The sequence below is a fragment of the Panicum virgatum genome, chromosome 4K (assembly GCF_016808335.1).
Source record: "Panicum virgatum strain AP13 chromosome 4K, P.virgatum_v5, whole genome shotgun sequence".
Classification (NCBI taxonomy): Eukaryota; Viridiplantae; Streptophyta; class Magnoliopsida; order Poales; family Poaceae; genus Panicum; species Panicum virgatum.
The window spans coordinates 42,608,626-42,742,756 of record NC_053139.1 but is presented as its reverse complement, the minus strand read 5'-3'; the positions used below and the strand labels follow the sequence as shown (position 1 = coordinate 42,742,756).

The 134,131-nt window shown below is 48.3% G+C and overlaps 17 protein-coding genes, 2 long non-coding RNA genes and 1 pseudogene across 36 annotated transcripts in view; 11 read left to right on the top strand and 9 right to left on the bottom strand.

The window, feature by feature from the left end:
- Positions 1 to 19,996: 19,996 nt before the first annotated feature.
- On the top strand, positions 19,997 to 22,096 carry LOC120705233 (protein ABERRANT PANICLE ORGANIZATION 1-like). Its single transcript, XM_039989699.1, has 2 exons — positions 19,997 to 21,103; positions 21,221 to 22,096. The coding sequence occupies exons 1-2, from the start codon at positions 20,157 to 20,159 to the stop codon at positions 21,807 to 21,809; spliced, it is 1,536 nt and encodes a 511-aa protein (XP_039845633.1). The 5' UTR covers positions 19,997 to 20,156; the 3' UTR covers positions 21,810 to 22,096.
- A 2,491-nt stretch (positions 22,097 to 24,587) lies between these two features.
- Positions 24,588 to 26,029, top strand: LOC120705232 (basic proline-rich protein-like). The gene is made up of 4 exons (XM_039989698.1): positions 24,588 to 24,752; positions 24,907 to 25,502; positions 25,657 to 25,690; positions 25,998 to 26,029. The coding sequence occupies exons 1-4, from the start codon at positions 24,695 to 24,697 to the stop codon at positions 26,027 to 26,029; spliced, it is 720 nt and encodes a 239-aa protein (XP_039845632.1). The 5' UTR covers positions 24,588 to 24,694.
- A 1,517-nt stretch (positions 26,030 to 27,546) lies between these two features.
- On the top strand, positions 27,547 to 31,256 carry LOC120704156 (haloacid dehalogenase-like hydrolase domain-containing protein 3). Of its 3 annotated transcripts, XM_039988440.1 has the most exons (5): positions 27,547 to 27,829; positions 27,952 to 28,296; positions 29,948 to 30,243; positions 30,339 to 30,545; positions 30,659 to 31,256. In XM_039988440.1, exons 3-5 carry the CDS (start codon positions 29,986 to 29,988, stop codon positions 31,019 to 31,021), a joined length of 828 nt encoding a protein of 275 aa, XP_039844374.1. In that variant the 5' UTR covers positions 27,547 to 27,829; positions 27,952 to 28,296; positions 29,948 to 29,985; the 3' UTR covers positions 31,022 to 31,256. The 3 variants fall into 3 exon arrangements, with proteins under 3 accessions (XP_039844374.1, XP_039844373.1, XP_039844375.1); XM_039988439.1 differs by having other exon boundaries at positions 27,553 to 28,296; XM_039988441.1 differs by lacking the exons at positions 27,547 to 27,829; positions 27,952 to 28,296 and having other exon boundaries at positions 28,447 to 30,243.
- Positions 31,257 to 31,855: 599 nt separating this feature from the next.
- On the bottom strand, positions 31,856 to 35,809 carry LOC120704155 (ALA-interacting subunit 3-like). Its single transcript, XM_039988438.1, has 8 exons — positions 35,377 to 35,809; positions 34,567 to 34,625; positions 34,381 to 34,455; positions 34,174 to 34,290; positions 33,919 to 33,989; positions 33,391 to 33,691; positions 32,958 to 33,247; positions 31,856 to 32,366 (listed from the first exon to the last, which is right to left on the bottom strand). The coding sequence occupies exons 1-8, from the start codon at positions 35,477 to 35,479 to the stop codon at positions 32,312 to 32,314; spliced, it is 1,071 nt and encodes a 356-aa protein (XP_039844372.1). The 5' UTR covers positions 35,480 to 35,809; the 3' UTR covers positions 31,856 to 32,311.
- A 1,553-nt stretch (positions 35,810 to 37,362) lies between these two features.
- On the bottom strand, positions 37,363 to 40,338 carry LOC120704154 (myb family transcription factor IPN2-like). Of its 2 annotated transcripts, none has more exons than XM_039988436.1 (6): positions 39,695 to 40,338; positions 39,504 to 39,580; positions 39,371 to 39,416; positions 38,976 to 39,036; positions 38,810 to 38,882; positions 37,363 to 38,487 (listed from the first exon to the last, which is right to left on the bottom strand). In XM_039988436.1, the coding sequence occupies exons 1-6, from the start codon at positions 39,876 to 39,878 to the stop codon at positions 37,822 to 37,824; spliced, it is 1,107 nt and encodes a 368-aa protein (XP_039844370.1). In that variant the 5' UTR covers positions 39,879 to 40,338; the 3' UTR covers positions 37,363 to 37,821. The 2 variants fall into 2 exon arrangements, with proteins under 2 accessions (XP_039844370.1, XP_039844371.1); XM_039988437.1 differs by having other exon boundaries at positions 37,735 to 38,409; positions 39,695 to 39,993.
- A 4,548-nt stretch (positions 40,339 to 44,886) lies between these two features.
- Positions 44,887 to 48,704, top strand: LOC120704153 (translation initiation factor IF-2-like). The gene is made up of 4 exons (XM_039988434.1): positions 44,887 to 45,945; positions 46,044 to 46,187; positions 47,561 to 47,746; positions 48,339 to 48,704. Exons 1-4 carry the CDS (start codon positions 44,962 to 44,964, stop codon positions 48,417 to 48,419), a joined length of 1,395 nt encoding a protein of 464 aa, XP_039844368.1. The 5' UTR covers positions 44,887 to 44,961; the 3' UTR covers positions 48,420 to 48,704.
- A 162-nt stretch (positions 48,705 to 48,866) lies between these two features.
- LOC120704152 (vacuolar-sorting receptor 6-like) lies at positions 48,867 to 54,134 on the bottom strand. The gene is made up of 13 exons (XM_039988433.1): positions 53,533 to 54,134; positions 51,589 to 52,081; positions 51,240 to 51,457; positions 51,014 to 51,102; positions 50,860 to 50,929; positions 50,693 to 50,776; positions 50,437 to 50,595; positions 50,205 to 50,287; positions 50,042 to 50,105; positions 49,808 to 49,936; positions 49,610 to 49,713; positions 49,412 to 49,518; positions 48,867 to 49,327 (listed from the first exon to the last, which is right to left on the bottom strand). The coding sequence occupies exons 1-13, from the start codon at positions 53,825 to 53,827 to the stop codon at positions 49,321 to 49,323; spliced, it is 1,902 nt and encodes a 633-aa protein (XP_039844367.1). The 5' UTR covers positions 53,828 to 54,134; the 3' UTR covers positions 48,867 to 49,320.
- A 6,918-nt stretch (positions 54,135 to 61,052) lies between these two features.
- On the top strand, positions 61,053 to 63,284 carry LOC120704151 (fructose-1,6-bisphosphatase, chloroplastic-like). The gene is made up of 3 exons (XM_039988432.1): positions 61,053 to 61,491; positions 61,943 to 62,339; positions 62,629 to 63,284. The coding sequence occupies exons 1-3, from the start codon at positions 61,093 to 61,095 to the stop codon at positions 63,027 to 63,029; spliced, it is 1,197 nt and encodes a 398-aa protein (XP_039844366.1). The 5' UTR covers positions 61,053 to 61,092; the 3' UTR covers positions 63,030 to 63,284.
- Positions 63,285 to 63,442: 158 nt separating this feature from the next.
- On the bottom strand, positions 63,443 to 68,167 carry LOC120704150 (receptor-like cytosolic serine/threonine-protein kinase RBK1). Of its 2 annotated transcripts, XM_039988430.1 has the most exons (9): positions 67,789 to 68,164; positions 67,527 to 67,583; positions 66,034 to 66,714; positions 65,295 to 65,549; positions 64,763 to 64,917; positions 64,593 to 64,672; positions 64,353 to 64,488; positions 63,997 to 64,146; positions 63,443 to 63,925 (listed from the first exon to the last, which is right to left on the bottom strand). In XM_039988430.1, the coding sequence occupies exons 1-9, from the start codon at positions 67,802 to 67,804 to the stop codon at positions 63,764 to 63,766; spliced, it is 1,692 nt and encodes a 563-aa protein (XP_039844364.1). In that variant the 5' UTR covers positions 67,805 to 68,164; the 3' UTR covers positions 63,443 to 63,763. The 2 variants fall into 2 exon arrangements, with proteins under 2 accessions (XP_039844364.1, XP_039844365.1); XM_039988431.1 differs by lacking the exon at positions 67,527 to 67,583 and having other exon boundaries at positions 67,789 to 68,167.
- Positions 68,168 to 71,547: 3,380 nt separating this feature from the next.
- LOC120702254 (peptidyl-prolyl cis-trans isomerase FKBP13, chloroplastic-like) lies at positions 71,548 to 80,111 on the top strand. Its single transcript, XM_039985975.1, has 5 exons — positions 71,548 to 71,641; positions 78,731 to 79,149; positions 79,291 to 79,383; positions 79,559 to 79,619; positions 79,700 to 80,111. Exons 1-5 carry the CDS (start codon positions 71,548 to 71,550, stop codon positions 79,846 to 79,848), a joined length of 816 nt encoding a protein of 271 aa, XP_039841909.1. The 3' UTR covers positions 79,849 to 80,111.
- A 118-nt stretch (positions 80,112 to 80,229) lies between these two features.
- LOC120704149 (endonuclease V-like) lies at positions 80,230 to 83,423 on the top strand. 3 transcript variants are annotated; one of them, XM_039988428.1, is made up of 9 exons: positions 80,231 to 80,383; positions 80,831 to 80,999; positions 81,099 to 81,366; positions 81,695 to 81,757; positions 82,101 to 82,140; positions 82,529 to 82,593; positions 82,715 to 82,831; positions 82,922 to 83,082; positions 83,152 to 83,423. In XM_039988428.1, exons 2-8 carry the CDS (start codon positions 80,929 to 80,931, stop codon positions 83,075 to 83,077), a joined length of 780 nt encoding a protein of 259 aa, XP_039844362.1. In that variant the 5' UTR covers positions 80,231 to 80,383; positions 80,831 to 80,928; the 3' UTR covers positions 83,078 to 83,082; positions 83,152 to 83,423. The 3 variants fall into 3 exon arrangements, with proteins under 3 accessions (XP_039844363.1, XP_039844362.1, XP_039844361.1); XM_039988427.1 differs by having other exon boundaries at positions 80,233 to 80,383; positions 82,922 to 83,050; XM_039988429.1 differs by lacking the exon at positions 82,922 to 83,082 and having other exon boundaries at positions 80,230 to 80,383.
- Positions 83,424 to 88,291: 4,868 nt separating this feature from the next.
- Positions 88,292 to 91,568, bottom strand: LOC120704148. The gene is made up of 3 exons (XM_039988425.1): positions 91,509 to 91,568; positions 88,722 to 89,570; positions 88,292 to 88,608 (listed from the first exon to the last, which is right to left on the bottom strand). The coding sequence occupies exons 1-3, from the start codon at positions 91,531 to 91,533 to the stop codon at positions 88,553 to 88,555; spliced, it is 930 nt and encodes a 309-aa protein (XP_039844359.1). The 5' UTR covers positions 91,534 to 91,568; the 3' UTR covers positions 88,292 to 88,552.
- Positions 91,569 to 92,421: 853 nt separating this feature from the next.
- On the bottom strand, positions 92,422 to 93,057 carry LOC120705231. Its single transcript, XM_039989697.1, has 2 exons — positions 92,848 to 93,057; positions 92,422 to 92,709 (listed from the first exon to the last, which is right to left on the bottom strand). Exons 1-2 carry the CDS (start codon positions 92,917 to 92,919, stop codon positions 92,467 to 92,469), a joined length of 315 nt encoding a protein of 104 aa, XP_039845631.1. The 5' UTR covers positions 92,920 to 93,057; the 3' UTR covers positions 92,422 to 92,466.
- Positions 93,058 to 96,864: 3,807 nt separating this feature from the next.
- On the top strand, positions 96,865 to 101,585 carry LOC120704146 (probable serine/threonine-protein kinase PBL17). The gene is made up of 6 exons (XM_039988423.1): positions 96,865 to 97,318; positions 98,558 to 98,868; positions 99,172 to 99,307; positions 99,701 to 99,837; positions 100,277 to 100,400; positions 100,542 to 101,585. The coding sequence occupies exons 1-6, from the start codon at positions 97,270 to 97,272 to the stop codon at positions 101,186 to 101,188; spliced, it is 1,404 nt and encodes a 467-aa protein (XP_039844357.1). The 5' UTR covers positions 96,865 to 97,269; the 3' UTR covers positions 101,189 to 101,585.
- A 268-nt stretch (positions 101,586 to 101,853) lies between these two features.
- LOC120704147 (tRNA pseudouridine synthase A-like) lies at positions 101,854 to 105,055 on the top strand. The gene is made up of 9 exons (XM_039988424.1): positions 101,854 to 102,071; positions 102,177 to 102,300; positions 102,659 to 102,846; positions 102,935 to 103,080; positions 103,172 to 103,263; positions 103,498 to 103,745; positions 104,044 to 104,113; positions 104,310 to 104,372; positions 104,447 to 105,055. The coding sequence occupies exons 1-9, from the start codon at positions 101,869 to 101,871 to the stop codon at positions 104,633 to 104,635; spliced, it is 1,323 nt and encodes a 440-aa protein (XP_039844358.1). The 5' UTR covers positions 101,854 to 101,868; the 3' UTR covers positions 104,636 to 105,055.
- A 3,071-nt stretch (positions 105,056 to 108,126) lies between these two features.
- Positions 108,127 to 108,972, bottom strand: LOC120705230 (SKP1-like protein 1). Its single transcript, XM_039989696.1, has one exon. The coding sequence runs from the start codon at positions 108,895 to 108,897 to the stop codon at positions 108,388 to 108,390; it is 510 nt and encodes a 169-aa protein (XP_039845630.1). The 5' UTR covers positions 108,898 to 108,972; the 3' UTR covers positions 108,127 to 108,387.
- A 2,584-nt stretch (positions 108,973 to 111,556) lies between these two features.
- Positions 111,557 to 115,584, top strand: LOC120704144 (annotated as a pseudogene).
- A 1,674-nt stretch (positions 115,585 to 117,258) lies between these two features.
- Positions 117,259 to 119,554, top strand: LOC120704143 (bZIP transcription factor RISBZ5-like). Of its 2 annotated transcripts, none has more exons than XM_039988421.1 (6): positions 117,259 to 117,617; positions 117,709 to 117,790; positions 118,150 to 118,288; positions 118,401 to 118,476; positions 118,594 to 118,719; positions 118,815 to 119,554. In XM_039988421.1, the coding sequence occupies exons 1-6, from the start codon at positions 117,474 to 117,476 to the stop codon at positions 119,088 to 119,090; spliced, it is 843 nt and encodes a 280-aa protein (XP_039844355.1). In that variant the 5' UTR covers positions 117,259 to 117,473; the 3' UTR covers positions 119,091 to 119,554. The 2 variants fall into 2 exon arrangements, with proteins under 2 accessions (XP_039844355.1, XP_039844356.1); XM_039988422.1 differs by having other exon boundaries at positions 117,293 to 117,617; positions 118,153 to 118,288.
- Positions 119,555 to 121,459: 1,905 nt separating this feature from the next.
- LOC120704142 lies at positions 121,460 to 127,962 on the bottom strand. Of its 11 annotated transcripts, none has more exons than XR_005687467.1 (9): positions 127,290 to 127,962; positions 125,787 to 125,855; positions 125,541 to 125,717; positions 125,045 to 125,290; positions 123,075 to 124,675; positions 122,808 to 122,941; positions 122,565 to 122,707; positions 122,327 to 122,401; positions 121,460 to 121,856 (listed from the first exon to the last, which is right to left on the bottom strand). It is a non-coding gene; the product is annotated as an uncharacterized LOC120704142 (long non-coding RNA). The 11 variants fall into 11 exon arrangements; XR_005687468.1 differs by lacking the exon at positions 122,565 to 122,707 and having other exon boundaries at positions 123,075 to 123,189; positions 123,270 to 124,675; positions 127,290 to 127,961; XR_005687466.1 differs by lacking the exon at positions 122,565 to 122,707 and having other exon boundaries at positions 125,045 to 125,184; positions 125,249 to 125,290; positions 127,290 to 127,961.
- Positions 127,963 to 134,103: 6,141 nt separating this feature from the next.
- The window catches only part of LOC120705229, a 1,778-nt gene continuing 1,750 nt past the window's right edge, over positions 134,104 to 134,131 (bottom strand). The window contains exon 3 of the long non-coding RNA XR_005687845.1: positions 134,104 to 134,131. This exon is cut by the window's right edge and continues 735 nt beyond it. This is a non-coding gene — a long non-coding RNA (uncharacterized LOC120705229).

Genomic DNA, 134,131 nt, shown 5'->3' with positions numbered 1-134,131 from the left:
ACTTTCCCTTCCGCGGAACCCCCGAATGGCATGGGCACGGCTCTCGGAAGCGACTCCGGCCTCGACCAGGACAAGACCCTGGCCTGCAGGACCCTCGGAATGCCGCCACATCGCCCGCTGGAGCCGCCAAGACACCGGCGTGATCTCCGCAAGACCAAGGACAATGCCCAGGATGACAGCTACGCCCGACGCTATACCCACAGTGTACTTCCCACAGTGCTTGACCACTGCACCCCCGCGATTCGGGGAAAAGACGACGACTTTCATGACCCCCTGTGCATGTACACCGTTCCTCCTTGTGTTTATAAAAGGAGGAGGCGGGCGTTCCCTTGGGGGTGTCGGCCCATTCGGTAGGACACAACGCTTCGCACTACTAGCAGAGCACACCCGCTCCACTGAACCCTGATATTGGCACTCGCCTCAATCAACTCCTCCTCTAGCAGAGACTTGGGAGCTTCCCTCCCTCTCTCGCCTCGTTTGTACCCCCTACTACAAGCACCCCCGGGGCAAGATAGTACAGTGGTCTAGCACACCCCTTTGCTGGACGTACAGCCCCACGGCCGGAACCAGGATAAACCCGTGCGTTACTGTATTGCCTCTTGCATCAACATCTGGGACGAGGAACACGCAGTATCATCACTGGTTGGGTCCGGACCGCCGGGTCAGGGCACCGACAGTTGGCGTGCCAGGTAGGGGACGCGCTGCGTGACATTTCTCTTTTGTTCCCATTTGATCTCCAGGGATGGCGAGCAGATCTAACCCATTCCCCATGGGCGTCTTGGATCCGCTCCCAGCAGGATATGTGATCTGGTTCGGGAGTCTTGAGTTCAGAGCAACCGGCAACGGTTACCTCATGGAGATCCTCTCGTCCAGACGCAACCCTGACACTCCGACTTCACTAGCCCGGCGCAACAGGCGCTCGGGCCAGCACTCGCGACAAGCGCGCGTGGAGCGGCGCCAGGCGGCACGTCTCAGCTCCCCCACGTGGGTTAAGGTTGCCATGTCACAGCTCAGCGTCGCGGCCGACGGGGCCACCACTTCGTCATCATGTGCTTCGGCATCAGCTACGCCGGCACCATCATCGACTGCAGCCCTAGTGCCTCCTAGGGGGGCGCGACTGCGGCGTCGCCCTTCCCCTTCGGGATGCGCAACGCTGCCACCTACGCCTCTTCGTCCAACACCAACTTCGCTGAGTATGAGGATCTGCCGGGTCATCACCTCCTGTCGATCCGCAACCTCATCGCATCATCTCCTAACGACTCTTACCCCGAGACGGCGAGCTCGATCGCCGACGACATCAGCATCTTCATGGACAACTTCACGGCCGAGGAGGCCGAGGACTACTACGGGGTCCGCGACCCCGACACTTTCCGCTCATTCCAGCACGCGGCGGATTACTGCCTCACCTGCTCCGAGGACTCCAGCGAGGGGGATTACAATCCCACCCGGGAGTGCTTCATGGTCCAGCTTGCGGACGTGCAAGAGGACAACGCTCCGGGTGATGACGGGAACGACGGGGCAGACGCGCAGGCAAACCAACCGGTGGTGCCGACTGTGGCCCCTTCCTCTTCGTCAAGCTCGGCGGCGCGGCAGGCACAGCTGGCGTAGCTCAAGGAGCTTCAAGCCAAGCTCAACGAGCAGCATCGGCAAACTCAGGAGCTGCGCACCGCACTCGAGCAGCAGCGCACTGCGTGTGGCGCACATGCCCAGGCGGCGCGCGTTGCCCGGGAGCGGATCCTAGCCGATGACAACATCGACAAACCTCCAGAACTGAAAACGGCCGGCGAAAAACTCATCGCTGCGGCCTACCTACTCCAAGCGATGCTCGAACCGTCGATGACTTCGGGTTGCAACCTGCTCCGCGAGGCACAGGCGCTCATCGAGCAAGCTGCTGTGCAGCAGGCCGAGAGCTCTGCGTCTCGCATGCGCTCGATAGCCCCGAAGCAGCCCGGTGGGACTGCACTGCAGGACCATGAGGTTTCGGTGCACACTCCACCAGGTGGAAAGGGAAAGGCAGCCGCAGCGCATGATGCGAAGGCACCCTCAGTGCACGACCGCATCGGAAAGACTCCCCGCAAGGGAGCGACTCCACGACACGCGCGGGCATGCCAACGACGGCAACGCCCGCTACATCATCAACGGCAGGAAGTACACCCCTCGACGGGGTGGACGCTTTGACCCCGAGCACGACAGGGGCGAGTCACCGGAGCCTCCGGGCACCCGTGTGTTCAGCCGGGAGATTCGAACCGCTCCTTTTCCCCCACGCTTTCGACAGCCAACCACCCTCGTCAAGTACTCAGGCGAGACTGATCCCACAGTCTGGCTCAACGACTACCGCCTAGCATGCCAGCTGGGCGGTGCGACGGAAGACGTGGTCATCATCCGCAACCTTCCCCTTCACCTTGCTGTCGCCACACGAATGTGGCTCGAGCACTTGCCCGCGGACCAGATCCACAACTGGGCCGACTTAGTCCAGATCTTCATGGGCAACTTCCAGGGCACGTACGTGCACCATGGGAACTCCTAGGATCTCAAAGGGTGTCGGCAGAAGCCCAATGAGTCCATGCGTGACTACGTGCGGCACTTCTCCAAGCAATGCACCGAGCTCCCCTGCGTCACCCACGTCGAGGTCATCAACGCCTTCCTCGAGGGCACGACGTGTAGGAACCTGGTGCACGAGCTTGCGCGAAGCCGTCCCGCCAACACCAACGAGTTGTTCGACGCTGCCACCAACTACGCCGCCAGCGAGGAGGCTATTGGTGCCATTTTCGACGATAAGCCGAACAAGCGCAAGGAAGATCCGCCCGCAGAGGACGGCAACGCCCCTGCCAAGAAATAAAAGCGGGGGAAGAAAGGGAAGAAGCAAGCCCCACCAAACCAGCGTGGACCAGGGCAGGCGGAAGACTCCGACGAGGCCTTCGTCACCGCCCCGGACCGCAAAGGACCTCGAGGCCCCCTCGAGGTGGTGGCGGCCTATTCGACGACATGCTCAAGAAGTCGTGCCCTTACCATAAGGGCTCGGTCAACCACACCCTCGAGCAGTGCAAAATGCTCAGGAAGTACTACAACCGCGTCGCGCATCGCGACGAGGACAAGAAGAAGGATACTGGCGACAAATGTGGAGATGACGAGTTCCCCCCCGGTGGAGAACGCATTCTTCATCTTTGGAGGGCCAACGACGAACATGACATCTCGGCAGCGCAAGCGTGAGCGCCGGGAAGTCTTCTCCGTCACCAAGGCCACGACATCCTACCTCGACTGGTCGGAGGACACCATTTCCTTTGGCCGAGAGGACCACCCCGACTATGTCCCACACCCGGGACGGTACCCGCTCGTTGTCGACCCCATCATCGGCAACACCCGCTTCTCCAAGGTGCTCATGGACGGAGGCAGCAGCTTCAACATCATGTACGCTCATACCTTGGAGCTCATGGGGATCGGATTGAAGAAGCTCCGCCCCAGCAAGTCGCCATTCCATGGCGTTGCGCCGGGGAGGCGAGTCCAACCCCTCGGCCAGATCGACCTACCGGTCTGTTTCGGTACGGCAGCCAACTTCTGCAAGGAAGTGCTCACCTTCGAGGTGGTGGGGTTTCGGGGAGCCTACCACGCCATCCTTGGCCGTCCCTGCTACGCCAAGTTCATGGCCATCCCCAACTACACCTACCTCAAGCTGAAGATGTCGGGTCCAAGGGGGTCATCACCGTCGGCTCCTCGTTCGAGCACGCATACGAGTGCGACGTCAAGTGCGTTGAGCACACGGAGGCTCAAGCGGAGGAAGAGGCCCTCGCAGCCACTCTGGACAAGATGGTAAGCGAGGCCTTGGACTCCACGCACCGGCACGCGCGCAGCTTTGAACCCGCCGAAGGTATCAAGAAGGTGCCCCTCGACCCGAATCATCCCGACGGCAAAGCGTTGCAGGTCAGCGCCACCCTCGACAGCAAATAGGAAGTGGTGCTCATCGACTTTCTTCACGCCAACGCAGACATCTTTGCGTGGAGCCCCTCGGACATGCCTGGCATACCGAGGGAGGTCGCCGAGCACTCCCTTGATATCCGACCCAACTCCAAGCCGCTGAAGCAGTGCCAGCGATGCTTTGACGAGCTCAAGTGCCGGGCGATCGGCGAGGAGCTGCAGAAACTTCTGGCGGCAGGATTCATCAAAGAGGTATTCCATCCCGAGTGGCTAGCTAATCCTGTATTAGTGAAGAAAAAGAATGGGAGTTGGCGGATGTGCGTAGACTACACTAGTTTAAATAAAGCATGTCCGAAGGTTTCCTTTCCTTTGCCGGGCATTGATCAAATCGTAGATTCAACTTCGGGATGTGAACTTTTATCCTTTCTTGATGCTTATTCCAGTTACCACCAAATCAAGATGAAAGAGTCCGACCAGCACGCGACCTCTTTTATCACACCTTTTGGCATGTACTGCTACGTCACGATGCCCTTTGGCCTCAGAAACAACGGAGCTACATATCAGTGGTGTATGCTCCACGTATTCGGGGACCATCTTGGGCGGAACATAGAAGCATATGTCGACGACATCGTCGTAAAATCCAGGAAGGCGGATGACCTGGTAGCCGATCTCAGGATCACATTCGATTGTCTAAGAGCCAAAGGGGTAAAACTCAACCCCGAAAAGTGTGTGTTCGGAGTCCCTCGAGGCATGCTCTTGGGCTTCATTGTCTGATTTGTCTCCCAGCGGGGCATCGAACCCAACCCTGAGAAAGTCTCAGCCATCACTCGGATGGGGCCGATCCGGGACCTAAAGGGGGTACAGAGGGTCATGGGATGCCTAGCGTCCCTTAGCCGATTCATCTCGCGTCTCGGCGAGAAAGGCTTGCCCCTGTATCGACTCCTAAGGAAAACCGAGCGCTTTACGTGGACCCCCGAAGCTCAAGAAGCCCTCGACAGGCTGAAGGCATCGCTCACTCACACCCCTATTCTCACACCACTCGTAGATGGTGAGCCCCTCTGTCTGTACGTAGCTGCGATGACCCAAGTGGTCAGCGCAGTGGTCGTTGTTGAAAGACAAGAGGAGCGCCATGCTCTGCCTATCCAATGGCTGGTGTACTACATCAGCGAGGTGTTGTCTGAAACCAAGACACGCTATCCGCAGATTCAGAAGCTGCTATACGCAGTGGTTTTGGCTCGACGCAAGCTGCGCCACTACTTCGAGGTCCATCCCATCACTGTGGTCTCGTCTTTCCCTCTGGGGGAGATAGTCCGCAATAGGGAAGCCGAGGGTAGAATTGCCAAGTGGGCCGTGGAGCTGATGGGAGAAACTCTCACCTACGCCCCCCCGCAAAGCGATCAAGTCCCAAGTCTTTGCTGACTTCGTCGCAGAGTGGACGGACACTCAGCTACCCCCACCACAAATCCAAGCTAAATGCTGGACCATGTACTTCGACGGGTCGGTGATGAAAACCGGCGCCGGCGCTGGTCTCCTCTTCATCTCACCCCTCGGAGATCACATGCGATACGTAATACGCTTACACTTCCCTGCGTCTAACAATATGGCGGAGTACGAGGCCCTCCTCAGTGGCCTCCGCATCGCCATCGAGCTTGGCGTCAAGCGCCTCGACGTACGCGGTGACTCTCAACTCATCACCGACCAAGTGATGAAGGAGTCTAGCTGCCACGCCCCAAAGATGGAGGCATACTGCAATGCAGTATGCCGCCTCGAAGACAAGTTCGACGGCCTAGAACTCAATCATGTCCCGCGCAAGTACAACGAGGATGCCGACAAACTAGCCAAGATCACGTCAGGGCGGACCACTATCCCCCCGAACATCTTCGCTCACGACATCACCAAGCCCTCCGTCGAATTCAAGGATCCGGCAGAACTGGGCCCCTCGAACGCCGGGCCCTCCGGTGGGAACCCCCCGGCGGACGAGGTCGAGCCCATGGACATTGACTTCGAGACCTCCTCCATGGACGAGGCCGAAGCAATGGAGATCGACGAGGCCCCCACTTCGCAAGATTGGCGCACCCAGTACCTCGACTGGATCATTCGAGGGATCCTACCCTCGGACCGTGCTCAGGCGCGGTGCCTCGCTAGGCGGGCTAAGTCCTTTGTCCTAATCGATGACGAGCTGTACAAGCGCAGTCCCTAGGGCGTCTTGCAGCGATGCATCCTCATCCCCGAGGGCAAGGAGCTGATCCGGGACATCCACGCTGGCACCTGCGGTCATCACGCCGCACAGCACACCCTCGTGGGTAACGCGTTTCGACAAGGCTTTTACTGGACCACCGCGGTCGCCGACACCACCGACGTCGTGCGGACCTGCGAGGGCTGCCAATTCTACGCTCGAAAGACGCACCTCCCGGCCCATGCTCTGCAGACCATCCCCATCACGTGGCTGTTTTCCGTGTGGGGGCTGGACCTCATCGGCCCGCTGCAGAAGGCGCCCGGGGGGCTTCACCCACTTGTTGGTGGCAATCGACAAATTCTCCAAGTGGATCGAGGCTCGACCCATCGGCAAGATTAGATCCGAGCAAGCCGTAATGTTCTTTACTGACATTGTCTTCAGGTTCGGGGTCCCGAACTCAATCATCACCGACAACGGCACCTAGTTCACAGGCAAGAAATTCTTGGCATTCTGCGACAGCTACCACATATGCGTGGACTGGTCGGCTGTGGCGCACCCACAGACGAACAGGCAAGTGGAGCGTGCCAATGGCATGATCCTCCAAGTGCTGAAGCCAAGGATCTTCCACAAGCTGAACAAATTTGGCCGGAGGTGGCTCACAGAGCAACCCTTAGTTATTTGGAGCCTGAGGACGACCCCAAGCAGAGCCACGGGCTTTTCCCTGTTCTTCCTCGCCTATGGCGCCGAGGCCATGCTCCCCACGGACCTGGAGTATGGGTCACCGAGGCTCAAGGCCTATCAAGAGCAGCAGAACCAGCAAGCCCGCGAGGACTTGCTGGATCAAGTGGACGAGGCTCGAGACGTGGCGCTCCTACACTTTGCGCGCTATCAGCAGTCCATGCGAAGATATCAAGCGCAGAGAGTTCGGCGCCGAGACCTCAACAAAGGGGACTTGGTGCTGAGGCTTCGACAAGACAACAGGGGCCGCCACAATCTCTCACCACCGTGGGAAGGCCCATACATCATCGCCGAAGTGATCAAGCCCGGCACGTACAAGCTGGCGAACGAAAATGGCGAAGTCCTCACCAATGCTTGGAACATACAGTAGCTACATCGCTTCTATCCTTAGAGTTCCGAGCTATTTGTACATCGTTTGTACTCGCATTTATGATTTCTCGAAACAATAAAGGTGTATGCTTTACTTGTTTATTTTTTGGGAACTTTCCGGACCCTCGAGGGCTCGGAAGCGCACGAACACTGAGTTACGCCTAGCTTTACCCTCTGCAAAGCCAAGCCTCCCTCGGGGGCTACTACGGGGGGAACCCCCCAACGTCCCCAAAAAATCGCCAATGTTTTTTCGAAAAATTTCTGTATCTAAGTTTCTCGCATAGTAGGGAAAAACGGACGCGAGGCATAAGCAACTACGGTACGAGGCCGGCCGAGTCGTGGGGCCGCCTATGCCTCCGGGATACGGCACCCCCCTCACCACCTCACGCCTAGGTCGCTTATGAACGCGAAATTCCTCACAGAAGTTCACCAAAGTCTCATGCGAGAACACGGAAATAGAGTAGAGAAAACGAGGGCTCGAACACACAAGGCCTCGATCGGCCACACTATCGATTCATAAGTACGAATTACTTAATCCAGAAGTACTACTATGATAAAGTACTAACCCATTACATGGGCTCCGAGGCCCAGACTACCTACAGGTTATCCCCCCTTTGCGGGTCTTCAGCGGCATCGAATTCGGCTATGGGGGGATGTCGGCTTCCAGCTTCGCGGCCAGGACGGTGGCGTCATCCATGATGGTCGACGCAGCATCCGCATCGGCGTCGGTTGGGACGACGTACCCCGACGACACCCTCTGGAGGTCCATGATGTAGTGCGTCGAGGCCACAGCGAGGGCTCGCAGGACACCAAGGCGGAAGGTGCTATTGGCGTGCTCGGCGATCCGACCACCTAGCGCTCGCAGGCGGCTAATCACCGAGCTACCAGACACGGCGCCCTCCCCCTCGAGCTCCTGGCACACGCTCACAGCGGTCCGCTCGAGGTCCGTATATTCAGCCTGCGCCGTCATGAGCGCAGTGTTGACTGCCTCCTTCGCCACAATCTCCTCCTCCACTCTCTGCCTCAGCTCTGGTCAAAAGAACCAAGATAAGCTGCGATGAATTAGGATCCGACAAAAGCGAAATCTCGAGCACTCACCCATGATATTCTTTTGCGCTTCCTCCTGCTGGACTCGGGCGGCCTCTTCGAGCGAGGACAAGGAGTTCTCCTTCTCCTTGAGGGCGGCCTCCGCGTTCCGGATGGCCACCTCCTTTTCCTCGAGGGCTTTGCCCTTTTCCTCAAGGGTCCCGGAGAGCGTGGCGACGGTCGCCTTCTCACGTTGGAGTTCGGCCTCCTTGCCTTGGAGCTCGGCCTCCTTGTGCTGGAGCTCGACCTCCTTCTGCTCGAGCGCCGCCCTCACACGCTGCAGCTCAGCAGTCCGCGCCTCGGCCTCCTGAGCCTTCTGCTCCGCCGCGGCCCTATGGACGTCGCGCTCGCTGGCGGTTCACGCCAACTCTTCCTCTAGCGCCTGCTGACGCGCCCCCAGATCTGTCATCTTGGTGTTGGCGTCGATGTTCTTCAGCACCAAGTCGGCATTGTGGTGCCCAAGCCAGCGCATTTGGGAGTACAGCCGGTTCAGCTCATCGCTCTTTTTGCGCGAGATGTCCCTCAGCCGCTACAAGTGGAAGAGCGTGAATGAAACGAACAAAATCAAGGCCAAATACAAACGATTCCGGAGAGAGAGAGCCACCTACCTGGCTGATCTGGAAATACGTCGTTCTATGGACCTCCAAGGCGCAGTCGAGGTGGCCCAGAATCTGGGAGCCGGCCTCAATCTGCGCCTTCCAGATGGCTTCCTCCTCCTGCTCGATGCGGAGAAACTCCAGAGGGACCCCGGACTGGACGATCGCCCCGGGACGGGGCCCCTCGGACGTCCCTGCATTTAGTACCTCCTCGGAGGTCGACGTGAACTCGGCAACCTGGTCGGCGATGCTGGCAGCAGTAGCAGGGTCGATGTCCCTCGAGTCCCTGTACTCCTCGCTGCTCTCCGGCAGTTGCACCACTGGTGCCACGTTCTCCGGCGCCGCTTGCGCCGTCACCGCCATAACAACCCCGTCATCCCGGGCCCCTGCAGGCTCCGGGACGCGGGTTTCCCCCTTTGCTGGCACCCCTGGTGCCGACTCCTCCTCCGCGACACCCTCGACCCCAGCCCTCGGGGGCTCGAGGATGAGGGTCTCCACCCCTATTTGGCTGGCGGGGCGTTCCTGTGCGCCCCCACCAATTGCCCCTTCTCTGGCGACCGGCCGGACGGAGATATCCGCATCGTCCCGACCGGCCCCGACTTCGACGTCTGGCCGGGTGGCGTCATTTGCGCCGCTCCGGTCGACCTCCCCCTCGGGGTGAGCCAGAGTGGCTGTTACAGCGCCGCCCTGGCCAGCGTCGCCCCTGCACTCCGGCGCTCGGGCCTGTTGGGCCTTCTGGACCCCTCGAGCCATCACCTCCTGGAGCTTCGCGGCCTCTGCCACAATGTCCACGACGGGCAGGGGCTGCAGTGCTGTGTGCGGTGTGGCACGCACCCCTATCTTAAGGGCCTTGGTCGGCGCAAGCGGGGCTGCATCCCTGGCGATGGCCCCGGAGCTGGTAATCGGGGAAGAAGTGGTGAAGTCAGCAGGATTGGGAGGGCCAATTAAATGAATGTGAAGGATAAAATCAAAATCACTCACCCTGATCGGGCACTCATGCTGCGCTTGCCCGAGCCGCTCCATCGGGCCCGCAACACACTAACACCTCTCGATGACTGACCCAAGGGCGTCGTCCTCGGATCGGCCAGGAGCCTCGAAGCCGTTTGTGCGGGCGTCTCCGCACTCGATGCGGACCCGCAGCCACCAGTCGACACCACGGGCGTGGGAGTCCACCTACCCATCGCTGGTACAGACGACCTATGTCCTGTCGCGGGCACAGACGACCTCCCGCCTGCTGCCGGCGTGGGTGACCTTCGTCCCGACACTGGCGTGGACAATCTCCACTCCGCCCCTACGAGGGGCGGATTCACCAACAACCCTGGTGTGAGCCTCGCCTCACCCAGCGTCACGGGCACATCCTCGTCACCAGCCCCTCGATAGACCGGTGGGGAACCCGCACATGTCGCCGCTTTGTCGTCGTCTGAGAAGTTGATCTCGGCATCCGAGGAGCCCTCCTCCTCCTCGGTGGACTCGGGCGTAGTGGGTCGTGGCTTCCCCACCGCGTGTGCGATTTTGCGTGCCTTATCCTGCTTTTCCTTCCTCTTTCTCTTCCTGGCGGCTGCCGCCTCCGCCGCGTCCTTCTGCTCCTTCACCGCCTCTGCGTGCAGGCGGTTGACTTCGTGTCCCTCCGGGACCGGAGGCCTCGAGGTGTAGCCCCTGCGGCTCAACCCCTGCGAAACGCAACCAAGTCAAAATTAGGGAGTGGGGAGAGGAGGAGCACAAATCGGTAACGAATTGAAACTGGAACTCACCACAGAAAGGTACCCCGCCTCGGGGCGCATCTTGATCTTCCAAAGATCCTCGGGGTTGTCGGGAAACTCCACCACCGCGTTCCTCGCCCTCCGGGCGGCGACGTCACAGGGGAGCAGCACAAGTGACGTCCCCGAGCCCGAGGCCCGGGCCTCGGGGGTGAGATGGAAAATCGGCAGGCTCCTCTCCGTGAGAGGAATTACCCTATGACGGTGAAAGTTCGCGATGACGGCTGCCGCCGTCAACCCTTTCCTCGCCAGGTGCCGCAACGCCTCGGTGAGCACTTCGAGCCTGGCCTGATGCGCTGGGGGCGATACCCCCCAGTCCCACTTCTCCGGCCTCTCCCGGAGCACCTTATTGGTGAACGCCGGGAGCCGGTTGCCGAAGTTGCGCAAGTAAAACCACCCTCGAGTCCACCCGGCATTGTTCGTCGTCATCCTGTTGGGGATGTACAAACTCCTCCGGGTTGGCCGCAAGTGGAGCATCAGACCGCTAGCGCGGGCGAACCTCTTCGGCTGGCCCCGCACGTTCCCGATGAAGAGCACTCCATGGAACAAATGGATCCACAGATCCCAGTGCGCCTCGATCCCCAGATACCCCTCGCAGACAGCGACGAAGACCACCGCCTGCGAGATGGAGTTGGGGCCGAAGTTGTGCAGCTCTACCCCGTAGTACTCGCACAGCGCCCGCATGAATCTGCCGACGGGGACGCTAAATCCCCGCTCGTGGAGTCGCACGAGACTCACGACGTAGCCCTCGGGGGGATTCAGTTCGGTCTCCTTTGGCCGCGGGGGGATCCACGCCAGCCGCTCCGAGTTGACGTTCACCGGCAGCAGCCTGTCATCGACTAGTTGCTCCAAAACCGCCTCGGTGGCGATGGACTTCCCCAACGACAACGGCTCCTGGACATCCGACATCGCTTCGAACCGCTGGGGGTACGGGAAGGCAAGCTTTACGGCGGCTAAGGTGCGCTTTCGCTCTCTCCTTCTTCCTCCTCTCGCTCCCGGCTCTGGGCTCAGGATGCAGGGGAGGCGCAAAAGGCAGGGAAGACGAAGGCAAAATGGCCAGGTAAGCCCAAACAATCCCCCCTTCCCCGTTTTTATCCATCAAAACGGGCGGATTCACCACCGTGGCCCGAATCCGCCGCATTCAATGCAGTAGATTTCGCTGTCGCTGATGGCTGGGCCCCACGACCGCGGAGTCTCCCACGCGCGCACTTGGCAATAATTACGGCGCGGTAATCGACGGGCGCGGCGCAACTGTAGCACTGTACTATCCATCAGCCGCTGCCCATGCCTCTTCGCCTACCTAAGGCAGCCGCCTGAAAAGGCGTGCCCGCACTGCACCGCACGTACTGGGCCACGTCACCCACGACCAGCGAAAGACCTGTGCACACGACCTGCGACTCCGCGCCGTTTTTGAACCATGACGGAATATTCCTTTAGGGGGCTCTTCACCCTCGAAGGAACCTCATTACGAGGCCTTACTGATCAAGGGTTCGAAGCCTGGCCCGTCGAGGGTTCGATAGGCGCCCCAGATCACCAGAGTCAGGGACTGCATGGATGTGCCGTACAAGCTACCCTCGAACGCGGAGTTCGAGACATCCTACGCAGTGTTCAAGGCCAGTCAAGGGTGCCTGGCAGGGGGATCCCATCGAGGGAGAGCATCGAGCCCTCGGACCCTATCGAATGGGTCCGAGCCCCACCTAGCGAACCTTTGCGAGCGCTTTATGTGATGTGTCCACGGACCACGAGCCGACCCTTATCGAACGGGGCACGGACGTCCACTTGAACTACCCGATAACAGCTCACTGAAGCAGCCATAGCTCGCATCCCGGGCATGGGTAGCATGGTGCGCTTCACCTCTCCTACCTGCGGAAGGGCGGCGAGGGTCGTAATAAAAGTCGAGGGTTCCCTGAACGCCTTTGCGCAGGCCGGGGCTCGGGGGCTCCTCGCACAACGCGGCTCAGGCCGCACCCTCGAATGGATCGACGGCCGTCGATTATGAAGTTTCATGTGTTGAACCAAAACTCCCACTCTTGACGCGCGCCTGCCAGATGGTTCAGCTAGACACTGGGTCGCTGTGCCAGCACGAAAAACGCCGAGGCCGACTAAAAGGAGTGCCGATGCCGGCTGAAAAAAGATGCTGGACGGCCACCTCAGTGAAGCAACCAAGCAGGGCGACGTTTATAGCCCATGGACGAGTGCAAACACTCCTCCAAGGCCTCGGGGGCTACACCCGCGGGTGCGCTGACGCGCCCCCGCGGAGGAAACTTCATACATTCGAGGACCAAAATCCGCTACAAGGGTGACGCTCACCCTTACACCCTCGATCATCCTCTCAGCGAAGGAGAAGGAGACTTCATTACTCTTTACAAACAAAGATTACAAAGGGTTACCGGCTCAAAGCCGTCGAAAAGTACAAACACATTGCCACCTGCGTGACAATTTTTTCTGTCTTGGGGAGGAGCGAGCGCCGATGAAGAGCACCAAGTCCTTGGCCGACATCACGATCAGGCTGCTCGAGCTTGCGAGGAGCAGCTCCCAGACCGCACAGGTCCGGTGGGATGCCCTCCTCGCAAGCTTTCTTCTAGCATCACCTCCACCGAAGACCGTGCGGGGGGTCAAGCTGGCGGACAGCACCCTCTGCCTCATCTCCCCGGGAGCGACGTTGTCGCCAAGAGGGACGATGCGAAGAACGGCCACCAAACCTGGCGCCGACGCCGTGGTCAGGCGTTTCAACGCCCCTTCAGGCTAAGGGACATCACAGAGGCAGGACCCCTCGGGCCCAGTGTTCTTCTGCTAATCCCACCGAAGCCGAGGGATGGTGAGCACGCCCTCTCCAGCTTTCCCCCGCCGCTCGCAAGCATTCTTCTAGCACCAAAGCCTAAAGAAGCCAGGCCACCCCATCCGGGGGACGACCGCGAAAGGCAAAGGGAAACATTACTAGACTTAGGCGATGCTAGAAGTAAGAGCAGGGAAGTTGGAGAAGAAAGGGAGTCCCGCGATCCCTATTTATAGCCGCATCGGGCGCCAAGCTTTGAGCCTGTCGCAAGGAGAAGGCTTGGACCGCTCGTGACGGTGCGACACCCCACGAGCAAAAGATGCCTTCGGTTACCGTGCCGAGATGTGAACAAATGACACAAAGCTGAGCCCCTGGGCGCAGAGCAGGCCAGCATCGGCACTGGCCGACCGCCCTCGAACGGCGCGTCGTAAGGCGACCAGGGAAAGCAGGGCTGAGACCTTGAGCGCGGGACATCGCGGCAATAGCACCAGCTGCAGGGCAGCAGGCGCCATCATGGCCCTAGCCTGCTCAGCGCGCTGACGCGACTCGCCACCCGAATAAGACAAGAAGGCGTGCGCGCCTCGGAGCGTTTCTTCCAGCGCACTACCCCGACCGATGAGTTGTCGCATCCACCAGGCCAGCATCCGGATGCATCTGGCGGAAGCGCAGCACCGATCGATCACATCATGGGGTGCTGTCGGGTACCATGATTAGGGGCACCCTAATCAGGGGACTAAAATCGCCCTAAAAACGCAAACACATGCTGTGCAACCAGGCCCACGAAGCCCTACAACTTCCTTCCAAGCTGGAAGAAAGAAAAGGACTCAAAGAAGCCCAGCACGCGGCCCACGTACGCAGTGCGGCCCGTCCGCACCCCCCTCAAACCCGTAGGATGATCTCGCCTCGCTCGAGGGCTCCCCGCCGAAGCCCTCGACCGTGCCCCGCGCCTCCGCCTCGCTCGAGGGTAGCGAGCCTGCCCTCGAGAAAGCGGATAGTCTACGCCCTAAGGAGCTGAGCAGCAGGATCCCTGGGGTCCGACTTCATCTCACCGGACCAACGGTCCCGGACCCGCTTCCCACTCGGGGACGGGTCCGGTGTCACCACGAGTCCCAGAGATGGAAATGCTCAGCACCTATAGCACGGACCCGGACCCCCGCAGATGGGTCCGGGACCTCCACGTCCCATCCGGACCCCTGTGAGCTCTCGGCTCAGCTAGCTGCTCGGAAGGGGTCCAGAACCGCCACGTGTCACGCAGATGCAGGCGCGGGCACAAGCCTTCCGCCGGAAGCTCCCTCACCCACCCGTATTAAGTGCGAGTGGTTGAGGCGTGCTCTTCTGCTGCTGGGCAAGGCCACCCCTCGGCAGAAAGGACAAACGGCCCTTCCGCTCACCCGCCCGCAGTACGAAGGCATTAAATGCCAACCACTCCTCCACAGCGCCCGGGTCAGACGACGTCAGGCCGCCACTCCCCACAGTGGTAGTGACCGGAGTCTCATCCGCCAACTCCGGTCACTGCTCCACGGCGCTGTGGCGGCACTGTGGGAACCTGCGATGCAGTGCAAAACGTGCTCGGCACTGCTCCAGCTACTATGCTGCCAACTGCCCGTACCTCCTTCGTACTTTCCCTTCCGCGGAACCCCCGAATGGCATGGGCACGGCTCTCGGAAGCGACTCCGGCCTTGACCAGGACAAGACCCTGGCCTGCAGGACCCTCGGAATGCCGCCACATCGCCCGCTGGAGCCGCCAAGACACCGGCGTGATCTCCGCAAGACCAAGGAAGATGCCCAGGATGACAGCTACGCCCGACGCCATACCCACAGTGTACTTCCTACAGTGCTCGACCACTACACCCCCGCGATTCGGGGAAAAGACGATGACTTTCATGACCCCCTGTGCATGTACACCGTCCCTCCTTGTGTTTATAAAAGGAGGAGGCGGGCGTTCCCTTGGGGGTGTCGGCCCATTCGGTAGGACACAACGCTTCGCACTACTAGCAGAGCACACCCGCTCCACTGAACCCTGATATTGGCACTCGCCTCAATCAACTCCTCCTCTAGCAGAGACTTGGGAGCTTCCCTCCCTCTCTCTCGCCTCGCTTGTACCCCCTACTACAAGCACCCCCGGTGCAAGATAGTACAGTGCTCTCGCACACCCCTTTGCTGGACGTACGACCCCACGGCCGGAACCAGGATAAACCCGTGCGTTACTGTATTGCCTTTTGCATCAACATCTGGGACGAGGAACACGCAGCATCATCACTGGTTGGGTCCGGACCGCCGAGTCAGGGCACCGACGCCGCGGCTCGGCGCAGCCCCTCGCCGCCATCGCCGGGCCCTGTGCCGCCGCGTCCCGGTGCTGCGGCTGCTGCTCGCCGCCGCGGTTCGACGCGGCCCCTCGCCGCCGTCGCCGGGCCCTGTGCCGCCGCGTCCCGGTGCTGCGGCTGCTGCTCGCCGCCGCGTCCCAGTGCTGCGGCCCCGCGCCGCCGCCTCCTCCCAGTGCCACGGCCGCCGCTCGCCGGGCCCCGTGCGGCCGCCTCCCAGTGCCGCGGCCGCCGCTCGCCGGGCCCCGTTCCGCCGCCTCCCAGTGCCGCGGCCGCCACTCGCCGCGGCCCTGCGCCGCCGCCGCCGCTTGCTCTGCTCCTGGCCAGCACAACACAAAGACATCAGGCGTTAGAGGAAGAAAGGAGCTAGAGGAAGATGGAGAGGAGAGGAGAGGGAAGAGGATAAGGGAGAAATGAGAGGATGGGAGAGACGATGGAGAGAAGATAGATAAGTATAGATGGGATGGGAGGCGACGGGAAAAGAAAAAAAAATTGCATGCCAGTCTTTAGTCCCGGTTCTTGATTCCGCCCGGGACTAATGTGCTCGTTTTACTCCCGATCAGTATTTTCAATCGAGACCATTCAGCCGAGGAATCTTTTGTCCCGGTTGGAACCACCAACCGGGACAAATAAGTGATCTTTGATTCCGGTTGGTGGATCCAACCGGGACAAAAGGTCTTGCACTCCCAGCTGCTTGGCTACCCATTTGGACCCGGGACTAAAGCATTCATTGGTCCCGGGTCCAACGACGGTCGGGACAAATGAGGAGAATTAAAAGCCTATTCTATAGTAGTGTCCGTACCCGCCAACAGTCCTAAAACTCTGAATCCCTGACCCCTCCCAGGTACCACTCACCATTGCCAGCACTCCTAATAAGCTGTCAACTGAAATTTCACAAATCCCATATGCTTGGCGTGCCTATTTTTAAGCAGCTAGGAAACGGTCCAGAAACAAAGAGGTTTATTTGGTTCTTTTTTTTTGTTCTTCCCATCGATGAAACTGAACTTGCATATAAAGTCATAACTCAATTAAAACTTCTGTTTTAATGCAGTATATACATGGGCAATTTACATTCTAGTTTCTGTGTCTGTAAAATGGACATCATATGAAAATATTTCCAAGTGTGCATCTAAGGATACAAAATTTGCTGCTAACTATATTATCCTTTCGTTTGATCAGGGGTTACAAAATTTAAATGTCAGGATGTGCGCACGACTTAAAAAAGAAGAAATGGATTGACAGCTATCTTCAATTGAAATATAAGGATGCATACACCTACTTTAAAAAAAAGAATTATCAGGATGTGAGCTTTCGTTTAAATAGCTACTAGTAGATTGATGCATGCACATGCGTAGAGGTTTGATGAAATGTTCCGCACTGACATTCCTAGTCTCTTACGCCTGACAAGCACGAAACTGTACCCACATCCATCCATCCATCGATTTTGCTTGCAATCGTGTCAGGTTCAGGCCCGCGAGACCTGGAACGGATGGCTCGTCGCCTGTCCCAGGAGTCGTGTTTGATGCTTCGCAGCTAGAGCTATCAGAGCTGGAGCTGCCGGTGCCGGGCGTGTGCAAGCAAGCGCGGCGTGAGCTTCAGAAAGGGCTTGGCACTGTGCAGAAATGGAAACGGGGTGTCGATCGGGACAGCGGCAGCTAGCACGGGGGCGCAAGCAACGCCACGCCGCGACAGGGACGCGAGAGCGGGAGTGGCAACAGACAAATCGCATGATGCCTCGGCGACAGGTCGACAGGCCGGTTGGCTACTGGCCCTGCGCTGTGCCCGCCGTCAACTCGACCATGGCTCCCTTTTCTACTACACACACCCCACCTTCTCTCTCTCTCCAGCAGCCTTTTGGAAGGGAAAGGCTGACGATGCTTCTGTGTGTTGGCTACTCCGCGTCAACTCGATCGAGGAGCTAGCCCTAGCTCTCTCCGTGCAAGCCTAGCCACTACACTACTTAGGCCGTGTTTAGTTCTGTTGTAAAAAAAATTTCAAAAAAATCTTACTAATTTGAATTACTAAATGAAATCTATTTACAAATTTTTTTCCACAGATGGGTTGTAAATCACGATACGAATCTGATGCTAATTTAATTCATGATTAATTAATAATTAGTGGATGATTACTGTAGCATCACTGTTACAAATCATGGATTAAGTAGGCTCGTTAGATTCTTCTCGCGATTTACAGCCCATCTATGCAAAAAAATTTATAAATAAACTTCATTTAGTACTCCATGCATATGTTGAAATATTCAATGTGATTTTTTTTGCGTTTACGGAGTTTACGGAGTCGGATCTAAACAGGTCCTTACAAGTACAGGAGTACTCGCTAGCTAGCCTTGCTGTCTACTGTAGACGACTTACAGTTCCCAAATTTTTTTAAGTACCCATCACATCAGATGTACAGATTCATAGAGTATTAAATATAGTTAAAAAATAATTAATTATACAGTCTAACTGATTAACACGAAATAAACCTTTTAAGCTTAATTAGTTTATGATTGAACATTATTTGTCAATTAACAACGAAATAGACTACAGTATCAAAACCAACAATTTTTCACCAACTAAACAGGATCGCAACCAAAAAGAAAAATAAATCAGGGCAAGCGCCTCTCAAGATAAGGGTGTACTACATGTAAGCCCTAGCTAGGTGAGTGGCGAATCCGGCTAATAAATGAAGAGAGAGCTCGTCTTTTTTCTCTTCTTCTCCCCCATTCTGTTCTTCTTCCTCTCCTTCTTCATTTCTTCTCCTCAAAAACAGAGGGGCATAAAGGATATTCATTGATCTTAGCGAGGTAGGGGGCACGTGACCCCCTAACCCGCATGCAGATCCGCCCCTCCATGAACAGATGGTGGATGCGTCTGTGATTCGAAATTTCCCGATCAGCATTAATGGTGGATGCGCCACGCGGACGAACTGCATGGCAGCAAATTAAAGTTGCTGAAGAAATCACCGTTGAGGAGGTATTTTCACCATCGGGATGGTGCATTTGAGGTTGCTAGTCTTTAGCTGTGGACTGTGGATCCATATATGGAGGAACAAATCTTATGACAATGGTACAGAAGGGAACACAGATAATTTTAAATATAGGAAAGGTTTGTTTACATTCTCGAACTATCATAAAAGTCTAGTTTTTAATTTTTAACTACGAAATCGGATAACAGAGGCCATTCAACTAGTGAAACGGGGCAAATTTGGTCCCTTAGACGGTTTTGAAGGTAGTTTTCCATTTTGTGAGAATTAAAAATGTTCAAATTTAAACCAAAAAATCCATAAGCAATTCATTTTAAGTAAAAAAAATGAAATTTGTATCATAAATTTTCTAAAAATGTAGAGTATCTATTGGCATGATACTTGTCAGTTATTTGGATCCAATTTTTTAATATCCATAATATTTGGTTGCTTGTAGTTACGCCCATTATTTTTGAATAATTAGGGTTCAAATAGAGAAATAATAGGTAGGTTACATTTTTAGAAAAAAATTGATATTAGTTATTTTACCGATTTAAAATGAATAGTTTTGATTCTTTTGGATCGAATTAGATTCTTTTAAAGAAAAATACCACCTTCGAAACCGCCCTAAGGGTCAAATTTGCCCACAATTGGATGGCCTCAGTTATCCGGTTTTATAGTTTAAGGTTTAAATATAACTTTTAGGATAGTTCGATGGCTGTAAACCGGACTTTTACCTCCTTTAAATAATGACCATCAAGGGCATGAATAATTTTAATAGTGTTGAAGGAATCCATATAATTTTTAATGGTATTGAGAAATTTTTCTCTTATCATACATTTGTGCACATAACCTTTTTTAAGGGAAAATGTGCACATAAGCTTGATGAGAGTCAACTGATGTCATAGACCTCTTCATGGAAAAAAAACTGATATTCTAAACCCACGTATAAGACATTTAGTGTGTGGGATTTAGACGTCAGTTCACGATCAATACTGTAAGAATTTTTTTTAAACTAAACAGGGCCTTACTGATCTTGAGATCGTCGCGCAAAGATACGCCGAGAAGGCGAGAACACCAGCATGCAGCTCAATTCATAGATGAAAATGGACTGTAGTATACTAGTCGTCGTGTTGTTCTTGCAACCTTGTCTTGGATTTCAGCAACACATACTGCCTCCGACGTCTGCCATACTGCTGCCAACGTCTTCACAATGCTTGTGTGTGTACATGCATAGAATGACAGGACAACGAAATAAAGCTAAGCAAAGGCTATGACTGCCTACGACTCGATCGGCCAGCAAAGCTATCACAAGACAGAACACATGTTCTCGAAATCGCTCTAACATCGCACTCTAGATGATCCAACATTTTCTTTCCACGGAATTTAGTAGAGAATGTGCAAAAAGCTAGCTCTCCAGTATGTAGATCGCCGTTTTGCTCATGTTATTGCGATCTCAATCATATGCGATTCCGTTCCAAAAACCAGCTTCCATTCCCGTTTGGCTGCAAGCTCCAACCTTTGCAGGGCAGGGCTTATCATCAGCGCCACCTTGCCCTCTCCAGCTCCAGCTACTTCACCGCTTCAAACCTGCAGGCTTGCAGCAAGCTCTCACTCTCACTCCGATCTCCCCAGCTCGATCTCCCACGCACACACTCCGATCCGGCCACCCAGCAGCAGCAGGAGGGCAGCATGATGCACCAACCTCCTCACCACCTGCCGCGCCTCCTCGTGTCGTCGTCGTCGTCCTCTGAGACGGGGGAGATGGACCCCCGCGTGTGGCGCCGGCTGCCGCAGCCGCTGGTGGACCGCGTGCTGGCGTGCCTCCCGACGCCGTCCTTCCTCCGCCTCCGCGCCGCCTGCCGCCGCTTCTATAGCCTCCTCTACTCGTCGCCGTTCCTCCACTCCCACCTCCTCCTCTCCCCGCACCTCCCCTTCTTCGCCTTCGCCGTCCCATCCGCGGGGCACCTCTTCCTCCTCGACCCCACGCGGCAGGCGCCCTCCTGGTCCCGCCTCCCGCTGCCGCTGCCCGCGCCGGGCGCCGGGCAGGCCCAGGCGGCGTTCTCCCCGGCGGCCGCGTCCGCGGGCCTGCTCGCCTTCCTGTCCGACGCGTCTGGCCACAAGACGCTGCTCCTCGCCAACCCCATCACGCGCCTCCTCGCGCCGCTGCCGCTCTGCCCCAGCGCGCGCCTCTCCCCCACCGTGGGCCTCGCCGCCGGCCCCACCTCCTTCATCGCCGTCGTGGCCGGCGACGACCTCGTGTCCCCCTACGCGGTCAAGAACATCTCCGCCGACACCTTCGTCGCCGACGCCGCCTCCGTCCCGCCCTCCGGCTTCTGGGCCCCGAGCTCCCTCCTCCCCCGCCTCTCCTCCCTGGACCCCCGCGCCGGCATGGCCTTCGCCTCTGGAAGGTAAAGCAAATCCATCCCGATCGAAGCGCACGCACATGTGCTCACACACCTGCACACAACAACATGATGAACTCATCGATCGCATGCAAGTTCAACCCCAACTGGTTGCTGCTGCAGGTTCTACTGCATGAGCTCGTCGCCGTTCGCGGTGCTCGTGTTCGACGTGGCGGCCAACGAGTGGAGCAAGGTGCAGCCGCCGATGAGGAGGTTCCTGCGGTCGCCGGCGCTCGTGGAGCTCGGCGGCGGGAGGGAGCGCGAGGCGAGGGTGGCGCTGGTCGCGGCGGTCGAGAAGAGCCGCCTCAGCGTGCCGCGGAGCGTGCGCGTCTGGACGATGCGCGGCGGCGGCCATCATGGCGGAGCGGCGGCGGCAGGCGGCGTTGGCGGCGCGTGGACAGAGGTGGCGCGGATGCCGCCCGACGTGCACGCGCAGTTCGCGGCGGCCGAGGCCGGGCGCGGGTTCGAGTGCGCCGCGCACGGCGACTTCGTGGTGCTGGCGCCCCGCGGGCCGGCGAGCCCCGTGCTCGTGTTCGACTCGCGCCACGACGAGTGGCGGTGGGCGCCGCCGTGCCCGTACCCGTACGCCGGCGGGGGGATCGGCATCGGCGCCGGGTTCAGGGTGTTCGCCTACGAGCCCCGTCTGGCGACACCGGCCATCGGCCTCCTCGACGCCACGGCCCCGGCGGCCTTGCACGGAATGCAGGGCTAGCTTGCTTTGGTGCTCCGATCCTCCTGCGTGCGTGGCTGCTGCATATATGCTGGCTTGATCTATGGCGCCATGCATATGCATTCTCTAGATCATGGAAGTCATCAAGCCTCTGCATCCTCATCAGATCAGATGCCTCCTAGAGCGTGTGCTAATAATTTCCTTGGTAAGCTTTAGCAGCGAGATGTTCCATGCTTCTTTGATCGATGTTGCTTGTTCTTAGTGGTAACTGAGCGCTATTTCATGATTTATGTATGAGAATTATTGGTAATGTTTTTATATTTGCAACTTGTTGCTTGGTGCAAAGGGCCTACGTACTGCAAAAGTGATTAATTTGCAATCTAAAATGGACCATTTTAATATAATAATGGGCCTCTGGCTTTGGAAGTGGTCTCGTTCTGTGGCCAATGCAATGAATGAACTAGCTTGTGGTGATGTGATCTATAGGCCAAATAATTTCCTGGAGCTAGCCTCCTTCGATCATGTGCTTATTTTGTCGGTCTTGTCATGAGATCATCTGACGAAGTCCCTATACCTGTTTGGTGATAACAATTATTAATGTCGTTCTAAAAGATGTGAATGTTCATTCATAAGACATACTAGCTATAGCTTGGAAGCTACGATGTTCTTCTTGTCATGAGATCATCTGATGAAGTCTACACATGTTTGCTCTGATAAAATGTCGTTGTGAAAGATGTGAAGGTTCATTCATAAGATCATATGCATACTACTAGCTAGGAAGCTATATATGCTGTTCTTGAAATGCATTCCTCAAATCATTGGCCGGTGCCATTATAGCATCAGATGGCAATGCCATGGCAAGATGCTGAGATTAGTTAAATCACGTCTCAGAAGCCCTTTTCATAGAATTCAGTAACCATATTTAATTTTGTGCTTGCTCTCTAGAGAATGTACAGAAGACAAAGAACTATTTGGCTTTCAGTTCAGTAGATTATGAATGTGCCGAGTGGCTGTAAAGTTTGAAGGAGAGGGAAATGATCAAGTGACTGGAAACTTAGCTGGGATGATTAATTCTGGTGAGTTAAGTTTTAGAACAGATAGTGGCAATGAGTGCTTTTGGTTTGGTTTGGGCAGTGACGCAGTGTGTATGTATCCATGCTAGTTGCTCCATCCACCTTGGGACTGGGCATCCCATCGTGTACTGACAGGATTATTACTCATTTCTCACACTAGATTATGAATTCAGTCATCCTAAAACCAAACACGCCTAAAACCAAACATCATCCCATGCATCTCTCTAGTTTGGAGCAAAACTAGAAAGCATCTGAAGAAGTTCGAAGCAAGTCCGAGTTGCTCTTTAGAAACCATGCATGCTTTGAGTTTCTTTTCATCAGCTGGATCAGAATATTCAGAACTTCCCCCAAAATCGTTTGCATACCCGATCCGCAAATCTTCATATGTTAGTTGTTTATCCAGCGAGATCACAAAATCAATGCATTTTATGTGTCCCAATGCAACAAGTAGCTTACATATCTAACTTAATTATCTTAAAGAAAACTCTGAAAGCATATGCAACAAAAGATCAGTAATGATACATGGAACTGCATGTGTACAGTGGGACTATTTTTGGCAATGTACAGTAGAACGGAGGAATCTCTTATGGGAAATGCACATGAGTTTAGTACTGTAGCGTGTGCAGGTGGAGCAGTACAGTACTGTTCGGCCGGATCACACAGCCTGCTGCCAGTGCCCACGGAAATCCCTCCCGGCCGCCCGGCCGGTTTGCTGCCGCGCCCTCCCAGCCAGAGCTAGATTCTTTTGTTCACAGGCTGTGTTCAGTTCCCACAAAATTTTCAAACTTTCCAAACTTTCTATCACATCTCCATCACATCGAAATATTAAATATAGCAAATGATCCATACATAGAGTATTAAATATAGTTAAATAAAAAAACTAATTGCATAGTTTTGATGTACGTTGCGAGACGAATCTTTTGAGCCTAGTTAGGTCATGGTAGGACAATATTTACCACAAACAAACGAAAATTGCTACAATCTACTACAATATTTTTTCAGCGCTGCAGTGTTTTTTCAGGGAACTAAACACAGCCACACAGCCTGCATGCCTGGCATGAGCAAAGACAAAGCAGACTACCCCAAGCATGGCTAGGAGCGTAGCACTGCTTCGTAGCTAGAGTTTTCTTTTCACTTCACTTATCAGTAGACTGTACCTTTCGAAATTTACTAATGTGTCCGTAGGTGTACGAATGCCACGAGGGCTTCTCACAAACTACTGAATTTATACCAACTTTCCACACTTCAGATCGAGGGGAGAAGACAGAAGAGTAGCTGATCTTGTAACAAGTGAAATTTCCACGAAATTCCTTCAGCGTGCAACTGCTAGCGATTGGGCGATGCTAAAAGTGAATTACAGACGCAGTACATTTGGTGGTTCCAATCAAAATTTGCATCTACGAGTATGTCCCAACTTATTGCATGTATGCATAAACAAGGCACTGATGAGCCTGTTGCCTCTGCTGGAGTGGAACCAAAGCAACGGAAAAGACAGGTACAGCTCATACACACAGCTTTATTTTTCTTTCCTTGCCAATTTCTCCTCAACTTCGCCAGTATTCCTTTGAATTTCTCTTTGACCACGCAAGCACAGGTGCCAAAACTTCACCTGGAGAAAAGGCCGGGGAACAATTTGGAACTAATGCGCATCAAAATAAACATTTATTTAACAAATCAATCTCATGCAACTTTGCAGCTGGTGAATTCTTGCTGCCTCCCCTTTGCCTGCCCAACTCACTGTTTATCTGTTCCCCCCATCACTTTTATAGCCCTGTATAATAGCCATCACTCGCATGCATCCTCCCTTGTCACCAGAAGCACACATTTTCTGGCAAACTCTTGGAGCTAACCATCATGATCATCAAGAACTATTTCATTTTCATCGAAGCACTCATAATCTTTATGCAATATGGTAATAGCAAACTGCTCCACTCTGCAAGTGCACACTGCATGCACATTTCAGTCTTGTTAATTGCCTATTATATTGTTCTTGATCAAATAGTATGTGATGCTTGATAGCTTCTAATTAATTTTCTTTGTCCTCACCATGTATGCTTGGGCAACAGATTGGGCAGATGGTGCGTCAATGTCAAAAACAGGGAAGTACTCGCCCCCCAACCTCGTGAACTCGCCGACGTTGCCACCATTCAAAGACTTGATCGGCGGCGGCGGCGGGCCATCAACTGGTGCAGCCAATGGCGTTCCGCCACCTCCCTACTGCTTGTACCCTCCCCACGCAAAACCTGCCATGCCAGCCCCGTTGCCTCCGATGGCGAGCCCGCCAGGCGCGTCCCCGCCGGCCGGCTCGCCGTCCATCGCGCCGGGCATCATCAGCCCGCCCGGCGCGTCCCCGCCGGCCGGCTCGCCGACGACGTCCATCACGCTGGGTGGCAGCCCGCCGCCGCTCGCGTTCATGCCGCCGGTGGCGTTCCCGGAGCCCCCGCCTCGGGGGCCGCCTGGGCTGTGGTGCGTGGCGAACCCGAAGGCTGCGAGCGCCGTGGTGCAGACGGCCATGGACTACACGTGCGGGTCGGGCGCGGACTGCGGCACGGCGGCGCCCGGCGGGCAGTGCTACCTGCCGGACACGCTCGCGACGCACGCGTCCTACGCCTTCAACAGCTACTGGCAGCGCACCAAGGCTGCCGGCGGGACCTGCAACTTCGCCGGCGCCAGTGGCGGAGCTACGTGGAGTTATTGGGGTCAGCGGACCCGATAAATTTGTTAAAAATCAGTGCAAATTCCTATTTATTACTGTTTTTCATAGGCAAAGGCCCTGTGGGATAGGAAAGACCCCGGTTGAGCTGGATTCGCCCCAGGCCGGCGCCGCCGTGCTCGTCACCAGAGACCCCAGTAAGCCTCGCCGCGTAGTGCCTCGGGCGTGTTGCAAATTTCATATTTTTTTGGGCGTATTTGTGAACCATTTGGGCCCAAGAGCAATGAGGCCGATTGAAGTGGGCCTGGACTGCACTACCTACGGCCCGCAGGTCTGGAGGGCCCATTTGAATAATCGATCCTGTTTTTTTCTCTCATTGGCAGTTTCTAACTCGTGGGCCGATTTGAATAATCGATCCTGTTTTTTTTTCTTTCATTGGCAGTTTTCTAATGTAGTTTTAATTGTTTCTGGAGAATTTATGCAGGCTCTGTTCTGTTTCTGTAGGTTATGATGGTTGCAGATACGTGTACATGTGAATCTGTGGGTTTCGTTAGAGATTTGTTGCACTCTTGTAATCTTGTGCATCATCAATAAAGAGATGTCATGTTCTTTGTGTTTAGTTGGTGTACCTCTATTTGTAGTTGTGCTGTTTTGTAAGACGAAAGGGACTGGTATCATGAACAAATGGTAAAATTGCAAAATATTGAGGAACAATGATTTGAGTGTGTTTGGACTTTATTTGGAGCACCAAAAACAATGCAAGAATCGAAACTTTTTTTCCTTGGAACCAATGTTGCTTTTTGCATCCCAAAAGATCCACTGTTATTCAATAATCATATTTCATATTTTTTTAAGTAGACTCTTACTAAAAAAAGGGAAAAGTCCAGATTACACCCTTCAATTATCGCAAAAGTCCGATTTTCAACCTCAACTACGAAACCGGACAACATAAACCATCCAACTATCAAAACCGGACAAATTTGGCCCCCTGGGATAGTTTTTAAAGGGTTTTATCCATTTTGTGAGAATTAAAATATTCAATTTTACAATAAAAAATTTATAAGTAATTCATTTGAAGTCAAAAAATTATGAAATGGGTATCAAAATTTTTCTAAAAATGTAACCTATCTATTGTCACATGACTTATGAGCTACTTGAATCTAATTTTTTTTATGTTCATAATATTTGGTTGCTTATAGTTATGCCTATTATTTTTAATAACTAAGATTCAAATGGAGAAATAATAGATAGGTTATATTTTTTAAAAAAAATTGGTACTAGTTTCATATTTTTTGATTTAAAGTGAATTAGTTTTGATTTTTTAGATCTAATAAGATTTATTTCTTTTTTTTAGAAAATGCAAAACCACCTTCAAAACCACGCTAAGGGTTAAATTTGTCCGGTTTTGACAGTTGGATGACCTATATTTTTCGATTTTGTAGTTGAAGGTTGAAAATTAGACTTTTGCGATAGTTCGAAAGTAAAAATTGAACTTTTTCTTACTAAAAAAATCTAACGATTTAAGATTAGTGAATGTTTCTAGCTAATAACTTTTACTATAACCTCCAATCGATTGTACAATTGTTTAGTTATATATTGCTTAGAGGCTTGTATCCCGCCAGGTATTCAGCTATGTTTGGCAAAGTTTTAATTCCGGTTTCAGTTTCTGAGAAACAGAATGGGGTTTCTTTTCATAAATATGGGAACAAATCTTTTGTTTTGTTTTCTTGCGAGATTCATAAACCGTCCATTTCGGAGGGCTTTTCAGATAGTAGAAATGGAGAATCTCTGCCAAATGGGCCGGGCAACAATTGGCCGAAAAGAAAAATACAGCCGGTCACAATCCCCAAACCAAAATCTGTTTTTTTTTTTGAAAGGAAACCAAAATCTGTTGCTGATGCTAGAACAGCCCGGAAATTAAAAATAGCAGTCATGGATCCAAACGGTGTTAGGTCTGTAGTCTATTGTGCTGACATGGTACACCGATCCCTTGCAACCTTGAAACTTTTCATCTCGCCTAGTACAACAGGACACGCGTACCTGCTTTCTGCCCAAGTCCTAATAAAAAAATCCGATGAACCAAAACCGTGGACAATCACCGCCGGTATCCCATCCAATTCCACAGATTTGAGGTTTCCACTCTCCATTTCCAGTCAGTACTTAAACACCCGAAAAAACAAGCAGAATTGCTACATCTCGAACCAAAGCCTGGACCTCATAGGCAACGAAAGCGAAGGATCGATCTCCACCGATCCCGCTGATTTCTTGAAATCTCAGCTCCCAAAGCCGCGATTTTTATTTTCCCCTTTCCGGTTGGACAGCTGCTGCGGCTGGAGGCTAGTCGATTTCTGGCGTACCTGTTTGTTTGTTGTTGCGCAGAAAGATAGGAGCTTGCGGGTGCGGGGTGAACTGCTGCTGATTACCTGACCGGATGTTGTGTTTCTTGGGTTCCTTGCAGGCATTGTTGGCGACCGGAGCTGCAACCATCGATCCTTTGCTTGAGGTAATGGAGCATTTTGGATTTGTTCCTGCCACTTTCTGGTAAGAGGGCCGTTTTCCTCCCGTGCCCTCTGCTCCCTCTCCCTCAGTCTTCGCCGACCCTCCCTGCGCCCCCTCTTTCTCGCGCTCCGGCAAGGCGCGGCGGTCGTCGCTCTCCACGTCCCTCCGCACCCGCCGCTTGCCACCCCCTCCCCGACCAAGGATCTGCACCGCCGCCGCTCCTGCCCTTCCCCCGACCGGAGCAGCGCCGCCTGCCTCTCCCTTGCTGTGCGCCGTTGCGTCCCCATTTTGGCAATCAGGAGCTGTAAGTATCCCTCCCTCTCTTGCTATTAATTTGAAGTAGTGGATGATTGTCTAGTGGAGGATATGCCATTGTGCTCGATGGATGGTTATGCATGTTTTGCTTCATAGATAGATGGATTGTTGTAGGTTACTGGTATATGCATAGCATTTATTTTTGACTGGTAGTTGCTGGAACAATTCTTTGGAATAATAGCCCCTGGATTTTTAGATGGAAAAGTCAGCAAAGCTTGTGGCAAAATAGGATTCATTTGCCGCCAAGGTTTTCAATGATATTTGCATGGAATATGCAATGTTCGAATAATGTGGGATATGCAAACCTGGTTCGAAAATTATTTGAACGAACCAAGAGGCTATACAATGATGGGCAAATGAAAAACCGATGGGATGTATTAAAGAAAAGTATACCCAATGGAAGACTTTGAACTTGAGAGCCACTGGATTGGGAAGGGATCCTGCTACTGCAGATGATGAGAGGTGCTTCCGGAGATGATGTGGATACGGGTGCATTGTGTGATGCTACTGCTACCGCTATGGTTTCCTGATTTAGTTCTATCCATCATTTAATGTACTCGGAATTTAGAAATTAGTGTTGGTCTATCTTCCGGTATATTTGTGACCTTAACATAAGAATTATTGACTTCTGCTCGTATTCAGTATAAAAATGAGATATCAGCTGCCTCGGGGCACTTCAGACATTTTACCACTCAACCTAGAGAATCAACTCAAAATAATTAGGACTGCCAATTGCCAAACACCCAGCTTATCCAGCCCGCCAATTCTCCAGACAGTTGATTTATCACAGAATCTTGCTTCTCAGAAAAGCGAGGTCTAGATAAGTGGAAACATACAGGACCTTACTTTCAGTATTTGCTGGTTAAGACTTGCTTGGATGTGTGTGGCATGGTGCTTTTGTTCTGTTATTAAGCTAGGAGTTCGGTGATGACTGCTTTGTTTTCTGCCAAAATAAAATGAATGGGATCTAAACTAGGGTAGCTTAGATGGCCTGGAGGTATAGTAATAAATAAGGAGATAGATTTTGCTTGAATAAGGGGGGTTAAAAGGGGTTTGGAGGGTTTCTTGATAGAGACCAGGGTTGTTGTGCTCGGCATTCACTGCTGAATTTGTTTCGCTATATCATGTCCATGTACATTGAGCTTCGCTGTGACTATTGTGCCAATATTATTGCTCAGCATGCCTGCAATCTACTCCCCCTTTGTCGTGTTTCTAGACTTTTTCTTTCTATAATGTGTTATACTTCGTGCTGATTCAGCTGATAGATCTGTGTCATTGATTTACTTCATCTTTAGCAACGTTCATTTTTGTATAGTAGCAGATTGCCCCTTTTTTACTTAAATTCCATGTTCCATCCATCGCAAAAGGCATTAGCTGAATATGGAAAAAATATCTTGGGCATTAGTTGGGAGGGAGGGAGGGAGGAGCATTTCATTGCAAGTTAATTTCTGGGTGCAAAGATTTAGCTTATGATGCTGTCGCCTTTCATGCCTATGATATATGAGCTCAAGCATTCAGCTATATGTAAAAAGTAATTCTGTAGATGTTTAAAGCATGCAATATTTTATAACCCCTGGTTTGCTGATTCTGCAAAAAATGGTTGGTTCCATCCTAATGTTCCTGTCTGACTCTACTGATAGATTGTCTATAAAGGCCTCAGTTCAGATCATTATCAAGCATGTCTCTCCTTTCAAAGTTACGTTTGATCACCGTGGACGTGACTGGCACGCTTATCGCTTACAAAGGACATCTTGGGGATTACTACTGTATGGCAGCTAAGTCAGCTGGGATGCCATGTCCTGACTATAACCGTGTGCATGAGGGCTTCAAGGTTGCATACACTGAGATGGCAAGACAGTACCCATGCTTTGGATTTGCAGCAAAGATGCCGAACATTGAATGGTGGAGGACATGTGTTAAGAATTCGTTTGTTAAGGTAAAACCATTTTATAAATATGGAGCTTGTCAGGACTAGTAGTGTCTCTTCTTTATGTTGAGAGGGCTTACTCTATAATCTATTTTGTTATGCAGGCTGGCTATGATTATGATGAGGAGACATTTGAGAAAATCTTCAGGCGCATTTATTCTGCTTTTGGCTCCTCGGCCCCATACTCAGCATTTCCTGATGCACTGCCCTTCCTGAGGTGGGCGCGGGTGAAGGGACTCACAGTTGGGATTGTCAGCAATGCAGAGTACCGCTACAAAGATGTAATCTTGCCAGCCTTAGGGTTGAATCAGGTGCAATATCCGCTGGATTACATGACACTATTACATGCTTTGGTAATAATTTGTTTTCTCATTGTTCATAATTGAGTAGCCTGACATTCTGGTCCATGTTGGTCTGCAACTAGGGCTCGGAATGGGACTTTGGGGTGTTTTCAGGCATTGTTGGTGTCGAGAAGCCAGATCCAAGAATTTACAAGATAGCGCTGGAGATGGCAGGAAATATTGCGCCAGAAGAAGCACTCCACATAGGTGACAGCATGCGGAAGGACTACACCCCTGCGAGGAGCGTTGGGATGCATGCGCTGCTCCTGGACCGGTTCAAGACGGCCGACGCTGAGAGCTGGAGGCAGTCTGGCGCGACAGTGCTCCCTGACCTGGTTGCCACTCAAGAGTGGCTCACCAAGAACCAGAATGAGGAACCGAAGCACGAGACAGTAGCAGCTCAAGTGCTGAACAGAATGTCTGAAAAGCTAAAGATGGGAGCGTAAAGCCCACAGAGAGTTCCTTTTTATGCGCCGGTTGTGAACTGAAGATAGGTGATGGTTCTTGACTACTGGCTAGTGTAATTAGCCTAAGCTGCTGGCTGTTGTAATGCCTACTGGGGCTTATGCTGATTGCTGAATATGACTAGCAAATCAGTGTCATGACTGTCTACTGATGAAGACTTCCTGGTTCCGATTTCCACCTATGTGGATCAATAAAGAAGAGGAAATGGATTTCACATGTGCGACGAGTTTTTTCCGTTTTTAACATATGTGAAAGGGCATTTTGATTTCTGTATCTTGTGCTTCCAATATGAATTAATTAATAATAATGAAAGATAGTATAGAAGGGCATTTTGATATGTGCAGCTTGTACTTACGATATAAGAGATCTCCAAGAGTTTACTAAATTTACTTGGCAAATTTTGTGTTTTGCCAACTTCTAAAAAGATATGCCAAATAAAAAAAGAGTTAACCTCCAATAGTTTGGCATAATTCACTTACCAAACTCAGATATAACTTACATCAGGAACCTGAGAGAGAAACAAAATTATGTTTATACTCTTCCACCTCATGAAAACTTACATCAAAAACCCTAAAACAGAACAAAATTATTTTTATACCCTTCCACCTCTTCTGTTATGGACGGATGCGCCGCGGATACGAGCGCGCATATATACGCGCCCGGAGGCTCTTTTTCCGAACTTGGCATAAATGACAACCTAAGATGGGGAACTGTTGGAGAAGATTTTTTCTATTTTTGCCAAAAAAAATAAGAATGACAACCTGGAATGGAGAACTCTTGGAGATGCTCGAAAGATAGTACACAATCATAGCTGAGACGCAAAACGGTTGAATCTATTTGGCCATCACATAGCTATCAATTTGTACAGAACTTGGTACTACCAATATTACAATCAACCTACATCATTAATCTGAATACCACACACGGTTAACATTCAGTAGCCGGATCATGCATCATTTGAACATCACACGGTATATGAAATATTACATAGGAATCGTTTTGAGCACTCATACCACGAAACAGGGCATTAGGGATCAATAGGTATTCTCGTGATCACTGCTACATGCAGCCCTAAGTACACAAGAAACAACGAAAAAAAACAACGTAGTCACCTAGATCCCTTTGCAAACAATTTACATCAACTTCTAGCCTGGAAAAACTTGCTTACGCTCAGCGGCAATTTCTGGTTTGGGTAGCGCATTTCATACAAGTTACATTTCCTAGTAGTTGGGCCACTTTACGCGCTGTGGGGTTCCAAAGCATATTACCACCTAGCGGCCTGCAGGGTGTCTGTTCCAGGACAAGTAGTTGTGGTCTCCCAGTTTCCTGCATACGGCCACAATACTCGAATTAGCAACTTACAAGGAAATTTGGGCAGGGTATCAATTAAAAATAATGCTGGATGCTTTAACAGTATAAAGCAGTCCTACAAAGATTATTTTTATGATAAAAGCCTTAACCATGCAAGGCCATGGTGCACACTCAAAACACGATACCACAATGAATGTAATAGAAGTTTGAAGGACCACCATAAACCAGAACAGCTAGATGCCTGGTTCTAACCAGTAAAACTTACAGGAGATGCTCCTCCGGACTCACTTTCAACAACAGAACCAAAGTAGTATGACATGAACTGTGCTCATACAGCCCAAAGCCTCAGGGTGACATCAACCTTAATTGGGCTAGGAGATGCTACGATAGAATGGGCTGCACTAAACATAATCAGAATACCTGCCTAGAAGTTTTCTACAAACTTGATAGGCTAAGCCCAGATTATTTCACTGCAAGCATCACGTTCACAATATGGTTGTCACAATATGGGCTCACAGTCTAAATCTAGAAGCGTACTAGTATATCCGGCACACATCTCATCATTTTCCAAGCGAATGCTGCAGATATGAGTTGAAAGTTACTAACCTTGGTTTTATGAAGTACAGCAAGGTGAATGCGAATGCCAGGAAAATGCAGAGCCCACCAACTATAAGGTATGCAAAGCCAAGAAAATCAGTCTTCCCTCCGAGCCAAGTTGCAGTCGATAGGACCAGCTTTTTCTTGCCGCCGAAGCTATATGTATTGTAGTTGTTACTCAATCTCACTGTTATCGTGTCATTCTCCTTGAGGTCAAAGTATATCCTCCCATACAATTTTCTGAAAGTAGGAAGTGCTGCAGTCCTCATCCAAACGATGAGGTCCTCTTGCTCGCTTAACTATCACAACAACATAATTGACAATATTGAGATGGATATTCCATACCCAGATAAAGAAATTAATGAAAGCATATAGAAATTATGATGCTGCAGATATATAGTCCCCCTATGACAAAACATGTATCAAACAAGGGTTCACATACCGGGATCAATGGGTTAAGTGTTGCTCCACCTTTAAGTGCACCATTCTGGAAGTTGCTTGGAAAAACATCTTTGCCGAATTTGTGCTCCCTATCACTCTTCCAGGAAATATCTTTCTTGTCCACTGTCAAGTTCTTAATACCACGAGTGAAACTATATGTATCATTAAACAAGCTCCAAGCAATGAGACCACAAGGAACAATTGGTTGTCCATTAGCCGTGGTCTTCTCAGGTTCACAAGCAGATGTCTGGTTAGCTTTACGCTTATCTCTTAGCTGTGCATCATTTCGGCTCTTAACATACCTGAATTGGGAAAATGTTATGCAAGATAAATCTCCAATGCAAAGCTATTCTCTTAATTTTATGTGGCAGTGCGATATCCAAGGTGGTAGTCAATTTGTAATGTATCATGCATTTCCATTTCAATAGCACCATATACAATTTCAACATCAGGAAATGTAATAGCTAACAATTTATGCAAAAGGCTAAGATTCAAGTAATTGTCTGGAAATCTCAAAAGAACATCATACCTCCTGTGGTTCTGGTAGAAGTTATCGAGTTCATAATACACAAATATTGGCTGCTTCATATCCTTCATAACCTGGAGAGAAACAGCCTAAATCAATTTTTTGAAGAAAATTGTGCTAGAAGATGCATGCCTACAGCTGCATGTCTGAACCATCTTTATAAACATTTCAAAAATCTATTTAACTGCACTTTTGCTCATACTATGCTCCAATACTTCAAACTGCAAATCAGTACTCAGGAAAGCCTAAGCTTATTACCGTTAGATTCCTTATGCATTCTTTGGATATGGTTTCATTCTGGATGTAAGCAAGCTTGTTATCAGTCATGTTGGCTGGCACACACGCCTCATCGTAGCGATCAATAATCTCAACAACCTGAAACCAGAGAACATAAATAAACAAATAAAAATAGGAACTATCACAACACTTATCTTAACATAAGGTGCAAGATAAAAGACAGCATACATCTCGTGCAGCTAGCAATGAAACAACACCGATGGGAACAAAGATGACACCGACGATAAAGAACACCGAGACAACCTACATAAAACAAGTCAAACATCGAAACATCAGCGAGCTGCTCCAACATATAAGTTTTTCTGACCCACAGGAACGTACAGAGTCACGATCTCCACAACGATAAAAACTTACCCATTTTGGAGTAAGAATTGGCTTACAAGCTGGCAGCTCCTGCTGTGTGAACTTGGAGTCTGTACATAAGAACTAAGGAGTAAGAATGGGGTTGCCATCTGCAAATGCAAGTTACATCACAAGCTAGGCATTCGTCTAACAAACGATACCATTTCTGACCTCGTAGCTTCATTGATACCCAGCATCCATACACATGCAAACTATACCGTCATTTCTAACTAGTTTGAAGCTTTTTCTTCTGGATTGAAAGTTTGAAGCTAACTGTATCTTTGAGGAACTAATACCATCACTTATCAACCATATTGACAAGTTTTCTTCTGGATTGATGAACAGAATACACTAATGAATAACACAACCATGTGCCACCTAGACTGATAGTTTGACTTCTGAGTGAGCTAGCTACTATAATCACTAAACAAACAAAACCATCATGAACTGAAGTAGCTAGATTGACTGTTTTCTGCTGAACTGAACTAGCCACAACCACTATGCAAACAAAACCATCACGCGCCAACTATTCTGATGGTTTTTCCTCTGGATGAACTAGCTACGATCACTGATAAGCAAAATCCCACGCTTAAAAAAAACATGGCAGCTAAAAGGATCGATTACAATTAACGCCAAGGACGGAGAGCACAAGCTAGCAGTATCTCCAAACTCAAATGGTCCCAAATTTAACACCATACCGCCAACCCCAGCCTACATCGCTCGCCGACAACTCGCCGCCCCTTGCTTTAGCCCGAACGAAACGAGGGAACCACCAAGACGACGGCAAGCGTACGCTAAAGGAGATGCGGCGCGAGATCTCACACTTGGGCATCCGAGTGTTCCTCCTGGCCGCGCCCGCGGCGGCGGCGGCGGCGGCCGCGTCCCCGGATCCGCCGTTGCTGGTCCCTGCCGCGTGGCTGCTCATCTCGCCGGGAGCCACGACCCCCGCCGCGCCAGGAGCCGAGGGGTCGCGGTCCCCCGCGGAAGCCGCCGCCCGGTCTGGCGGCGCGAACTGGGCGTCCCGGCCTGCCGCAGCGGGAGGACTCTCCTCCCCCCCGCCGGAGCGGGCCGATAGGGGAGGCGAGGAGCTTCCCCGCCAAGACCTAGTAGCTTGATGCTAGCGGCTTGCTTGCTTGCTGGCGAAGGTAGAGGGAGCTAGGGGGAGGGAGCAGCGATTCGATTCGGAGTTCTGACCAGCAGGGGGACTCGGGGAGGAGGACGAGGGGGGAGGCGCTGGCCGCGGGGCGAGGTGGTTGGGCTGGGTTGGGTTCGTGTCGAGCCGGCGGCGACAGAAGTGGGGCAGCGGGGCCCAACCGGGAACCGCCCAGTGGCGTGCTCTAGTCTTCTTCTAGAACGTCATATTTCCATTTCGTCATACTATTCTCGTTTCTTTGTGTTTGGGGTTTACTCCAAGTTTCCAGAGGGGCATTTTGAAAATATTCTAGAATACTAGATACTTCATTCTAATTGGCTCTAAAAGATTTGATGATTTATTCTTGTTCTAGAATGTCATGTTTTCGTTTCTTTATGTTTGGGGTTTACTTCTATCAGCATGTTCGGTTGGGCTGGAAAGCCAGCCGAAGCGGCTGCTGGTGGCTTCTCCCCCATAAAATATTGTAGCGACAATAGAAAACAATGACAACATACGCTTAAGTCCAATCAAATCATCTCAGCCGAACATGGCCTGCTAGATATTTCATTCCGATCGAATCTAAAAGATTTGATATAAAATTGAGTGTTGAAAGAGACTTCACCATCTCTATCGTATGGGGTCGGATATATATAGAAAAAGATGGAGATTTAACCATATTTATCTCTCTAAAACTAGAATTGATCATGTACGTGGCTAGGAAACATGTAGGAAATAGATACTTAAGAGCCCTGCAGAAGCTTCATTATTTACCAATAATTCCACACACCTTTTAAATTTTTCCAACCATTTTATCAGTGATAAAGTTTTTTTTTTTGAAAAAAAATATATAGTAGAGCCAAACACTCGCGCGATGTGCACACACACGTCTATAAACACACGTACACATACTTTATCCATATTCAGAAGAAATGGAACTTGTAGATTTTAAGATCAACGAAGTAAAGTATCTCACTGGTGACGAGCACATCATCTACTACTAAAGGAATATAATCACAACAAAAAGGAATAATAATCATGAGCTCATGGCGTCAGACTTGAGATTAGCGAGGTCGTAGAAGTCATGTCTTTGCTGGGCCGCGTTTTTGCCCTAAACTGGGTGGGTTGCGCTGTGGTGTGGCCCGGGTCGGAGTTGGGCTCCGGTAACTCATCTTCGCCCAACTGTCGGTGTGATGATCTGGGCCCAAACGATGAATAGGCCCGCCGACGCGCGCGCGCGGCGGCCGGGCGGGCCATGCGAGTACCCGCGTGGCCTTGGACTTGGAGGCTGCTTCGACCCTTCATCGCCGGTGAGCGCCCGTAGTGCACTAATATGGTGCACTTAGGGGTGGTAAAGAGCCTAATATTTTGAACTAAAAAATTTAAGGATCGGAATCTAAAAGAGTCGGACTCTAATTTTATATAATTTTGAATTAAATAATTTAATGGTTTTGTTGGACTATGAAGAGGCCACTAAATAAAAAGATAATGCACGTGCTGAACACAGTTGAAATGAGCACAAGGATCTAATAACTTGTTCGATGATCTTAGGATGTCAGATGCCTCAGTCATAAGAAGAAATAAAGCTGCGCATCGCTAGCAAGTAGCAAGATCGTTCACTCATTAGTAATGCAGAAACAGCACAGCTAGCCGGCACATTATCGCATGCATAACAACAGTTACACAAACCAATATTATACATGCATATATAAATCTGAAAGTCTCTCTGTTAATGTCCCGGTAATACGTGTTTCTCCACCATGCATCATTATACATACAGGAAATGTCAATAAAATGCACTGTCACTTCGAAATAAAAACCATAAGAGATGCAGGGAACTAAACAAATTGTTACCTAAGCCATCCTCATCAGAATAGCAGGTAACCTTTAGAGCTCAAGCAACCTTATCTATAGTGCATGAATTAATTCTCTTAAGAGATCTCGCTCGTATCTAATTAATAACACTAATAACCGCAAATGCACTGCACTCAGCTCACACACTAGCTAGTCTACAAGCTTTATGTGATGGTTATTCCTTCATCACAAAAAAATTGGCACAATACATTTATCTTTTTTTTACCCATATATTGTATATATGACAAGTTAATTATTTGGGTGAGCTCCAGATAACCATTGGGCTATATACGTACCCTCTGACTTCCTACAGCAGCTGGTGCTTGTTGTGGAGGCGACTTCATCTCAAGCTTGGAGCTCGAGCCCTCGAAACCCTTACTGCCCATGGAGTCGCCTGACATGGCACCCTCATACAGGCCGGTGATCGGGTCCATGACATCGATGCCGCCCTCCATCTGGAGCTGATAGGCGCCGCTCTTCGGCTGCGGCTGCTGCTCCTCGCCGGCCCACATCATCATCGAGCTCTTGCCACCGGAGCTGATGCAGTGGTTAGGGCCCTTCTTGTCTGCTGACGAGCCTATGAAGCTCTCGCCCAACGTCAAGAAGCTATCCATTGGCCGCTCCATCTGCTGCAGCAGCTGGTCCATGTGGCTGCTGCTGCTGCTTCCTCCATAGAAGTGCAGGTCCTGGAGGGAAGAAGAGAAGCTCGTGGAGCCGCCAATGTCAAGGACGGCGGCCTGGTTGCCTAGGGATCTGTACACCGCGGGCCACGTGGCGCAGTCGCTGGACCCCAGAGCTTGGTATGCTTTCTCCACGATGGACTGCATGTACTTCCCCTGGGCTTCAACCCTCATCTGGAGGTGCTTCTGCACCTGCATGTCATGCATGCAACAAAGTTCGTTCACTGCTCGATCTCCTTTTACTTTTGTGCTGAAAGAAATTGCATGCCCCTATGCCAAGTTCATGGGTACCACACATGTACGAGAAGGACAGAAAATTAAAGTTGTGTCAAGTAAACTTCCCAAGAATGTTCTTGGAAAAGCGTCAAGAGATTGGAACATGCCAATGCAAAACCACACAAAATTTGCCATACTAGGTAGCAAGTGTATGTAAACTTCCCAAGAACGTTCGTGCATGTATGCAAAGTTCATGATCTAGCAACATGCATGCAAAAGGGCATGCAGAAGAAATAAATAAACCAGCCAACTTTGTAGTGTAAGTAAACTTCCTAAATTAAAGCATGCATTATATTACTATGTAATTTGTATGTACCTCTAGTTCTCCATGGAGCCTTCTCTGGACTTCCATCTGGATCCTTAGGGCCTCGTTCACGTTCACGCTTCGGCTGAATGATCGACAAATTAAACAAGAGGAAGCAGCATCAGAAGCTTATTATGATCTGAAGATTGCATTATAAGGTATGAACAAATCAACTCACTCGTTCATGGTTCTTCCCATCACGCCTGAAGAAGAGGCCACGTTACGTTGCATCTCCATTCCTGAAGAATGTGGTTCATTGTTACTACTAATTAATAATGAAAAATATCCTGTACTAGAATTATGCACCTTATGAACAACTGAGTACACACAGGCAGAAGACACTATATAATTTTCGTTGTCTGGTTTATAACTATTTGTTCGAACAGAAAAGTTAATAATAACTAGAGGTCACCTTATATATCAGTTTTGTTTTAGCTTTGGCAAATAAAGGATGCAAAGGCACTCAGAGAGGCACCTATATATATGCAGACAGAGAAGGCAAGAACACAAAAAAATTATATTAGAAGTAATTCTCTGAAGATAATAGAGCTAGGCATAGTAATCAGCACTAACCTGTATGATCCCCAAACTCCTTGTGCTGCTTGCCTAGCCTGAATTTCTGACAGAGAAAAACAGCATAAATCAGAGAAAGAACATCTTAAAACCTAGCGAGCAACCTTGCACAGGATCAAGCAGGTACACGTACTTGCAGGTGACTCTTGAGATGGTAGAGGGTGAGGCCCTTGACTCCCATAACCCTCATGATAGTCTTTGGAGTTGCCTCTACATATATACAGGAAAAGAGAGCGAGGAAGCAAATTAACGCAATCAAAATACCGATGAAATTCCCCACAAAGTAAACAAACGGAAGCATCATATCCTCTATACTATACGTACTGTCCGGGCCTCCGAGCTGGGCGACGGCGTCGACGAAGCGGTCATGGAGCTCGGCGGTCCACCGGAGGCGGGGCTTGGGGTCGGTGGTGAGGACGAGACCGCCGGAGTCGCCTTGCACGCACATAGGCCGATCATTCGAGCTCGCAGCGCCAGTGTTGGGCTGCTTCTTGGAGGAGGGGAACATTCTATCCTCTCAGCTCCTTGCTACTCCCCCCTCTTAAACCTCCCCCCCCCCCTCTCTCTCTAGATCTCGGATCCTGGGGGCAATCCTCTCTCTTTTCCCTCCGATCGATCTGATCAGCTACAAGGACATCTGGATGCAGAGATAAGAACATGGATCGAATAGGGTTCGCTTCGCACGCAGAACGAGGAGCGTACAGTAGAAGCGCTACTACTACTGTTACGTTGCTCTCTTCTTCTTCCTTGATATTCCTTGATATGCACTCTGTTCGCTGTTTGGTTTCTCCAGCCAGCCAACAGTATTTTCCTCTCACACAGTTCCAGCACCAGTCTTCAGTCACCAGCGAGCCAACAGTATTTTTCTCTCATACCACTGCAGCACCAGCACAGCGAACAGAGTGATGCTCTCTTTCTCTTTCTCTCTCCTCTCTCGCTTTCTCTCTGCTTTAGGCTTTAGTTCGTTGCTTTGTTTCTTTCTCTTTCTCTCTCTAGTGTGTAGGTCGTCTCTAGCAGAAAGCTCCCCCGGCCGGGGTATTATTATTCTACGGAGGGGAAAAGCCACCGCCAACTACTCGAAGCCTCCCCAGTCTCCCCGCGCGGCCCCACCTTGGCAGAAGATTTGAACAGCTAATTTAAGTAGCACTGATGTACTGTAATATGGTTAGTTCATGCGTCTTTTACTGATAATCAAGTATGATCTGTCAGCATAGCAAATATAGGTTGCTGGCTAGAATTGTATAGCACTTGGCTCGAAAAAAGAATTGTATAAGCAGCACTAGCACTACCATGTCATCTGTTTGAGAAAACTTCTGAACAAAAATGGGAGCAATGGGAGGTAGTGCACTATTTATTTTTCAGAAGATGCAAATTTCATCATAGTTTTGTTCTGTTTGAAAAGGGAAAAAAAATTCTGGATTCTGGCGGTAGTGGTATTTATTAAGCTGGTGCATCAGAAAAGAGAACTTCAAAAGCCCTTATCTTGATCAAATCATCAGTACATGCAATTCGAATCAACATCAGTGCATGGAAAAGGAGTAGAGAGACTCGTCACACCATCATCATGTCCAAATGATGGCTTCCAGATTGTGAGGGAATTTAAAACACAGCCATTTGCATTGAGCCCCGGGACTTATTAGCCAAGTAGACATCACGACATACCCAACAAAATCTAAAGGAACCTATAGTCACCATACACACATCCATCATAGTGGAGCCACTGATGATGGCATATGTAAGTGCCCCGTGAGGGATAGGCAGCAGTCGTGTTTCGTTTTTGTTTGTGCCCCTGACCCAATTATCATCTTCAGATGCAGATGTGAGACGAATAAGGTGGCACATAGCATACTGCACACATGATTGTCGATTGATAGACAACTTGTGATAATTCCCCCCTATTGCGATTACAATGCATGACAACACCCCACTAGTGACAATTCATAGACATCAGGATTTAAACCCTGAGTGATAAAGTTGCATCTACCCTCATGTCTCCACCACCACACTACGAGGTGGTTCCTAGCTACCTTAGGCCTCCTCCAAAGGTTGCCGACGTCGCCAATGAAATCAATTTTTTAGTCGATGAACAGTACCAAAATGATCTCGCTAGTGCTCTGTTTCTCGCCTAGCGTGAAGCACCCTCACCCGCACGCATCCCGAGCCCCAGCTGCTACTGTGCTGGCCTCCTCTCTCCTTCACGTTATTGGCGAGGTCGCCGGTGCCACTGGAGGAGGCCTAAGGTAGCTAGGAGAAGTCTATATGTACTCACTCCGTCCACAAATATTAGGCATATTTTAACTTGGAGAAGTCTTCAGCAATAGATTTTGACCCATGACTTCTCTTGCAATATAATGTCAGCTCGTAAAAAAGACTCAATATAATATCAAAACCACTTTGAATACAAATATATTCGTGCAAAATTTTATATGCTAAAAAATGTATATGCAATTAAACTAATTATTGGTCAAAGTTTATAAGATTTGACTTTCTGGTCAAAATACATCCTACATTTTTAGATAGAGGGAGTAGTCTCGAGCTCCCAAGATCTTCAAGAATTAAGTTTGAGTTGCGCCCTAGAAATAGACAGGTTGTCATTATAATTGAACATTATAAAGCTATCAGACAGCAAAATGTCATAATACAAAGTTCCCCAAAAAAATATTATATATGCAAGGTAAAACCTGAGTCCAAATAAAAGAAGGTAAGGTAGAGAAGATAGGTACGTAGAACACTACTTGTATAAAGCTAGCCAGCAAGCTAGCTAGCTCATCCGCCGTCCCTACACACATTCTGCCACGAGGGGACCGGGGCAGGAGGCATGGCATTTTCTTTACCACACCTAGGGAATATATGCTTTCTTCTTTGACAATTAAGCAAAGGATTCTTCTGAAGAAGTGGCATACACCAGATTTTGGTTTCATTTTTTAGTAAACATATAAAACCACCTGTCTGTTCCTTTTGCATAATTAATGTCATCCAACACCCACTGTATCACCTAAAATAAGGTTCTAATACACCACGGTAATTAATAATTAAGTCAGATTTTTAGTTGGAAAAAAGGTAGGATATTTGAGGGGGGGGGGGAAAGGGTAGGATATTTCAAATCCAATATATATTCCCTCCATCCAGTTTTGATAGATATATTTCAAAAACTCGAATGTCCAAAAATGTTAGCTATATTTGCTATTGGGATGGGCTGTGACAATAAATATCACTAGTAACGAGGAGTTCCTAGTTAAAACATTGGACGACCAACAAAAAATCTGTGTTGCATTTATTAGATTGATAAGCACACCTATCAATATATTTATTAAAACTGGATGGAAGGAGTACACAACAGGTACATGCAAGCAGTGGTATGGTGGTGTTTGAAGATCGTACGGTGCGTGCAACAACAACGTACACACACACATCCATGGGAGAGAGCTAGCTTAGATTCGCTACGAAAGTGTAGGTCGTCCACGTGCAAAAGCGCAGGGACGAAGACGGCGTATGCATGACTAAATATGCCTTGCAAAGCTGTGTTTTACTTTTAGCTTCTTCTCATCGATCAAGCACAGAAAATCATACTGTCCACTATGGGTGGTAGCTTGCATTTCAAGCACACCTCTAGGTCGAGATGCTCTAGCTAGAGCTTTGGGATAAGACATGTGCACAAAATGTGTTTGCAAACTTAGTAAACACATAAATAAAAGCTCATTGATACATACCATGTGTAGCAATGAATAAGAATTTTCTTGGGTGCTGACTTTCACTCACGCAAATAAAAACAGTTAGTAGTTCTATTGATTTTGACCGCTTTGCTACTCTATTTTTTGACTGAATTATTGATCATAGGTCACTGTGCACATAATTTATGTTTCAGATAATCCTTGCTCTATTTGTTCTTCCTTGAAGAAACCATGCATAGTAAGTTTTTTATTCTTTTTTAATTTTGGTTTTGAAAAACATGTATTAGCAATTTTATTTTCATGCATTTGGGTAAGTTTTTTTAAGTTTGGAAAAACATGTATTAGCGATTTTCCATGCGTTTAAGCCCATGGATTGAGGATTGGATTGAGAGGTCCGATCCTCTTTTACATGAAATGATTCAGAAGATAAAGTTCATCTCATCATTGGCCACCCTTTACTCGCTAGGCCCGAGCTAGCATGCATGGCCCATTTGGCTCCTCTAATACGCACAATACATACCCATAATGTAATGATGGCGCCACAACCAAATCCCAGAGATTTGATGTGTGTCCAGATTATTAGTCGTGTGAACTTCTTTTCAAAAAATATTAGTTGTGTGAACACACTCGATGATCGAGCTGTTTCTCAATGCCTCATCGTCTCTTTGCCAAAGCATAATTGTTAGGGAATACTAGCTGCTGCTTTCGTGCCAGATTAGGCCAAGCATGGGGCCTGCTAGATTGGCGCGCGGCTACATGTTTACCAAGCTAGGCAATGAGCAAACAAAGCTCAGTTCATACGATGCGTGCGAGAGCTAGCTGAGCATGTCAGCACGCGTATGGCGGGGCACGCACACAGTGCCTGGGTTTGGTCGGCGGCGTTGCTTGCCTCAGCTCAGCTTTCGCCCCGATATGTGAGGAGGAGATCGAGAAAAGCCGGCCGGCCGGGGGGATCGTCGGAGAGAAGGCGCGGCGCTTTACCCTTTTCGCCGAAGCACGTCACGCGGTGCGCCTTTCAGCGTGTGGGAGGCTGGGAGCTGCCTGCCTCCGGTTCGATCTGCTCTGCCGACGGCCATGGGATCCACCACCGCTTTGGGACGGCGGCGGCGTGCAGCCCACGGCTGGAATGTCTCGCGACGGCGTGGTCTGGCCGGCGGCATGGCGGCGCGGGTGTCGGCGCAGCGCAACCGCGCGTCTCTCGGCGTGGCGGCCTACCCCAGAGTCTACCGGGCCGAGCCCATGCGGCGCAGCTGGCCACGCGGCCTGCTGAGTTTACTGGGCTGGAATTAGCCGCGCCAAACTGAGCCGTAACCTCATCTTCGTCTCGGATGGAAGCTGACTGACGTGGCATCCTCTTAAGAAAAATTGAGAGTGATTTTTTTTCAATTCAGTTTATCTGTTTTCGGCATATTCCAACTTATCTCGACTTAGAGCAATTTTAAGAGATTCTTTATATGTTTTTCTCATTGCTAGAAATAAAAAATTTGATAAAAAAATACTCTCCAACAACTTTTCCAAGTGACTATCCAAATATAGCCATCCTTCATTCCATATTTCTCGTTAGCCAAAGATAAATAACAAAAATAGAATTTTAGAGTGTATACAAGATAAAAAGCTGTTGAAAAGTGAAAGCATATAGAAAACAAATTTTATGCATAAGATTTTTCAAATAATAATTTAAAGAGTGAAATTTGAAAAGACTCTCGAAGATGTTCTTATCCCTGGTGTGACTTGTAAAATTTTGTACTCTAGTTTAGAAATTTTGAGACGGAATTCCCAACCGTAGATCGTGACCGGTTGGAGTGGCGTACCCGATCTAACGGCCGGACAGCCGCAGGCTGCATCTCCCCAGCCCCACATTCCTTGAGCGGCCCAACCCTAGTGCTGCAGCATCCCCGCGCTAAACCCGTCACCGCCACCATGCGAGGGATCGGCGCCGCCGCCGCCGCCGCCAGGCGGCGCACTACCATCTCCTCCTCCTCCTACGCCCCCGCCTTCTCCTCCTTCTCCGGCATCGGCGGCGGGGACGGAGGTTTCGGGCGCGGGCGCGGGCGCGGCCTGCCGCCCTCCGGCCCGCCGCGCGCTCCCGGGAGGCCCATTTCCGACGACGACGGCGCGGATCCCTTCTCCGCCGCGACACCCGTCGGCCGCGGCCGCGGGGAGCCCGTGGCCCCCTCCTCTCCCAACATCCCATCATCCTTCGCCGCGTTCTCTGGCGTCGGCCGCGGCCGCGGCCGCGGATCGCCGCCGCCGCCGCCCACCGAGCCCGAGGACGCCCCCAAGCAGCCGGCCTCCACCAAGCCCTTCGACGACGCCCCTCCGCGCCGCGATCCGGAGCCGCCGAGCCCCGAGGCCTCGTCCTCTTCCTCGCCGCCGCTGCCGCACGCGCTCCCGTTCGCCGGCGCCGGCCGCGGCGTGCCGCGGATTCAGCCACCGCCGGTGGATAAGCCTCCGGAGGAGAACCGCTTCATCCGGCGCCGCGAGGCGGCGAAGCAGGCGGCCGCCGGGCCGCCCTCGGCTCCCGGCCCGCAGCAACCGAAGCTGTCAGGTCCGGAGGCCGTGAAGCGCGCGTTGGAGCTCCTGGGAGGCGGCGGTGGAGGCCGCGGCGGCCGCAGTGACGAAGATGGCGGAGGGCGCGGTGGCGGGGGCCGCGGCTTCCGTGGCCGCGGCGGCCGCGGTCGCGGGAGAGGGGGCCGCCGCTCGCGCGACGACGGTCGTTCTGTTGATGTGGATGATCGGCAAGCGATCTACTTGGGGGACAACGCCGACGGCGAGAGGCTAGAGAAGAAGCTTGGCGAGGACAAGATGAAGATTCTGGAGCAAGCGTTTACGGAGGCGGCAGATAATGCGCTGCCACATCCTATGGAAGATGCGTACCTCGAGGCTTGTCACACAAACAACATGGTCCGTGCGGCCCTGCAGTGGATTTTACCGAGTTTTCCAATCCGGATGTGCTTGCTCTGTTCCTTATTGTTTTTGTTGCTGTGGGTTTGTGCGTGCAGATCGAGTTTGAACCACAGTACCATGTGAATTTTGCTAACCCTGATATTGATGAGAAACCACCAATGTCATTGGAGGAGATGCTTCAGAAGGTGAAGCCCTTCATAGTTGCGTATGAGGGCATCCAGAACCAGGAAGAATGGGAGGTAATTTCTTGAACTGGCCTTGCAGAGTATTATGTTTCCCCTTCAAAATGTTTGTGCTAGTATATACTTTTTTTTTTCTGCTCAAGTAAGGGGTGCCATGGACAATTTATGAGCTTCATCGTGCAGTCATATAGCACATCTTAACTGCCGGTACAGGAATGCTTTCTATTCGGGACAATGCACACCATCATGCTATGTCTCTGCAGTTTTAGTACAAAAAAAAATGGATGTACGGTTGATTATATTACATGGTAGTCACCTGCTTGAAGCTTGATAAAGGACAGATAGACATTCGGTATAGCCACAATCTGCTTTCAGTTTACAAATGTATTGTCGTATGTGTCTAGTTATACGTAAGTGACTTGACTATTGTATCAGTATACATAAAGTTATCCAGATTGGTGTCATTTCAACAGATGATATTAGGATTTTTTTACCATTCAAATATACTTATAGAACTTAAATTATTCCGGCAGGTATTGCAGAGTAATTTTATAAGCATATCTGTTTCTACGTTTTAGTATTTAGTTTACTGTTGAAAGTTGAAACATGGAGTCGATGAATCGCTGATACTTAAGATAGTCTTCTGTACCCGGATTGGATACGGCCCGGATTGGATACAGCAGGTTTTGACAATACACATATAGGAAGTATCAAAAAGCGCGATTGAAAAATAAAAAAATAATTCCTGATATGCCTTCTGGTATTTGCCGATACCTCAAATCAATATGCTTCCTGTCCATGAGATGAGTAACGGGGAGATGGAGAATTTGGGAGAGCCTGGAGAGGTGGGCAGGGTCTGTGAGGAGCACAAACAAGGGGTACTGGAGATATGAGGAGGGCATGGTTACCCATCTTCCTAGTCAGTGGTGTGAAATAGTGTCTGGGTAGATGATTGGGAAAGGTGATTAGGGTATCCTTAGGTGGGCTGATTGGGCCAGCAGTCCAGCGCATGAAAACCCATCTCATGCTTTCTCTTTTCCTTCGGTCCTTCCTGTTCCCTGTATCTTGCAATGGATACGTATTCAGCATGAGTATTTCAATATTTAGTTGTGGGTGCTTGTTACTCACTAGCTGCTTGCTTATTAGCAGCAACGTTCAATTTTGTATTCTTATACTCGCCGTATTGGCTTATCCTTGTTTTGGACAAATGCTGTATTGCTGTACCTGTATCCATATTGGCGTGTCACATGATGGTGAAACATAGCCTTAGCCTGGAGTCTTTACAGCATCATATTCACATGCCGTGTCATTTCATCAGATTAATATGCCAACCAGCACATATAAATTAATGGTTGTATTAAGCTTGCTGCTATATGAGTTCTTTAATTACCATTTTAACTGTTCTAATATAATATTTGTGTCCCTATCAGGAAGCTGTGAAAGATGTAATGGCTAGAGCACCCCATATGAAAGAGCTCATAGATATGTACAGCGGCCCTGATGTTGTTACTGCAAAACAACAAGAAGAGGAGCTGCAAAGAGTTGCTAACACTCTCCCTGCAAACATCCCTTCTTCAGTAAAGCGGTTTACTGACAAAACTCTCCTCTCTCTTAAGGTTTGTGTTACGACAACTTGTGCTCTGTACATTATTCATAGTAGTGGTGGTTCAATCTTATATGAATTCATTTTGTGTAATCTCACTCCTGAGTCTCCTGTGGTGATGAAAGAAACATGATTTATGTCTAACTTGGCAATTATGATATTTTACCATCTGTTGTCAAGTTTCTCTATAAAAATATAGCCTCTTGAAGTTCAACTACAAGAAATTTACCTTTGTATTGTTTTTATACATCTTTCACAATATCTTAAACGATTCCCCTGTTTTGAGTATCATAGATATCAATCAGTCTAGTGGTCATGTGCACTGGTTATGGAACATATTACTTATAGCATGTAACTATATCATGGCATGCTGCCACATAGATATACAATTAACAGGTAATGTGATATGATATCATGGCATGCCGCCACAATATCTTAAATGTTAAATTCTGTCTTGAACTGTTGAGACCTTGTCTTCTTCAACAGTATAATATGATAGCTTCCTACTGATGGCTACTCTCCTTATCTTCTTCCTTCCAAAATAAGATAATTGGTATTTGATGTGATGAGTTTCTTTATTCTTTTACTCTTTCTGTGTGTTGCAGAACAATCCTGGGTGGGGTTTTGACAAGAAATGCCAATTCATGGACAAGTTCACTCGAATGGTTTCAGAGCAATACAAGTAGAAAGGTCTCTTATACTCTGTTGTATTAACCATCTTATTTAGCCCGCAGGAGATTCGAAGGGCGCTTTTCTTTTTGTTAAGAGAAGATGTGATGGCCATCTTAAATCCATGCAATGGGTTTTTCTCTTTTTCTGGGATGCTAGTTTGATAAATAAATTTGCTGATAAACGTAGTTATTTCTTTTGCGTGATTTTCCTCCCAGCCAATTTGGTTCCGCACAAGTGTGAACGCCGCCGCCATTTTATTCATCATATGAAACTGCTGTCCCTTATCAGGGATTACTTAAGTACTAACCGAGTTATGTTTTTCTTTTGGAATTTGTAATTTGATGTGTCTTTGATCAAAATTTCACAATCCGAATCAGTCATATTTAACCTATTTTCTTGTACTATGGGCCACATTTCTGGACAAGTTATTTTAATATTTCACTGTATACAATGTCCAAGTATCCATGAAGCAGGCAGCATCTATTCTGGGAACGCATGCAAGAACACCAGAATCATATGGTGAAACTCACATATACTGGTATGGCAGTATCGAATTCTCAGCACGGTTTACCTACTGTACAGTGTACATGTATAGCAGCTCGTACATTCCTTCCCTAATTGTTCCGTGTATAAACGCCTCTTGATCCGCAAGAGCGACCAGAGCCTACCTATCTAATCCTCTAGAGCTCATCTCCGTGCTCGGTACAAACTGTTATCTTTCTTCTACAGTTCTACTTTTCTATACAAAAGTGAAGTAAAAACCGTCGAAATCGCAGCAAATCATCTGTTGAATATGGGCACAAACGGTGCATGCAGCTTGGTCGGCAGAGCAAGCATCTCCTTGCATTCATTCAGGAAACCTAGTTCTCACTGTCCAAACTTCCCATCCAGGTGTTTCAAGCGGCCACACCATTTTCAGTGCCTGAAAAATGCATCTCTGAATCAGAAGAATCCACGTCTGTCAGACTAGCATTCGTCCTGAACTTTGCTGGGCGTTGAAGTTTACCTCAGAGCTTCTGAATCGTGCTGCCGCAGCGGCTGGTTCTCGTTGTTCTGGTTGTCCAGCGGCATGTACTGGGACATGATGGACATGATCTCCGAGTCCATGTACGACTGCAAGACACAAACGCCGATGAGCTCTCGTATCCAGCCACTACCTCTGCTCGCCCTGAACCGCCATGGATCTGGGAACGAGGGGACTCACCCTGAGCCTGTACTTGTAGAATACGTAGCCGGCGATCCCGACGCCGGCGACGCACGCGACGGCGACGAGAGTGATGAACCAGCCGAGCTTCGACATGCTGTTGGCTGCGCGACATGTCCAAAAACCAAAAAAAAAATGTCAGTAACCGTCTAATGGGAAAGTGCTAGTACTGATCACTGAAGAAGCTGGTTGCATCACCTATGCAGACGTCCTCGCCCCGGATGTAGAGCTGGTTGCCCTTGCACGTGCACTCGTAGTTGCCCCAGGTGTTCTTGCAGTGGCAGTCCGGGCAGGTGCACGCCAGCTTCTCCCTGCACTCGTCCAGGTCTGGAGATGGAAGAGGAGCAGAGATGACATGGATGATGGATCAGATACTGTCTCGATCGATCAGTTGAGCGATTCAGAATTTCAGGTTCAGCATGGCGAGCCAACCTTCGCATTTGTGGCCGTCGCCGTGGAACCCCGGCGGGCACCGGCACCCGGTCAGCGCGGTCTCCTTCAATCGCCGGCGAGCGTGGAGTTAGTGACCGGCCATTGCCGGAGAAAATCAGGTAGCAAATGGGAGAGGACAGAGGACGGAGGTGTTGCGGCATACCGAGCAGGCGGAGAAGGTCTGCTGCCCTCTCGTCTCCGACCAGCACCCGCCGTTGTTCAGCGCGCACCTCCCCGGCCCGACCGCTGGAGCCACAGACACGGCACGGCACACCAAGGAAGGTATCAGCGTCGCGTGGAGCAGTCAAGAAAACAGTGACTAGAGAGCGGCCATGCATGGCGGCGGCTTGAGATGAGAGAGAGAGAGAGGCCAAGGGGAAACGACGGGGGGTTACCTTGGCAGTCGGTGTAGCCGTCGCCCTCGTAGCGGACACCGTTGACGATGGGGCACTCGCAGACGCGGCCCCGGTACGTGTCCCGGCAGGCCGTGACGTTGGTGGCCTTGTCGCGCCAGCACCCGCCGTTCCTGTGCAGGCACTGGTTCGTCTCGATGTCTGCAGATGATCCATCTCGTCAGGTAGGGATTTCGTCAGGCATTTATTTTGGCTTCTTGAAGAACAGTTTCAGGAGTCAGAAGAGATCTATCCCTACCGGGGCTGAGGCAGACTCGAGGCTCCGTCCCCTCCTTGAAGCCGGCGCAAACGGCCTTGAGCACCGCCGTCCTCTCCAGCTTCCCTGCAAACCCCAACTCGTGTCATCACATTGCAAGCAGACAGACAGCCCTCGAACGATGCAAATGTTTGCCGGCACCGACCGACCTCTGTACTGGACGTTGTTGATGACCAGGGTGGGCAGGATGGTCACGTCGCCGCGCGATCCGCTGCCGATCTGAAACATCGCGGCATCATGTTATTACCATGAGATCTGTCAGATTCAGTCAGGCCTGAAGAAGATTCAGTGCTAGAACCAAACCTGGTCCTCCTGCTCCTTGGACAGCACGGCGTTCTCGGCGTCGGCCTCGGGGTCGCCCATGCACTCGAGCACCTTCTTCAGATCCAACCCTGGTTAATTTGTTCCCATTCCAGCACGTTATTCGCATGCACGATCAGGAGGAACAGGCTGTTCATTCATGATTCATTCCGACGAGCTGACGTGGCACGCCGGCGGCGAGGTGGTGTCAGGCAAACAGAAAACTCACCGAGCGCGGTGACCACGTCCTCGGCGCAGGTCTTGGTGTACTTCTTCTCCTTCATGGAGCAGCGGATCTTGTAGTCCATGACGTAGTCCCACCACGTCCATGGCCGGCCGCTCTCGTTGGCGACGCGGTGCACGCACAGCTGCCGCAGGTTCTCCACCACCACGTCCTTGCCGTCGTACCCCGCCCCGAAGTCCTGCTCCGGGTCCGGCGCGCAGTACCTGCCACCACCATCGGCATCGCCGCCGCCGTCGATCAGACACCGATGCAACGCAACCTCTCTCACTGTCGCCGCCGCCGTTGCCGGCGCCGGCGGCGGCGGCGGCGGAACGCTGCCTGAACGTGCACGCACCTGCCGTGGTTGATGCACTGGGACTTGCACTGCTGCGTGAGGCGGAAGGCCTCGGGGCAGTACCAGGTGATGTAGTGCGGCGTGAAGCGCGCGTACCCGCCGCGCTCGAGGAGCTGCGCGTGCCCCCGGAAGCCGCGCACGAACTCCGCCTGCTCGTCGCAGCGGGCGCCGCACTCGTCGTTGCTGTTGGTCCAGAGCTCGTACTCGACGCGCTCGTCGGGGTGCGGCATCGACTCGCGCCAGTCCAGCTTCACCACCACCTCCTCGCCGCCGGCGCCGCCGGCGGCCACCGCCCGCGCCATCCGCTTCAGGGACTCGCCGAACGCGCGGTTCACCAACGCCGACGGGATGTTGATCTTGTCGATGTACTCCGTGCCCGGGGACGCCTCCGGGCTGTCCATCGTCAGCAGCTGCTCGTCCACGCTGTCGGCGATCAGCACCGCCGCCGCGCCCGCGCGCTGCGCGTTCCACGCCTTGAGCGCGAAGTAGCATTCTGCACGTCGCGATTGGCACGCGTCAGAACTCACAACTCAGAACTCCGACGGCGCCGCCAGTCCGGTGAGCCCCCGACATAATCAAATGGTCAGATTTGATTTGCATACGAAAACTAACTAAAAAAACAATTCAGACGGCGGCAAAATGAAACAATGACCAAAATAGTACTCCCTACATCCACTTTTGATAGTTATATTTCAAAAACTCAAATGTCCATAAATGATAGCTATATTTGCTATTGTTATGTGCTGTGGCAATAAGTAACACTAGAAACGAGGAGTTTCTAGTTAAAATATTGGAGGACCAATAAAAATATTTATATTACATTTATTAGATTGATAAGCACACTTGGTGCCCTTAGTCATTATGTCATATAAAAATATATAAATCAAAACTGGATGCGGGGAGTATGGGTTCAAGTGAAGTGATCTCTGTGCAATTCCTGATGAAAAAAAAACGCTATTTTGTGCCTCTGACGGAAGCTTCCGCTTTGGGAGCCTTTGCTTTGGAAGCAAGGCTAGAGTAGTCTGGCCGTCGCTGAAGCTGCTGTCTTTCGCTTCAAGGGATCAAGGCACGCCGGCCGACACCAACTTGGTTGGTGGAAGGCCTCGGATCGATCGAGGTGAGATGGTCGGATCAGATGACATTCAGAACTTACTGTTTAGTGCTTCGGTTAAGAATTAGAAAAATCTGAATTGATGTAACCCATGCTTGCTGGACAGAATTAGAAAAATCTGATAGCAATCTTTGTGACACCTTAGTTGGAGATCAATCGGCATCAAATGATTAAAATACTCGACCATACTCAGATGGCATGTCTACACCCATTTTCACCGACCAACCCCATTCTAAATCATAAAACTAACTTGACCTAGGGGGAGACAACCCTCACGGCATTGCAACGAGAAGAAAACCTTCTCACACAGGTTAACCTCCGAACTCTTGCCCCACTCGTACATAGTGGTTTGTTACCTGTGAGAAAAGTCGAACCCTAACTATGTTTTGAACATGGTACAAGAGAGGGTTTTTTTGCGCAGGCCGGTAGTCGAACTCCTAAGCTGGAGGTTTCCATCCAGACATCCACCAGCCGGGCTAAAGCCCGCTTGGAACCATTCTAAATCATGATTGGTATCTAAAACATAGCTTTCCGACAGAAGCAGGCCACCCTGCCAATAACTCTAACAGCAAAGCAGCCACTGACAATTGACATCAACTATGATATCGACATGAATAATCAGCAAACAAGATTTGTCAAACAAAAAGGCATCAGCAATAACCTAACTTCAAAACATGCCGTTTCTTCATATTTTTTTATCAGAATTGAATTTCATTGACAATACCTCTTCAGAATTGACCTTGAGATATGTTCAAGGCACTAAAATTTAGCATATTTTCAAGAGGACTTCTTTTTTTAAAAAAAAGTAAAAAGAAAAGGAGTGATGCACGTACCTCCACGATCAAGCAGGAGGATGACCGGGCGGCGGGACCTGGACTTGAACTTGGTGTCGAACTCGGCGCAGCCGGTGGCCTTCTTGTCCGGGTAGATGACGACGCCGGTGAGCGTGCCGCCGTAGTCCGGCACGCCGAAGTTGCCGATGGCCGCGTCGTGGTGGCCCCGGATGTGCTCCGGCGCCAGCACCCGCACGCTGCTCTTCTCCACCACGAACCTGCCGCGCACCGCCACGACCAGCCACAGCAGCACCGCCACAAGGCCGGCGAGCCACGACGCGCGCCTCGCCATCATTGCCGGCCACTCCCCCTCCTCTCTCCGGCAACGATCGAGAGGAGGGAAGAAGAAGAGGAGGAGGAGGAAGAAGAAGCAGACTTGAAGCAAGGAAGCGGCCTATGAGTCGAGTTTGGTGGCAACAAACAAGCGGGGTTAGGTGGTTGCGAGCGAGAGATAGAGAGATAAATATATTGCCGCTGATGATCGATCGTCGCGAGTGCGCAAGAGAGAGAAAGAACGGGTGGATGAGAGAGAAAGACGACTAGGAGAAGACCTGGAGTTGGGAGGGGGAGACGACGGAGGAGGAGGAGGTTGCTTGAATAGTAGAGAACTAGCAAGGTGGACCGCGCTAATAGCGCGGGTAGCTAGTTTTTTATTTAATTCTTTAAAAATATTTACATTGACAGAAGAGATGTATTTTGTAATTTATTTACCTCTCATTTGCTCTTGTTGAATATTATACTACTTGCAGCTTTCTATGCATAGGAGTTCATATCAATCATCACTTTTTATGTTGCTTTATTCTATATTATAGTTGCATATTTTAGTGCTTATACCTGCAAAATCTAAATTTGAGGATTGAATTCAATTTTGGATCACCTTGAATACGGAGCAAATTTTACATAATTGTATTCATATAAAGTTTTTTATAATTATGAAATATATTTATATGTATTTGATAGTTATGTTTGCCAACAATCTGTAACTTAGATGTTGGAGTTCGATTTGTATCTTGCAATATTTTGATTAATATTTAGCGAAAATATATCTAGTGTAGTTGTTAGAGCACTTAAGTAGCATCTAGCAGATCTAGACCTAACTCATCATCGGAGCGAAATAAAAATGATCATAGATTAGACAAAAAAGTTATGTTAAAAAATAAGTTGAGGCCACCTGCTGGCTTTGGTAAATAAATGTTATGCAAAACTTATATATATGCGTGCTATGTTAATGCATATATGTTTTAAATTTTTTATTTAACCGAACCTATTATTATTTTTCCCACTCTACACAATTTATTTATTTTTAGCCCATATGACTGCATATATTGGTCTACTTTATAGTTTTGTCATCTCGGTGATAGATAGTTCCATATATATCTTTGTTGTTGTTTCTAACTCTTTTCTTTATTTTTCATTTTCTCTAGCAATTTTTATTGATTTCTCTGTCTTCTATTTTGTTCCTCGGTATATTTGAAATCGATTAGTGTGTATCGCATCTGATGCATCCAATGGAGAAGTTTCCTGTTTAGTATTGTGCCTCAGGGTTTTTTTTCTGAGCGAAGAGGAGCATCGACAACGTACATTTGTTTGAATCATTTGATTTTGTACTGTAGGCAATCGACTTTGAGATAGATTAGCAGGGCTTCAGCCCTGTATCTGTGGCTAAAATAATTTCAGTTGTGGCTTCTTTGATGGAGCAGCTTTTTTTATGGATATAGAGCTGTTTTGAAAACCGTTTGGTAGAACCGCTTCTTCTATTTTTTCATGAATATATGAAAGATGTCAAATGTCCAACGGGACATGACTATAATTTAATATTTTTCTCATTCTAATGATATTATTTATAGACTAAACCAATAAATTCACTTTTGTCCTTTTCTTTTGCCCTCATTTTCTCATTTTTCCTGCCTTCTTTTTCTATTCTCCTTTTTCTACTTTCCTTACCCGTTCAATCTTGGTGCTTCTTTATCTTTTTCTCTTCTCTTTCTCTATACTTCTTTAGAGGTATCGATCACATTTGTGTTCCATGCCTAGTGTGTACTTATAGAAGATTAGATGGGGATAATAATGTTAATAATTATCTATGCTATTTGATTCCTCACATGACTAACTCCCTGATTTTTCCCATGCATCTATTTAGATTGAGCTAATAATAGTCACATTTATTTGTAGGTTTCGATGCTTTACCCTTTATCCCAGTGATTATTACTTGTATGGAACTATTATATGCCCATAGAATCATAATTCTTTGTTAACCACCATCAGATTAGTTTGTATAACTAAAGTTGTTCAAGAATATGCAATATTTATGATGATAATTCTTGTTTGGAGAAAGTATTGGTTCTTTAGCGAATATTTCTCTCACATTAATTCGTCTGCGTATTCATTGGCCCACACTTACAATCATAAGGTGCCAATGGTCTTGCAATAGATTGCAATATGTGAAACTCTGCGCATCATCATTATTTTTTCGTCCCTATCTTGACGTTTGGTTGCTCCAGAAGAAATGGATTGATTGAGTTCGGCAATGATTTTGAGTAGAATCTAGTGTGCTTCATGCAGCTGCATGTACTGCATGACGTTCTTGGGACTCAAAAAGTTGTGAATCGGAATCTCGGACAAAGACTATGGTCGTGTCGTAGTGCAGGGCGTTCCAAAGATTTTTCAAAGCAATTATCCCTTTCAATAGTACCAATACAATATAACTATGGTCGTGTTGTCACGCTTATGCTGCTGCCATTTTTTTTTGCATCTTTAAGGAAGGTTAATGCGAGACATAGATGGTAACATGAGTTTTTATGTCATGCGGACCCTGTATTTAACTTTAATTGGATACAGACACTTTTTGGTAGTTTAAAATATTGCATCTCATTAAATTGGACATGGACTCTTTTGTCCAATTTAGATCGTTAGATCTTCATTAAATCGAATGGTGTAAATCCTATACACAAATACTATTTAGATCTTTGTTAATTTGGAGTATTTATTAACTTTATTTGCCGTGAAACTCAAACTTGGATTTTTATTATTGCATTTGATACTATTAATTTAGCTATTTTTCTTTTAATATGATTCATAATCACTACACATATCAACAATAATTTTTTTATTCTAGTTCTTGCATTTATCTATTTATTAATCATATTTGATGCCAATTTTTTATACTTTTAATTTTAAATTTAGCTATTTGGCTAATAATAATTTTTTTGTCGTGTGCCAATGCTAACTTTTTTAATTTTATAATTCTGAATTTGCTTATTTAGTAATTGTATTCAACATGGACTCTTTGGTTAAGTCTTAATTTCCTTATTTTTTAATTCCAAATTAAGCTATATTTACTAATCGTATTTGGTATGGACTCTTTGTCATGTATTTTTTTTTAATTTTTTAAATTCGAAATTAGCTATTTATTAATCGTATTTGACATCTCATCGCGTTTCTTTACTCCATCATCATCACGAAATCGTCCGTCCATCCATCTTCGACATCCCTTCACGTCGGGGCAGTGCCACGACACCGGGGGCACATCGCGTCGGAGGCTCCCTCTGCCAGCCTGTTGTCAGCGACCACCGTGCTGCTAGCTACCAGTAGTTGCTAGGAATTCAAGTCAACATTATCTCTTTGCAAAGAGGTATTAACAGTTCAGATTAATTCTAAAACATATGTTTTCCCATCAAGCTCACGTATTACACATGCCCCCCTCTTCTTCAATCGTCCAGAACGCATAATCCGTTTGCAAAACTTTTAACAGATACTAACAATATGACATACTAAAAAATTAGTCAACTGACAACAGTTGGACAGTCATAGAATAACGTAGGAATTTCTAGACCCTCTCGACGAACGTGGTGGTTTGTTTTAACACTCCCTTAATAATATAATAGAATTTATACTTTTAATTTTAAATTTAGCTATTCAGCTAATATTAATTTTTATCTAGTGGTAATGCTATTTTTTTTAATTTGATAATTCAGAATTTTCCTATTTAGTAATTGTATTCAACATGGACTCTTTGATTAAGCCCTAATTTCCTTATTTTTTTAATTCCGAATTAAACTATTTACTAATAGTATTCAGCATGGACTCTTTGCCATGTCTTAATTTTCCTTAATTTTTTAAATCCGAAATTAGCTATTTATTAATCGTATTTGATATGAACTCTTGTGTTAGTTTGAACCGTTAGATCTTCATAAAATCCAACGGTGCAAATTCTTCTCTTTTTTAGATTAATGTGGGAATTTCTAGACCCTCTCGGCGAACGTAGTGGCTTCTTTTAACACTCCTTTAATAATATAATAGATGGCGTTTGGTCTGGGGGGCATTGGTGTCAACATGTGACGTACAAGAGAAGGTGAGAGAGAGAGGGTGGGAGAGGAAGGTGCTTGCGAGAGGGAGCAGCCAACCGCTAGCAGGTGTGACGTGTGAGGCTATAGCTGCACGGACTACTTCAGAGTAGGAGAGTGACAGTGACAACTTTTTTTTTGTTTTTGGAAAACAGGAGGTGGGCTGGTTTAGATCCGCAAAAAGTGGTAAAAAGAGTCTATCGGATATTGTATATATTATAGTATTTTTTCGTTTGTTTGTGATAAATATTGTCCTACCATAGTCTAACTAGGCTCAAAAAATTCGTCTCGCAACGTACATCAAAATTATGCAATTAGTTTTTTTATTTACCTACATTTAGTACAAAAGATTTGATGTGATAGATGAATAGTAAAGTTTGGAAAGAAAGATTTTGCAACTAAACACAGCCGTGGTCACGAAGAGATCAAATCGACACGGCTCACGAAGAGATCAAATCGAATCAGGTACGAGAGAAGAATCACGAAAGGAGAGAGGGAGAGGACGGAAGATACTGTGGCTTAGAGTGTCTTGCATTGGAAACTTTTGCCCTAATATTTTTCACCTTTTGTTTTGATGAAACCAACCCTCTGATTTTTACCTTACTCCTGATTGAAATCTTCATGACCGCTCAAAAAACAAAAAAAATCTTCATGATGTCTCACCAGTAGCTCTGTAGCTTTAATTTCCATATCTCTGGACAATCTTTTTTTTTCTTTTTTTTGTTATGCGGTGTTAAATAATTTAGGGAGTAAAAAATGCAAACCCGTAATATGCGATTTTTCTTTTTCGTTTTTTAGATCCAAAACATGCCCTAAAGATGTACAAACCCCAAGTTTCATATATGCTACGATTTTTGGTCAATTTGTTAGCGCTATCTATTGTACAAATTGTAATTTCTTGTCAATAAAATTCGTCGTTTTGACATTGGACAGATTGACCTTTTCTAACCTACGTATGTGTGGGCGGCGGCTATCAATAACTTGCTGTGACATGTCAATGTCATAGTCGTCGCGTCATGCACGCTCAAGACTTTTTTTTTCTTTGCAATGTTTTGATAACGCTCCATCTCCTAAATGTGGATTATTTCCAAGATATTTTGGACATGACATTAGCGCCTGTATACTCTAACAACCAAAATTAACAGTTCATGCGGCATCGCGCAAGCAACAAGCAGTTCAGTCGCGGTGCGTTCTCGCTGCAAGCGTGAGCTGCACACACGTACGTTGCTTGCAAGAAAGATCTCTGAACAAACAAATCGGAGACAGAGCTAGTACCACTGATGGCCGGTCCGTTTGCGTGCCATGAACGGGAAAGAACCTCCAAAACTGAATGATTTCTGAACTGAGAGATCGGATGAAAAATTTTGTAGTAACAAGGAGATACCATGTCGTTGTCGTCTTGGTAAATCGATGAGCAGTCGGTTTAAGTCTATGGTCAGTCGGTCGTCAGTCTTCTCGTGGTGCAGAACACACGGCAGGGTCTTGAGACCGACCGCGTGTCCGGTTTGAGTCGGTCTCCGTGCACCTAGAAGCTGGCCGCGTTTAGATTGCGAAAATTTTTGGCCAAAGCAAAAAAACTGACACTGTCGGGACGGCATGGAAAGTCTGTTCGCGATCAGGATTTTGGGTGGCGTTTAGTTAGCGATCTGACACGGTCGTTGGGGGAGGGGGGAAAATCGCTGATGGGTGGGCCGGCTGCCTATATGTCCCGTGAATGAACAGTAAAAGGCTGAAATTTTTTGCCCACCGTTTAGTTCCCAAACACGCCTGCGCGAAAATTTTTGGGCCAGGCCGAAATTTTTCGCAATCTAAACGGGGCCTAAGTCGACGGTTAGCCGTGCTCCTTGGGACATGTCAACTTCTGCCCGGGGAAACGGCCGGCTCTGGAGCTCTAGAACGCTTTGGTGAAGCTGAAAATGGATTAGGCCGTGGGGAAACGGCCGGCTCTGGAGCTCTAGAACGCTTTGGTGAAGCTGAAAATGGATTAGGCCGTGTTTAGTTCCGGCGCAAAATTTTTTTGCGTTGGAATCTTGTTAATTTGAAGTATTAAATGAAAGCTATTTACAAAATTTTTTGCATAGATGGGTTGTAAATCGCGAGACAAATCTAATGATGCTAATTAATCCATAATTAGCGGATGGTTACTGTAGCATCACTGTTGCAAATTATGGATTAAGTAGGCTAATTAGATTCGTCTCGCGATTTACAGCTCATCCATGTAAAAAGTTTTATAAATAGACTTCATTTAGTACTCCATACATATGTCGAAACATTCGATGTGACGTTTTTTATTTGTGTTTACGAGATTTACGGGTAAAGATCTAAACAGAACCTTAGTATAGTGTATAGATCAACGGCTACTGCAGAGCAGCAAGACCTATCTGCATCGTCGTCCGATCTAGCCGGCACCATTTATATCTTAATTTTCTATACCTTTGATTATTTGCGATACCAAATAAACACCTTAATAAAACATACTTTGTGCTGGATTTAACGACATAGATTTGATTAATGTTTTACATATTGGTCTTTTTTTAAAAAGATTTTATTAAAATTAGAGAGACTTAACTTAGAAAAAAACTAAAACCACCTATATTTTAGAACAGAGGAATGTAACACGCATTCTTTATTATTAACAAATATCTTGGTAAAGTTAGGAGTAGCCAACGTCAATGCACGTGTGTGTGGTGTAGTGCACATGAATTCACAATACATGTGTTCAAAAGAAAAAGGTGATAGCATAGTTTCTTTTTTTGAGGCAAAAGGTGATAGCATTGTTTTGAGGTGCAACAACTTGTATCTAGTGCACTCTTCCAAATGGTTGGACTTGTGATACCAAAGGCCATATTATTGGTACCATGGAACGATATTTTGTGTTTAAGTCTCTTTTATTTGGAACAGAAGAAATATACCGTAGCTATAACAACAATGAATATGTAGTTTTTTTAGCAAAAAAAAATTGAAACCCATATTTCTTGAGGCCAGTCATAGCCTGAACTTCAATATTCATTTTCGATGCTAAAAACTGAAATTAGTATTAAATCTTTATTTTCAAATAAAATTAGAATTTTAAATTCTAGAACCTTATAGAAATCACAAATTTCTGTCTTTTCACATTGGATACTGGTGGAACAGTGGAACTAAATTATTGGATGCAACCTTTTCCCCTAGCAATGTCTTGGCTGTTCAACACGAGCCATCCAACCGTGCTGAAACTATGCCGTTATCGTCTCTCTCCTCCCACCTCATCCTCCGCCACCACCCGCCGCGCTCGCTCCCGCCAACTTCAAACCGCCCGCCGCCACACCTCCGCCTCCTCCTCGCTCCGTTCACACGCCGCCGCGCCTTCGTCTGCCAGCCGCTCGCCGCGGCCACAGACGACATGGCTGCTGCGGCGGCCGCGGCGGCGTCGCCCCCCACGCTGCTCGAGCACATGGGCCAGGCCGGCGCGGCCGCTGACCTCACCGTCCTCGTGGCACACATCCAGAGCGCGTGCAAGCGCATCGCTGCCCTCGTGGCGTCCCCCGGCAACGCCGAGCTGTCGCGGGCCAAGGCGGCGGGGGGCGGGGCTGTGGCGGCCGGCCGCGACGCACCTAAGCCGCTCGACGAATTGTCGGTGCGTGCTGGCTTCGCGTGTTCCTGAGTTGGTAGTCTCGTTCTTGCATTTATAACGAACAAAAAAGTTACATTGTTGTGTCTTGTGGGATCAATCTTAAGGGCTTGATATGGCAGTTTGGTACATAACAACATAACCATCTGAAGTTGCTTGAAGTTCCTAGATCAACTAACTAGTTGGTTACTGAAGTTTGTTAACTTTGACATCATAAATTTTCGAAATGGAAGGTAAAGATTGAGAAACCTGAATCATTCCTGAGTTCACTTGTATTGAGTTTGGGTTGCGTAATCACATATGCACTTATGCAGCGTTAGGTATTTGCAGTACTGGATTATTTTTGCTTGAACTCATTGCTCTAAATGTGACAAGGATTAGCTTCACATGCTCTACCATATCTCTTGCACTTATGGCAAAATCATGTGAATTATCCTTTTTGTTTGCTTGAATTCAGAATGATATCATCTTGTCATCGGTCAAAAGTTCTGGAAAGGTTGCAGTGCTTGCATCCGAAGAAAACGATCAGCCCATTTGGATATCCGATGACGGTCCATATGTTGTTGTTACCGATCCGCTTGATGGTTCTCGTAACATTGAGGTCTCCATACCTACGGGAACAATATTTGGGATATATAATAGGCTGGTGGAGCTCGACCATCTGCCTTTGGAGGAGAGGGCTCAGCTCAATTCGCTGCAAAGTGGAACTCGCCTTGTCGCTGCTGGGTATGTCCTTTACTCATCTGCCACCATCTTGTGCATCAGCTTCGGTGCAGGTATTCATGCCTTTACATTGGATTGGTCAACTGGAGAATTCATTCTTACACATCCGTCACTCCAAATACCGCCTAGAGGTACCCAATTGTATCAGTATTCAGAAATTTGCTTATTTCCAAAATCTTCGCTGGGCATTGAACAGTTTTGGCCATTGTTACAAGTCTTATCAAAATTAATTTCTGAACTCTCAACACGAATAGTTTGTGAAGATGCCACTGAAAAGTTTTATTGGTTTAAATAATAATAACAAACTGAAGTTTATAAAGTCTGACACCGGGCATCAAAACCCATTTGGTCATTTGCAACCTGCATCTTTTAGAAGGTCCTTTTATCTTTGCTCAAAATTATAATTGCATATAATGCCAGGACAAATATATTCCGTGAATGATGCACGGTATTTTGATTGGCCTGAGGGCCTAAGGAAGTACATTGACACAATCAGACAAGGCAAAGGACAGCACCCGAAGAAGTACTCAGCACGCTACGTTTGCTCACTGGTTGCTGATTTCCACCGGACGCTCATATATGGTGGAGTAGCTATGAACCCAAGGGATCATCTGCGGTTGGTTTATGAGGCGAATCCTCTCAGTTTCCTTGCTGAGCAGGCTGGTGGTAGAGGGTCAGATGGCAAGAACAGAATCCTCTCGATTCAGCCTGTGAAGCTGCACCAGAGGTTGCCATTGTTCTTGGGGAGCATGGAGGACATGCTTGAGTTGGAAAGCTATGGGGATGTCCAACAGAAGGTTAATCCTGGATATGAAGTTTAGCCATATGTGAAATTATTCACATTTTCAGGTGTTGTAGCAATACAATGAGGTAAAGCACATGTGGTAATCCTGTCTTTACATGACCGATATTAATTTCTCTCCCTCTCCCTGTGCCAAAACTCATTGTACTTCTCTGTGAATGCAAGTATTATGATTTTTTTTAGGTAGATTCCATGTAGCATCATTGTAGTAGCAGTGTCTTCATGCTTTGCAAATGCTGAATATATTTGAAATAAGCTGCGGCAATGCTGCACACTAAGGAGAACTAGTGATTTCAACATTCATGGCCTAAGGGCTGGTAAAATAGATGCTTCGGAAAATCCACACAATTCTTTGGCCCATGAGGAGTATATTTGAGTCATATAGGCAATCACTGAAACCGGAAACATGCAATTCTGTCATGACCAGAGACATTAAACTATGAGAAATCCTGCAAATGATCAGTGCACAAAGATTCTTCCAACCACCATTTCAGGAATAGTAAACTGGTCGCTAGTGGCAGCATCACCTGACATTACGATCCTGGTGATACAGATAACAGGGCTGCAACATCCGCTAAAACTCAGGGCAAAATTACAGCATAGATCAGCAACCAGAGAGTGAATGATAACTGATCCCTCACATCAATCCATACAATCTTTAAAACCTATGTGGAAAGCGGGAGGATCACAGTGTAGCTAGATGGTGAATGATGTACAAAATTACGGCGAATCTGTCCAAACTCAATTTCAAGGTCACTGCTCCAAGGCAAGCTGCTTGTGCCGGTTAAGATCGTTGAGGTAGCTTGAGCGCGTGTAATCTTCTGAATCACATGAGTCAAACATCAGGGGTTTTACGACTTTAGGCCTTCTCACTAGCTCAAGTGACTTCCGGTCTCCCTTCAAGAAACAGACCACCTGCATGCAACAAATCAGGGTCAATTTATGCATTTTGCACTTCAATTGGCAGATATGGTCCACCCACTCACCGATTTCATACTCGGCCGTGTGGTTGAGCTGTGGTGAATGCACAAGGATGCCACTGCTAGGGTGTACACCATCTCTTCGGGGTCATATTCGTTGCCGAGGGAAGGGTCCACCAGCTCTTTGATGTTGTTGGCATCAAGCAGTGGTTTTGCCTTCACAGACGATGAACAATGTGTGAATTCCAAGGGGTTCAGATTTCAGAAGAACGTAATTATGCTACTTCATGTTTTCTGTTCATTTCATTCTATCCTACTACTGAATTATCAATTTACTCTTAGCAATATCAAACAATAAAATCTGATGAATTAATTTCAATGTATATAGGAAAGTATAGAGTAGTAGTTTGCTAAATCTGTACCCATATCACTAGGCTCTGTCTGGAGGAGTCCACCGCTTTCCGCCCTGTAACTAACTCAAGAAGTAAAACTCCATATGCAAACACATCTGTCTTCTCATTTATGATCCCATGCATAAAGTATTCTGGGGCCATATACCTAAAAGAGAGTGCAAAATCAAAGTTGAAACAACAGGTATAGCACTATTGCCATTCTTCTGTCGGAATAATAAGAAAGCAAGATCAAGAATCAACAAGGCTCACCCAAATGTGCCTTCAATGGGATATACAACATGATGGGTCAATTTGTCAGGAAGCCATTTTGCAAGCCCAAAATCTGATATCTGAACAAGGAGGGAGCAAAACTGTAACTTTTAACATCCCTAGTAATCATATAAGGAACAGGATAGTGCAATGTAACAGTAAATGCATACCTGAGGTTGGTAGTCTTCAGTTAAAAGGATATTAGAAGCCTTGATGTCTCTGTGAATTATGCGGCGATGGCACCCTTCATGTAGGTAAAGCAACCCTTCAGCAATTCCAAGTGCAATGTTGAACCTGACTTTCCACTTCAGGGGTTCCTTTGTACCTGATCAGCTAAACTTCATTTTATCGCTGGACTAAGGGCAGACACTCTAACAGCTAATGAACTTTTTATGTTAAAAAGGTGATGCTTGAGATCTCAGACCATGTGGTGTACGGGACTTAGGAAAGTGAATGTAAGATATATAAATAGCATACAGAAATGGATTGAACTTCTTTCAGATACTTATTTGAAAGATTATGCTGTACTGACATAAAAGTTAAAGATCTACTCTCATAAAATTCCTAATCACCTAATGTAAAGTATACTTCACCTCTTGGAAACGTCTGCATAAAAATATGCACCCATACAGCATAAAATCGCTTAGCTATTTCATTTATTAGACAACAAATAAGAAGTGTTATTCTTAGATAGGAATATACCATGCAGAACAGAAGCCAGGCTTCCATGAGGTGAGAACTGAAGAACCAAGTGCAAGCCCCCTTCCACACTGAACCCCAGGAGCTGTGCTGCGTTTGGGTGATTAACATGGGCTATTATTCCAAGCTCGGACAAGAAGTCGCTAACTCTGTCCTCTTTGTTACCGCCTTTTGTTAATCTCTTCACTGCGACAAATTGTCCATCAGCAAGCTGTCCTTTGTATACCTCAGCATGCCCACCCTTGCCGATCAATTTTTCTAGTAAATTTTGCACATAAAATGGAAATCAGTTGATACTCAGGGCAGATAAGAAAATAAATCTCGGCCAGGAAGTGCATTTGCATTACAGAAAAAACTGGAAGTAATCGCCTAAAAAGATGGAAATAAGAAACAGAGCTCAAGGAACTGCATTTCCATATTGTACTATCATGATAAAAAAAGCTAAAAAAAGCAATCTTAGGTTAACAGGAGCATGATCTTAAACTTTCCCAGCTAAAGAACATGTGCGTGCTAAAAGGACAGTAACAGGTCATCATCGCTAACCTAAAGAACCAATCATGATTAGGACCTCATACCCTTATGTAATGTCATTTTTCAGTGAAATCATAGCATGGCAACTGTAAATCTATAGCTTAAGGTTAAAGCTACATCCCACCCACGAGTTTTGCAATGACAGTAACAGAGCCTAATCATTAAATCACTCACAGAAACAGTGAAGTAAGTGTGCATGACAGCATGTTACCTGGACTAAATCTGTCAGTTGCAGCACAAAGCTCATCATAGTCAAAGCTTCGCCATGATGGTCTCCACTTCCCAATCTCAGGAAGGATCTCAGGAGCAATGGCACTGCAGTCCATTTGGTTCTTACCACTCCGCATTCTCTCCAGATACCCTCTAAGCCCTCTGCTCTTGGATCTCTGAGGGAACGTCACTGCTCTTCCCATGGACTTCTTTCTCCGAAGTAATAGCCCGCTGATGAGGTTCCTCCACTGAACATTGTGGCTTGATTCTGCTGATTGCTCAACTGAGGCACTGTCATCAGAGTCCACACTGCCAGATACCGACATATCTAGCACGGCACGTGGAGAGCTCCGGTCAGCACACTCGCTGTTGTCGTCGCTATTGCTCTTGGTGCCAATTCTTGGCATTTCATCGGTGCTCCCACTGTTGTCATCATTACTGCTCTTGGATCCCATTTCAGGCACTTCACTGGCGCACTCACTCTTGATGCTCTTGGAGCTCATTTCTGGCACTAGTTTACAAGCACCATTAGATTCAGCACACTGGCTGTTGCTGTCACTGCCATGCCTATCGTTGAGATCTTCACTCGATACGGTGGTGGCTTCCATTACGGACCCACCGATATCACAATCCTCCTTGGTCGTTTCATCAGGGTTGCTCTTAATGTTCTCTTGATCCTCTCCTACAGAGATAGCATGGGTTGTGGCAAGCTTATTAGTACGCCATAACACTGATTTTGCATTCGTGAAAAAATCAGCTACCTAACTAACAATCAAGAACGAGACAAATTGCAAAGCAAGTCACAGCAAGAAACAAAACACAATGATACACAGATTGTCTGGCTTGCCTTGAAAAGCACGTGCTGCCAGATGAGAGTATGTGAGGAGGTATTCTATTCCAGATTTTTTTTCTTTCAAAAAAAATAAGAAAACCCCAAAAATTGACATCCGCACCACCCCTTTGCCCCGTTCCAAAACTGGTGATTTGCTCCTCTCTACCACAAACTGGTGTTTTTGTTCCTCTCTACCACAGCCACAGGCGCTGAAAGATGAAAGGGGCGCATAAATAAAACAGGCTAGCAAAAATGTCCGTTTCAGAGGCCTTGGTAGGGTTGGAAATTCGGCAGAATTTGACCATCTACCGTCCCTACATATAGAATGGAAACAAGAGACCGCATGGCCTGACATGTATTTTACTGTTTCGGATTAGACCAGATTCTCAAACCTGACACCCACCATCTCTCTTCAAAAACAAAACACACAAAAATGACTGTTCAAACTTCGAACTTGCGTCATCAAACTCTAAAGAACCCATAAATAAAATCCAGGGTAAGAAACGAGAAACTACTGATTCGCTTCCATGAGCAAACCCAACATAAATAAACGTTTCCATATAACAAAAACGAGAGCAAAATCGAGAAAGAAAAGATACAGAAGAGCTTGTAAGCACAGAAATGGGGGAAAGAAAGACCGTCAAGGACGGAGCGCAGCTCACCTTCCTTATCTGAAGAACCAGGAAGATCCTTGAGCAGCCGCTCGTCCTCCCCTGCCTCTGCGGGTCCACGCAGGAAAAACTCCATCAGTTTCACCATCGCCGGCGACCAAATTCCCGCAATTTCCCTCCCCGGCACCCAGTGAAATCGACAGACGAATGTATAGAGAGATAGAGAATAAAAAAGGAGCAAGTTTTGCATCCGCGGCGCAGAATCTCTCGGAGAGAGGGAGAGAGGAGAGGAGAGGAGAGAGACGAAGAATACCTTCCTTGGGAGCCATATATCCTCTCCCTTCTTCCTCCTCACCGGCAGTCCGGCACCAACAACTTCGCTTTCAAGGGCAATCAAGCTCGTCGAGGACAGCTCCTCCCGACGCCGTCTCGCATTGAAGCAAACACTATACCAACTGAGATGGGAGGGAGACAGGGGTACTTGGAGCTCGCACTGCACCCAAGAAAAATGGAGGATGGTGGCAGGCACCACGAAATTAATTCGAGATGAGAGAGAGGGAGGGGATTGAGGGGACGGTGGCGGGTTCTTTTGAAAACCGCCGCTGTGCTGTGCTGTGCCTGTGCTGCTGTGCTTTCCTTTTCGCTGCAGGCTTGCGGCTATTCCTCCCTTCTCTCAAAAGAAGGGAATATATAGGCAGCACGTCTAGAGAGAGAGGGACTGGGCGATGGCACTGAGGTCTGGTGGTAGTCTCACAACCTTTTGTAGTGAGGCCCTGTTCTCTTTCCAAAAAAATTTCTACACTACCCGTCACATCAAATTTTTGATACATATATAGAGCATTAAATATAATTGAAAAAAATAATTAATTACACAGTCTAACTGATTAGCACGAGATAAATCTTTTAAGCCTAATTAGTTTATGATTGGACTTTATAGCTGAAAGGTGACGAAATTTTGCACATACGATAAATTGTCAGTGCCATTTGAGGCCAAACTCAGAAATTCCAAAAAAAATCACAAACATAGAGTTTTGAGGCTCCGAAGTTGTTTTCAGATTTTCAAGAAACGTTCCTGATTTGTGTAGGCCACATCCCACCTCTATTTAAGGTGAAAATTTTTGTGGTTCCATCTCATGTGATCCTTGCTCGGAGAAAAATATAAAAAAATAGTTGAGAAAATAAGAAATCTTGCTCCCTACAAGTCCTTGAGGGAAATCGGCAAAAAGATTAAAAATAATCGCGCAAGTGTTGTTTTGCTTGTTCTTTAAGCTTTATCCATTGTTCTTTGTTCCAATTTATTGTGCTACACCTAGAGACATATCTTAGCCAGCAATTGTGACTTGTGTCTTGGATACTTATTGAACTTTGCTACTCTATTGCGTTTATTACTAATCCCTTACTACCATATTGTGACTGTCCAAACTACACATATTCTTCTGATCAGCACAGATTCATCTGCAACTGTTACACCCAGCTCGACAACAGATTGTATTGTTCTGTTTGGCTTTGGTAAGAACACTTGCAAGACTGTGGTAACCCGTTTGAGATTTTGCACTCCACTGTCACCACCACCCAGTAGCTTTTAGTTGATAGGGATAACACTTTGGTGTTATCTTTTGCTATCTGCTAACCATGTCAGGAACAGGAGGAGAGTCACCTACGGACTTCAACGAGTGTGTCAAAGAATGAACTTCAGAGACTTGTTGATGACCAGCGCACCTACATCGATGGGAAATTTGATAAGCTGATGCACACTATCAACGGCCTGGTCACCCGGGTTGAACATGTTGAACAACGTCCCCCTCCATGGCGACACCGACGCCAACCTTATGGGGATAACAATGACAAGGATAATAATGCCGACCTTGATGCTGATGCTCGTGATGCGGACCGTCTTTGGCGCAATTGAAGCGTCCCCTCATAAGAGAAGACTTAAAAGTAATACAATATCAGTCCCAGGAGGCTGATAACATTTTTATTACATCAGATGGTACATCACCGTACAACTCTATGCGGAAGTGGGCAGTGAAGCGCCACTATCGCGAGGATAACAACCAACACCCACACAACGATATTAACTACGAAGAGGGGGTCATCAGAGTCTTGCGCCATACGGAACTTCATGCGGGTGACCCTATCCACAGGCAAGGTTGGGTGCAGGACGGAACCTCTACTCAACGTCTTCGGGAACGAAGTCTGGATCTTCCTCTGTAAAAATTAAGAATGGGGTGAGTACAAATGTACTCAGCAAGTCCAACCACACCCACAGAGGGGGTATAAATAGAATATAATGCACAGTATAAATCAAGGGTAAGGCTAGGGTTTAATTTGCGGAAAGCTGATTTTTATGCAAGGGTTCATTTGAAAGAAATGATTTTCAAAGCAAGTTTTTCGAGTAACACAGGATCCAAGTTTTAAGTTGCTACCGGACTCCTCATCCGCCGTAGCACTCGGCACAACTGTCAGACACTTTTCCAAAGCAACTCACGCCAACCCATCCATTCCCAGAAGAAAACACTAGTTATGTGACCACACCGTAACTCACCCAGTACCGTGGGCACGGCTATTCGAATAGATTTTTAACTCTGCAGAGGTGTGCAACTTTACCCACAAGCGGGGTACCACAGCTCGATCACCGTAGTGTCGGTGCAGATCCCAGCAAAGCCATTACCCACCTTACCTAGACCTGACTAGCCATCACAGGATCCACCAAGGGGTCATTGACTTATCACAGAGGTTGTAACCGGGGCATAAGTCATATAGAGCTAATCCTTTCTCCTTGATCACCCGTTGCTCTCAGCTCTCCTGATGGCTATCAGACTAACTAGTGGGGTTTATGTTAAGCCGTTGCCCATACAACGGTCGAGTGGTTTGCACGATAGTGGAGTTAGGTGAGATGACACACCAACTCAGTCCTTAATTGTGACAAGATGGATATCTCCCTTCCTTGCTCTGCCACACAGGCACGAGCACACCGTTTGGCAAATCACACAGAAGTGCCATCCATCCTGTCTAAACTTATCTTTTGAAATTCCACATTTTTCCATTCCCACACACTCACACATTTTCCTTTTATAAAACAAGTTGTATCATGTTTAAGGTCCTAAGCGCTCTAGCAGTGATTAACGTCCAAATAAATCACATTCAGACATTAATCTAGGTGGTCAAGGAATGGTTATAACAAATTAAGGGGTGGCTATCCAACCATATTTTCAGCAGGCAAAACATATGCAATTTTATAAAATAGGCCAATAGGTTGTGTTTATAAAAACTAGGACAAAACATGCATCAAAGGCGCGGGATTGAACTTGCCGTCTTCAAAGCCTTCCGGGAAGTCCTGATCGAGGTACTGCCCTTCGGGTTCGGGGTCGCAGAACTGGTCCTTGTTCGCTTGCTCGCAGTACTGCTCATCGACGGGCTCTCCCTCGTTCACACTGTGATCTACGACGCATACAAACAAACACACAATCAAGAAAAAGAAATAAAAGCTTTATCGTTGAGGTCGAATCAGAAATAATTAAGATAGAAGTAATATTTTTGGGCGATTTCCTAATGGCATGGCCAAAACTATGTTAGGAATGGCGTGGTAAAGTTTCGGGTCGATCGGAGATCGTTTGGCACATGAAATGATAGGTTGGAGAGGGATTTAGGGTTAAATAAGGATCCAGGGGCTCATTTGTAAATTGTCTGGAATAGAAAAGGACTTAGTTGTAATTCCTAGAAATATTTGGGCATACTAAAAGGTGTGGGAGTTTATTTAGAATTAAGTTTATATGGTGGAAGGGTTCATTTTGAAATATAATAAAAGGGAGGGTTTATTTTGTAATAAAGGCCAAAGAGTGGGAGAGTTCTTTAAAGAATAGAGGGAAGGGGAGGGGGTTTTGGCCAAAATGTCCTATCTTCTTCCTCTCCCCGCGACCAGAACAGGGGAGGGAGAGGGGCGGCGTACGGCGGTCGGGGCTGGTGGCCCTAGGGGCTCGGCGGCAGCCAAGGGACGGGGGAAAAGGGAGAGGAGGTGGGGGTTCGATTCCCCTACCTAGCTCGAGCTGGGGTGGAGCGGGGGAGGCTGTCCATGGAGGCCGGCGGCAACGGGCAGAGCTATGTGCGGCGGCGGCGCTGGGAGCTTGGGGAGGGAGCTAGGAGCGGCGGTGGAGGTCGTGGGGGAGGTGAGTTGCGCGGGAAGTCTATTTAAAGGCGAAGTAAGGCGGTGGAGGGGGAGCGAGGCGGTGGCGGCGACCGACGAGCATCGCGTGGCGCCATTAATGGCGCTCCGGCAGCTTGCGGCCGTCATGGAGTGGCGCACGGGTGGTGAGGCGGGCACAGGATGACGGGACGTCTCGAGCAGGCGGCGAGCGGCGCAGGCGGCACTGTGCAGCTTGACGCGGCGAGCAGTGTCGTGCGTGATGCGCGTGGGCGTGCACAAGGGTGGCCGGCGGCGAAGGTGGGGCTCGCACGCGGCTCGGCTCGCTAGCGGACGCGGAAGCCCGAGCGCCGAGGCAGGCGAGCAGGACAGCGGCTCAGCTAGGCGGGGCGCGTACGGGGCGGCCGGCGTCGCGCTGCGAGCGGCGGGCGGCGCGGCCACGCGGTGCGCGTGCGCACGCGTGGGCCAGGCGCGCATCGAGGCGGCGAGGGGCTCGGCGTGCTGGGGGGTGCGCGTGCGCAGGCCGGGAGCGGGGCACGCGCGCAGGGGCGGGCGAGGAGCAGGGTCGACGCGGCGGCGAGCTGCTCTGCAGCGTGCGGGGGAGAAAGTAGAGAGAAGGAAGAGAGGGGAAGGAGGAAAAGAAAATGAAAAAAGAAAAAAGAAAAAGGAAAAAGAAAAAGAAAAAGAAAAAAGAATAGGAGAGAGAGAGCGCACGCCGGCGGGATTCGCGGTCGGCTACAGCTGCCCGGTCGGCCACGCGTGCCGCGACGTCCGGTCGGACGACGCACGCGGTGCGAAGAGAAAAAGGAAGACGGGACAGCGGTCGGATTCGGGTGTCGGGTCAGGAAAGAGTTCCGGGGAATTAGGGGCTTGGATAGGAAGGATCGAACTCAACGACGAAAAGAATTTTGAAAATTATTTTTAGCGTGCGATTTATTTGGTAAATTTTTTGGAATGTCACAGCAATCGTCAAGATACGGGAGGTAATCAAAATCGTGGTAATAATGATCCTTTTGCTGAAGCCAAATTTACCATAATTCCTTTTGTTGGCACTGCTGATCCTGAGGCTTATTTAGATTGGGAACTTGCTGTTGAACAAAAATTTAATTCTCATTTAGTTCCTGCTGAGCATAGAGTTAGACTTTCTACTAATGAATTTACTAGCTTTGCTCTGTTTTGGTGGAATGATCTTGGCAATGCCGGTAATGCTGCTGCCGTGCCTCAAACTTGGTCTGTTTTAAAATAGCATATGAAGTGTCGTTTTGTTCCTCGTTATTACCAACGTGATTTACGTTTAAAATTACAAACTTTAAAATAAGGTGATAAGAGAGTAGAGGAATATTATCAGGAATTGCTTATTGGTCTAGCACGTTGTGGTATTCGTGAGGATGATGATGAAACTAGTGCTAGAATCTTTGGTGGTTTAAACCGTGATATCCAAAATATTCTCGATTACAAAGAATGGACTTGTTTTTCCCAATTATATCATCTTGCTCTTAAGGCAGAACGGGAAGTATAGGGACACCGCCAAGACCAACTTTCTTTCAGGTCCAACACTGGGAGATCGTTTCAGCAGCGTTCCGACGTTGAGAAGCCCAAGACGCCAGTTGCTAAGCCACTTGCAACAACACCAGCTCCTGCGCCCGCTTCTGAGGTAAGCAATGTGTCTACTGTGCAGACCCAACAACACAAGAAGCATATTATTTTGGAAAAGGATTCTTCGAGTAGATCTACAAACATCGTGTGCCACCGCTGCAAGGGAATGAGACATGTCATGAAGGATTGTCTAAGTGTTCGTGCTTTCATGGCTGCACCTGATGGTAATGGATATGTAAGTGCTAGTGATATTGAGAATGATTTGGTTCTTACAGCTAACATTGTTGTAGATTTTGGGGAAGATGAGGGGTGAGGCAATTGATTCCTTGGCTGCAATGGCGGATCTTTCTAGTCTTTGTGCAGCGTGTGTTGAGTTCTAAAGCAGAATATGAGGATGAGGAGAAGATCCAACGCAAGAATTTGTTCCACATGTTTCCCATTGTTCAGGATTGCCTTGTTCTCACCATAATTGATAGCGAAAGTTACAACAACTTGGTGAGTTCAGATTTGGCCAAGAAGATTGGCTTGACCACTCGTTCTATCCCTCACCCCTACCACTTAGAATGGTTCAACAATTGTGGTAAGACTAAGGTAACTAAATCAGCATGCATATACTTTTCTATTGGTTCTTATCGTGACTATGCTTATTTGTCAAGTAATAACGAAATATGCTACAGTAACTTTTGTCTACTTTTCGCGAACTAAACGGGGCCTGACCTCTCTAGACCTGCGGTGGACCTACAAGGCAGGAGGAGGGAGAGAAAAATATTCAAAACCTTGTGATGGAATGGTTCTCGTGGAGAAGAAGAGAAATGGGGGAGATTTGAGAGTGGGTGGTGGAAAAAGCTTTGGATTTTGATATGTGCTTTGTGTCGTTGTGTCTCGTGCCTACTCCTCTAGGTAAAACTGGGAGCTTGGACTGGACAAAAAATAGTCTTGAAGGTGAGAGAATGGATGTTGATGTCTGCCTTTGTGCAATTGGGAATGGGGATATATCCATGTTGGATACTACAGTAACAGTAGTTGGAGGGTAATTTATCGTCCCTTCCAACTGTAGCCCTTTCTTTTGGATTTTTGTCCTCCTCTTTTGCAAATAGGGGCTTGGAGTACTGTGTATTTGTGAGTGTGTGGTACCACGTCCTAGTAGAAGGCCGGCTATAGGGCTAGCGTTGGGGCTCACACATTGAAATGAGCATTGCCAAACGCGGTGGCCTGCTGTGGTACCGGAGGACATGCCTGGTCTACAAATTTTATGGATCATCATGCTTTTGCTTCAAAATGTAGCGGCATTTAAGGTTGAGTTGAAAAGGCTGCCTTCCTTTTCCCCGAAAAGATAAGCAGTGATGCCACATCGCACCTATTAAAGCTCAAGCACAAGCTACAAATTTTAGATGAGTACACTACGGAGTATATGATGCAGGGAACGCAATCCTACGGTACAAAGCAAGCTAGTGCAGAAGTACTCATAAAATTACTGTAAAACAAGAATTTAATCACAAATCTTGCTGACCATCTTCTACAAACATAGGGAAAACCCTAAAGACTACGTACATTTTTTACCCGCAAAAAAAGACTACGTACATTTTTTTCCCTAGACAAATCTACATGCACCCTTATTAATAATTCAGACTGAAAACTAGAAAACATGTTGATGGCCAAAACTCTGCAAGATCCTACCTTTTCTTTTTTGGCACCCTCGTAACTAAAATATCATCACATACGGTCTCGAAAACTAAAATATCATCACATGCTATTAGAGTACACGATACATGCCACTTTAAATTCCGTGTGATATTAAAAAAAGAGGGAAAACTAAATCTCACTCGAGTGATTTGAAGGCTCTCCTCACTCGAATTTTTTTCTTTCCCATCTACACCTTCTTCTCCAACTCCGGCGAGCAAATCCGACGAGGTTAGGGTTCGGATTAGGATTCCGGGTTGCTGGGGGGCGCTACTCACCACCGGGCTTAGAAGGTTGGCCGGCGGCGGCAGGCCGGCCCGGCGGTGGTGATGGGCACAGGGGGCGGCGAGGCCGGCGGCGGTGGCGCCACCGGCCCGGGCGGCGGAGGACGGCGGTTGGGCGGGGCCGGTGCGGGGGCGACAGCGACAGGAGGCGGCGGCGGGAGGGGTGGGCGCGCCGGAGCTTCGGCGCAGCCCTAGCGCGCCCGCGGCGGGGCTGGGCGGCGGGATCGGCGCGGAATGAGAGAATCTGGAGGTAGAAGATGAAGGAGAGCTTTTGGATTTTAATTTAGTGGTCTAAAAAATTGAGTGAGAAGAGATGATAACTCAAGTGAGAGTTAAGCACTCTAAAAAAACACCACTCCCATCTCATGGCGAAAAAACATGGGGAAATTCAGTTTTCAACGGGACCCGTCTCCCCGTTCCCCGACCTCGCTCCTCGCCCGCTACGGCCAAGTGGCCAGCGCTAGTGCCTGTAGCTGTATGGGCGGCTGCTCTGCTCCTCTCGGTGGGCAAGTCCAAACCCCAAAGCACATGGAAATTGGAATGGCCGGCCGGCCGCATTAACCCCAGCGACACGTTTGTTTGAGAGGTCATTAGACTCGAAGCTGCGTGCGTATCCTAGGCCGCCGCACGGACGGTACGAGCAACTGTCCGGGCCTCCGCCGGAGCGGAGCGGCATCAATCCGCATCCACACAGGATACGATCGGAGCAGCAGAATCATCTCGTCTGCTACCTGCCCTGTGCCGTGGCAGCAGCGGTTGCCCGTTGCAGTGGCAGAGCACCCACGCAATCTCGTGGATCGGTGCCCTGGTTCCCAAGTTTGAATCGGTGGCCACGAACGCCGCCGCCTCTGCTCGCCGTCGCCGGCCGCACACGGCCGGGCTTGCGTGGCCGGGGACTTGGGACGAGACGAGAGGATCGAATTCAGCATCTAGAATCGCTATAGTATTACTATATATGGTGACAGCGAGCTGTGTAGCGCCAAGGAACACGGCCACTGCTTGCTGAGGAAGATGGGTCGGGGGCAAAACACTGGCAGCCAGCCGCGGGCTAGGCGACGCCTCACGCCACTTCAGAAAGTTCCTTTTTTTTTAATTTTTGCTGAAAGTCTGAAGACACTTGTATAAGCTTCCAGCCACGTGCGCGGCGAGAGCGACACCGGCTAATCCGATTCGAGGTTTCGTTCATTCAGTGGAGCGGTCCACTTATTCTAACACCAGCGTTAGCAACTGTGCCATTGTCAACTGAACTGAAACTCTGACGTTAGCGGAGTTGTCTGATTCGATCACCGGCTGCAAAGTGTGCGTGCGGACTGCGGACGCTGCGTGTGCGTGCGTGGCACCCGACGACGACCCTCGGATTCCATCCTCATCCTGTCATCCAACATGCTGTCGCCTCGGGATTCGGGAAAGCCGGTAGAGCAGGTGCACCGAACCCTCCTCTCCGCTCGCTCCCCCGTTGATGCCGTCGCTGACTCCAGCATCGCCCGTCAGCCGATCCCAACCCAACTCAAATCTCCCACTCCACCCGCGTCATCCCCCGCCGGTCGATCGCCGCCGGGGAGGGCCCTGCCGGGCTGCGTGTCGCCGGCGCCGCAGCGGTGCCCCGTGCCTGTCTGTCATGTGCGACGGCGTTCAATTCTGGTGCGCGCGCGCGTGCACAGCACCCACCCCTGCCAACACGCGAATAAATACGCTGCCACCGCGACACACGCGGCGCGCCGCAGCACGTGCAGTGCAGTACTCCCCGGGACCGTACGGGGCGCCAAGCAAAGCAAGCAATCGGCGGATGCCGCATCGCCCGGGTCCGGATCATGCGCTGTCAGGTTAAGCAGCAGCGCCATTACAGCCTCCCCCCCCTGCGCCGTGGTGCGCCGACGAGCTCCCCGGCGGCTCCGGCGGCCCCGGTCCGTCCGTCGGCGACGACAAGAAGGGGGGGAAAGGGAGTGCGTGGCTCGCCGCCGGCCACGATAGATCGGAGTGGCTGTCACCGTCGGGCGGGCGAGGGCGCCGGTCAGACGCCGCCGAGCGCCGGAGCCGTCGGGGTAGACTTTTTCGGGGCAGTGGATAATGATTCGGTCCCAGTCGCGCTCCGCTGCCTGACCACCCAGAGTTTGACCTGACGTACTTAAATTTTAGCGTGCTCGGGGGTCATGGTGCGGTTGCTTCGACGAGCTTGATGGACCGGTTGGAGTGGTGCCAGTGACCAGTGACACTGTAGCAGCAGCGCGAGAGAGAAGATTGAGCAGGTCAACGACTCCATGTATGGCAATAGTGTCACTGCTAATCCAATCTCCAAGCTCGCAAAGACCACCTCTACTTGCACAAGATTTCTTTTTAGGCAAAAAAATATCTCGTTTCGTCTGCTCGTGTTGGAGACCAAAGCTCCAACCGTACCTACTACCTGTTTGTCAACTGAATAACTGCTACCGTGACGCGTCCACGTGTTCCCGACTTCCTGCTCGTTCCCCACCGCGATCACAGGAGCGCGATTGGCGGCGCGCTCCGGGGACCGGCCGGCCCGGGGGGAGGAAACGTGGCCGTCCTCGTCGCCGGGCGCTGCCTCCGTCCGCCCAGGCCGGCCCGCCCGGCTGCACGCGCGCGCACATGCGGCCGCACGCGACTCGGGTTCCGAGTGCGGCAGGGGTGCGCGTGAGACCGACCGGAACCTACCCGATCTCACTCCACCGCCGCCCGGCCACGCGAGGTGTCGTGATCCCAGGAGCGCACCGGCGGCATGGCGGCGGCGGGCGGGAACTGGCGACCGCGCGTGTCACGGTGTTTTTACGGGCGGAAATTACGTGACGAAACAGCGTTCTTCAGGAGCTCCAATCTATCTCGGGGAAGATAGATATCCATCCATCTTTAAAGTCCAATTTAATCTAATTATTTGCTACAAATATGTGTCATCATTTTGATAAAATTAGCTCAACATTTTATTAAATATGTTCAATATTTGCATGTCAAAATGTTGAAAATGTAGAGATAAAATATTGAAATTGAAACATAAAATGTTAAAAATATTAAAATGAAAATGTTTAACAGGTTCCTTCAATGGCGGCGAGCTTGGTGGCGTGCGCGGCGGCGGCGGCAGCGCCAGCGCGCGGCGGCGGCACGGTGGCCCTGTGCAGGCAGACGCCACGCGCAGTGACCTCTGGGGCGGCGGCGGCGCATGGTGAGGAAAGAGGAATGAGGAAGAAGATTAGGGTTGAAGAGATTTAGTGGGTGAGATGGATTGCACGAATCTCAAACACTGGAAGGTGAGGAAGAAAAAAAACTTCCGAGAAAAATTGCATAGGATTTCCGGCCTTCTACTAGACTAGCGTTGGTGGGCTGGGATTTGATGAGCTAGGGCCACCAGGGCCTTTTTAAAATTGTGATTCCCTGCCAGGTCGAACTGCAGCCCAGCGGACTATTAGGGGGCCCATCCTCCAATGCTTCTGAGCCCACCACCGTATGTGGGGCGAGAGAGACAGGCTTGGGCTTTGTCCAGCCGTCTAGGAGGAATCAGGCCGGATCTCAGCACGGAGACAGCCCAAACCATAACCCACCATGAGAATTGACAAACCCCGCCTCGCCTTATCCACTGGAGAAGGGGGAGCACCGGCAACGTGCCAGCAACCATCAGGCAGCCATGGGTGCTCCGTCCACCTCCACGTCGCCGCTGTCCCGCCTCCTCCTCAGCCTCCCGAAGCCCGGCGCCGCGAGGCACCCCCGCGCCTCTCCCGCAGCGCCGTGCCCGGATGTCTCCAAGAGCGCCGGCGCCGGCGCCGGCCTCGTCCTGATCCGCCGGCGCGAGGCCGTGGCCGCGGTGCTGTCCGGCGCCGCGCTCTCCCGCTCCCTCCCCCTCCTCCCCGCGTCGGCGGAGGCCGCGGACGGCGGGGAGTGCCCGCTCGAGGTGGCGCTGTCCGGGCTCGCCTTCTGCGACCGCGTCGTCGGCACCGGCGCCGCCGCCCAGCAGGGCCAGCTCATCCAGGTAAGTGCCGTTCGCCTTCAGGGCTTCATCATGTCATGCGATCGTACGCCACCCATTGTTGATGAGATGATGCAACACCCAAATCATTAGCAGCCTGTCCAGCTTACGATAATCTCTGCCGCTCCGATCGTGCCCGTGCAGGCGCACTACACGGGGAGGCTGGAGGACGGCACGGTGTTCGATAGCAGCTACAAGCGCGGGAGGCCGCTCATCTTCCGCGTCGGCGTCGGAGAGGTGATACTGATGCCCTGCCACGCCACGCTTGTTCGTCAGAGCCGAATTGTCACCTGCATGATTTGTCCGCAGTTCTGCTGCACTCTGCAGCAGGATCTGCAGTCCATCGCGGCGTCTCTCCCCTGCCTGAACTTAACAATCCTGATGAGATGAGAATGCTGTTTCGTTTCTTCAGGTGATCAAAGGATGGGATCAGGGCATAGTGGGCGGCGAGGGGATCCCGCCGATGCTCGCAGGTTCCTTCTGAACCCAACAATCTGAACTTTGGCTTTCTGATCTCTGAACAAACTGAATAATGGGATCGATGATTATTCAGGGGGCAAGCGGACGCTGAAGCTGCCGCCGGCGCTGGCCTACGGCGAGAAGGGGGCGGGGTGCAGAGGCTGGGAGCCCACCTCCTGTGTCATCCCGCCCAACTCCACGCTCCTCTTCGACGTCGAGTACGTCGGCAGAGCCGTCAGCTGAGCTCTCTCTACTACTCAGCGTGGTTTGCTCTTTGCTGCATGGCTGGCTGGCTGGCTGGCTGGGATCCTGTCAAGAGCCACCACATACATGACTCCGTTTTTTTTTTTCTTTTGTGTGTGCTTGGCATGTATTACTAGTAAGTTTTTTTTTGAGAAAATGTACTAGTACTAGTAAGTAGCATACATGATCGTGACTCGCCGGTAGAACTATGGACATGATGAAATGTGAGACCAGAATGGACATGATGCGTTCGTGCTTGAATATTTTTCTTGGTTTGGACTTTGGAGCTGTCATGTTGGGCCAGATCGTGAATTCCCTTTTTTGGGCGAGGCCATGAATTCGCACGCGCTCTGTGCTGTGTACTCTCTCTGTGGGCTGTTAATGTGTCTTCCGGCCCAGCCCAGTAGCCACGTCGTCTCGTCTCCCCCTCAGTCCAAAGAGAAGGCGTCGGCACGACGGCCGACGGGAGGTGTCGCTCCCCACGGCTCCGACGGCAAGCGACAAGGGGAAGCTCGGCCGCCGACGGCCGCATCAGGTAGGAACTGCACCGCCTTCCTCTCCACATCACCACATGTTACTCCGCTTCCTTCTTTCCTCGATTACGCCGCATCGGGATCTCGCTTCGTTAACCTCCATGGACGAGCCTCCGAGAGGTAGTACAGCTCGCGTCCGGACGAGGCCCTCGGGGCAGGGGAACAAGCAAAGCCCTGGGCTTATGTTCTTCGTGGGGCTGTAATTTCAGGAGGATTGACTCGAAAAAAAAAACCAGGGAGTTATTTTCGTTTTTTTTCCCGACATTTGGAGCGCCACTTTTTGTGTCAAAAAACCAGAGCTTGATTCCGTGCTGTGTGGCTACAGGCAGCCCCTAGCCACTGCATTGGGAACCCGCCGCAGCGCTATCGATTCTTTTGACATCAACCCGCAAGCTTAAGAGACCTATTGCTGAGTATCCTACTTCCACATTTTTCTTAATTTGATGCAGGAGACGGCTAGATTTGTCAGTTTTGCCATCCTCCCTGGAAGTTGCAGATACTGAGCTTCCGTACAAGAATTTGCAGTCTTGCAAAGAGTAGCGTAGGAATGGATGATGGTCAAGGATACCAAGAAGGAGATGACCGTGATTTGGTGCTGCAGAAACAGGAATGGATCAAGTATGCCTTTAGTCCCCTTCCACCACCTCTTTCTCATCACCTCTTCAGTCTGTAAGGAGGAGTTGACTCGTGTCTCTTGTTGGTTGTTTGGTCTTTTAGAACACAGGACATGCTCAAGAGTAAGCTTATTCTTGAAGATGATTTTGTTTGGAGTTTACCTTCAGTTGGCTCAAGTTCGGGTGAAGATGCAAGGGGCACACTGAAGTATATTGGTGGGACTGACATTAGCTTCTTAAAGGAAGACCCATCCACAGCATGCGCCGCGGTGGTAGTCCTGGATGCTGATACTTTAGAAGTTGTCCATGAAGAGTTTGACGTTGTTCGACTGCAAGTGCCATATATTCCTGGATTTCTTGCATTCAGAGAGGTAACTGAAGTTCTGTCTTTTTGACATTTCAATCAATATGCAAGTTATTCTCATTGCTGCAAGAAGTGGTATTCCCTGTTGCTAACAGTCCGTTCCTCTTGCGTCTTGCCTCTAGAGCCAGGGGAGTTTAGTATGATCAGTCCAAAAGTCAGCTATACGTATTACCTGAGATTGTTGCTTTGCTTGTCATTCAAACTTTCTGTCTTCTGTGCTTGCTAACAAAGATGTCCAGGATCTGCCCATTATACTTTAATGTTACTGTCAATTGTCAAAATGTACCAACATGTATACTGAATAAGTAAGTAATCAAGGCTGTCTATCTTTACAGGCACCAATTCTTCTTGGGCTCTTGGATAAGGTGAAGATCAATGCACGTCATTTCTACCCTCAGGTAAATATTCTTTTTGTTACTTGGAACAAATAAATTTAGTTGACGAAATCTGCCTGTGTACTTCAGTTGAAGGTGATATCACCACTTTCCAGAATGGTCAGGTTGGAAATAGGCCATATTTCTTTCTCCAGTAAATAGGATACTGACTACTGCAGTTATACGTTTGAAGAATTCTAGTGTTCAAGTAATTGTGTTTTCCTGAGTATTAATCATTGTAGTTTATGAGATGTCTTTTATAATTATGTTAAGACATTGTATCATGTTCTTAACATATTGAAAATTGTAACATTAATCGACTCTATTTGCCAGTCCCTTTCTAAGGTTTACCATTCTGCCTTGGCAGTTGCTCATGGTTGATGGAAATGGATTGCTCCATCCGCGAGGTAAAGCACATTAACCAGTTGTTTGTAATGATAGATTCATTTTCACACTAGTAGTTTCAAGTAGAAAGTAACATTTTAGTTTATCATGTTGGTATTTCATACATGTATGATAAGATTATACTAAAATCATCTATACCGCATGCATCTCGCTATTGGATTTTAATGTTCTTACAAGATGCAGATAATCACATCTGCTATGTGATCCCATTTTCTATTCTGCTAGCAAACTCTTTTAGTAGCCATGTGAACCCTCGTTAATAAGTTTTTGTGAAATGGAGCTTTTTTTTTGTTATTGTCCATATAATGTTATTAGCTACAAACTACATGAGTGTAAAATCAATATTATCTATGCTTATATTTTGAACCATCTGTCTTATATTTTCTGCAGGTTTTGGTTTAGCTTGTCATCTTGGCGTGCTTGCAGACCTTCCAACCATTGGAGTTGGAAAAAATGTAGGTTGGTTTGCTGATGTTGCCTGTTGCAAGTTTTCCTCTCAATTCAATCTGCATTATGTAGCTCTCGATAACCCCTCCTTTCGGGGAGGACTGAGTCTCGATGTGTTTATTTCACCAGCTGCATCATGTGGATGGCCTTAACCAATCAGAAGTCAGAAGACGGCTTCTGTTGGAAGAAGACTGCAATAACGAACTAATTTTGTTGACTGGAGAGTCTGGGACAACATGGGGTGCGGTAAGAGATTCTGCATCAGCATCTATAATCAAATTCAGGCTGTTCATTGCATAGCTAAGCTGGGGTAATCGAACTGTGAGTTTATGCCAGGCGACGCTTTCCTGCCCTGGTTCGTCAAAACCAATCTACATCTCAATTGGGCATCGCGTTTCGCTTGATTCAGCAACTGCCATAGTGAAGATGTGTTGTAAATACCGTGTTCCTGAGCCAACGCGTCAGGTAGAAAGGATTGGGCTTTACTGCTGAAGAAAGTATGCCTTAAACATGTGAATGCTTGTTTTTGTTTCTGGGTAACTAACAAATTTCCTTTTCTCATGTAGGCTGATATAAGGTCAAAGGTGTTTCTGCAGAAGCTCCGAAAACCAGAGCAGTAACAGGACTTGACAATTGGCACATCTGGAGCATGAGATGTGCTTGTCACTGCAACATGAAACGATTCCTGTACAGCTTCCTCTAACCAGCACAATTACACCCGGCATGATTGTCAATTGTGACATGATTTCTGCTCATTTCAGAATGAAGTGTCTTATATGAAACAATTCCTGTACATCTTGCTTTAACTAATACAATTACGTATGGCATGATTGTCACCTGTGAGGTTACTTGCGGTCTGTTGGGTTTTTGCTGGCCACATTGAAGCTAAGCGATATGATCAAAACGGTGGAAGTCTATGAACTGCTCTGCGTACCGTGATGGCGCAACAAATTGTGCGAAAAGCTGCAGAAAAGCAGTAGACACCCAACTCTGAACCTACAAAAAAGGTGTCTGTTTCTACTCTCTCCGGATTCCAGACCCCAAAATCGGGCACCGTGTCTTGTTTACCCAGTTATAATAATAATCCAATAAGGAGTAAACACAATGATCAAACCCTTTGAGAAATTTCGGAAGTAGTAACGGCAACGCTGACCAAAGTAAGCCTTGGACTGGCCGGACACTGTATATAAGCTCACATCGCCGGCGATGTTGCATCACCCCCATTCTTGGCTCACCGAATTGCAGAACCACAGCAGCACTGACGCCAATGGCTCCATCATTTTCCGGGGCCGTCTGCAGGATCCTCGTCGTCGCTGTGCTCATCGCTGCTACCCTCTCATCCTACGGTACGCCCAAAACTGTGTCCAGAGCTTCATTTGCGTGCTGCAAAACACAACGGAGAGGCTGGGGAGACCTGTCCAGGAGTCGAGGGCCGGCACATCGTCGTCTTCTTCAAATGATGATGTTGTTAACCTTGTTAATCTCGAGGAAGATGATCTTTGGTGAAAATCTGAGCTTTGCTCGGGTTGCCGGCGGTGGAATCGAATGATACGTCGTGGGTACGGGAGTTGGCCGATGCGTCTGGGAGGCCGTGTACTCGGCTGATTCGCCTAGAAGTAAGCCCTCCTCTGCGGCCTCCACCTTGTGGAGATTGGCTCTGGTGCCCGACGACGATTGGGAAGCAGCTTCGGCGGCGGTGACGAACGGATCTCTGAAGGCTTCGAGAAAGATGAACAGGAGCTTTGAACTTTTTTATAATTTTTCTTTTTTTGAATTCTGTTTGTGAAAGAACCGGTATAATGCGCTAAGGTCAATACATTTTTCTTCTTAAAAAAACACACCCATCTCTGTACTTCAATTTGATCGATGGCTTTGATCAGCGGCGGCGAGGTACGTTTGCCGGGGCAAGTGCGGGGACTTCCGGCCGGACTGCGACAGCTGGTGTCGGACCGCCGGCGGGTACCCCAAGGGCGGCCAGTGCGTGCCGCCGCTCGATCAGTACTGCTGCTGCATCGAATAGCCTGCTAGTGGAATGAAAATCACTCATCGGCAGCATCTGATGAGTGATCTCCTCTCCTGTAACAACATCGATCTGTTAGAATTAGACAGGCTTAAACATTAGAGGCTAATAACCAAAGATCTTAACATAACCTAGTTCATGACAAATCAATCTAATGCGGAAAAATTGGTAAACATTATACCAGCGTTAGCAGTTGCAGCAGCCATTTACGCCTGATCCGTAGAGGAAGTAGGCGTTCTTGTCGGTGTAGAAGATGCAGCAGCGAATCGGCGTCCTTCGGGCGCCAAACGGGAGTGCTTGGCCTTCCAAACCCCTCCAGTGCCTTCAGCGATCAGACTAGCGGTGGCTAGGGTTTTAGAATGACGTGAATGGGTTGATTAAGATGCTAACCACGACCTTATATTTATAGGCACTGTGGGGCTGGGGGCCAGCCTCTGGAAACGGGCCTAATGGGCCTGCTGATCACAGCCCATTAGGGTTTTATCATTAGGTTTCCTTAATCGTGTTTAGATGGTTTAAACGCTTCCTTAATAGTGAAGATCACAATATCTTAACTGAAATATTTATTTCCAACATTCTCCCACTTGATCGAACGGTTAAGGCTAATGTTCGTATTATACTAATGTTCACCCTTAGTAGTAACAGAAAGTACCGGACCAATGCGTCGTCAGTAGCTTGATGCACTACTGGGACCCCATTACCCACAGTCTCACTGAAACACCTCGGTAGAACGCTTATTCGTTAGTTGAGAGTCATAATGGCCCTAAACCAGGACCTAAAGACTATCCACCAAACCCATAATAGTAACGTGCTGCTTAAACACGTTCGGTGGTAAGCCTTTAGTGAGCGGATCCGCTAACATAGCATTAGTTCTTATGTGCTCAATCTTAATGGTTCGATCCTGGCATCTTTCTTTCACAACACGATACTTAAGGTCAATGTGTTTGGAAGCACCACTTGACTTGTTGTTACTCGAAAAGAATACTGCAGACTGATTATCGCAGTATAACGTTATAGGTTCCGTAATGCTGTCAATTACCTTGAGGCCCGGAATAAAATTCTTAAGCCAAACAGTCTGTCCAGTTGCTTCATAGCATGCCACAAACTCAGCTTGCATCGTCGACGCTGCAACTAAACTTTGCTTAGAGCTTTTCCATGATATAGCTCCACCAGCTAACATGTAGATATATCCTGGTGTAGATTTCCTACTATCCACACATCCAGCAAAGTCAGCATCAGTATAACCCACAACTTCAAAGTTATCTGATCTTCTGTATGTGAGCATGAAGTCTTTAGTGCCTTGGCAGTAACGTAATGCCTTCTTGACACCAACCCAGTGGACCTTTCCGGGATTTTTCTGATATCTTCCAAACATTCCGGTAGCAAATGCCAAGTCAGGATGCGTACAGACTTGTGCATACATCAGCCTTCCGACAGCTGAAGCGTAAGGTATGTCCTTCATCTCATCTGATTCCAATTGGTTCTTAGGACATTGGGCTTCACTAAACTTATCGCCCTTCGCTAATGGAACAGGTGTGGCCTTACTCTTATCCATATTAAATCTCTTAAGCATTTTCTCAATATATGCCTTTTGAGACAATCATAGTACTCCTTTGGTCCTATCTCGGTGTATCTCAATGCCCAGAACATAAGAGGCTTCACCAAGATCTTTCATATCAAAATTGGATGAAAGAAATCCCTTTGTATCATGCAGCATACGTTTATCGCTGCTCGCTAATAGGATATCATCCACATAAAGCACTAGAATTATAAATTTACCACCCTTTATTTTAGTGTAGATACAATTATCCACATCATTCTCCTTAAATCCAAATTTCTTAATCACTTGATCGAATTTAAGGTTCCACTGTCTTGACGCTTGCTTAAGCCCGTAAATGGATTTCTTAAGTCTGCATCCCAAATGTTCCTTGCCCTTCACAACAAAACCTTCCGGTTGTGCCATGAAGATGGTCTCATCCAAGTCACCATTAAGGAACGCAGTTTTGACATCCATCTGATGTAGCTCTAAGTCATAATGAGCTACTAGCGCCATAACGATTCTGAATGAATCTTTCTTAGACACATGGGAGAAAGTTTCATTATAATCAACCCCTTCCTTTTGTGTAAAACCTTTGGCTACAAGCCTTGCTTTGAATCGTTCGACATTCCCTTTAGAATCACGTTTAGTCTTGTAGACCCATTTACAGCCTACTGGTTTGACTCCATTAGGAATATCTACCAGATCCCAAACATCATTGGAACTCATGGACTTAAGCTCTTCTTCCATGGCCTCAACCCATTTGGCAGAGTTCTCACATGATACTGCCTCTCTAAATGAGTTAGGATCATCAGCTTTCCCAATATCATACATGTCTTCACTTAAGTATGTTTCACAATCAGGGAAAACTGTCTGTTTCCTAGCCCGCTGTGATCTTCTTAATGGTTCAACAGGCTGAGGTGCTGGTTGAGGTGCAGTCTGAGGCACCTCGACAGGGTTCTCAACTTCAGCATTAGGCGCCATTTGCTCAGCTTGTTGTTCGCTCGCAGGCTCAGGAGCTACTTCAACAGGCGGAGCAGCGCTAGTACTCTGAACAGGAGGCGTAATCTGAACAGATGGTGTACTCTGAACGGAAGGAACGAACAGCGGCACTAACTGAGGTGTTACTGTTTCTTGAATCACTGGGATGGGAAGCTCAGCCCGTATTTCTTCAAGATTAATTTCCCTCCTCGGAAAGCTCCCACTGATTCCTGCATCCTCTAGGAATACAGCCTGCCTGGTCTCAACGAACTTAGTGAAACGATCAGGACAGTAGAATCGGTATCCCTTAGACTTATCAGGGTATCCGATGAAATAGCAGCTCACCGTCTTATCATCTAATTTCTTTTGCTGTGGATTAAATAACTTAGCTTCGGCTGGACAGCCCCACACACGCAAATAATTAAGCGATGGTTTCTTCCCAAACCACAACTCATAAGGTGTTTTTGGCACTGATTTGGAAGGAACACGATTAAGTATGTGTGCAGCTGTTTTTAATGCTTCCATCCACAGTTCCACAGACAAAGTAGAATAACTAAGCATGCTACGTACCATGTCCATTAGTGTACGATTACGACGCTCAGCAACTCCGTTTTGCTGTGGTTCGCCCGGCATACTGTACTGGGCCTTTATGCCATTCTCTTCAAGATACTTAGCGAATGGTCCAGGTACTTGGCCGAATGGAGCATGTCTCCCATAATATTCACCACCTCGATCCGATCTCACTAATTTAATAGTGACATTATGCTGATTTTCCACTTCAGCCTTGAATATTTTGAATTTATCTAATGACTCGGATCGATCACGAATGGGGTAAATATAACCATAACGAGAGAAGTCATCTGTGAAGGTAATGAACGAGTCAAAACCATCAACAGACTTTACTGGGAACGGGCCACAAATATCAGTATGAATTATTTCTAATAGGCCCGAACTCCGAGTATCTCCTTTCTTAATTGTCTTAGCGAATTTCCCCTTAATACAATCAACGCATTGTTGATCTAATTCTGAGAGATCTAATGAATGGAGTATCTCTTCTCTTATGAGACGCTCAATTCTCCCCCTCGAAATGTGGCCCAAACGACAATGCCACAATTTCGAAGAAGTCTCATCATCACGCTTACGCTTACGCGATACATCATCCACATTCATTGCAGAATAAACTTTATCAAGAGAGAGCAAATAAAGATCGCCTTGCAAATGACCAAGGCCCACACTTAAATTATGAAATTTAATGTTGCACACAGAGTTGCCAAACTCAAAAATATGTCCCGACTTATCTAAACGCGAAACAGAAATAAGGTTTCTCTTCAAACTGGGAACATAAAGAACATCATGCAAACTAAGGTTGAAGCCGCCTGGTAACTCCAAATTGAAGCTCCCAATGCCTTCAACCTTCACTTCATTTCCATCAGCCACTCTTAGACTTCGCTCCCCCTCTCTTATAGTTCGGATCGAACTGAATACCTGCAGTGAATTGGAAATGTGCACAGTGGCACCTGAGTCAATCCACCAAGTATTAGGAGAAAAATTCACTAAGAATGATTCATCAATAAAAGATACATAATCAGTAATTGTACCTTTGTTCTTAAGCCACTCCTTAAATCCATGGCAATCCTTCTGCTCATGTTTAGGTGACTTGCAGAACTTGCACAGCCTCTCATTAGAGGTCTTCTTATGTGACACGGCCTTACTCTTATGGCCCTTAAACTTTCTGTTATGCTGCCTGCTGCTGCCAGACTCAGCCTGATGCTTAGGAGTGTTGCTCATGCTAACACGCCCAAAGCGCTCGCTGACCATGTTGACAGCATCCTTTATCCTCTCAGTTTTCTGCCTTTCTTCTTCCTCAACACAGTAGCTAATGAGCTCAGCCATGCTCCAAGTCGCCTTCTGAGTGTTGTAGCTTATTTTGAAGGGATTGTACTGTGCTGGCAGAGAAGTCATGATGAAGTGCACCAGAAAACCATCAGAGATAGCCATATCCAGTGTCTTCAGCTTATTTGCCATGTCACACATGCTCATAATGTGCTCCCTGATTCCACTTTGCCCATCATACTGTGAAGTCAGCATCTTCATGATCAGGGTGCTAGCATAAGTCTTGGAAGAACTCTTAAAGTTCTCCTCCACCTTGGCAAGGTATGCCTTGGCGCTCAGATCATTACCATCCTGGTCCTTATCAGGAATAGCACCACAGATGGCCGGAGTGATCGTGTTCTTAATGATCATGTTGGCCATCCTGTCTGATCTCTCCCACTTCTCAATGGCAGTACGATCACCATTGGGATCAGCGGGTTCTGCTGGCTTGTTTTGACGTAAGGCGAGATCATACTCGCACACAGCAATGGCCACCTGAACATCTTTATACCAGCTGGGGTAGTTGGTGCCATTTAGGGGCTCAATGGACTTCAGGTAGCCCGTCACAGTGTTCACTGAAAATCATGAGAACAATAACTTAATTAAACTCACAATTAAGATGCGCATAAGAAGTATGATATTAACCCTACGATGGTCTGATTAAAATCATACATAAATTTCAATTTGCATCACCGATGGGGAAAACAAACGAAATTTATCATTAAAACTCGTAATTAAATCAACGATGGTCAGAATTAATTACAAGTACTCTAAATAAACTTCCCGATGGTTCCATTTAAATAGAGTGCATCTTAATTGCTTATGGTGGATGAACATAATTTTCAGTGAATAAATGCAATTAAAACATAATTAAAAGCATTTACATGACTCATGGAAAATTAAATAAACATAATGCTGGTAATAATAAGTGCAACAGAAATAATTAAAGCCTTTAAACATAACAACAATTAAAATTAAACTTAAATCATAAGAAACAGTAATAGAAAAGCTTTAAACATTAAACTGGGCTAAAACTCATGAAAACAGCCCAAAAACATCCCCATGTGCGCGGCCCATTACTGCACAGTCGGCCCATTTGGCCCATCCCGCGAAAACCCTAACTGCGGGCGAATCTGGATCGTCCATCATGATCTAAGGGCCACGAAACGATGTGGTGCAGTATAAAACAGTGCGTGCGGTCGGAACCCTAGTTTCCTCACTCCACTTTTCTCCTTAGTCCCGAGCCGCCGCAGCTCAGGGTCCAGCGCCGCCGCCGTCCGGCCCGTTGGCGCCCCAACCCCGCACCGCGCGATGCGTAGCCTGCATGCGCAGCAGCCGTAGCCCGCCACCGCTTGATGCGCTCACGCGAGCACCTGTGCGGGCCCATGCCGCCGCCTGGGTGCTGTGGCCGCCGCTGCGCCTCACGCGCGGGGGGCGCGCCTCCAACGCGCCGCGCGGTGGGGCCGGCGTGCGCCTATGCGCCGGCGCCCCTCCTGGCGTGCGACGCGTCGCGGGACGCACGCCTGGCCGCCGCTTGGAGCTCTGGGCCTTGGGCCGGCCGCCGCCTGCTGGCCCTTGAGCCGCCGGCTCACGTGCGCAAGCCGCGCGCGGCTTCATGCGCGGGCCCCGCGCCGTGCGCAGTGGGCGGCGCAGGCCGCGGCGCGTGCGCCGTTGGCTCTGGCCTGCTACTGCCTCTGGTGCGTGCGCCTCAGAGCCGCGCGGGCGCGTCCTTATGTGCCAGTCTTTCTGATGCGCCGCCGGCCTTCAAGGTGCTCTCGTGGGCTCTCTCGCCGGTGTGCGCGTGCGTCCGGGACGCGCGGCATCCCGTCGAGGGGCTCCACTGGAGTACCATACCTTCATGCCAGCGGCACGGCGATCGAACTCATGGTCGCCATCCAGGTAATCTTAGGGTTAGGGTTCATGAAAAATTTTGGGGATTTCTTATGCAATTTGAAATTTGCAATTCCCCTTCTTCTAATTGCTGACTGATGCATCTAATTTCATGCATTTGGATCTAATTTGCAGAAATTAACTTAACAGAGATCTAATTTGGGGATCAGATTAAGGAGCAGTAAAACCCTAACCTTAATTGCATAGCTAATCATCAATTTTGTCTCGGTTTAACCATGAATTAGCATAAACATTAATGATTTGCATCTAATCCGAGACACTTAGCATTAACAGATCAAGATTAATCTTAAACTTGACCTAAACCGAATTAGATTAGATCTAATCTCATGATCAGAAACTTAATTAACCATGATTTAGATCTAATCACGCATGATTAACACATAAAAGCCATTATGCAGGATCTAATTGCATCTTAAACCGACAAAAATCAGAGGCATAAACATGGCTCAAAATTGACCGTGCATGACTAGGTTAAGATGGCTCATGATACCGATTGTTAGAATTAGCCAGGCTTAAACATTAGAGGCTAATAACCCAAGATCTTAACATAACCTAGTTCATGACAAATCAATCTAATGCGGAAAAATTGGTAAACATTATACCAGCGTTAGCAGTTGCAGCAGCCATTTACGCCTGATCCGTAGAGGAAGTAGGCGTTCTTGTCGGTGTAGAAGATGCAGCAGCGAATCGGCGTCCTTCGGGCGCCAAACGGGAGTGCTTGGCCTTCCAAACCCCTCCAGTGCCTTCAGCGATCAGACTCGCGGTGGCTAGGGTTTTAGAATGATGTGAATGGGTTGATTAAGATGCTAACCACGACCTTATATTTATAGGCACTGTGGGGCTGGGGGCCAGCCTCTGGAAACGGGCCTAATGGGCCTGCTGATCACAGCCCATTAGGGTTTTATCATTAGGTTTCCTTAATCGCGTTTAGATGGTTTAAACGCTTCCTTAATAGTGAAGATCACAATATCTTAACTGAAATATTTATTTCCAACACGATCAACATCCGAGCGATTATGGTCGACGAGATTTCTGAATAAAAGCTAGCAAGAGAAGACGCGATTGAAAACTTGTGCGGCTGTTGTGCGTGCTTGGACTTGCAACTTTGCAATTTTATTTGACACAATTAGAGCATCTCCAACAGCTTCTTTATCCCATCTATCTATAAAAAAAAGAGAAGGAGGTGGAAAAAAGAACAAAAACTCCCTTCCAACGGCTTCTCCATCCGCCCCTCTTCTCTATCTCGTTTTGCATATGGGCGTCGCCATCCTCCAAAGATGGAGGACTGCTCCCGTTCGGCAAACACCCGACAAGCGCGAATCCTCTCCCCCCGCGCGCGACTCCGGGCCTCCTCCACCGCGTCGTCGGGCTCCTCCCCGCCGGGCCGCCGCCGAGGCTCCTCCCCGCCGGGTAAGCTGTTGGAATTGACTTCAATTTGGAGGGTGAATCTTGGCTAAATAGTTATGTAAATGTGATTATAGATGATGGAATTTACATAAACTGTTAGAGATGCTCTTACAAAACAGATAGATGATCGAGCATCTCCCGACTAGTAGCTAGCTAGCGCGTGCCCTTGATGGCTTCCTTGACGTCCTCGCCGGTCTCCTTGGCCCGGTCCTTGACGTCGCACCCGGCAGCCTCCTTGTTCACCTCCTCCGCGGCGCCCCTCGCCTTCTCGCCGGCCTCCGCCCGGCCGCTGCTGCCACCACCGGCCGTCGCCGCCCTTCCTTTGTCCTCCTCCGACCCCGTCGCCGGAACCGGGTCGCCGTTGTTGGCGGCGGAGGTAAACGCGTCGCGGTACACCTGGAACACACAGCAAGCACGCGCACGGTGATCAGATCAGCCGCGGAATAATCAACCGGATCGCACGGCCGCGCGCGCGTGGTCCGTCCAAGCGAGCAGAAATGTATACGGTCGGCGTGAGAGCGAGGCGGGACGGACGCTTGTGGCGTGGCTGGCCGGCGAGGTTCTGGCGGCGAGGCCGCCGAGCGACCCGATCAGGCGAGAAGCCATCGTCGTCGTCGCCGGCGACGACGCCGAAGCTAGGTGCGGCTGATGCTCGGCGCCGCTCACCCGAGTTGCGCGCTTGCAGAGTTGCCGTGCAGCTTTGTAGCACTCGGCACTCTGCCGGGCCGGCCAGGCCACCGTGTGGTGTGATCGCACGTGGCCGTTGGGTGGCGCGCCCTGCAGGTTACAGGTGTTTCGACCGACTCCCGAGCGCGGCGGCCGTTTAAACTGTCGCCGGATAGGAAGGTTGGAGGCCCGTTTGTTGCGAGGAGGTTGGGTTGGGCCCGATTCCCATCGGGGAAGGTGATGCTGGGCCTCCAGCCCACGAACATACGCTTGACGAACCATGCTGGGCCCGCATCAGGAGTCAAGGTCGCCGGCCGGCGACCTTCCACGGCCGGCTCCGACGGGGACGCAGGCCCGCCGCCCACCTCTCTCGCTGCAGGCCCCGACGCTGACCGCCGTGGGAACCGGCACGGCCGCCGCACCCGACCTCATCGACGTGATCTGATCCCCGACATGACATGGGCCCTGAGACAGATCGTCCTCAAGTCCAGTCGTCCAGAGGATGTCGCTGACCAACCCCGCGGCCTTTTCCCACCGTCAGGTAGGGTACGCCGCCACCTTCCCTCTTTCTCTCTCTCTCACACACACGCACTGCGCCATGAGAGAGAAGAGAGCCGAGCCCCCGGGGCACGTACACGTACACGACCGAGTCAACCGTAGGGGACGGGGGCAGAATAAACTACAGCACTCGTACGCGCAGGCAGGACGTTGACAATGACAGCGGGGCCGGAGCAGGTCGGTCGGTGACAGGCTGGAACGACGGGCGGCACCAGCTTCGTCGCGGTCGGAGTCGGACAGGTTGGTTGGTCGCGCCCACGACGGGCACACGTACTGTACACGGCAGCACACCCCTGCACAGGTGTTCCGTCGTCTTGTGACGCACTCGAACACGTTGACGAATGACGAGCCAGCCCGGCCGACCGACCAAAACTCCCCAAACTGCAGGGACAGAGAAACGAAACTAGAAAGCGCGTCGTCGGGCGACTCCACCCGGCTCCCCGGAGCGGAGACGACGCCAGTCGTCAGTCGAGCTGCCCCGTTTCAATTTCCGGGCGGACGATGCGGGGCGGACGAGGACAAGCGAAACCGCGTCCCGCGCACCAACTGGGCCGACCGACACGGCGGCCGGCGACTTCCTCGCGTTCCTCCTCCGCCGCCGCCGCCGCCGTCCTGCCCAGAGTTTACTTGTTTACTCTATAGTCAAAGGAAAAACAAAAGAGCAATGAAGATCCGGCGCTTTAATTTGTTCTTGCCAACCCAATTACCCAAAGGAAGAGTAACCAAGAAGATGATCATGATCATCCGGTTGGTTCTTCGGGAGCCGGCCCAAAAGGGAACCGAGCCATGGGGCCGTGAGCTCCCGATCGATTCAAGCGACCGAGGTGTTCTTCCACATTAATCATCACCATCCATTCGAAGGTTCCAACCAACTTGCCGAAGCAGGGTGCACGAGCACGACCGACCCCATGTGGCCTGCGGGGGCCGTCGCCCCGGCATGTGGCGTCTTGGATTTGATTCAGATTTCCCGGAAGCCCATCGGGGAATCCACAGCAATCCGCTGATGGAGAAGAGAGAAGCGGCCACGAACCAACTGATTTCCGGCTGCCCCGGTGGATGCGATTAGGGCACCTGGGAATCAGGGGCCTGCGGCCTGCCCCTTGTTTCGCGACCTGCTCAACTGGCCGCCGCTGCATTATCTTTCTGTGCCCCAGTTGCGCTGATCGGGCTCGGTTTTTAGGTCGATGATTAGGTCCAACAACTAGGAGACAACCGAACCTTACCTCCCTACCCGGCGCTGCGTTGCAAGTGCAAAAGCGGTGCTGGCCGCTAGCCCCGATTGGGCGGCTTTGGACACTGTCCTGTCCTGTCCTGTCCGGCCCGATTGATTCTCTCTTTCCCCAACCGGGTCGGTTTGCGTTTTTTTCTGCCTGTGTTGCTGACTGACTGAACATGGAACCAAAGCCTTTTGTTTCATTTTCCTTGGTAGGAGTAGTACATTTTGTTGCATCAAAATCCAATTCCCTTTCTTCACCCGCAGCCCATTCCTCCCACCCCGACCTTTTTTCAACTCGGTGTTTGTTTGGGCCTGGCTTTCGTTTCTCCAAAGTAGAAAACTGAATTGAAAATTGGCTTAGACGAAGAAGCTCAAGATATACTATCAGAATAATGAAAATTTTATATCCTTGGTTCAAATAGTTTGGAGAGTGCATCGAATCGATATTTTTGTTAACATAGTGAATTATTTAGTGTATGTGATGTTAATTTTATCTCTTTAAAAATAATGAAAAATTTAACAACTAAATTTTATTAATTTAGATGTAAAATCTTAATAATATATTTAGAAGTACATAATAACACAAAGAATATTCTGTTGACATTGTAGTCGAGCACCAAATGTATCTCAAAATAATATTACTGTGAACAAGGCCAAAACCTCACTTATTTTCGGACCATATTTTCACAGGACCCCCCGCCCCGTCCAGACCACTGTCACTGTCTAATCGCGCTCTAATCATGTTCATCAACCAAAAGCGCCAACCACAGGGAAGATCAAGAGGAGAGAGGGAAAAAAACCGCCTCAACCTCAAGTCCTCAACACCCGGTTGCTCCGCGTCGTTGTGGTACGCGGCGTTTATTTAATCCAAGGGAAAATTCCTTGGAAGGCCCTGTAACAAATGGAGCTTCCTTCTATGGCCCTAGAAAACTGAAACGCCCTTTTGTAACCTTTTTTTAACTTTCGTTCCCTTCTATGGCCCTACCGTTATCTCTCCGGTTAACTCCCAGTTAAGTGGTGGTGAAAATACCAAAATACCCCTGGCACACCAACATTACACACCACTCAGCCCTCTCTATCTCTCACTGACGAGTAGGGTCCACTCGTCATCTTGTTCCTTCATTCTCCCTGCATGACGGCACAAGCAGGGGATCGAACTGGGGCTGTGCAGGGTCGCCGGTGAGATGCTACGCCGGTGAGCTGCTGCGCCCCGCTCGCCACCCGCGACGCCGCCCGCCGCCGCCGTCCGTGGTGCCACCGGCCGCCTCAATCGCCGCTCGCCACCCGCGACGCCGCCCGCCGCCGCCGTCCGTGGTGCCACCGGCCGCCTCAATCGCCGCTCGCGGCTCCACCCGCCGCCACCACCCGCAGCCCCGCCTGCCGCCGCCGTCCGCGGCACCGCCGGCTGCCTCGCTCGCCGCCCATGGCCCCGCCCGCGGCTCCACCCGCCGCCATGCGCGCCGCCACCGCCCGCAGCCCTGCCTGCCGCCGCCGTTCGCGGCACCGCTGGCTACCTCGCTCGCCGCCCACCACCCCGCCCGCTGCCTCGCTCGCTGCCCGCGGCACCGCTCGCCCGCCACCGTCCCCGACCCCCCTGCCACCATGCGTGCCGCCGCCGCCGCTCGCGGCCCCGGCCGCCGTCTTGCGCCCTGCCACCACCCGCCGTCGCCGTCCGCGGCACTGCCCGCCGCCTCGCTCGACGCCCGTGGCCCCGCCCGCCGCCGCCACGCTCGACGCCCTAACGCGCCGCCACCGCCCACAGCCCCGCCATCTGCCCTTCGCGCGCCTCCGCTCGGGGCAGGGCCTCCTTCGCGCGCTGCTGCCTGGGGGAGATGGCGCCGCCGCCTGGGGAAGATGGGGGGAGTGGTGTGTAATGTTGGTGTGCTAGGGGTAAATTGGTATTTTCACCGCCACTTAACTGGGAGTTAACCGGAGACATAACAGTAGGGCTATAGAAGGGAACGAAAGTTAAAAGAAGGTTACAAAAGGGCGTTTCAGTTTTCTAGGGCCATAGAAGGAAGCTCCATTTGTTACAGGGCCTTCCAAGGAATTTTCCCTTAATCCAAAGCAGCTTCCTTTTACTCATTCCAACCCTCTGGCACAGCTAACCAGCTTCCTCGCCTTTTTCTCTTCCATCTCCTCGCCTTCGCTGCTGCATTCCAACGCCCCGACGGAAAATAAAGGCCAAGAAGTGGTGCTAGTGGAGTAAAACCACGCGCCCGAGAGGAGAGGGACAGGTTGGTGGAAGACGCGCATCCGGAAGGAGCGCACCAGGGGCTCCGGCGGTCAATTCGGGCGGCGAGCGCGCCGCTTCACGCGGGCGGCAGCGGCGGCGGCGGCGCCGGAATTGTGGCGGACGAAGCGGCTGCTTGGTGCGGCGGGAGCTTGCGGGTAGGGCAGTCTCGGTTGGTCAAGGGGCGAAGGTGTTGTTTGGGGCGTGGATCTGGCCGGAGGCGCGCGATGTGGAGGAGGGATTAAGGCCGGATTGGGGCAAAGGCGCGATCTTGGGGGTTCCCATGGGCGGATGCTTCTCGCAGGAGGAGCACCGGCTCCAGAGCAGGCCAGGTTTGTGCGCTTCTGCTGGTGTCTCTGATATAGTTTACTATGTTTGGGAGGTGTATGGAGCTCATGGTGTGAGGTTTGGCGTTGTTGGCTTTGAAATTTGGTTGTCAATTAATCATTTTCTTATTGGTCTTTGTAAAATCAGCTGAAGAAGCGGCAAAGGGATGGATTTTGATTAGGATTTTAATTGATTTAGTGTTTGGAAGATGGGTTGGCTTGTTTGATGAACATCTTGTGCTTGTGAGCTCATGTTATGGCCTTATGGGTGATGGGAAATGCCATGTATAGTCTTTTACTGCCCCTTCTATTTTGTTCGCATAACTTTGCATGGCACAATTTCGCCTGTTGGTGTCCTGGTGAAAACACGGTACTGTAAACAGACTCATACTTGGCTTATGAAATTGCATTCTGAGGCAAGGTCCTTGACAACTTGGCCAGCTGTAGTTTATGGGAAGAATAAGTCAAGTGTAGCTTATGTTTTTTTTGTGTGTGTGTAGGACTTAAATAGGTAAAGTTCCTAGATACTATGCCACCTGCAAAATTTGCACTTGAACTGTCCGGTAACTTGGCAATCTTGTAAACTGAGCTTTTCAATCGATTCTTGAGAAGTTAGTCAGCCAAGATTAATCAATTATTGTATAGAGTGAGAGATTTGATAGTGGATTGCTGTGCTAATATCTTCAAAAAGTTTAGTGACCACATGTTCTGTCCTGCTGATCTTGTGACCACGGATGCTCCCTTAAGACCATTCTTTTTTTTTTTTGAAAGAAACCTAATGGTCTTAAGGGAGCATTGTGGCACAGTAATGCTTATGACTGCACAATGGTCAAAGATGTGGTGTCTTTTTTGCATTACACGCAACACAGTAAAGTAGCCACTGCCATTCACTTCATGGGATCAATATGAAATCCTGGGACTGAAGAATATATCATACTCCCTCTGTCCAAAAAAATAAATCATTCTAGAATTCAAAAGTTGTCCCAGAAAAACAAGTCGTTTTACCCTATTTGGTAGGTGTCTGTGCATGCAACAACCAATTAGTGCCAAATATGGCTAATAAATAGGGGCAGACAAGGTTATTTTACCTCCCTATTAATCTTTCATAAATTTCCTAAAATAACTTGTTTTTTGGGACGGCGTGAGTAATTCTCTATTTCTAATTTGAGATATACATTGATTATATGTCTATATGTACATCTTTGATTCTTTCCTGATGAAGTTGCTTCTTAAAATTTCTATCAGCTGAAGCTGCTGGACCAGATGGTTTGAAGAAGTCTAAATCTGATTCTAAAGCTATAGCAAGTGTTCTTGCTCCTCCAAAAGATGTTGTGGACTTACAAGTAGAAGGATATGGAAATGTTAATATTTTCACATACAATGAACTGAGGGCAGCCACAAAAAACTTCCGGCCAGACCAAATTCTTGGAGAGGGTGGATTTGGAGTTGTTTACAAAGGTGTTATTGATGAAAATGTTAGAGCAGGTTTTCCATCTAGACAGGTTGCTGTTAAAGAACTAAACCCAGAGGGCTTTCAGGGAGACAAGGAATGGTTGGTAAGTCTCATTGCTTTCTTCCTGTTTCTATACCTGGCTTTGGTCATATACGGTACACCAGTTATTCAAGTTAATTTTATGCTCATTAGAAACCTTCATGAGAATGGGTAGATTAGATTTTGAAGACTCGAACTAGTGATAAGGCCATTATTCTTTCTAATTATATTGGAAAGTCATTGTCCTTGTCTGTATTTTAATTAATATTATTCACATACACTCTATGCTGATGAGTGCATTTCTATGCTGACTAAACAATATACTGCTTGCAATAACTGCACTAATGGTTTTCTGATGTGTTTCCAGGCCGAAGTTAACTATCTTGGGCAATTTAGTCATCCAAATCTAGTCGAACTGATTGGCTATTGCTGTGAGGGTTCACATAGACTTCTTGTCTATGAGTACATGGCTTGTGGCAGCCTGGAAAAGCACCTTTTTCGCCGTAAGCTCGAACTGTCTATTTTCACTGCCCTCTTTAGCAGTCAGTGTTCTTAGTAGCTTAACCTGCATGTGGTGCATCATTTTTGCATTTAGACAAATCAGCAGAGAAGATATTTGTATTAATTCCGTTTGAATCTAATCGGTAACATAATGTGCAAATTCTGGGGTTTGTTTTTGAAATGATAATGAACACTATTTTGTTTGAATTGTAATATCTGCGTCCAGCTAGCACTTTTGTTTATGTACTATAACACTTTTTTGTTTGTATACTATATTGTAATATGCGAAGCAAGCTTTACACACCTTTTAAATTGTCTGGAAGATCAATTATATGTATATTTCCAATTCTAAAGGGTTTCTCATTTATTTTATCCTCTTGCTTGTAACATAACAGGGGTTTGCCTTAATATGCCATGGTCAACACGGATGAAGATTGCGCTGGGTGCCGCAAGAGGGCTTGAGTACCTTCATGGAGCCGAGAGATCCATTATCTATCGGGATTTCAAGACTTCAAACATCTTATTAGACGCGGTTCGTGTTTCATCTATTATGTTTGGATGTTTTGATATTTTTGCCCTATTTCACGTACCAGTTTTAAGATTGTTTCTGAATCAAACTTCTCATATGTCCAAGCAACCAAATTGTATGGACAACATATTTCTACTGCTGAACAATGCATTGGTGATGCTGCGATACATTGTCTGTATATCTGCCTTACCTCAACATCTTTAGGAACTGCTCAGTATAAATTGTACTGTGTTTATTGAGACATAGTTCATTGCCTTTCCACACCTCCAAAATGCTTCCCATGTTGTAAGGCCATTTAAGAATACTTAATCATTTTGCCCAGTCCATCTTTAGAAGTACAGAACCGCACAACGAATGCTGATCTAAATTTCTTACTGTGATCTTGAGATATTAATATATTTGCATCCGATAGCATCTCAATGCCACTCTACCGCTGTTGCAGGACTACAATGCCAAGCTTTCAGACTTTGGCCTCGCAAGAACAGGACCTAGTGGAGACCAAACCCATGTGTCAACTCGGGTCATGGGAACTTATGGATATGCAGCTCCAGAATATGTGATGACTGGTAAGGATGGAATTCCCTATATTATAAGAAAACAACTCTATGTTATAAAGAGAAAAATGAACCTGTTCTCAAGAATGAACAGACACTTCATTTTACTAGTTCAAATATGTTAATCCTTAATCACCAATTAACTTGCCGCAGGCCATCTGACGGCACGAAGTGATGTTTACGGCTTCGGCGTCGTGCTTCTAGAGATGATTATTGGAAGGAGGGCTGTGGACAAGACCCGGCCAACTCGTGAGCATAACCTAGTTGATTGGGCACGCCCTCTCCTTGTCCACAACCGGAAGCTGTTCAGGATCATTGATCCAAGAATGGAAGGGCAGTACTCCACCAAGGCTGCCATTGAGGTGGCAAGCCTTGCATACCGTTGCCTGAGTCAGAACCCCAAAGGGCGACCAACCATGAGCCAAGTCGTTGAGACCTTTGAGGCGGTCCAGAACATGCCTGAATGCCAAGACATACTCCTCCAGAACAGTATCACAGGTGCTGTGACACTCTACGAGGTCCCGAAGGAGCCTGCAGAGAGTGTCGAGAAGGAGAAGGCCAAGCAGGAACCGGCAGTAAAGACTGCCGCTGTGCCACCTGTGAACGGAAAGCCAGTCCCCCAGAGCAGGCGGACACGGCCTGGGAATGGCCGGAGCAAGAGCGAGCCGTCATTGGAGTGCAAGATGTACATCCCGTCACCGGACTCCGACGGACAGCAGCTCGGCCTGGAGGCGCTTGCATCCCCTTCCAGAGACGGAAGTATACAGGACCCTCCTGATGAGGATTTGTACAAGATATAACATCAGATCATTTTTTCCCCAATGATTTGAGCCATCGTTGGTCATCTTTTGCGCCGCCATCCATGTTCTCAAGAAGTCAGCCAGTGTTATTTTTTCCCTATGATGGCCACGCTAGGGTTCTTGTTCTTCCGATTAGCAATTGTATGTAGATGAGAGTTGTGATGGAAAGCATGTAATGTGAGTGCCTGCCATGATGACGCTGTAAAAACTTGAGACGGTTCTTTCTGGGAAAATTTCCACACCAAAAATGGAAGTGGAGAGATGTGTCCTGACAGTCAGTGCCGTTGCCAGTGTAGTGTGTTCGACTTGTAAAGATGCTTGTTCTACATTATAAACCTGAAGAATAGTTCTACGGCAAATCAACACCACCAGGGAAATTGAGAAATTAGTCAGTGCCCATATCCTGTCAATGTTTTTAATGTCCAGTTATTTCTATGAATGTATGCTCGCTGCTCGAATCGATATTTTTTGAAAGAAAGAACAGAAGTGATATTCAAACTTTAGAGTAACATGCTTATCTTCTCAATCTTTGTTTCTGGAGAGGGCGAGCTGTCATTTGATTTGGATACTTTTCGAAAAATCTTATTTAGGCCTGGGTTAAACTTGCATGGAAAAAATAATTTCCGGGAAAAAATATTCCAAGTATTTTGGTGGGGTCGGAAAAGTGAAAATACAATGACATGTGGGCCGTCTCGCGAGAGAAGAACACAGGCACAACAAAGCACATGCTCGTCAAATTCCGACCCCTCATGGCGACGGCGGCGAAGGCGAGGGCGGCGGCGGCGGTAGCAGCTTCCACGGCGGCGGCGGCGGCGGCGGAGCGGGACGAACACATGCACTACAAGCACACCGACGCGTGCCACCACCTCCGGTGGACAGCCAAGTAACCGCCCCTCCCTTTCACCTCCCTGCTCACTTCGCTTTCTCCTCTAGCGTTTAGGGCTTTGAGCGTGAGCTCTGGAACTTTGTTCGTTGCTGGGTTGGACAGGGAGAGCTACGAGTACATGTACGCGCGGCCGTGGAGCAGGGTGGTCGACTTCTATGCCGATCTCGTGCGGGCCGGCGCCGGCGCCGGCGCGGCGGGGCTCGCCAAGCTGTTTGGGAAAGATGAGGTGAGGAACAACAAATATTTGCCCCCCCCCCCCCCCCCCCCCGGTGATAGCCAGGTGGTGATTTTCCGGTTTGCTCGATTCAAGAGGAAGAAATGTTTGGTTTCTTATTACTATTATTTATGCTGAACTGAATTGTAATATCATCGAGTAAATAGATCTTCTTTTTTACTCAAACTGAGGATTAAATCAGGCCTGAAAAGTATTGGACGATTAAAATTCTATCTAGATGACCTGGTCCAGGATTGATTTGGATTTGCATCGATGCATATGCTAGATTTTTTTTAAAAAAAATGTTGGAGCAGGGTAATCGTTTACATATTTTGATTTTGAGAAACTCATTTAGAATTTACTTCCGCAGAAAGATTACACCCTTGATACTACGGGAGAGAATTACGTAACAACATCATCAGAAAAACAAACAGCAACAATTTCAACCAAAGATCGTGGAGGAAGGTGGGAAAGAGTAACATTTAAAATTGTTCTTTCATACCATGGGGGGTCGTTTGATGGCTGGCAGAAGCAGCCTAGCCTCAATACTGTTCAGGGGTAATTTTGTTCAACCTATAACTCTTCACTTCATTCACATATAATAGAATGTAATAACTGTTTTTTTAAAAAAAAATCATGATTGCAGGTTAATAGAGAAACATCTTGGACAATTTGTTGATGAGAGGAAAGCTAAACAGCTTGAAGCAAGATCTTTGCCGATAGAAGGCTGTGCCGTTGTTGCTGGGCGCACTGACAAAGGGGTGACTGCTCTTCAGCAAGTTTGCTCATTTTGTTAGTTTAACCTTGAGATACATATACCATTGTTTTCAATGCACTTCTCCTGATGAAGCTTGCATCTTATATTTACTGTATATTGCCATAGATACATGGAGAAAGGATGTGAAATCTGGAGATATAAAACATGCGATAAACGAGGCTGCTCCAGATAAACTAAAACCTTTGCATGTTTCAGAGGTACCTTTTCATCCTTTTGCCGACTTTATCAATGCACTTGATATTTATGCTGCTAGTGATGTCTGCATTCCATAGTTCTTTTTGTATAATGAGTCTGCATTCCATATTTTAGTGTCATTTAATCATACAACAGTATTGCAACAGTTTATTCCTGTCTGTGAAAGTTCTGAGAATGCCATGACCTCAACCATAAATGAGCTTATGCTGGGTAATAACTGATGACACAATTTGCAGGTCACACGTGAGTTTCATCCTAATTTTGCTGCCAAATGGAGGAGATACATGTATATTTTTCCTCTTGACGAGGATGCTAAATTGATCTTAGGGGAAGAACACTCCTCTAAAGTACTAGAGAATTCTGAGCACAACATAAAACCTCAGAGCTTTGACGTGGCCAAGGTTGATGAAATCCTTAGAAAACTTGCTGGGAAGACATTATCCTACAAGATGTTTGCACGTGATACGCAAGCTTCACGAAGTGTGTAAGTTTCATCCAACCATGACTTCATAAATGTGGTGCATTTATAAGTACAAAAATGGTTTCGGGCAGGCTAATCTCCAGCAGCTGGATCTTTCTTAATGCATATCTTGCAGTTTTACTAGCTGATCCTGACATAGATGTTCATCAGAAGTTCAGAACCTTATCGAAATTGTCTACCGTACTCATCCCCACCTGTCATCTGAAGAGGCCTTCTATATGGAATCTTTATCTCTATGTTGGCATTTGTTCTGAAGCTCCATAAGCTCACAACTTCTATCGATGTTCTATTGTTTTTTCAGTGGCCCACCTACGGAATGTTTCATGTTCCATTCTCGAGCTGCAGTGGCCAAACTATATTCTGCTAATGAGGTGAGAGATTCATATAATATTTTTGCTGACCCCAGAACAAACTTATCTGAACTAAACCTAGACTGTTAGTTACAATTGTTGAATATACATTTTTGTCGAACCAAATATGAATACATATTTTTCCATATCTACATTTGTGTATGCTTTCAACTGAAGCTGTTATGTTTGGTTTTTGTTTCCCTTATGTTGCCCCCAGGATTACAAAGAGGGTATGAAGGTCATGTGCGTTGAGCTAGTTGCAAACCGGTTTCTACGCAAGGTAATACAACGAGCTGTGATGCTTACCCTCTTCATTCATATGACTGCTAATTTTCATTATATTGCACTGTACAGATGGTTAGGGTCCTTGTTGCTACTGCAATAAGAGAGGCTGCTGCTGGTGCCGGAGAAGATGCTTTGTTGAACCTGATGGAAGCCACTGACAGGCGTGCCACAGCACCCCCGGCACCGCCAGAGGGCCTCAGCCTCGTAGATGTTGGCTATGAAGATTTCAGTAAACAGAGGTGCTTCATAGTCGATTAAAGGAAGTCATGTTTTTTTGGAGAAAAAACACAAGATGCACGAGTGAACAATTGAGGACTTGTGTTACACTCCAGGTTGCTGAGAGATACCAAACCCTTTCGGTTTTGTTTTTGGGCCCTACATGCCTACTTGTTCACCCCAAATACAGCCCATCTCAGTAGGGCACACCTAGTGTTGGTATTACTTTTTTTTTTAGTTATCCTAGTTATAAGAGATGCGGAGAATAGAAGAAAAGAGATAGAGGAGATGCACACCTAATTTAGTTTTCAATAAATGGATTGAGAGAAGAGATGAAAAGATAGGTCGAGGATAACACCGAATTAATTCGTGTTAACCCTTCATCGAGAAACTTATGAGAGTTTGGATGACCTGTAACTTGTACTATTAAAGGAGGAGCTAATGAAAATCGTTACAAACTAATTATATGCTTAGTGAACCAACTGAACTACTTTTGAGAGAAGAGATGAAAATATAGCCCGTTGAGCCGTCCTTGATGTGGAGCATCTTCCTGATGTCCTCCGCCGTCTTGCCCTTGGACATGTCGGCGACATTCTGGCACTGGCAGGCGAGGTCCACCAGCCCCCAGACCTCGAGGATGTAGACGAGGCGACCAACAGGAGGCTGTAAACCATGTACTTGTCGACGTCGATGAACAACGCCTCGTCGAAGCTCTTGAGCTCCTCGCTACTGGCCTCGCCCGACGACGACGCCGCGGGTTTCGGAACCGCCTTCTGCTGCCTCGCCGGAGCTCGAGGAGCCGGTGGCCGCGGCGTGCTTGCTGCAGTACTCGACCACCTTGGCGAGGACTTTTTTTTTTAGGCGACCTTGGCGAGGACTTTGCTGGGGACTTTGGACATCAGCGGGATGCCGGCGGAGGCGGCGGAGCCGTTCTCGATCGCTCTGCGGAGGGTCCGTGACTCCGTGACAGCGACGCCGCAGCCTTCGACATCTCAAACCGCAAGTTGTCGGAGCTGATGATCTGACCGTCCCCTGCCGTTTTTTCTTGAGTGACTGGGGAACGGTCGGACACTCCAACAATTCCCAACAATAGATGGCCAACGGGCCAGGCCAGCCCGGGTTAGGCACGGCCCGAAGGAGTTGGGCCGGCCCAACACGTCGTGCCTCCTGGGCCGGCTCAACCTTCAGCCCAGGCACGGCATTATGGGGCATTTTTCGTGTCGTGCCGGCCCACAAAGCACGAGCACATTTATGGGTCGTGCCAGCCCATGGCCCATTAACCTTGCAACACCACATAAAAATCCTCTCATCTATAACACTTAACGATAAAATCAAAAGTAATTCACAAATCAAAGTCCAGGTAAACACTGACCAATAAAATCCAAATAAAAAGCATCATCCCCATGCCATTTTTTCTGGAGTGGCTCTGGAACGGTCGGACACTGCAACAGTCTCGAGAAGCACAATGATAAACGCAGGAGTCAATGCCGTCTTCCAAGTTCCAACAAGGTGCCCGAAAATGTATTAACTCTGTATTCAATATTTCATCAATAGGCAGAGGGCAGTTACACAATTATTTATAGATAACTGCTCAACTACTCTATCCATCATTTACACTTTTATAACCCTCAACAGCTATATTTCTCGAATATTCCAGGAGCATCCAGTAATTTCCCCTATAGACCCTGACTTTACGACGCTACAACCTCTCGGCTCTTCGGTCCTCCAGCGAAGACGCGCTCTGTTGAAGCTCATCGGGACGCACTTCTATCTTCGCATGACCTTTGGTTCTTCGGATATTCTGCGAACGGCCGAAGAGACCAATGTGTTTGGAAGTGTATTAACTCTGTATTCAATATTTCATCAATAGGCAGAGGGCAGTTACACGGTTATTTATAGGTGACTGCTCAACTACCATATTCATCATTTACATCTTTATAACCCTCAACAACTATATTTCTCGAATATTCCGAGGACATCCGGTAATTTCCCTTCCAGACCCCTCTTCGCATGACCTCTGGTTTTTCGGCGAACGGCCGAAGAGACCAATGTTTCCGGAAGTGTATTAACTCTGTATTCAATATTTCATGAATAGGCAGAGGGCAGTTACACGGTTATTTATAGGTGACTGCTCAACTACCATATTCATCATTTACATCTTTATAACCCTCAACAACTATATTTCTCGAATATTCCGAGGACATCCGGTAATTTCCCCTCCAGACCCCTCTTCGCATGACCTCTGGTTCTTCGGCGAACGGCCGAAGAGACCAATGTTTTCGGAAGTGTATTAACTCTGTATTCAATATTTCATCAATAGGCAGAGGGCAGTTACATGGTTATTTATAGGTGACTGCTCAACTACCATATTCATCATTTACATCTTTATAACCCTCAACAACTATATTTCTCGAATATTCCGAGGGCATCTGGTAATTTTCCCTCCAGACCTCTCTTCGCATGACCTCCGGCGGCCGAAGAGACCAATGTTTCCGGAAGTGTATTAACCCTGTATTCAATATTTCATCAATAGGCAAAGGGCAGTTACACGGTTATTTATAGGTGACTGCTCAACTACCATATTCATCATTTACATCTTTATAACCCTCAACAACTATATTTCTCGAATATTCCGGGGGCATCTGATAACTTCCCCTCCAGACCCCTCTTCGCATGACCTTCGGTTCTTCGGCGAACGGTGGAAGAGACCAAAGTCTGCGGGTTCTATACGTGTTTGATTTATTTTCCGTATACAACAACTTTCGTAAATTAGAAAACGTTAAGTGTTTTGGCAGCTTGGTAGTTGTTCACGGTTGACCGTAGCAGCTGCATGCTTGTGGTCTGCTCCAAGTCCTCATGGCGCACACCGAGTCGTCAGGTCTCTCCTCTACTCACTCTAATCACATAGGACCCTTCTTCCTGTCGACACATGAGCAGGCGAGCCTTGGTTTTCATCCACTTGGAAATGGCTCGGTGAATTCTTAGGCGAGAAAGATGACAGAATACCCTTCAGCCAAGAATCACTATCGGGCACGCATGCTCTACAAGTACAACAAGACTACAAGATGCAGCAACGCGCGAACTATCAGTGGCCTATTTTGCTGCCAAAAGAAAAGAAAAAAAAACAGTCTACAGTATCATGCCGCACATGATCAATACATGTATCCACGGCATTCACCAGTGTACATGCATCAAGCAAGCAATTCAAATTGTGCCGTGAGTGGTTAGTCATTGGCGAAATCAAATCAGTACTAATAATACGAGCTTGCATAACTTAATCATGTCATCTCCCAATGCTACTATCATAGTTTAAAACCAAATGAATCAAATGAAAAGCACAACTTCAGAAACGACTGAAAACTGCGAGAACCCACTAAACCCCACATGTAAACACAAGACACAGTTCGTCCATCCACGGCATTTTACCAGTATACATCCATCAAGCAACCAATTCAAAGTGTAAACCAAATGAATCAAACCAAAAGCAGTATGCACAGCTTCATCAGAAACTGAAAACTGCAAAAACCCAGAGAACGAGCACATGATGGATTGAGATGCGACAGAAAAGACCCAGGTAAAAGTAATACTTGAGTCATCAATCCGGCACTAAACAAATTTAGCTAGTAATGATATCAAAGTATAGAAGCCCAATGATCTAACGAATTTTGATGGGCGTCTTCTTGAGAAGAAACTAATTAAGCGATCCACTAAACCCCGGCCCCAGCATGGCAAAGGTGAGCACCCGACAGATCTGAGACTCTGAGTTGTTGATCGATCCATGGCGGCGGCCTCTACTACTCGAAGGCCCACTGGTTCTCCTTGCGGATCTCCTCCTCCTCCTCGGGCGAGAAGTCGTTCTTGATCCCGAACTCCTGCCTGATCTGCTCCGCCGTCTTGCCCCTGATCATGTCGGCGACCTTCTGGCAGCAGAGGTCCAGCAGCGGCTTGACGTTGAGGTAGTTGGCGGCCAGCAGGAGGTCGTACAGCGTGTCCTTGTCGACGTCGACGAACGCCTTGTCGAAGCCTGCCAGATCGGCGCCACCGTCCGTGCCCGCGTTCGAGGAGCTCCCGGCCTCCGAGCCCGCGCCGGCGGCGGCGGCGGCGGCGGCGGCGTGCTCGTTGCAGAATTCGAGCACCTTGGCGAGGGTCCTGGCGGTGACGTTGGGGAGCGGGATGCCGCCGTCGGTGCAGCCGTCCTCGATCATGTGGCGGATGGTCTGCGACATGGTGGCCGCGGCCTCCGGCACCTCGAAGCGCTCGTGGTCGGAGCTGATGAGCGTGACCATCGCCGGGGAAGCCGCCATCGGTTCGGCCGCGCGCGCGGTCGCCGGGAGGAGATCAAATCAAAGCGCTTTCTCCTCGGATCGATTCGACGACGGGCTGGCAATGGGCGAGCTCTGCGTGCCCGTGGATTGGATTGGTCTTGGTTTTATAGGACGAGAGGGACGGGAGATCTTGGAGATAGACAGGTCATCGACATCGAGTCGGAGTAGGAAACAAGCGGCGCCGCCGTTCAAGTTGGGGTGGGCCAAGTGGGCTCGCTCACTCGGGCCCATTGGAAGCCCATCAAACCAGGAAGAAAGAGGCCCCCCGGCGGCTCGGCCCACCAGGCCGTAACGGTCCGGCCCATGGGCGCCCATTCGGTGCTCTTCAATATCAGGCCCAACCTCATTCATCGTGGCGCGGTTTTTTTATTTTCATTTTTTACAAAAATATATTTTCGTTTTCGAAATTTACAAAAATATATCCCGGCCGCCCAGCTGCTGGGCGGCCGGCACCTGGTCGCCCCGCTGCCGGGCGGCAGGGGCTTATCTATAAAAATTTTCGTAAAAAAATTGTGTTCCGGTCCCTGAAGGACCGATCGCCCGGCAGCGAGGCGGCCGGCCCCTCAGGCCGCCCGGCAGCTGGGCGGCCGGTCCAGCCTAGCTGGTTCTTCAATATTTTCAGAGGACGGAAATAGCTCGTGTTTCATCTGCCTGCTGGTCTGATTGTGACAGGCTCACTGCTCTCTCTCCATCTAGCAAATCAGCACCTGCTCTCCTTTTTCCACGCCAAGCACAACAGATCAATCAATTAGCAGCAGTAGCTCTCTCTTCTCTCTCACGCATGCACACTCACGCACTGACACATAGTACAAGTAGCAGCCAGAGCTCCTCTTTAATGCCCCCGGTTATTTCTTTTTCCCCAACTACACCACCGCCGGCAGCCTGGGCTCCTGCTCCTCACGCCATGTGCCTCCTGCTCATCGTGGCTCTGCCAAGCGAGCTCTGCGTTCCAGCAAGCTCCGACTCCGGCGAAGGCGACGGCATCAAACAGACGCCGGCGAGGCACAGGAGAAGGAAGGCACAGCATCGCGCCGTCGGCGAGGAGGCCGAAGGTTGATCTCGCGGAATCGATCGAGAGGAAGGCCGCAAACAAGCAACCTGATAGAGGGCGCGCGCGACGAGTTGCACGGATCGGACGAAATCCATAAAACCAAACCTGCCCGATTCCCCGGATGAACTGCCAACAAGCTGGATTCTAAACAGCAGAGCTCGCATCTGCGTGCCCCTTTGCATGTGGCACGCGTCCGTACGTATCTGCAACAGGAGAGCGACCATAAGCTTCACATCAATAGAGTGTCGATGTGTCCATGGTCTTGGCAACCTTTATAGCTTAGGTCATAGCCCGAGTACTACACTGAAGAGCTTACTTCTCCGATCAAATTTAGCATCTGTTTTGGAATAAAGACAATTTTTCCCCAAAACGCATGAACATCATTTGCCAGAGTGTCAGTACGTACCAAGGTATATCCCCCCCCCCCCCCCCCCCCAACAAATAAGTGCATCGCAGGCACGGGCATTGCTAGCATTGACAGAAATGAGGGAACAAGGCATTTCTCCCGCAGCATATCCAGGGCAAAAGCATACTTTAACTATACATCATCTCCCATCCATCGCATTCGCATAACATAAGCCCGGGGGCCCGGGCCCTCGTTCCCATCGTGCCAATTTTTTTTCAACACCAATCCGGAACGCAAATGACAACTCCATGAGCTCTATTTTTGTAATTTTTCAAAAAGAAAAGAAAAGAAGAAAAGCAAAAACAAAAGCTCCAGGGGCGGCCACATGCTGCCGGCGATCGCCGCGACTCGGGCGCACGAACCGGGACACGTCGGGGCATCTGCAGCTCAGCAGCTGCACGTCGGTTTGGTCGTTGGGCGATCCTCACAGTGTGGTCTCGTTGAAGAAACGGGCCCGGCCTGGGTGAAGGACAGCAAGTAAAACGCCTCGCTCCAGACTCCAGAGGTTGCAGAACTCGTAACCTCTCTGCGAGGACGAGCCGATGAAGGTCTGAAGCTGAACGGACGCCGCCGCAGGCAGAAGTCCACACGGCCTCGTGCCATGTTTCACCTCAACTCCTTTTCTTTTCTTTTCTTTTTTTTTTTGAAAAATCGTCTCGTCTCAGTCTCAGCTGTCGTCGGTGGCTTGTTCTACAACAGACGTGCCGAACGGATGAGCACAGCACAAGAAAAACTTGTAAAAAAATGAGCAAGAGATCGAAACTGGGTTGGGTTTCAACGTCGAGTTGAGTCGGTTATCTGGCTCCAGCCTTGCAAAATCTCAAACCGATCGAAACGGACTCGGAGAAGCTTCGAGTGTTATTTTTCTGCTACCTATCTAATTAATCATCATCGTCGCAAAAGGGCCGGTAGTTTAGACGTAGGGTCACGTACGTGCGTTCATATCGATGAGTGTACTGATTATAAATATAAATTGTATATTATATAATAATTAAAAAATTAATCATCATCATTGTTGGTGCCATTACAGCTAGCCTGCCCCGAACGAACCAACGGCGGCAACAAGAAAGACGTTGCGGTCGCAGCGGCGACTCCCAAACGCGGCCGCCTAGGTAACGCAGCCGCCGCGCGCCTATTCCTAGCTCGCCACGAGGCCGCCGCGGGGGCCCCGCCCGCCCGCCTCCCCCTCTCGCTCTTGCTCGCGGCCATGCGCGCGCGCCCCCCTGCCTCCTCCACCTCCTCCCGCCCACGTCGCCGCCGCCACCACTGCTAGTGCGCCGCACGCGCACTCATCGCCACACGCCTCGCTCTCCCCCCGCCACCGCGTCCCATGGCCGCCCGCGGGCGGCTGCTCCTGGCCGCGGTGGCGCTCGTCGCCCTGGCCGCCGCCGCGGCGGCGCAAGCCCAGTCGTCGGAGGCCGGCACGCTGCGCAAGTTCCGCGCCGCGCTGCGGGGGCCGAGCGGCGGGCCGCCGGGGGAGCTGGGGTGGGACAGGCGCCAGGACAAGCCCTGCGACGGGTGGGACGGGGTGGCGAGGTGCATCGGCGGCCGCGTCGTGGCCCTGAAGCTGGAGGGCCTCGGGCTGCAGGGCGCCGCGCCGGACCTCGCCCTGCTCGCGTCGCTCGGGGGCCTGCGCTCGCTCAGCCTCGCCAACAACAACCTCGCGGGCGCGCTCCCGGACCTGTCCCCGCTGCCGGCGCTCAAGATCCTGTACCTGTCCCGGAACAGGCTCGCCGGCGACATCCCCGACGGCGCGTTCGCGGCGCTGAGGGGGCTCCAGAAGCTGGACCTGTCCAACAACACCTTCACCGGGCCGATACCGAGCTCCATCGCCACGTCCGCCAACCTCAAAGACGTCAACCTCGCCAACAACAACTTCTCCGGGGCCGTCCCGGAAGGGCTCCAGAAGTTGGGCGCCGGTAAACTCCATGTCCAAGGTGAGTTCTCGCCATGGCTGATTGTTTGTTACCGTCGCAACATTGCTACTTGATCACTCGTGCGTCGGTGCACGAGTGAGTTGGTTACATTTTAGTATCTGTGTTTCTTCTATTGCTGATTTTTTTAGCAATAACTATTTTACTACTGTGATCGATGTGCACGCAGTTAACACCAACAACTAAAATAAAAGTAATTCATTGGGGGTTAAGTGACTTTACGTGAAGAATGCTACACATTTCCATTGGAGTAAATCAAAGGCTTTAAATCACTTGTGGTTGCTTAGTTCTTGATTAAGGGAAAATATCAGGTGCAAACAAATCTCTTAGTGCAAACCATCTCTTAGTGCAAACCGTTGATTAAAGGATTAAAGGATATGTTCCCCTTGATTAAAGGATTTAAAATCATCTGCTAAAGGAGTATAGACAAGGCTTCTGTTAAAAAAAAACTATGCATCTCATGGGGTCCAGATATAGGCCAACTCCTTGATGTCTCGTAACCCAATAGGCCAAGGACAAAGAACTGCGGAAAAACAGTAATCGAAGAAGTTGAGGAAATCGAAGTTGTCTCCAAGGTCAAGGTTCATCATCGAAAGATGGGAATATAGTACTCTATACTCTGAGGATAGCAAAGTCAAGATGAAGATGAACAAACTGTGTCAGTTAAGTAGAATCTAGGTGTGGACGAAACAAAATTGATCGAAGCATCAAATTTGTAAAACACATATAGAAGATCAAAGCTTCCAAATTTTTTAAGAACAAGCACTATTCCACACACAACTATTTGCGTACAACTTATTTATAACTCTTCTAACAATAACTAAAGTAACTTGGATGGAAGCTGACGAATGTATATTTGTAGTTTTTTTTTTCTCTCCCGGGCTTGCTGTTTGGAACGAACTCAGTAATACTGCTTATTTTTGTTTTGGTCTTAGATAACGGAGAATCAATATAGTAACCATACAAAGAAATTCTTAATAGTTCAAGCAATTCTTGTTGAAATCACTATACCACAGCCCCTCTATACCAACTACGTTGGAGTCGGTATAAGCTTCCATTCATGTCTTCAGAAATCTAAGTCTTCAGAAATCATTAATGACATAATCTTCCATTCATGTCTTCAGAAATCTATAGCTACTAAAACTATCCTGTGAAAGCTAAGTGACTTCAGCTACTATGGATCTAGCACTTACAGTTGAAGGGGAAAAAAATAAGCACATGATTAGTCCTTTTCTTGAACGGATTTAGTAAATTTGTTATTTCTGACAAGTTCAGCTATGTTGAACACTGCATATTTGGGAATGAGGGTTTCTACTGCACTACAACTAACTTATCAAAGACAAAGAGATTAAGAATACGTAAGAGACTAAGAATATGACGATCTTGCTTTACACAATGATACCACCAAGAAATATGGGCACAGTAGCAGCAGCAGCGAATTCTTGAATTGTGCATCTCCTCCGATCCTTGGTGTACAGATATACCCCTGTTAACCTTGGATGCAAACGTATCCTGGAAATCATCAGGGAACAAGCTTCTCTGCGGCCCACCGGCGGGTCCCGCGTGCCCTTCCTCGCCCCCGGCGTCGTCGTCGACATCCGGCAGCATGAAGGTACTGATTACCATCGCCATCGTGGTGGTCGCCGTCGGCGCCCTCCTGGCCATTGCCGGCATCTTCGCCGCGGTCCAGGCCCGCCGCAACGAGCCGCGATACGCCGGACACACCGAGACACTTGGCGGCAGCCCCGATGCCGCCAAGGTCAAGGTCATCTCCCCTCCGGCCGTCAAGATCGAGCAGGTAACTAACTAAGCACACACGTGCCAGCCGGTTCAAAGCGCTGTCGCGCAACTAACGTTCGTTCGCTCGTGGCGGCAGAGCGACCAGCACGGCGGCGCGGTGACGCTCGCGGCGGCGGGGAAGCGCGGCGGCGGCGGGCGGCGCGACGAGCACGGGAAGCTGGTGTTCGTCCAGGAGGGGCGGGCGCGGTTCGGGCTGGAGGACCTGCTCCGCGCGTCCGCCGAGGTGCTGGGCAGCGGCACCTTCGGCGCGTCGTACAAGGCGACCCTCCTGGACGGCCCGGCCCTGGTGGTGAAGCGGTTCAAGGAGATGAACGGCGTCGGGCGGGAGGACTTCGCGGAGCACATGCGGCGGCTGGGGCGGCTCGCCCACCCCAACCTCCTCCCCGTCGTCGCCTACCTCTACAAGAAGGAGGAGAAGCTCCTCGTCACGGACTACATGGCGAACGGCAGCCTGGCCCACGTACTCCACGGCGGGGCGCGGTCGAGCCTGCCGCCGCTGGACTGGCCACGGCGGCTCAAGATCGTCAAGGGCGTGGCGCGCGGGCTGGCGCACCTGTACGAGGAGCTGCCGATGCTGATGGTGCCGCACGGGCACCTCAAGTCCTCCAACGTCCTGCTCGACGCCGCCTTCGAGCCGGCGCTGGGCGACTACGCGCTGGCGCCGGTGGTGGCGCCGCCGCACGCGGCGCAGGTGATGGTGGCGTACAAGGCCCCCGAGTGCGCGGCGCAGGGCGGGCGGCCGGGGCGGAAGAGCGACGTGTGGAGCCTGGGCATCCTCATCCTGGAGGTGCTCACGGGCAAGTTCCCGGCCAACTACCTCCGGCAGGGCCGCGCCGGCGCCGACCTCGCCGGGTGGGTGCACTCGGTTGTGCGGGAGGAGTGGACCGGCGAGGTGTTCGACCCGGACATGCGCGGCACGCGGGGCGGCGAGGGCGAGATGGTCAAGCTGCTCAAGGTGGGGCTCGCCTGCTGCGAGCCCGACGTGGCCCGCCGCTGGGGCATCGACGAGGCCCTCGCGGGCATCGAGGAGCTCCGGGAGCGCGACGCCGCCGCCGCCGACGACAGCAGCACCGCCTCGTCGTTCGTCAGCGACGGTGAGGCGACGACGCCGGCGGCGCGGCACGGCGAGCCGCCGCAGTCGCCCTCCGCATAGTAGGGACGACAAAGCCGGTGTCGTTCGTGGCGATCGTCCGATGCGAAAACTTGTGGCGTGTGTGATGTTCGTGTACCGTCGTGGCATACGTTGGTGAGACCGCGAGAGGTGCTGCCGGCGGCGTTGGGCGTGCGTGACGGCCGGAGATCGCCTGGTCGGGGTGTGCGGAAGCGTGCGGGAACATTTTCATCAGCGCGTGTAAATTTACTGTTAGGTTTGTTCAACAAAAGAGGGGGATGGGTCGCCGTGGTAGGTGAATAAGGCCGTTCAATTTTTCTTGTATTTGTTTTTGCGTACAGGCATTGTTGTTGCAGGTGGTACACAGAAATTGCTGTCAGAATAAAGGAGTGAAGGCCATGTCTAGTTTAAAAAAATTCCTAAAGTATCCGTCAGGTCGAATCTTCAGGCAAGAAAATTGCTATCAGAAATTGTTGCATGGAGCATTAAATATAGTTGAAAAAAAACTATTTACATAGTATGACTGTTTCATATAAGATGAATCTTTTAAACCTAATTAGTTTATAATTATACGTTAATTATTAAATAACAACAAAATATGCTACAGTGCCAAAATCTAATTTTTTTCGCAAACTAAACACGGCCTAAGATATATGTAGAAAAGAAGTTCAAATACAAAAAGTATTTATTAAATAAATGTTACTCTTTTGTCAGTTTGCCACTTCGCATTTCGGTCGATCTGTTGGTGTTCTTCGTTTGGTTTTTCTTCACCTGTGATAACTCCGTAACTGATGACTGCGTATACTTGAATAGTACTACTGCTGAGGCGTATTCCTTTTCTTTTTCTTTTGTTTGTGAGAGGCCCCTATGAATCTAGCAGAAGGCTTCAACTTAAGCCCATACCGGCCCAAGTGATTGCCAACTATGCCCAGCCCAATAAAGAGACCTAAAGGGGCCCGGCAAGCAGGTGGGTCAGCCCAGCCCAAGTTGGAGCTTGCGTGGTGTACCGAACAAAGCGAGGAAAGCACCAGTGTAAAAAAAAAAAAGAGGAGGAAGAGGAGGAAAGTGCCGCCAAAAAAATTGTTACGAACTTATCAAAGTTGAATATTGTAACCCATGTGTCTCATAAAATATTATAGCCTGAAAAACACTGAATATTCAAACTACATCATTGCATCCCATGCGAAACTGAGATATTAACAGTTTTTGGTAGCAAACCAAGTGCAGTCTAAAAAAATTGGCAACTTTTGTCTAGCCGAAACGTTAGCATGCCAAAAATTTGGCAGCCAACCAATCAGACTCTAAATCTTCTGGTGGACCGTTATATATGTCCACATGACTCATCTGATTTTTACTATCATGATCCAAAACAAAAGAAAACTCGAATAATGTGCTAGTGTGCATCTCGTTGCTAATGGCCACGGCTTCACTGCCACTGATGACTGAACACGCACACGTCAAGCAGGTAGGTACGCTAACCCTCGAGCTCGATCGGACTCCTCCGGATAACGTAAACAATGGAGCACGCACGCCTTTCGGAAAGAACTCGGGGTGACATCCGAGGATCACGGCTTCGCGGGGATGTACATCCATGTCGACCATCGCAAAGGATGAAAGCTCTTTTCTTCCCCTTTCCCTTTCCCTTTCCCTTTCCCTTACCTGGCTGCCGACCAGACCACCTCGCCGATCCCGGCAGCGGCCGCTCGCTGTCCCGTCCGACGCGGCTCCACGCGCGCGTCCCCGTCGGGGTCTCGGGTCAACGGCGCCACGCCATCGCCCACTCACCGGGTCCCCGGATCGTGTGGCTGTAGCATCCCGATGCTGACTCGGACGCGCCTCGCTTTCGCCGCGGATACGCCGGGGGGGGGGGGGGGGCGCCCCTGCCGCACGCAGCTCAGCTGCCGGCCCCACCCCCACCCCGTGACAGCCACGGCCCACCGGGCGCGGGGCCCGCCGGTCGGCGGGACGGGCGCCCCCGCATCGGCGTCGCGGCCGCGCCATGGCCGACGCGGATCCGAGTCAGCTCGCGTCACCATCCGTTTGACGAGGTGGTTATCGCCCAGCACCCCGCAACCAGCAGCCTTTCCACGTACCCACCACCGGATTCGCGCCCCCTTCAAAAGCCGCCGGCCCGCCGGCGACACGGTCGGAAGACGACACCACCAGTCCAACCACGCCGGAGCCAGGAAGGCAGCAGCAGGGGGAAGAGAGCGCGGCCGGCACCAGCAGCCAACGGCGCGCCGGCGGACGGAGATGAAGAAGTGCCCGTCGGAGCTGCAGTGGGAGGCGTTCATCCGGGAAAGCGCCGGCGGCGCGGAGAGCAAGCCCGGAACAGGACCCAGCGAGCCCGGCGGGAGCGCCGTGTTCTCGCCCGGCGGCGTCGGCTTCGGCGACTCGGTGAGCACTGCCTGCCAACCACGACCAATGTGCTTATATCAGATCATCAGCGCTCGTAACTGAGACATCATCTCTGCTTGTGCCCGAGCAGAACACCATGGATGGAAGCAGCTGGTGGTACGGGAGCATCCGCCCCGCGAACCCAGTCGTGTCGCAGACGGCGTCCGTCTCCGGTGAGGGGCACACATACATGCTACAGCTCTGCAATCTACTTATGAAAGTTGGGAGTTTTAGTAATAACCATGTGAAACTTAGTGCTATGTGCATATCATGACTAATTGTGATCAATTGTTCATTGGGCATGTGAAGATGTGATTGAACCACAACCATTTGCAGTTCACAAATGAGTTTTTATGGGAGTTTATAAAAGCTTGATGTTTTCATTTCTCCCAAGTTCTAGTAAAATTCTTACCTTCCAAACAAGCCTGACTGCTGCTATGTGAACATTTAATTGAACTGGTTCGGAGTATTATCACATCCATATTAGGCTATGGCAAGTATTGCTCACCAGCTGCATTGGTTGTGGTCACAGCAGCTAGCCCCAGAGCAACCACCTCAGCTAATCATGCTCTTGAGAGCGAGTCGGATTCCGACAGCGAATCATTGTATGAGGTAGAGGGAGGTTCATGTGAGCGAGGCACCAAATCTATGGAAACAAAGCGAATAAGGAGGTATGATGGGATCAAACTTAAGATAAAATTATGCAAGTTCGTAATGAACTCTGAACAGCAAGCCTACATATTCTGTTTTCTATACATTGATCCACTGCTCTTGTCATTTCAGGATGGTGTCCAACAGGGAGTCTGCTCGACGATCCAGGCGGAGAAAGCAGGCACAACTATCTGAACTCGAGTCACAGGTAACGTAACCACTTAGCCCGGGCGGCTGGCGCCCGGCAAGACTTCCAATTAAGCATATGGTGATGAGAGTTTATGGCGAGGTTGTGACCATTGATGTGTTGTTACCTCATAATCAGGTCGAACAACTTAAAGGTGAAAATGCAACTCTGTTCAAGCAACTTTCAGAGGCCAACCTGCAGTTCACCACTGCAGTCACAGACAACAGAATCCTCAAATCGGATGTAGAAGCCTTAAGAGTAAAGGTAAGTACTAGTTTGCTTCTCCCAAAATCAGTTGCCACAACAATTGAATGATCATACAGAATTTTCAATTGTCTAACCAATTACTCGTGTTGCAGGTAAAGATGGCAGAGGATATGGTAGCGAGAAGCGCAATGTCCTGCGGCCTAGGTGACCTTGGTCTGGCACCATATCTGAATTCAAGAAAGATGGGCCAAGCTTTGAATATGCTCACAGCCACAGGATTGGATTTGCTAGGGAGTGAGGCATTCAGAGGTCCAACCGCAGCTCGACAAGTTCAGAACTCACCAGTACAAAGCACTGCAAGCCTAGAGAGTCTGGATAACCGGAAGTCCAGCGAGGTGACCAGCTGTGCGGCAGACATGTGGCCTTGATATTCAGGACACTGATCAGATTCAAAGCCTGCAAGGCAGAAATCGCACCAGTTCATTACCTCAAACATTTGGTGACTCTGCCTTCTGGAGCATAGCTTCTGTCAAATTTCCTTGAACCATGTTTCTACAGAAGGCTTTACACTATAACACTATGCATCGCTCGTTTGATGTAGCTGTCTGATACTTCTCCAGTGGGAAAGATACCATTTACTGAAAGCTGTCATGGCAAACAATGAATGTGGCAAACCTCAACTATAGTTTCAAGTAGAAAATGAACTTGTCTTTGTAGAAATCTGCAAAAGCAAAAAAAAAAGTTTTTTTTTCTCGAACACATAGAATTAAATGAAACATCCTGATTCCTGAACAAATGTGTGAAATAGCCAAGTAGGGAATGATGCTTAGGATCCAACTGCAGGTGAGACAATTATGTTTACAACAAAATAAAGTGATATATTGTCTAGAAACTGTTACAATCCACAGGAATGTTTGATCCGGCATAAGTCATCTAGTGGGTTTGCAGGACTAGCTCTAGTGGATTCAGGCATGTTTTCATCACTTTATGCAGGCACTATGATTGTCCAAGGTGATGGTAAAATACAAAACTAATGTGGTTCTTCTGTGATTTGAAACCTTCAGTCATGGTCAATGCAACTTACATTTTGTAAAGGTTCCAGGCATCTGAAAAGTCAAAAGGCGAGGAGGATTTCATACATGTTACGACATTTTACAAAAAAGGAACATATCTAGATCGAGCATCTTTTCTCCATATTCAAAACATATCCTGAGACCTCTAAAAATCCAATAGGATAAATGGAAGAATGAGTGAAGGAATCAAACAAAAAGGGTTGACCATTCTCAAAAGGAAAGTGAATTTGCCTCTAGAGAAACCAAGGGCCACCAGTCACTACACCTTTGTGCCCACCAAAGGGCATGATGATAGATAGTATTCGTACAGAATTGCTAAGACATGACATGTTTTTTTGTTTTGAAAAGAAGGCAGGAGCGCTGCCAAATCATATAAGGAGGAGAGAAAATTCAGGTCTTACAAATAGATGATTACATAAAAAGATTAAACTCAGGACGCAAAGTGAGAAAAAAGTCATGGAAAAAACTAAGATACAACCGGGGCACCACACGCTCGAAAACGTAAATTGGCCTCCTCCTTAACCAACTGCAACACGGTCGGTGGCTGGACCTCTTTGGCTTCAAAAATTCTCCTGTTCCTATCCTTCCAAAGGTTCCAAGCAGTGTGCATGATTACCGCCCCCTTAGTTCGTTGTTGATCCTTTGGCATATTTTCAGTGACTGAATCCACCCGTCCTTAATGTTTGCATCCACTGCCGGCATATGTGCTGGGCTGTTTGAGGCACAGCGCCGCAGAGTGGGCAAAAGACATGGCACATGTCAAATGGCCGTTCGAGACCACTGAATTTGATCTGGTCCCATGGTCCACTACAATCTAATGGGCCATCTTTCAAGCACCATATCTTCCATTATTTGGCAACCCATAGCACAAGTCAACGCCATGCCTTCTATTGTCTGAAATAGGTCAGATACAGCTTGCATATTGCATCCTCTAAAGTCACTAGTAGGGTGCACGTGCGGCACGTGTTTTAAAGAGCAATTATATCTAAAAATAACTGAATTGTATTAAACACCTACTAAAAATTTAATATATTTATTAGTTTTCAGATTTTATGATACTGGCCTAACAAACCAGCCCACACGTATAATTTAGTCAAATTTCTTTCAGAAAAAATTGTTCCGGAATATTTTTTTAATTATTCTAGCAATACAAAAAAATTGTTCAGGAATAAAAATATTATTCCAAAACAAAAAATGGTTATTGGGTTTTGTGCGATGGTTTGACTGACAGCCACACGAGCAGACTCTTAATATTTGCGGCACCCACCGTCATCACAAGCGCTAGCCGGTGGAAATGGCGACATCCAAGACCGCCTGTATAGGTGGTAATGGGCTATGACCCTAATGACTTCTTCACATCCCAACATGGTTTTTAAAATTTTTAGCTCAAAATTATATAGAATTAAAACTCATTTTTTAAGCCCAGCCTTTAGATTCTATACCAAATTCCAAGGCCCTTTGCCACCCTGACCACCGGTGCTGCCGACCAGGACAGGGCTCCAGTGGCAAGAACAAGGATGGCATGTACAAGTCGAGGTAGAACGTGCAAATGTTAATGCCCGTGCATTGCTACCGACTTGCACATGCACTGCTCAGTTAGACAAACTTAAATATGATTTATTTGATTTCACATCGCTCTACAAACATAATATGATTTCTTTTATTTTCTTTCAAAGACCCACAATTTCCTTCAAACCGATGCCTAATCAGGATCTCTATGAACATTAGGCAATAAAAAAATCAGTATATTCTCTTGTCACCATGTTCATTGACTTTTATGCCAAGTAACAACTTAGACTACTTAATGCTACGATCTGGAAACAATCAGATCATCATGAATATTCCTTGTATGTATAGAACTTGTCCATTAACAAGCGCCACGACGCCCGTCTTTTATAAACACTGCATCTGCAAGCAAAATAAAATCTCCAAATTTTCTAGACTTATAATCAGAGCCCATTGAAGGTCGAGGGACAAAATCTCCGTGTCGAGACTCTTGGTGCTGGGTACAATGCTAGACAGGCCATTTGTTCCAAGATGATATTGTCTGCTCCAACCTAATACCTCAGCCGTGAGCCCCTCATGGTCAGTTGTCCTCAATTAGGCGATTTTGAGTCAACACTGCAAATCAAAGAAAACCAAGGCGGTCTACGAATCAGAAAGCTAATGTAAAATTGATTTCCTAGGATGGACCTTCACGTTAAGCTGTTCTCTACAGATCAACATCGGAGTGACTTGCAATGTCAGGAATCAATACAAATAGCTAAAAAACTCCCATTAATGTCGCATACAACTAATGAAATATTTTTTCAAGTAATTATCTGAGAGCAGTTGGACTAATTTGTACTACTAACAAAAAGGAGACAGTGAAGTATGAATATCAACAATTCTTTTAAACAAACTTTCACACATTCTGTTCCAAAAGGTAGGTTCAAAGACAAATCTCAATCTGAATCACAGATAGCTCAAATTTGCTTATTCTTAACTGCATTCCTTTTAGAACAAAAACCATGTAATTAAAAAATGAAACTAACATTCAATTCAGCCAATTGGGACACGTTCACACAGTAACATTAACAAGGGAATGGTACCTTGTGGCTGATGCAATCATATCCTAGAGGTGCTTCTCAGGCATTGTGGCCGATGCCTCCCTAGACGAGCAACATCTGAACAAGAAATCACAGGGATCCCAACATAAGTGGAAGATAGGCCAGATGGCTCCAGAACAGATGGCGCTAGATGAACTTGTGATATCATGCTGTATAGATACTCCAAGGCTCGGCAAAAGGCAACTATGTCAGATTCTACTAAAAGATCATGGCAACACACCTATTGGATGCACCCAGACATTTAGAATCTTAATTTTAGTAAGAATATGTTTTCACTTGAAAACCGGAAGGAAGAATATGCATATATGTACTTTGGCTATTTTGGCCTTTTTCCTCTTCTTAATGCAATGATATGCAGCTCTCCTGCATATTCGAGAAAAAAAAAGAATATGCATATCTTGAAATCACTACAATAATTAGCGATGGTTGGTGTGCAACTGTGCATGATTAACAGATCACCAACCTTGTGTTAGGTGGAGTTGACATCGCGGCATGATTAGCAATGTTAGTGCAGGGCCCTCGGGCAGAGATAACCGGCAAACATCCTTCAAGCCACCACAGAACAGCGAAGCAACTGGTGCTGGGCAGTGATGTTTGCTGCGATTGACTCGGGCATCACATTAGAATGAAGCCATCATGCATCAATTCCCAGGAATACATCAGAATCAAGCCATCATCCATCAAATTGCAGCAGAGAGCAAAGCATATTTAATTAGGCAATAGAATTTACCTAGAGGCTTCCATCACCAATGCGTAGTGTCCAATTGATTTGGAGTAGAAATGGTTTCCATCTCCACCGACCACATGAAATCAGCCATTTAAGATCAATTGTGTTTCTGCCCGCACTGTACTTAATTGAAAGAGAAATACAAATTCAGAAGTGAAGTGATAAAATCTAAATTCAGAAGTGATATCCAAATCTGACCTACAAGCAGAGACAAGCTGTTCAAGCTGTTCTAAGTCGGCTTGATGGTCTGATAGTCCCTTCCATGCCTCAAGACCCAGTGTACAAATCAGACCATCAGACCATCAAGCCGAGACAATGGGAGATATCTTATATCCCAAATCATGAATTGGTTATTTGGTTGCTTGCCTGTAAGGTTATAATGCTATTTATCTATAATGTTTCTTCATCTGGATACGCACAGGTATGATTTGAAGTGTTTTCGGCGCATAGTAATGTAATGTAATTTAAATCTGAGTCATGAACACAGGGCTACTGAACCATTATAGTTGCAGTCAGTCACACCAAAGAACATCTTAAATCCAAACTGTTCTGGCAAAGAGAAGAAGGAAGCTGTCAGACCTTATCCAAACAGGACACAAATTACTGCAAAAGCCATATTTTCTATATAAGTTCAAATTCATATGCAAGAGGACAGATTGCAAATTATGTTTTACAGGAACCGTGTCAATGTTAGGCTGCAGGCACCTGCTTCCTACTTAACAATGGACTAATAATTATGGTGAGGATCTTGCTATACTGTAGTATGCATCGGTCCATAGTTAATTTATTTCTTGGAGTCATGGAACAATAACAGCATGAACAATGGACTAATAATTATCGTATTAAATTAACACACACATCATGGAACAATAGCAGCAAGAACATCATGATCTTGGAGTCGAGATTCATTTTATAAGCGATCAAATTTAACCTGCAAGTAATCATGGTTGAAGAAACATTATACCCAAAACCCAATAAATGTATCTTATCCTTTCCTGAAACAATAATTTACTGATAAATGCATGGTGTTTTAACTTTTTTTAACACGTTGCAGGTAGCAGAGAGATGCAACATGGCACAAACAATATGATATTTCTGCTAGAAAAATCTATTAAATCCTAGAAAACTGACATGAGGAACACTTTCACTTCTTGAGGCTATTTGGAATGCACATTTTTAGATGCTCAAAGAAAGCACAAGTACTTTCCTGTAGACTTTAGAAGTTATTTAGAAAAGCACTGCTGAAGAAAGTAATGAATAAGTATCAACAGTAAACTATGTCCAGGCTTGAAACAGTGAAAGCAGATTCTTTACAGAAAATCTATACAGAATCGTCTAATGAAGAACATGCTAATCTGAGTAGCAACCTTCTCTAGGAAAGAATTAACCTATAGCAACCTCACCCACCACGAACACGGAGAATTAATCATCCCAACCAAAAAACAAAAATAAAATCCTCCGGGCTCCGGCGAAACCGACGAGGTGTGGAGTTGTTTGTACCTCATCGAAGGGATGGACACCACGGCGGCTGCGGCTGCGGACGGCGGAAGCTGCAAGGAGAATTCGCGGTCGGGTTCGGAGGGGGTTTGCGCCTCCGTTGGGGCCTGCTGCACAATTTATTTAACATAACCAACTATAGAAAAATTAATCTAGCAGTACTCCTACCATGAAGGCCATTGTTACTCTAAGAGAAGATCATTGATCTACCAAGAATGAGAAAATATATTAAATCGATCAACAAGATCAGGAAAAATTCAAAATAGGAGGATTGCCAATTCGACCTTAAATATGAAAGATAGGACCACATAACAAGATCAAAGATAAATAAGATTTTTAAGTTTCACACAAAAGAGATATAATCCAAAACTGAGTGAATATAAATTAAGCTAATAGTGCAGGCAAGATAAACCCTCCCAGCTAACTAAATAGACTTATTTAAGCACTATATAGAAAGCTAAGTATCCTGACATTACCTCCTTGAAGCCATGCTTCACCTAATTTCCACAAAATTCTGGTGCACAACCCACGGCAAGATTATGGTGAGAGATAGTGTAGTGGATAAGGAAGAGGTCTTCATGCAGTGGGTGTTGCTCTCGGCGTGGCCATCTCCATACTGTCAAATATATAGCTGAGATGCTAATTACTTAGACAATATCAAGTTTTAGTTCTACTTATACCATCTCCTGCAAGAATCATCATCAGCACATCTGCAACATGGCCTGAAAGCACCACAAACATATGCACACTTGTAAAAAAAGTTTCGAAAATTAAAAAATAAGTCTGAAATTTTGCATCAAAATAAGCTTACATGCTAAATCATTTTAGTTTCGCATTGTTGGCTACACGTATATACATCTACCATGTATATCTAAATGATTGAAGTACAGAGTCGTTACATGTCTCCCCGTCATTCAAGGATCAGGAGGCAAGAAATTTCAGTAATCTGAGGGTGAGGAGGTAGAATAGTACCTTGTTTAGACTGGTGAGTGGCATTACTTGTAGCCCCCGTTTGTTTTTGATTTTTTTTCTTTGCATATGCCTCTCGACGTCGCTTGTTACCTTCATCCCTCTGTTCCTGAGACAAACCACTGGCACATAACCTTTCCCTTTGCCTTTTTAGCTCATTACCATGGAGGTTTTGTGCACCTGATTATTGAAAGTAGTGATGGTTAGCTGCAAGTTGAGAATTATTGATGAAACCACATTGAGCATTACCGAGTACACTGATATTTGTGATGTCCCCAAATGGCAACCTCCCCATCTTTCCATCATTCGGATCCATGTCTGAGAAGATGAACCAACAAATATATGAACCAAACCCGTGTAACAATTTCTACATCTCACAACTTTGTAATTTTGTCTATATATTTAAGAATGAAAGGTGAGATCCCTTGTGACCTCATCCATCACAAGGGATATACAAGGTGAGATCCCTTGGTGTATGCTCTTTGCTGATGATGTGGTGCTAGTTGACGAGAGTAGGGCAGGGGTTAATAGGAAGTTAGAGCTGTGGAGATGCACGTTAGAGTCGAAAGGGTTCAGACTTAGTAGGACCAAGACCGAGTACATGATGTGCGATTTCAGCGCGACTAGGCACGAGGGGGGAGATATTAGTCTAGATGGGCAAGTGGTGATCCAGAAGGATACTTTTCGGTATTTAGGATCGGTGCTACAAAAAGATGGCGACATTGATGAAGATGTTAGGCATAGAATTTCAGCTGGCTGGTTGAAATGGCGGCAAGCTTCTGGCATCCTTTGTGACAAGAGGGTGCCACAAAAGCTAAAAGGCAAATTCTATAGGACAGCAATTCGTCCGGCGATGTTATACGGTGCTGAATGTTGGCCTACAAAAAGACGACATGTCCAGCAACTGAGTGTAGCAGAGATGCGGATGTTGCGGTGGTTTTGCGGGCGCACAAGGAGGGATAGAGTCCGGAACGAAGTTATTCGGGATAGGGTCGGGGTGGCACCAATTGAGGAGAAACTTATCCAGCATCGGCTGAGATGGTTTGGACATGTCCAACGAAGGCCTCCTGAGGCGCTGGTGCGTAATGGGGTTTTTGAGCGGGTCGATAATGTAAAGAGGGGTAGAGGTAGACCTAAACTGACGTAGAATGAGTCGGTTAAGAGATACCTTAAGAATTGGAATATCTCTAAAGAGATAGCTTTGGATAGGAGCACTTGGAGACTAGCTATCAATGTGCCTGAACTTTGAACTTATTTCTTTCGGGTTTCATCTCTAGCCTACCCCAACTTGCTTGGGAAAAAATGCTATGTTGTTGTATTTAAGAATGAAATTACCATTGCCCCAATTTTGAGATTCCACCAGGAGCAAAGAGGATTAAATAAACTAAAAGATAAAAGAGTACATGAAAAGAAAATTTTTACAAATTGGGCAACAATAAATCTACTCTTATTTCCAGGAAATAAGAACTAAGCTGTTATGAGCAAAGAGTAAACTGTCATAGATAGGATAATCTATCTGCCCAAGAAAGAGTAAACTGCCCCTGTCCGGCCCCCTTCACCTTTCACCCCTTGTGCTCATGAAACTGATTCATAAAAAGCTTTGCTTTTTGCAAATAAAGATTTGCATGAAACTAAATCATGAAACACATGAACGAGCATGCATAACTCACGCCGTTAGGGTTAGGTGCTCTCACTAAAAGCAGCCATGAAGATTAGCTCAGCACAAATGGTGTCGTAGTAGATAGAACGTACCTGTGTTCGGTATCAGACACGACGTCAACACCCACACCCCCTGAGGCTCAGTACCGCTGAAGAACACCAGGCAAGGCAGCGGCGAACGAACTGCAACACCGGCGCACGATCGAAGCTGTGAAACAACCTGGAAAAGGGATAGGGCACGATCGAACTGCGGCCACACGAGCTGGACCTAGACGTGGCGAGCACGTCGTGGTCGATCTGAGTCGTTGGCCGCGCGGCGCGGCGCGGCGAGGCGACGACTGCGGCGTCGGCGAGAACGGCAGCCGCGGCTCGCGGCGGAGGCGTGGACAGCGGCGTCGACCCAAGGCGGAGGGCAGCGGAATCGAACCGAGGCGGCACCCGCGAGGTGCGGCGCGGCGAGGACTCCGGCGTCGATCCGCGCCGCGGCGAGGACGGCGGCGTCGAGTTGGCGGCCGCGTTGCGGAGGAACCGAGAGAGGATCGTGGGTGCGTGGAAGCGCGAGAAAGGATCGTGTGATCCGCGCAGGGAGAGCAGTCGCCGGATCTCAATTGGATCGAGAGGAAACCCGCGCCTGGCCGTCCGGAGCAGGGGCCAACGTCGCCGTCTGCCTGGGAGAGGCGGAGGAGGCAGCGTCGGGGGGAGGAGGCGTCGCGAGGGAGGAGGCGGCGGCAGGGGAAGGCCGGAAGGCGCGTCGCCGTCTGAGGGTCGGGGGTGGGGGCGTCGCGAGGGAGGCGGCGTCAGGGGAAGACGCGTCGAGGGGTAGGCGGCGTGATCGACGGGCGGGATTGGGTGGGTACGCGCGGGCGGATACATCCGGCGCCGGTGAAAAAAATGGGGCCAAAGTGTGGGAAACATTTTAGAAACCACAATTTTTTCCCTCACCATCAAGATTTCCATGTCCATGTTTCTTCCAGTTGGGGACAGGGAGAATGTGAGGGGTGGGTAGAAAATTTTTTAGTAGAAGGTGACTTCAAAAGTTTAGGTTCTTTATAGTATAGATAGATAATTACTAAACATATGCAAATTTGGTGAAATCAAAATAAAATCAATTATGAGCACAAAAATTTGAGGAGCAAATGGAAAGTCTATCTGTAATGATTTCCTGCACCAAACCATGAATGGTGTGAATCCAGGGATGAAGGAATGTGCTCTCCAGGAGAGAGAGAGAGATAAATTCGAAGTTGGAAAGGGAAAAGGATATGAAATCTCATAGCTGCTCAACCAATCACTTGGGGACACGAATACCCACTCATGAATCATAAATTCCTGACAAAAAAAGGGGGATACCTGTCACAGAAACCATTGACCAATCAGGATAAGACACACATTGGAAGAGGAGCGCATCAAATCTTGCTATATCCTGCCTGTTCTTTTGGTTTGATAATGCTATGGGAGGTAGACATTCTTATTACATCGACTTCCAATTATATTGTTAAAATATTCAATGACATCTATATGATTGCATTGGCTTTCTTCTGCCTACTGTTTAATTAAACTATTTAGAAATTAGTTTTTGATATTGTGGTGAATCCTTTGACCATTCTTGCACTTCCAAATTTCTATTTACTTTTTTTTTGAAACGGAATTTCTATTAACTTTAGGAAATCATAAAGATACTCCATTTAGTTTTGAAATTCTCTTAAGATTTCCTGTACAAGCACATATGATCGCATAAAACAACCTCATAACCTAGGCAAATACCAATCAGGAGGTGAAATTAATTTCATAACTTGTGCTGTTGTGTATACCTAAAGCAAGATACCAGTACAAGTACAACTTCACTGATCTGTGTGCAAGTGGTCAAAGATCTATCCATATCAGACCTAACACATCAATCCAAAAGAATCAGCATCTATTTTGACAAAGTTCCATGACAGAAGAGGCAAACCAGATCTCCATTGCATACTTTTGAAGTTTATATATAGAGAGCATGCTTGAAGGCTCAAGAAGCCATACAGAAAACAAACATAGTATCAGAGGCATATATACATATGTGCATCATCTTTCTAGTGGTGCACACCCTAGAGAAGTTCAGTTTGGTGCATGTTTTGACTGATGACTGTCAATGGCCCTGCGTGAAACGAGACAGAGAGCAGAATGCAGCCAAGGATGACTTGCCGGGTATGTGCATGCATGTTACAAGGGAGCATATGTGACCTCTTTTGAGTCCATGCTGTGGTGTCTTCCGGCAAGTTGTCCTTGGCAACATCTTGTTCTTTTTCTCTTACGTGTTTAATTTACATGATTTAGGGGTTGTTTGGTTCCAGAAGCTAAACTTTAGACCATGCCACATTAAAAAAAAATTTAGCATTTAGAAGTATTAAATGAAATCTAATTACAAAACTAATCGCAGAACCCTGGCGAAACAAATCTAATGAGGTATATTAATCCATAATTAGCGAATGGTTACTGTAGCATTATTGTAGCAAATCATGGATTAATTAGACTCATTAGATCTGTCTCGCGAATTAGCACCCATCTGTAAAAAAAAATTATAAACAGATTTTATTTGATATTACTAAATGGTAAGATTTCTTTTGATATGATAGGGGCTAAAAAAATCTACCGGAAACAAACAGCACCTTACCTTAAGCTTTTCAGGCATACCGTTATGCATACATTATGTGGATGGGACAGATTATGCCATGAATCCTTATTTTAGTCTGGAAGTTAAGTACTTGCGTTGGCTCATACATAGCCTCCTACATACATAGCCACCTACACATCTGTTTCAACTTATTAATAATATTTTACTGATGCGCTTGGTGTGGTAAGGGTTAGATGTGCACTTGAGGTGGTGAGGTCCTGCAATTGACAATAGGTAGCGGACGCTTGTAAACAACCGAATTCTGTCATGGTGGCTCCAGTAGTTAGCTGTAATATCATCACCAAGAGTATTCTATTTCTTTTTCTCATCCTTATTTTTTAGAAAAAGGCGAAAAATCACTCTCCAATAGTTGCCCATTCTAATTCCCTATCTTCTAACAATTGGCAAATTGGATTCCTTTGTGCATAAAAATACGCATGCCTCCGTCGCTCCCCATTGCCCTACCCTCGCGACATTTTTTTGTCGCGTCGTCTTCTTCCTCGTGCCATCTCTCTTTCGCGTCATGGATCCAGTCCATTCTCTTGATTTTTCTCATATTCTAGCATTTAGGGTTTAGTTTCTGTGGCTACCGCTGTTGGCCTGCACGCCATGGACTGCGCCCGCCGCCATTTCTTCCCGCACCGATTCCAGCCTTCACAGTGCATCACCGGCGCAAGTAAGAGGTAAAACGAAACCCTCTCGTCGTCCTTTTTCTTTTTCCCCCAAATTTCAAGCTCTCTCGTGTCCTAAAACATCGGCAATCTAATTTGCAAGAAGCTCATGTGTGCCAGCCATGCCCACCAGCCATGGAAGTTTCTCGTAGAATTATTCTTGTGGGGCCACAACTTCTAATTTTTTAGAGTAAAAATAGAAAATTATTGAAGATGGACTCTTTTTTATCTTTCTATACCTATTTGGAGAGTTGGCAAATAACAAATTCTGAAGAGAAAATATTAGAAACTCTTGGAGCACTCTCAACTTACCAAATGGTGTACCATTTTTCATTTCCAGCTCTCGTGTTCCTACTTCGTAGGGGCTTTTTACCCAGACCATTCTGTGGATGAGAGAGAGAGAGAGAGAGAGAGAGAGAGCGCGTCGGGCTTGGTGGAGGACTCCAGTGGGATATATCATCATCACTGGTTGGTATCTCGTTAGTTTCTCTGTGGTCATTGTTTGACTAGATTTCAAATGTTGGTAAGCACGACATGTTACTCCTTACAGGGAGCTAATGGATTTTGGTCAGCATCAGCTATTAACTATTAGGGGAAACTCAATACAAGAAAAGAATATAAAATGAAATGTATGGCAAATATGACTATTTTTTCATGCAAAAACTTTCACTTGGATGTAAAATTAATACTATTTGTGTATCTCATTGTGGCTCAAAGGCTCAAAGCAACATGCTACTAATATTAGATGTTTTTTCATGCTCTTGCCTCGGTCTGTTGGGAGGCGTCGGTCCGCGTCCATGTCGACACCCCCTTGGCTCCGCCGACAGAGCCACGGGCAGGTTTGCCCCATCGCCGCCGTCGCCGTCTGCCTCTGTGCTTTCGTGCGCCACCTCTCCAGCTTGCGCGCTTCCTCTTCGATGTGCTTCCTTCTTGCGCACCTCTTACCATCTCGGGTCATGTTTGCGCTCGGAGCGACGTGTCCCTATCCTCGGCATCGGCGGCCACGGCTGGCGGCATGGTAACCCCAACGTCCGCATCCTTGCTGTGCTTGTCATTCGCGGCCGAGGCGACGAGTCGCCATTCAAGATGAAAATGGGTCGGTATTGGTTGACTCAAACACTAACCCACGGTATCCAATAAATATTTATTGGGTTTTGGGTCGACCCAATCCAGACCTCTATTAGGTATTGGTGTTTTGAGTCAACCCAGAGAAACATCACCAAGCAGTGTACGTTGCTATAGGAATCGCTGAGGTGCCATTCTTTTTTACCTCTCCCTATGGAGCTTGGCCAAGCTGGACGATATTGACAGGACGGGGCATCACTGATCAGTTCTTTTTCTGTATCCATTTAGACGAGCTATAAATTGTGTAATATAGTTTTACTTTTATACGACACTTTGTAGTATCCTGTTAGGCTTTTATTGGCTCAAGGACACCGCTGGTACATATGGCGAGGTTTTGTCATGATGCAGCGCATGGGATCATGCTAAAGGGGGTAACAAGAAAAGCGAGTGTAAATTTTGGATCCACGATCTTAATAATTGGGGTGAACTAGAGGAAACAATCCCTCGAAGTTTGAGGTTAAAACATAATGCGATACTGAAACCAATCCTGTGCAGTGAGAGTGAAGAGCTGTCCAAGTTCATCGCTGCATGTAATGTATACCAAGAGACATTTGTGGAGTGGATAGGTACACAACAAGTGAAAAGCAGCGGCAATTATCTTTCCGATGAAGAGAAGAGTATGATCATGTAATGCCTGATCCGAGTTCACTCATTTCCACAATTCTAGAATTTATATGTTGTGTTGCATTCTATACAGCATACTAATACAACTTTTATTTCTAGGCCCTATTTGGATACATAGAGATAATGGTTATCCCTCACCTTTTAGCTCCAAATTATCCCTCACGCATCCAAACAAGTTGATAATTTTAGGCTAAAGTGGATTATCCCTCCCAAAATCCTTAGCCCCTCTAAGGGGTGATAATGAGGCTAATTTTGTATGGTCCCCACAAAAATGTGAGTATGCACACACATCTAGACATGAGAATGGGAGAGAGAGGGTGGACATTAGCCCATGGAACCAAACAATCTACCTTGGGCTAATTCTTAACCTACCAATTTAAGGCTAAACATTAGTTCTCAAAATTAGCCATGGGCTAATATTCCAAACAGGGCCATAGTTCTTTGTGGAATGCCATCCAAGAAATCTGGGAAACAGGCTGTACAAGTGACTCATATCTTTGCCCAGCAGCTTTGTTGTGATCTCTAAGCCCATAAAAATCCTTCCTTTTGTCATCCGTGATAAGCGAGCTGGCGATACTAATAAGATGACACTGAGAACTCATCTGGCTAACTTCCTGAAGGTTAATATCTCTCCTCTATAGAACAATGATGAGTTTAATGAGTTTATAGATCTCATTGAAGACCCAAACACAAGGTGAACTATCTATCTTGTGTTGTATAAATTTGTATTTTGTGCTTCTAAAATTTACGGCGCCTTGACATTTTAGATAATTGGTATCTGGATTTGCTGATTCAAACTAATAGCTTGTGTTGGGAACCGAGGTGACCCTAATCCCCACTAAGCTGAGGACCTATACCTAAAACACACACCAACTCACTCTAGAGTCAGTTAGCCTTTTCAATTTCTAGCTACTTAGTGTATAAGGTCCTTTCGACGGCAGAGCCGCCTTCTCGCTTCCGGGTGGCAGAGCCTACCAACAGATGAAGCTGGCTTCCGGGAGGCAGAGCCTTTCTACGATGAAGCCTAGACCCTTTGTGATCCCGGGTGGCAGAGCCAACCTATGATAGATCACAACTTATACACTAAGTACTTAGAAACTGGAAAACTAACACTTACAAAACACTTGCTTTATTACAACACAATAGTATTACACAAGACACTCTTTAGTGTCTACCTAGCACTCACCCTCTCATGCTCTCATCTAGTTATCTACCTTGCTCTCATCTACCATGCTCTTGGATGGATGGCATGGCAAGGGAGGAGTTCTCTATTTATAGGGTTACAAGGCCATTGGATTATTGACATGTGGCAAAATCATAGCCCTTGATCTAAATTCTACACTCTTCCATGAAAATATCTAGTCCTAGAAATATCTTTGATTTATTTTATTTAGATATTCTAGAGAACTCCATGGAAAATATCTTATCCTTGAATTGTGGAGAAAAGTGTAGAAGTTTGACTTGCTCCCTTCAACACTCCCCTCAAGACAATCTTCTATCCAAAGTAGTCCTGCAGACCATGCTGAGTGCTTCTCGAAATTTTTCAAATTTTACCTTATTGAAACTCTTCGTGAGAATATCGGCGGTATGCTCATCTGTCTTTGTAGGCACCATCTCAATTTCTCCCTTAAGGACCTTTTCTCTTACTAGGTTCGGGCCCGTGCGTTGCTACGGATGATAAAAATAATTTTACAGTAATTAACACATATAGTACAAGGAATACATGATACGATAATGCTCATCGATATTCACAAGCAAGCAAACTTCAGCATAATAATTTTAAATTAAATGAAATAATCTACTGCTCCATGCAACCTTCTCGAGGACCAGCATCTCCATGTATATATCAACAGGACAGATACAGAACA

What these genes read in the sequence shown, in the direction of transcription:
- LOC120705233 (XM_039989699.1), top strand. Translation starts at nt 20,157, where the DNA reads ATGCGATTCCGTTCCAAAAACCAGCTTCCATTCCCGTTTGGCTGCAAG. An exon ending in ATGGCCTTCGCCTCTGGAAG is followed by an intron (nt 21,104 to 21,220) that starts GTAAAGCAAATC and finishes TTGCTGCTGCAG; the next exon opens with GTTCTACTGCATGAGCTCGT.
- LOC120705232 (XM_039989698.1), top strand. Translation starts at nt 24,695, where the DNA reads ATGATCATCAAGAACTATTTCATTTTCATCGAAGCACTCATAATCTTT. An exon ending in CCGGCGGGACCTGCAACTTC is followed by an intron (nt 25,503 to 25,656) that starts GCCGGCGCCAGT and finishes GATTCGCCCCAG; the next exon opens with GCCGGCGCCGCCGTGCTCGT. An exon ending in GCTCGTCACCAGAGACCCCA is followed by an intron (nt 25,691 to 25,997) that starts GTAAGCCTCGCC and finishes CTGTTTCTGTAG; the next exon opens with GTTATGATGGTTGCAGATAC.
- LOC120704156 (XM_039988440.1), top strand. Translation starts at nt 29,986, where the DNA reads ATGTCTCTCCTTTCAAAGTTACGTTTGATCACCGTGGACGTGACTGGC. An exon ending in TTAAGAATTCGTTTGTTAAG is followed by an intron (nt 30,244 to 30,338) that starts GTAAAACCATTT and finishes TTTGTTATGCAG; the next exon opens with GCTGGCTATGATTATGATGA. An exon ending in CAGCCTTAGGGTTGAATCAG is followed by an intron (nt 30,546 to 30,658) that starts GTGCAATATCCG and finishes GTCTGCAACTAG; the next exon opens with GGCTCGGAATGGGACTTTGG.
- LOC120704155 (XM_039988438.1), bottom strand. Translation starts at nt 35,479, where the DNA reads ATGAGCAGCCACGCGGCAGGGACCAGCAACGGCGGATCCGGGGACGCG. An exon ending in CATTGCTAGCTGCACGAGAT is followed by an intron (nt 34,291 to 34,380) that starts GTATGCTGTCTT and finishes CTCTGGTTTCAG; the next exon opens with GTTGTTGAGATTATTGATCG. An exon ending in TTCTACCAGAACCACAGGAG is followed by an intron (nt 33,692 to 33,918) that starts GTATGATGTTCT and finishes TTCCCAATTCAG; the next exon opens with GTATGTTAAGAGCCGAAATG.
- LOC120704154 (XM_039988436.1), bottom strand. Translation starts at nt 39,878, where the DNA reads ATGTTCCCCTCCTCCAAGAAGCAGCCCAACACTGGCGCTGCGAGCTCG. An exon ending in GGAGTTTGGGGATCATACAG is followed by an intron (nt 39,037 to 39,370) that starts GTTAGTGCTGAT and finishes CACATTCTTCAG; the next exon opens with GAATGGAGATGCAACGTAAC. An exon ending in ATGGGAAGAACCATGAACGA is followed by an intron (nt 38,883 to 38,975) that starts GTGAGTTGATTT and finishes TCGATCATTCAG; the next exon opens with CCGAAGCGTGAACGTGAACG.
- LOC120704153 (XM_039988434.1), top strand. Translation starts at nt 44,962, where the DNA reads ATGCGAGGGATCGGCGCCGCCGCCGCCGCCGCCAGGCGGCGCACTACC. An exon ending in CTTGTCACACAAACAACATG is followed by an intron (nt 45,946 to 46,043) that starts GTCCGTGCGGCC and finishes TTGTGCGTGCAG; the next exon opens with ATCGAGTTTGAACCACAGTA. An exon ending in AAACTCTCCTCTCTCTTAAG is followed by an intron (nt 47,747 to 48,338) that starts GTTTGTGTTACG and finishes TGTGTGTTGCAG; the next exon opens with AACAATCCTGGGTGGGGTTT.
- LOC120704152 (XM_039988433.1), bottom strand. Translation starts at nt 53,827, where the DNA reads ATGATGGCGAGGCGCGCGTCGTGGCTCGCCGGCCTTGTGGCGGTGCTG. An exon ending in CCTCCTGCTTGATCGTGGAG is followed by an intron (nt 52,082 to 53,532) that starts GTACGTGCATCA and finishes CGCGACGTGCAG; the next exon opens with AATGCTACTTCGCGCTCAAG. An exon ending in CGACGGCCACAAATGCGAAG is followed by an intron (nt 49,937 to 50,041) that starts GTTGGCTCGCCA and finishes TTCCATCTCCAG; the next exon opens with ACCTGGACGAGTGCAGGGAG.
- LOC120704151 (XM_039988432.1), top strand. Translation starts at nt 61,093, where the DNA reads ATGCCGTTATCGTCTCTCTCCTCCCACCTCATCCTCCGCCACCACCCG. An exon ending in AGCCGCTCGACGAATTGTCG is followed by an intron (nt 61,492 to 61,942) that starts GTGCGTGCTGGC and finishes GCTTGAATTCAG; the next exon opens with AATGATATCATCTTGTCATC. An exon ending in ACTCCAAATACCGCCTAGAG is followed by an intron (nt 62,340 to 62,628) that starts GTACCCAATTGT and finishes ATATAATGCCAG; the next exon opens with GACAAATATATTCCGTGAAT.
- LOC120704150 (XM_039988430.1), bottom strand. An exon ending in TGGTTCTTCAGATAAGGAAG is followed by an intron (nt 66,715 to 67,526) that starts GTGAGCTGCGCT and finishes CTATCTCTGTAG; the next exon opens with GAGAGGATCAAGAGAACATT. An exon ending in GACAGAGCCTAGTGATATGG is followed by an intron (nt 64,147 to 64,352) that starts GTACAGATTTAG and finishes TCGTCTGTGAAG; the next exon opens with GCAAAACCACTGCTTGATGC.
- LOC120702254 (XM_039985975.1), top strand. Translation starts at nt 71,548, where the DNA reads ATGGAGGCCGGCGGCAACGGGCAGAGCTATGTGCGGCGGCGGCGCTGG. An exon ending in AGCAGGGCCAGCTCATCCAG is followed by an intron (nt 79,150 to 79,290) that starts GTAAGTGCCGTT and finishes GTGCCCGTGCAG; the next exon opens with GCGCACTACACGGGGAGGCT. An exon ending in TCCGCGTCGGCGTCGGAGAG is followed by an intron (nt 79,384 to 79,558) that starts GTGATACTGATG and finishes TCGTTTCTTCAG; the next exon opens with GTGATCAAAGGATGGGATCA.
- LOC120704149 (XM_039988427.1), top strand. Translation starts at nt 80,929, where the DNA reads ATGGATGATGGTCAAGGATACCAAGAAGGAGATGACCGTGATTTGGTG. An exon ending in GATTTCTTGCATTCAGAGAG is followed by an intron (nt 81,367 to 81,694) that starts GTAACTGAAGTT and finishes CTATCTTTACAG; the next exon opens with GCACCAATTCTTCTTGGGCT. An exon ending in CCATTGGAGTTGGAAAAAAT is followed by an intron (nt 82,594 to 82,714) that starts GTAGGTTGGTTT and finishes TTATTTCACCAG; the next exon opens with CTGCATCATGTGGATGGCCT.
- LOC120704148 (XM_039988425.1), bottom strand. Translation starts at nt 91,533, where the DNA reads ATGGCTGCTGCAACTGCTAACGCTG. An exon ending in TGCTGCAACTGCTAACGCTG is followed by an intron (nt 89,571 to 91,508) that starts GTATAATGTTTA and finishes CATGATTTTCAG; the next exon opens with TGAACACTGTGACGGGCTAC. An exon ending in GGAGTGGCTTAAGAACAAAG is followed by an intron (nt 88,609 to 88,721) that starts GTACAATTACTG and finishes AATTCACTGCAG; the next exon opens with GTATTCAGTTCGATCCGAAC.
- LOC120705231 (XM_039989697.1), bottom strand. Translation starts at nt 92,919, where the DNA reads ATGGCTTCTCGCCTGATCGGGTCGCTCGGCGGCCTCGCCGCCAGAACC. An exon ending in CGGCCAGCCACGCCACAAGC is followed by an intron (nt 92,710 to 92,847) that starts GTCCGTCCCGCC and finishes TGTGTGTTCCAG; the next exon opens with GTGTACCGCGACGCGTTTAC.
- LOC120704146 (XM_039988423.1), top strand. Translation starts at nt 97,270, where the DNA reads ATGGGCGGATGCTTCTCGCAGGAGGAGCACCGGCTCCAGAGCAGGCCA. An exon ending in CCGGCTCCAGAGCAGGCCAG is followed by an intron (nt 97,319 to 98,557) that starts GTTTGTGCGCTT and finishes AATTTCTATCAG; the next exon opens with CTGAAGCTGCTGGACCAGAT. An exon ending in AGGGAGACAAGGAATGGTTG is followed by an intron (nt 98,869 to 99,171) that starts GTAAGTCTCATT and finishes ATGTGTTTCCAG; the next exon opens with GCCGAAGTTAACTATCTTGG.
- LOC120704147 (XM_039988424.1), top strand. Translation starts at nt 101,869, where the DNA reads ATGTGGGCCGTCTCGCGAGAGAAGAACACAGGCACAACAAAGCACATG. An exon ending in AGCCTCAATACTGTTCAGGG is followed by an intron (nt 102,847 to 102,934) that starts GTAATTTTGTTC and finishes TCATGATTGCAG; the next exon opens with GTTAATAGAGAAACATCTTG. An exon ending in ACGCAAGCTTCACGAAGTGT is followed by an intron (nt 103,746 to 104,043) that starts GTAAGTTTCATC and finishes TTGTTTTTTCAG; the next exon opens with TGGCCCACCTACGGAATGTT.
- LOC120705230 (XM_039989696.1), bottom strand. Translation starts at nt 108,897, where the DNA reads ATGGCGGCTTCCCCGGCGATGGTCACGCTCATCAGCTCCGACCACGAG.
- LOC120704143 (XM_039988421.1), top strand. Translation starts at nt 117,474, where the DNA reads ATGAAGAAGTGCCCGTCGGAGCTGCAGTGGGAGGCGTTCATCCGGGAA. An exon ending in GCAGACGGCGTCCGTCTCCG is followed by an intron (nt 117,791 to 118,149) that starts GTGAGGGGCACA and finishes TTGTGGTCACAG; the next exon opens with CAGCTAGCCCCAGAGCAACC. An exon ending in TAGAAGCCTTAAGAGTAAAG is followed by an intron (nt 118,720 to 118,814) that starts GTAAGTACTAGT and finishes CTCGTGTTGCAG; the next exon opens with GTAAAGATGGCAGAGGATAT.